This window comes from Micrasema longulum, unplaced genomic scaffold (assembly GCF_059751315.1).
Source record: "Micrasema longulum isolate JH-2025_06_02 unplaced genomic scaffold, ASM5975131v1 h1tg000876l, whole genome shotgun sequence".
Taxonomy (NCBI): Eukaryota; Metazoa; Arthropoda; class Insecta; order Trichoptera; family Brachycentridae; genus Micrasema; species Micrasema longulum.
In genome coordinates, this window is record NW_028278068.1 from 148,280 (window position 1) to 292,458 (window position 144,179).

At 33.0% G+C, this 144,179-nt stretch overlaps 2 protein-coding genes across 2 annotated transcripts; both read left to right on the forward strand.

Moving 5' to 3' along the window:
• Nucleotides 1–22,772: 22,772 nt before the first annotated feature.
• Nucleotides 22,773–92,057, forward strand: LOC148278468 (protein scabrous-like). Its single transcript, XM_088231365.1, has 4 exons — nucleotides 22,773–23,009; nucleotides 73,110–73,509; nucleotides 89,274–89,948; nucleotides 90,270–92,057. Exons 1-4 carry the CDS (start codon nucleotides 22,843–22,845, stop codon nucleotides 91,002–91,004), a joined length of 1,977 nt encoding a protein of 658 aa, XP_088087491.1. The 5' UTR covers nucleotides 22,773–22,842; the 3' UTR covers nucleotides 91,005–92,057.
• Nucleotides 92,058–110,592: 18,535 nt separating this feature from the next.
• On the forward strand, nucleotides 110,593–139,128 carry Flo1 (flotillin-1). Its single transcript, XM_088231366.1, has 9 exons — nucleotides 110,593–110,743; nucleotides 118,745–118,911; nucleotides 120,347–120,526; nucleotides 122,360–122,443; nucleotides 125,395–125,613; nucleotides 126,014–126,174; nucleotides 128,596–128,830; nucleotides 129,699–129,863; nucleotides 137,907–139,128. The coding sequence occupies exons 1-9, from the start codon at nucleotides 110,692–110,694 to the stop codon at nucleotides 137,922–137,924; spliced, it is 1,281 nt and encodes a 426-aa protein (XP_088087492.1). The 5' UTR covers nucleotides 110,593–110,691; the 3' UTR covers nucleotides 137,925–139,128.
• The last annotated feature ends 5,051 nt before the right edge of the window (nucleotides 139,129–144,179 follow it).

Sequence of the window (144,179 nt, forward strand, 5' to 3'; positions counted from 1 at the left end):
AGACATGTTATACCTATACTCACGCATCGCTTTTTTCCTATCAGAAACTATTGAAGTACACTCATCATCCCACCATGGGGGACACTTAACTTGCTTACGTTTTGCCGTTTTCTTGGGGATAAGTTTATCTGCAACTGAGTACACTTCATTAGTTATAAATGATAGCATTGAGTTTGTATCTTCGAGTTCAAAAAAAGGAAAGCTAACCGCTTCCAAGGCAGTTTCAAAATCTTTCCAATCAACCTGTCTCAGATCGTAACCTCTTGGCTGCCGGTTCAGATAAATTGAGTGTAAGGTTCGTTCTAGAGCAAGAATAATTGGAAAATGGTCACTTGAGTGTGAGTCGTCTAAAACCAACCATTTAATTAATCCCGCTAAGTCCGACGTGCAAATAGATAGGTCGACTGCGTTTTGATTCTGTGTGGGGGGGGCAAGACGGGTAGGTGACCCATCGTTAATTATGCATAAGTTAAGGCTATTCGTAAAGTCTAAGATAGCTCTACCACTAGAATCTGAAGAATTACATCCCCATGAAATTGAATGGGCGTTAAAATCCCCCAAAAGAATAAACGAAGATGAGAGCTTTGTAGTAATAGAATCGAAGTACGAACTATCAAAATGCATTTTTGGAGGGATATATATAGAAACAAAAGAGATTCCCGATATATCTATTGCAACAACTTGGTAATTTATGTGTGTTGGTATGGTGATGTGAGTGAACGGAATTTCTGATTTGATCAATAATGCTGTTCCCCCTCTACCATCAAGACGATCGTGTCGAACCGTCTTATAGCCAGGGATATTAAAAGTGAAATTTGGTGGAAGCCATGTTTCTGAAATTGCAGCTATGTCAACATTATGTTCTTGAAGTAATGATATAATTTCGGATTTGTTTGAAACAGCACTTCTGCTGTTCCATTGTAAAATAGTAAATTGTTTTGAGTTAAGTATCCACTTCACCGCCATTTTTAATATTATGAATTAGAGAGTTAATTATAGGAATAAATGAAGCAGCGTTGGACGGTTGATATGAATTAGGATTTGATATCAAAGTAACTAGAAGTTTAGCAATAGAATCAATTAGACTAGAAATATTTGATGGAACAAGTTCTGATGATGTTGAATTCGATGTATTGTTTTGGGAATAAGCATTATTGGACGCCTGTCCATTCCGATAAGAGAGAAGTGATTCATGTTCCTTTGAATTCCATGCCTGAACATGTCTTGAATTTACAGCAGTAGACTTTATAGGAGGCGAAACCATTGTGATGGGAGTTGAAACGCGTTTAATATTTTTGGAAGTTTTTTCCGCATAGCTAATGGTAGATGTGGGATGTAAATTGGAAGCTTCCTTGTACGTCACATTACCAGCGGCCATTGTATGCTTTATATTCTTTTGTCGAGTCAGTTCTGGGCATGAAAAACTAGAGGCACTGTGCGAGCCATTGCAATTTACGCATTTAATGTTTTCAGTCTGGCATACTTCTCCGAGGTGAGATTCCCCACATTTGTAACACCTAGGAATCGATCGGCATTGTGTTTTCGTGTGGCCAAAGCGGCAACATTGATATATAAAGATATATTTTTATTTATTTTACACTTTACATACATATACAATTTATATACATACATATTAGGGCTGGTATATTGCCTTAATGCAAATTCTTTCTACGTACCCAAACCGTTCAGTTTGAGAAAATTACAAGTGCATGGACACATTGGATTGAACACACAAAATTTTATACAAAATTAAAAACAAAGATTAACAAAATAAAAATTTACACCAAACTATGAAGAGAGGAGAGGTGATGGGATGGAAAGAAGAAGAATAAAGGGACAACTTAAATATTTAGATAGTGACATTTCAATCTTGACTTAAATATAAATAAATTAACTATTTTTTCTTTATATTATAAAACTGTGTATTTAACTTTGATTTTTTACAAATTGGCTACGGCCGTTAGTTATAATAATAAATAAATAAATATTATTGTTATGATAGCGAGCAAGTTTTTTTTATCAATATTTTAATTGTTTGATTATAATGTAGGTTGATCATTATCATACATATTGTCTTGAAAAAACAACAACATTCTTATATTACAATTTCCAGACGGTACAAATTTTTGTATGGAATACTGGACGGAAGAAGCATGCTTAGTCAGTTCATTTATGAATTTGATTTTCACATGCTGATTTGTAAGTTTTAACTGTAAACACTGCTATGTCATTTGAAAAACTTAATAAAAATCATCAGCAATCAACAAAGTGGGAAAAAAGTTTTGGATCTGTCGGAAGAAACATGATTAGTCAATGAAAAAACTGAAAGAAAAAAGATTTAAAAAAATAAAATATTTCAATAGAGAGGGAAAACATTTTTGAGAAGGGAATATGGAAGTCTAGACATTTACAGGGCTTATGACCTGTCATTGGCTGGTTTAAGTGGCCACTTTACACACTGTGGAACATTCACCATTCTGCCCATGTTTGAACATCCACATTTCCTCAACTCTTCCATCTGCTGACTTTTGTGAAGTAAAAGAGCTGAAACCTTTCGTTGCCTAGTGGGTGATTTGGTTCAGCCGGATGAATCTCACCCACGCGATAAAGATTTCAGCTCTTTTACTTCACAAAAGTCAACACATGGGAGAGTTGAGGAAATGTGGATGTTCAAACATGGGCAGAATGGTAAATGTTACTCAGTGTGTAAAGCGGCCACTTAAACCAGCCAATGACAAGTCATAAGCCTGTAAATGTCTAGACTTCCATATTCCCTTCTCAAAAATGTTTTCCCTCTCTGTTGAAATAAATTTTAAAAAGAATAACTCCCTAGGGGGGAAATTCAGCCAGTCTTCAAGCATTTGGACATACTCAAACATTGACTAGGCATAAGGCGTTAGGAAAAAAAGATGAATTATTTTTAAGCCACAAATAAAAAAATCAAGAAGAAAGTTCACAAACTGTATTAAATCTATGTTCGGGGATCAAAGGGTTAATGTCCTTGCGTGCCTCATGTCTGAAAAACAAGAAATGTTATTTTTTTAGCTTGTCGGAACGCACTAAAGAAATATCATAAAACATATTAATACGATAAGTAATATTTAATTACAAAGGTACATAATATAATGTTAGTATGATTTCAGGTTTATAAATACGGTAACCGTGAATTGGTTAAGAATTTCCGATCTTTCTTTTCGTGTGTAAAAAATGGATTTTTGCTGTCTGGTGAAGCGATGTAAATTAACCACCTGTCTCTTCAAGTACGTAAGCGCTCGTAAATGAGGTGTTCATACAACAGGTTAAAAATTCAAAATCGGTTTCGTAAGAATTTCAGAATGACGCTTCGTAATTAAAATGATCCAAAGTTTGATCGGCGCACACTGGGGCAGAATTCACATTTCTCATTTGTATGTTAACTAAAAAAAAATAAAACCTGATTCATTGATCGCTTTCATATGATTTGATGACTAAGATACGCACAGCGTATTATTGTGAGCATATAGACGAGTTAAACCAAATAATTAAAAAAAATAATTTAAATATCTGAACTTTCAAATATCCGAAATTAATTAATTAATAATATAATAATAATTTTTTCAAGTATCCGAACTTCATGTTCGCCCAGTCCCAGTGGCTCAATCACAAATAACTATTGACGTGCTTAAAAACCTGCTAAGCATTTGAGCGATTACAATGAACATGCTTAAGTTATCGCAGTCATAAGTCAACGCGTGTGTAATCTCTAAGTTAACGCTTGTGTCTGTTTGTTTTTTGTTTTCCTCGTAGATAAATACAGTAAATTGGCGAAAAATCGGCGTTTACTATAAAAAATTACACAATATATTGCATTTGCAAAATAGTTAGGAGTATATGGCGACTGCTTTTCTTGACATTTGGCTTGCCAACCGCCGGCTAAATGCAATAAATAGCGTGATAAATAAAAAATGTATTCATAAAACTATTTATCAGTTTTGGAATATTTTCCATATTTACACCGGTGAAATTCAAATTTCGCAGCAGAATTATATGGCGCGAAACGTAAATATTTTGACATTAAATATTAAGTGTTCACGAATGTTCCATTGTGATCGCGAATACGATAAACAACCATGGTGAAAAGTTGTTATCACGTCGTTTATTAGCACCTAGATTTTTATTTGTGATTGAGCTACAGGCTCCCTTCAGTCGAAGCTGATGATTAGTCGTAAAGGTTTCCCGTTCCTTATAAAACCTAGTTCCAAACATTTCTCTCATTGTATTAGTGATAGATTTATAGATAAAAACAACGTTAATTCTGGATAAGGAGTTATCAAACCGAATGTCTCTGTTTTTTTTTCAAACATCCGAACTTCAGAATATTCTGTCTTTGCTTATGAAAACACAATGTAACATCACTGCGTGTAACGAAATTTGTATGACCTTTTAAGAGTTGACAAAGATTAAAATATTTTAATATAATTAAGGCCAGTTATGGCAATACAAATTAAAAATCATAAAAACGTTGATCATATAACTAGCGTGCACTCTCGCGTACTGCCAATAACCAACTGATTAAACAAAATTATACTTTTATTTTTAAATAATGATAATTAATAATAATATATATATATAATAATATTACTGCGCCGTGGCGCAGTTGGTTAGACGAAACAGGCATCGCGGGTTCGATTCCCGCTAGTTGCAAGAAAAGAATCCAAGAAAGATTTTTTCTCAGTTAGTCTGGGTGTTGGTGTATTTTTCATTACCCCCTTTCATATCCCATCTATCCCACCTGCTGACAAGCCTCAAAATCGAGGCTTAGCGGGTTATTCCATCAAAAATATATATATTTTTTTTTTTTAACACATAGTTATTTATTTATTTGTGTATTCACGGTTTCATGAACCTTTTACATAATTACAATAAAACCAGTGAAAATAAAAACAAAAAATAGCATAATATTAAAAAAGAACAACAACATCGAGAAAAGCAAACAATAGTAAACAGTAATAATATATATAAAAATAAATATTACATCTGTAACAAATATAAATATTTACCTACATGAAATAAAGATAAATTGAATAAAATAGCAGTTTTAAAAAAGAGAAAGAGAAAAAAAAAAGAAAAAGTGCTTTAAAAGGCAAGTTAAAAAATTTACTCCACGGTTTATATGAATATTAATACTAAACAACAATATTTTTTTTATTTTAATTAACCACACATGAGTGAAGAGTTAAAACAAAAGTGAAGAACAACTCATTATTTGAACTTTTAATTGTTAATTCCTTTTCAAACACAGGACTTGATCATTAGCGGCGTGGTATAAAATAAATTCAAGTCACCACAGTACTGATTTGTATAATTATAAATCTTATAATAATAAATCTTTTTTAGCTTCTTATACAACGTGATAAATACGAAAATAAAACAAAAATAAACATGGTTAAATGGCGGACTTATTGTCACCAGCAATTTCTTACAGCTTGACCAAAAACAAATAAAAAATATCAAAATATATATTTTTTTTTTTTTAAAAACAAATAAAAAATTTAAGAAAACTCAAACACTTAAACACATTATATGAGATTATGGTGTTAAAAAAGGTTCCATTCTCGTGCTCTGTCTAATGCAGTAAAACATATTTATGGTGGTATCGGCATCATTATTATTATCATAATTATTTTTCGCATAGTAAGAATAAATATGTTTGTATTAAAATTCCGCATATTTGTACAATTTTTACTATTCAAATCCGATGGGAAAATGTCAATTTGAAGGTAACGAATAATATGACTTCGTAATTGAAATAAATAAAAAAAAAGAATCAAGTCTTGTATCGTACATAGACTTGTGTTACATAAAATAATAAAATGTCTAGAATCTTACTTTTAACTTTGAATTTACGTCAATGAGGAACTTTAGACCTATAGAAAATTGGATGCAAAAAATATTTTCTTTTGCGTGGTAAAAATTAAAGCATTAAATTGTACTGCAAAGTTTCTTGAAAATGTAAGAAATAAAAATTACAAATACGCACTACTTTGAACGACGTCACTGGTTCATATGAACCAACCAATGATATGAGAGCTGAGAAAGATACCCGGTTTTGGTTTCCGTACACGACCAATCAGAAGAACTGACAGAGAAGAACCTCTGACGTCACACGCAGAGTGATTTCAGAAACACAAAACTTCAAAAAATGATAGCGCTGATAATAATACAAAAAAAAAATGGCTTAGTTTAACAGACTATTTATAAATGAAAAAAAATTAAAAAGACACTGAACTTCCTCGTTATATTTAGTTTTCTCTTCACACACAAGTGTATTTTGTATCTTGTCATTATTTTTGTTTTCCATTTTAATTTTGTTATCTAATTGTATTTTGATCATTTAATGTGTAATGTAATTTGATTGTTTTACATCACGTGTACCAATGAAGTAGGTATATTCAATTTTGTATTATTTTCTACAATAAAATGCGGTCAGCCGTGTAAAACTAAAAATAAGTAAATGTTCCGTCATTCAGTGATACCCTTTTTACTTTTGAAATTTATTTATTAATTTCATTCATTAAGTTTATTATTTTTTTATATTTGTTACAGAGTATGTAGCTTTAAAACGTGTATTTTTGTATCTCGTGAAACTGCTAGGAATATTTTGAAGCAATTTATTTTATTTTATTATTTTTTTGTATTGCCGAATGTAATATTATTTTTTCATTAATAAACTCTGTATTTTGGCACTGAAACTGAATCTTTACATAGAGATAAAATAACTACTTAAGTATTTTTTTAATTGGATGAACACAAATAACACGCTTTATACGAGTAGTCTATATATATGCAGTGTCTTGCAGCTGTCTCCTGAAATGGTTTCTTTCCTTGGACAAAATCCAAAGATGCACATTTCTCTTGAAACATGTTCATCCAGGACCTTGAACACTCTTGAGGCCACAAAAGAGAAATTTATTTGAGCGAAAGTCGTACGCGAATTTAGATATTAAATTATGGAGTAGATTGGAGTTTAGGATACGTTATAATGTTTTTTTTTGTAATGTATATGTATGACCAGTCTGAAAATGCCCATTAGAGGGTGAAAGCGCTAATTGATCAAAATAAATAAGTGGAAATGTACCAAGTATTTTATAATTAATAACTTATATGTAAATATAAGTTATTACATCATAAGAGTGGTATTCCATCAAGAATTGTCAATAAATAATTTAAATGAAATAAGTATATGTATTTGTATGAATAAATAAATAAATAATTAAAATTACAGGAAATTTTCGTACAAGCATTCTGCTGGGATCTCCTTATGTAACCGCATGACTAGAAATATATCAATGTTTCTTTTTTGATAATTCGTCTAATGTCCAGTACCTTTATAAATTGATACAAAGTCTCAGGTGTGCAAGTTGGGGGACATCGAAGCATCATTCTAAGTATTAATTTTTGTACAATTTTGAGGAGGAGCATGATAGACGCCTAATGCATGCACTGATGACCCAAATTGTGAATATGCGGAAAGGGACTGTTTTTTTGCAAGGAAGTTAACAAATAACATAATTAGTATGCATTAAAATCACTCGGGTAAGTTTGTATTATACGAGTATTAGTACTTTCGTTTACCTGTGTAAAGGTACGCTTCTCGAGAGGCAGACAAATACGAGCGTTTGTACGTCAAAGGAATTCCTGTTCAACGTAGGTACATATATCGAATACACGTTCAAATACCAGTCACCTGTACTGTTAATTAAGTTGATATTGGTTTGCTGTCCCCTTAAAATAATCCTGTTTTCGGAGGGCACGCAATTAAAAAAGATTTATTAGATTCACCGCGTAAAAATTAACTCGAAAAAATGCAATACTTCTATAACGGTGAAATGTATCTGTAATTTGTTAATCTTAATTAAATAAGGAATCTTTTTTTTTTAATCTTCGGGAACATGGAGATCTAGGTATTTTTAACTCTTGTGTGGCCGAGATGTCACACTGGTCAACGTAGACACAAGACTTGATATATCTCTCTTATTTGTTTAAATGATGAACTCGTATTTTTTGTGATCTTCGAGTGGTCATTTTCACAAAGGGTTCGGAAAGTAAAATTTGTATAACTATGCTGGGTGTTGATGCAATAAATATTTATCCGTGCCACGTGAAGAATGAATGTCCGCTAATTCAGCAACACATCTGTATAAGAGAGAGCACGAAGATAGAATTTATAACAAGAAAAACAGAGACGCTGTTCTGTGACGGGTGTTGTGTTAAACAGATTAAATCTTCAGTCGATGGTGGGGGACGCACGCGCGTAATATGAGCGGCGTATTTATGATTTTTAATTTATTTTGCTATAACAGGGCTAAATTGTATGTTAATTTGCATAAAAAATATACAATTATGGAAAATGAATTATTGAGCAGTATGTCTCCATGTTTTTTTTTTTAAATGTTAGTACATTTGAATATTCCTTATTTTACTAGTGGTAACACGATGATACAACACCGCGCGCAAAATAATTATTTGCCAGTCTTTATTTATTTGTTTTTTGTTATTTTTTTACAAGAAACATAAGTGATAAAACAGAGTTTTCAAAAATTAAAGCATAATTACAAAGCAATGAAATACATATTAACTGTAAAAATAATTCGCAATCTCAAGAGTCGTCACAGACGATCCAAACAACATTTTTTTCTTTCACGCGGAGACGACAGGCCAACGTCTCATCTGTTTCTTATATTTTTTCTAATATATATCCGAAAATCCAAAGAAGAGTAATTGACCGATAAGCTTTCGGGTCAGACGCCTTTCTTTCATTTCCTTTGAGTATAATTCTTAACAAGCCCTCTTTTCCCGCTCTTGAAAAATACCCACGCGACATACAGACTACGAATAAGGCAAGCATCTCACTCTTTGCAAACTTCCAGACATTCTATATAATCTGGCCATTGATACGATCTACGGCAGGAGCATTCTTTGGACCGAGTGATGCAATAAATATCCTATTTCCATTTCGGTGACCGTTTACTATGTCCGTCTCACCCGGACTGCGTTCCAACTGTGCAATAATTCTAATACTTTTATGATGTTGCAAATCATTGCTCGCATTATTTTGTGGAATAAGAGGTCGAAGAGAGACTCTAAAATATCATACGTTTGAAAATGCCTTAATAAGGCGAAACGATTGTCCGAATTTTGTTTGTGTTTTAAAACGAAACGGGTTGTGGTCCCACGGTAGTATTGTCGGCCGGCCGGTCGGCGGCCTCCGTGGTGTAGTGGTCAAGACGCTTGACTCACGCACGGAAGGTTCCGGGTTCGATTCCCGGTGAGAACACAAAAATTAAAATGTGATTTTTCTCAAGCCTGGTTGTTCTGTAGTGTATTTCACCACTGTAATTGGGCCTCCTGGCCTGTTGTGGTGCAAAAAAATGAAATGAAAATGAAATGAAATGAATTGTGGACTCACGGACCAAAGGTCCCAGGTTCAAACCCCACTCTACCACAACTTGATTCCCATTTTTCCAGCACATGTTATTTACGACTTTTAGGAAATGGTCTGAAAATTGAAATATTTGAGTTGATAATAAGAACTCAATATTTCTTACCTATAAAAAAATTTCATGAAAAATAAAAAAAATTAACGAAATTGATAGACTAGAAAATAATTCAATTAAAATAATAGACTTGGTTGTTTTTAGATTAAATTTATTAAAATTGACGTGTTGATATGATGATTAAGGAACTTTGTTTTATTGCAAAATCAAGGCCGGAATATTTTAGCAAATAATAAAAAACACACTTCTAAACCACTAGAAATAAACAAAATTAAAAAATTTACTAGCCAAAAAAAAAAATATTTAAAGAGGGCCCATATTGATGAACATATTAAGTCGTACAAAACGAAAGCCACTATCGGGAGAAACCTACAAGTTTGGATTTTGTCTAAGGGAAGAGACCATTGCAGCAGACTGCTGCGAGGCATTGTATAGATTTATATACTATTAAGCGCATTGTCAAGATGTTTATTAAAATTTTATTGTTTAAAAATATGCATGCTTCCACTTTCCATTATGTTGTATCCCAATTCAACAGAGCTCATGGCCTTATAAGTGAGGAATAGGTTTTTTTTGTAATATATGTATTTGTGTGAATAAATAACCAAATATTCAAGGCCGTAAAAGAAATACAATTATCGTCCAAAAAAAATTAACGAAATAATTTTGATTAAACTTTTTTGCAAGAGTGTTAAAAGTGTTTATTAAATATAAATGTTACTATAGTATTATTGTTACATGTCCAAGCAAATATGAACGTAGTTATGCAGAAAGCAGCCAGCCATAAAAAAAAAACTGAGATAATAGCACTTTTGTGAAAAGAGTAAATAATCGAATCTACACAACAGTTTAATGTTTTTAATTTGACAAATAATTAATAATGCATACATTCGTTTTTTTAAACAAAAAAGTAAAATATAATGTATTTGACCAGTTTTAATGGCTTGCTGATCACACAATCTAAAACACGCATTTTCTAACAGCTTTAGTAAGACTCTTTTTTTTTCCATTATAAACACAGATTAATAATAAAAATGATGTGACCTCACTGGGGTTACCCATGTATATGTTCATTCTGAAATGTAAATATTTTTACATTTGAGAATAAACAAAAAAGACTAACTTAATAAACAGAGTTAAATAACAAAATGATGTGAACTTATAATATTTTTTGTTTTTATATTTTTTATATTTGTAAAAATAAAATAAAGTGTTCAGTAGACTCAAATCAGTGTTTGATTTCTAATATTAAAATATTAAATATGGAGTTCTACAAAATAAACACCAAATCAATTAACAGAATGTTGTTGACAATGTTGTTTTAAACACTACGTATTAAGGTTTATGTATGAAACATATTATTCTATATTTATATTAGGGTACTTAATTGTAACGAATCACTAAATTCACGTGTTAAATAAGTTTTGAAATATTTGAATTATGAATGAATTTTAGTGATTTTTAAGTTTGGCTGACCACACAACTTAAAATATGCATTTTGTAGAAAACAGTCAAATCAAATATTGAATGTTACCTCATCCAAACATTGAATGTATAAGGTGACATTCTCTAATAAAACATGATTTTTTATTACGGGTATTTTTGAATGAATTAAATCATAAAATTATATATATCTCATTTTTTCAAAATTGTGGACTGGCCGCTTTCTGCACAACTATGCTCATATGCGCTTCAGCTAATCATAATGGGGAAGATCGAGGGAAAGTGAGGAGTTGGAAGGCGACAGATGTGCTGGCCGAGAAACATCCGCGACCGGACGGGAGTGCGCGGGGTTGAGGCGCTGCACATTGGTTTCGTCCCACACAAGATTAGGACCGTAAATGTAACTGGCGAAAAATTTAATTTGAACCTTTTTCTTTACATTTTATTTTTAAAAAAATGTGTGTGGTTGTATTTCCAGCTGAGCAAAAAAAAAGAAATATCATTAAGTGTATTTAAATTAGATCAAAGCAGACTTTTTTCAGGCATCCATATTTCGAGATTTCAAAGGGGAAGATTTAAGGTTTCGATATGACGCATATAGAATATAATTTGTAAAACGTTTAGTATATCTATTTAAAGGTAATTTTATCGACTTAAATTATGTGTCCCTGTTTTCAAAAAAGTAATAATCTCGACTCTGATTTTTAATAAATATTGGAAGGTGCTTTGGCCAGTATTTTTCATGAGTTCAGATAAACTTTTAACTTGTATCAGTGTTAATCCTTATTAATATTTTTATACATTATAATTAATCATATGTTTGTTTATAATAATATTTAAAAATCAAATAGCGCAAAGTTTTGTAACAGGGCTAAAAGTTGATTTTTGTATTAATCTATTTTACTAAATAATTGCTTATTTATGGGAAAAACTTTTTTTGGATCAATATTTATTGAATCTTAAAAGTTTGTATTTATAACTATAAATATAATTAAACGACAATCTATTATCTCATATAATATATTTATATATTTCAATAACCGTCCTTAATATCAGTAAATTGTATCATTTTATCTTAAAACCACAATGATATAAAACTGTATTGATTGGAAAAAAACTGGGATAAATATTTTTTATTGATTTTCTGGTTTCAATATGTGTCATCTAATAGTGGGTATGCACTCGATACTAATGTATGGTTTAGAACATATATACATTTTTATAATTTTGCACATAGAGTTTTAACCTATGTAAATATGTAAAAACTATAATTAACCATCATTCGATTTGCTTGTTGAAGGTTTAATTTCATTTTAGAGGTATTAATTTATTGATGTAATAACTTATTTTTACATATAAGTTATTAATTAAAAAATACTTGGTACACTTCCACTTATTTATTTGACCAATTAGCGCTTTCACCCTCTAATGGGCATCTTCAGACGAGTGAATATAAAACAGTGTAAGGATAATTGATATAAAACCAAATATTATCTTAAGTGTACGTCCATTTTTAAAAAAATAAGTTGAAAAATATACAATACGCAATATTTCAATGAAACCGAGTGAAACAAAGTATTAAAACATGTGTTGGCGGTGTACTTTAAGAGAAGATTCTATTATTTGAAACACATTTATTCTTTTATTATTATGTACAGGGTCAAACTAATCGGGTTGTGGTCCCGTGACTAGTGTCTCGGACTCACGGATCAAAGATCCGTGGTTCGAATCCCGCTCTACCCCAACTTGGTTCCCATTTTCTAATAGTGAATTATTTACAACTCGTTGAAAATGGCCCTCAGAAAAAAATATTTGCGTAAATTATAAAAACGCAAATATTTCTTTTTTCTAAAAAAAAAAAAAAAACCAAGGGGGCTATTGTCTATAAATAATTTAAATTAAAGAAAAATAATTAATTTGTGCTTATTTAAAATGAGTACATTCAAAGTTATAAGAAAAGATTTATCTGAAGCTTTCGTAGAGCATGAAAAGAATATCTCAACAACTAAAAAAAAAAAATAAAACACAGATTAATAATAATAATCATAGTTTATTTACAAAATAACAATTACTTTATTTACTACATACACACTCAGGTAACAGATTTCTCTGGTTTATGTCTAGTCTGCCTAACTAGGTACAACCTGTTTTAGGCAGACATTTTTATTCAAAAATAAACAATAACAATACTACCTACTAGTTAATTTACTATACAGTTATATTAGATTGATTTATTGGAATCAGATATAATTGTGTTATTGTGCACATTCAGAAGCATGTCTTACCGGAATTTAAAAGGCAGTGGAACATATCAGGAAAAAGAAAAGATAGATTTCTTGGCAAAAATGAATTGTGGTTGGATAACGATTTACCTATTAATTTCGATAAAGCTCAACCATCATTGACAGAACAGAGCATAAAACTGAGACCATGAAAAACATTTAAGGAGTCTACAGACATAACAAAAAAACGGACAGCATCAGGAATTGAACACATTGAATTTTCATATATTATAAACAAGGTTTAAAATCTATTGGGCAAAACTCTCAAGAGGAAATATTAGAACTACTACAATAAAGTATTAATTTTTATTTATGAATAGGTATTTGGTTCTCATAAAACATACATACAAATCGAATAAAAAATATTTCCATCAATTGAATATTGCTTTTATTTTTCTGCATTTGTGTAAAAAATTTCAAAAGTTCGAAAACGGCCTTCTGGGACCATCGTGCGCTGTTCCAGTTGGTACAGGATCGGAATGCCTACTCTAGAGTGAGCGCTTACATCGGGAGGACCTAATATAAGGCACACAAAGAAGAAGAAAGTATTATTAAATATTTGTAAAATGCAACGGAGTAAATGTAACTGTATTTGATGTAAATAACGTAAGCACTAGACACATATATAACTTATTTTTATTAAGTTTTTATTTCATTATAATAATTACTGTTTTTTTTTTTTGGCTGACTGTAGAAAATTGCTTGCGGCAAAAATTCTTCATCTATTTAACCGTGAAGACCTCTGTTTAATTATTTTGTATTTATCACCTTATATATATTATGGTTAGTATTTTTTTTCATTATTATTTACATTAGTTGATGTTGAATGATTTTTTATTACTCTGTTTAGAAATTTATCAGGACTCCCCTATTTTTACACGAAACACTATCCAAGGAACAAAGTTATGCATTCCCCACCTTCGTGATTTATCTCTTCTAACGTGCAAATTTAACTTTCAAAATACGAGATCTTTATATTCATCGTGCTATATTTACCTCAAGAAAAGCCAAACGAAAGGTGTCCGCTAAAGCTCCGTCACATTTTGCATCCCCCAACCTACGAATAGATCTTTAAAATCTTCCATTGCGAGTTGTCAATTTTTCGTTCCACCAGGGAGTACAAGCTGGGCCATCTGGCTTTGATCTACAAAGATACCAAATTGAGATGCTAAAATAATTATTTTGTTGAAATAGTCCTCGAGAGATACGTCGATTTAAGCAAATCTTAAAGAAATGTCAATGTTTTGATTTGAATGTTTTTTTCAAGTATATCTCCAAATTATCACTAGCCAGCAGAACCAGTAAGAAAATACCAAACTATGCCCAAGTTAGTTATACGGTCGGGCATGGGGAGGCAAAGTGATCTATGGTCAGCAGAAATTTCACCTTCTTGAACTTTCCAGCCCAAAGCATCCGTAATAATGCCAGGAGACACCTAAGTCAAGTCAATATTACTTTAACCATTAGCTCAAAAAAGTTTTCAGCTGACGCTTTTCGGGGTAGATGAGACTAGTCGACCTTCTGGGTTCAACCCTTATATCAATACCCTTATCGAATGTAATAGCGGCAATCAAACATTAATAATAACAATTTAGTAAAAAAAAAACATTGTGTTTGTTAATTAGGATTATTTGCTATGAATACTTTCTAAAAAAACTGCAAAGCAACAAATCCCAAGTACTTTTTCGATTCTAACGTGCAACGCCTAGATTTACGGTCTCATCAGCACTTAATTCGAGTAAAAGTTGTTTTCAACACATTTAAAAAAAACTTTGTCATCACATTACCTGGGTACTTAACATCGACAGTATTTCTCTCAACTATTATGGACGATAAAATAATCTACTTCAAAGAACAAAAGATAAAAATTGCATGTATCGTGAGAAATATTGTGTGAACAACGTCTAAGGATCGGTCACACACCAAGTAAACACATCAACTTATCATTTTCTTTTTTGAATTTATTTCAACAGAGAGGGAAAACATTTTCGAGAAGGGAATATTGAAGTTTAGGCATTTACAGGGCTTATGATCTGTCATTGGCTGGTTTAAGTGGCCACTTTACACACTGTGTAACAGTCACTATTCTGCCTATGTTTGAACATCTACATTTCCTCAACTCTTCCATCTGTTGACTTTTGTGAAGTAAAAGAGCTGAAACCTTTATCACGTGGGTGAGATTCATCTACTAGGCAACGCCTGAAAACAATTTTCCAATTTTTATACTTTTTCTTTTACCAGGTAGTTAATTCATAAATACATTTAAATATGAATAACTCCCTAGGGAGGTAATCCCGCCAGTCTGCAAGCATTTGGACATACTCAAACATTGTTATCATTTTCTGTTTAACAAAATACAGTCTATTACGCTTATAGCACACAGGACGTTAACTCTTAATAACGAAATCGGAAAACAAGCTAATTGCAACGTTCTGGAGAAAATCAGCTTTATCTCTGCCATTGAGATGTCAAGAACAAAATAGCAACCCTGATAAGCGGAGCACGGAGCGTGGTAACATATTGCAGTTCCGTTCAGCGTTCAGTGTTCACCTAGTCACATCATCCAGTTCGATTCAGTTCGTGGTGTCCTGTATTGTATTCACGTAATAAATACACATCGAACATCCACATTGTTTCTTCTGTCATCTCCAACTGGTGTAGAAGCTCTCTTTATCAACATGCACCTGGACCAACTGTTCTGACGGATGTGTAGGAGTGCTCCGGAATATGGTCCTTGGCAATAATGGAAAATTTTTGTGAAATTACGAGAGGCTTGGGCTTTTTTTATTGCGAGTTTAACTAACTTATGGTAAAACAATGCTTTTATTTTTTGTATCTTACTCTGAATAAAGAAGTTGGGTATGAAATAGAACCAGAATCCTTGACGAGTTTTTACTATTCGATAGCTACTTATTCTCAGGTAAAAATCCGTTCAAAGGGAATTGAGTAAATTATAATTTATTTAAATCAATCGAAATTATAGGTAATCTACAGTATTTCCAAAAACTCATATTTTAAAGAGAAATAAATTTGCGATTTTCATACTTTAACATCTTATATTTTTCAATGAGAGGCTTTAAAGTAAATTTGTTTTCTTAAATATATCGATACATGGATACATTAATGTTTATAAATATTAATATTCAAACTTTTGGAAATTTCAAGACGTAGCCGTCTCTTCGTCGGGACACTGACTACACCAAAATGCAAATACTAAAATACACTTTCACTTTTACCATCACCGTAGTATACAAAGTATTTATGAAAAAATACACAAATTACATACAGAGTTAAACGAGATTTTTTAATATTTTTTTATGGGAGTTGCTTTATTATTTACATTGCTTATAATACACAAGGTTTAAATATAAAAAAGTGGATTTTTCTGCAATTAAATTTCTTTAAATTTATATTATGTGGGCCAATCAGAAACTTCTCAGCATTTGCTCATGTGGAGAGGAAACCACTTAAAACTCTTCAGGAGAAGCCGGCCTGTTGGCCGTAGTCAACAGGCCTTCGGTTCCACTAGAGGAGTGTTCGGCATTTTCTTCCCTACTTTGGTTTATTTTACCAATTGCCTGAACTATATTGACCATGTATAATACTACCTCTCTTGTGAGTTCTTTTTTACCTATCACCGATGGGATGTTGCGTAGATCCTCACCCAGGCACGATGCAGAAGCCTGAGTTAAAAGTGATGCAAACACCACCATGTCCTAACATGCACTAAAATTAGATAAATATTTTTTAGCGATATGTTGCAGAATGTGTGGGGGGTGGGGTTAGAAAGGGGAGGTTTATAAAAAAATCAAAAAGTTCAAAAGTACTTTAAAATTCGGTAAGTGGTTTAATACTAATATTTACCGACAGTTATTCAAATGTTTGACCACAAAGTTAATGGCTTGAACATAAATAATACATTAATACACATTACAATAATACACATTTTAAGAATCTCCAAAGATTGGTGTGGTGTATATTTTATGTGTACCCAAGTGTGGTGTATATTTTTTACCACCCCTAACCTCTGATTTGGTGTGGAGTTACAATAATAAAATAAAAAAATTCTAGTCGTTTTTAAATAAATTAGCAGTTAATGCTATTAACCGTGCAATAGAGGGCCAAAAATTTGATTTCGTCATGGTACTTTTATTTTAAAATAGATAAGATAGTAAATAGATGGATACATTGATTTCTAGTTTTACTGGAAATGAAATAGGATTTAGATATTTGTGGTATATTTATGATTTATTTTTAAATCTAGAAATAGGGCACACATTAACATAATATTCTCATGTGTGCTCTATAATAATACTGTTTATAGGTGTATGTCATTTTTAAATAATTTAATATGTTTTATGTCTTAATTTTGAGTTTGAAAAACTATTAAAATGGATTAAAATGTTAAGCTAGGGTTTCCTAGGACAGCGGTGCCCGTATTTTAACGGCCGTAGTGAACGGTGATGCAGTGGAAAGCCATCGTAAAGGTGATTAGAGAGTGGTTTCCTAGGAAAACGGTGTTAAATGGTGTTGATAACACCGTTTTCCTAGAAAACCACACTCTAGTCACCTTTACGACGGCTGTCCACTGCATCACCGTTCACTACGGCCGTTAAAATACGGGCACCGCTGTCCTAGGAAACCCTAGCTTTAGAACGGGAAAACTATCCCTAGTTCGACAGTTTAGATGAACCACTAGCAAAAATAACAAATATGTATACTTTTACTATTCAATCAATCTATTGTATAAATTCATTTTTTTTATATTCATACAAATACATTTGTATGACAAAAAAATGTAAATTGCTGTAATAAATATGTGAATATGTAACAATTAAAAAAAAAAAAATCATATTTAGATTTCCGGAAATGTAGGTCTATCATACAAAAATAGTAAATTACAATTTGCAGTAAAACTTTAAAAGTTAAAAATAAATTCATCCTATTTGTTTCGTTCATATGTTTAATTGAATAAATTTCAGCTTCTCTGGTCAGGTTTAGTTTTACGTTTATCTTGAATCGAGATAGCCTAAAGTTTAAAAAGCAATTATGCCCATGATCTAAACAAAGCATAAAAAGATAACGTTTGAAACATAATACCGATACCCTTTCTCAATTACTTAACTGTGAATCTTCGTAATACGAAACACGATAAAGGCGATCTTGTTTTATATCACTCTTATTTTGTTTTACGAAGTTACCTATACTCGCCGACTCGTATAATATTATTTGTCTGGAAGTGAAACGAAATACATTAATAATAATTCATCGAGAAGCTTATCTTCTGCAAGTCTGACGAACTTCACCAGCTTACACCATTCCTTTTTCCGGTGGTCCGTATATACTGCTGAAAGCAATAAGCCCGCCAGTGTGCAACTATTGTCCAAAAGGCGTAATACATAAATAAGTAAGAGCGCGTCACCTCATTGCTGCAAAAATAATTCGTTTCAGTTTGAATGTCCTCGAAAGTTTCATGAAAGGATACAAAAGAAATTGGTGGGATTAATTATGCTCATACGCAAAAACAGAAAGAAAATTGAATAATTTTCGCCCTCGGAACACTTTTCACAAGACGAGAAGATTATTTTCTGTGAGTCTGAAGAAAATTCTGAACTGGAAAAAATAATAATTAGTTTTCTTGCTTTGATAGAAGTTATACGTAATTATTATGTTTATTATTTTTTCCAGATCTTTCTAATTTTATTACTGAGTAGGGGAGAGTGTCAATGAAACGGACGTCTCATAAAACGGACAATTACAGCTACTCGATTTCGACTGTCTTGTCATTGTGTAGTGGATTATTTTTTGGTCGTTGTTTACCAACTCTTTAAAACGAAAGCGTTAGTGTTAATTTTTATTTTTAAACATCAATAACTAGTAGTAAAAGAAACATTAAGTAGTGAATACGTTTTATTTCTTTTTGAAAATAATTAAGAAATTTAAATACACTTAGGACTTTGAAGAGTTTAATGCAACGGACACCAATAAGTACTATGAAACGGACATCCGGTTTTTTCAATTTTTGTGTTCATTTCATGAACATACATATTTTTTTAACAGAGGTACTAGAGGTTTTACTCAACTTTTAAAATTTTCAGACCATTTACTCAAAGTCGTAAATAACTTATGCTGGAAAAATGGAAATCGAGTTGTGGTAGAGTGGGATTTGAACCTGGGACCTTTAGTCCGTGAGTCCACAATCGGCACCACAACACGGTTCATTAAAAATGATTTTGTATTTTAAAGTGTAAATTATAAAACACTGTTTATATTTTGCCTTAAATTATTACAAATCTTAAGTTCTGAACAAAAAAATAGGATATAAATTTTTAAAAAAGGCGGTCGAATTAGTAATCGAGTGAGCAGTGAGAGAAGTTCTTGAAAAAAAAAGAGTCGATTAGAGAATATTATCAAAAATATTTAATTAAAAAAAAACGTATCACATTGTTACTAATCTTTTAATATGAAAACATTATTACGGGTTCTCGCCATCCTGAAAGACCGTTGAAACTATCTTTTGGCTTTATTCGGCGCAACTGAAGGTTGCGGATTGACATTGGAGAAGACGAGAGTGCTGGCTGGCGATAGGATCTCCTGGAGGCGTCTGATGATGTCCACATGCTCCTCTCAGAAGCGGACGTTGAAAAAAAAGAGGAAGACGTCAATGGAATTAATTCTAAAAGGATTTCTTCATATTTAAATTTATTTCAAAAGAGAGGGAAAACATTTTTGAGAAGGGAATATGGAAGTCTAGGCATTTACAGGGCTTATGACCTGTCATTGGCTGGTTTAAGTGGCCACTTTACACTCTGTGTAACATTCACCATTTTGCCCATACTCTTTTACTTCACAAAAGTCAACAGATGGAAGAGTTGAGGAAATGTGGATGTTGAAACATAGTCAAAATGGTGAATGTTACACAGTGTGTAAAGTGGCCACTTAAATCAGCCAATGACAAGTCATAAGCCCTGTAAATGCCTAGATTTCCATACTCCCTTCTTAAAAATGTTTTCCCTCTCTGTTGAAATAAATTAAAACTTTTTTCTGTTAAATTAGACTTTTTTTAAATCCTTTTCATGAAATAATTACAGATCCCTTACGTAAATTTCTTATCCCCGAAACTCCAATCTCAACTGGATCTAAATATGTTTTTATGTCATCCGATGTGTTACGCCTCCGTGGTGTAGTGGTCAAAATGCTTGACTCACACACGGAAGGTTCCGGGTTCGATTCCCGGAGAGAACACAAAAATTTATATGTGATTTTTCTCAAGCCTGGGTGTTCTGTGATGTAATTCACCACTGTAATTGGGCCTCCTGGCCTGTTGTGGTGCAAAAAAAATGCAAAAGTTGTTTTTTTTTTTACAGTTGATTGTTCTTTATTTTTTCGTTTAATACAAACATTTCGTAAAACAAGTGGGGTGGTTATTACCACTGCACTTTTTTTACTTCATTTAAGGTAGAACAAATTATTGATTGTGGTTTAATCTTTTATAGTTTCAACAGAGAGGGAAAATTTTGAGAAGGGGGTATGGAAGTCTAGGCATTTACAGGGCTTATGACTTCTCAAAATTTTCCCTCTCTGTTGAAATATATTTAAATATGAACAACTCCCTAGGGAGGAAATCCAGCCAGTCTGCAAGCATTTGGACATAATCAAACGTTGTTTTATAGTTTCTTTTATTTCAGAAGTTATCTGGGCTGCAAAGATAGATAGATTGAGATAGGAATATAAAAGGCATTTGCAGCGCTAATGACCATTGACTGTATTACATTACCCATTCAGACCATGTTTAAACACCTAGCTATATTTTTTAGGTAAGTTTTAATCGAAAGTTCAGAGTTGAGACCTGAATATAAAAATAAATTGGAACCACTCGGTTCACTAGTGTAGATGGACTAGTTCTCCCTCATAAATAAATACGGAAAAAGACCCTTAGACTACTAACATCTAAAATGTATAACACGCTTCCATTCAAAATAAAAAAAACATTTTTTTTAGGTTCAGGAAAGAGACGTATCTGGCTTTTGGACCGAGGTTTTCTGTATTGAATTTTATGTGTTATTTAAAGTTAAGTTTTTAATTTTTTTGCAACAAGGAAAAGAAAAGGCGCCTAAAAAAACTAATATTCCAAATTTGTGTTGCAACAGAGGGAAAACATTTTGAAAAGGGAATATGGAAGTTTTGGTATTTACAGGGCTTATGATCTGTCATTGGCTGGTTAACATTCACCATTCTTCCTATGTTCGAGCATCCACATTTCCTCAACTCTTTTATCTGTTGACTTTGTGAAGTAAAAGAGCTGAAACCTTTATCATGTGGGTGAGATTCATTCGGCTAAACCAATTCTAGGCAACGCCTGAAAACAATTTCCCTATTTTTATACGTCCTCTTTTACCTGGTAGTTAATTGAACAATGTTTTGAGTATGTAAAAATGCTTGCAGACTGGCTGGATTTCCTCTCTAGGACGTAATCCACCCAGTCTGCAAGCATTTGGACATACTCAAAACATTGTTGATTTTTTTTGGGACATTTAAAAAAAAAATCCATATGGTACATATTTTCGATGTTTGTATTTTTTTCATAGCAGATACCTAATAAGATTTCTTAAATGATATAGAATCAATATATAATAATATGTATCTAAGATCTCAGTTATAAACACGTACTAACGAACTGCAGATTTTAAAAATGGGCCTTTTGTTGATGAAGGTAGTTCCTCGAATTGTTTTTTACTGCGAGATCTAGTGAATAGCCCGTTTGTCTAGCACGCAAAAGGTCGCAGGTTCTATTTCTGAAATGGTGTTTTCAAAAAAGTGATTTTACAAATATTTCATAGCCCCTGGGCCCCGTTTACAATGGGACGTTAATAAAGTTATCTTCGATAGTCTATTAAGAAAAACCGATATTTGTGTACGAAAATGAGTATATTTGCATGAACATTTAAATTATCTTCGTCGGTAACCTATGATTGAACATGTCGAGAAGAAAAAAATGTACGCACATTCAGTTTTTCATGCAGAAAACTTAATTTTACTTCGTAGATAAAATTGAAGATAAATGTTTTCCCCTTGTAATTGGGGCCCAGGACTAGATCAAAAGCGTAAGACTAATTATCTTATTTTTAATACTTGAAAAATCACGTGGATTGAATAGATGATGAAAAAATGACCAAACAGGTCCAACATTATGGCGACTGTGAATATAACCGTAAAGATGTTCAAGAAATATCAACCCTTAATTTAATATAATGTTTATTCCATTTCATAGACTTTTTATTATAAAATTAGATAAAAATTGATATATTGTTAATACAAGCATGCATTATACATTTTCAAAAAACCGCGCCGCGCACGCTGTTGCATTTTAAATGCATTCGGCCACGCTGATTCGCCGGCTTTTCGAACGCTGAACTGTGATTGGACGACGGCGCCGAGCGTCATCTGTCGCCCCCGTAGTCTATATAAGGGACCCACCTGCTGCGGCGAGTTATTAGTTCGCCGACTCCAGCCGGAGCAGTACGTCGCCGCTCCTGCAGTTACGGTTTCGATACCTCGGTCGTGAATTTCTTTCGTGCATCATGTTTAGTTTGTGCCTGTGTTTGGGACTTTTGGCTCTTGGACGGGCCGCCAGGATCGAAGATTCTGCAAACGCCGGCATCAGAGAAGTTCTAAAGCTGTCTACCATCAGAAACAACAAGTATGATGCAGACCTGAAAAGTGTTATGAATGAATTAGAAGATTTGAAGTAAGTACTACCTTATATATTTTAAATACTGCGTTCCATTTCGTATTTAAATTTTACTTGACAGTATTTTTTTTTGTAATTAATCGTGATTTTTCTCTTTTATGCGAGATTTTAATTAAAATTTTAAAAGATTTATTCGTATTTTTTGCAACGTTTTTAGATTAAATATTTGTAAATATGTTTTTGCTCATAAATTAAAATATTATATTTTTTGTACGTTATTTATTGCGAAATCATTCCTCTACCCACTTGAAACTATTTTCTTAAATTAATATAAAATAAAAAATTCTTTATTTCGTAGGTACCTACCCATTTAAAGTACTGTTGCCTGTAATATATGAATTATTTATAATGCGAGAATATTATTTCTTATCAAAAATTTAATTAAATTAAATTTATGTTTTATTTACTTTATCAGAAAAAATATTGAAAAAATATTTGTACTCAAAATATCAAATATGTATTATTTCATATGCGAGATTTTTCATTTTAAACTAGTAATAATAAACTTATATCTAATTGGAAATGATCTATTTGATAAAACAAAAAAATATTCAATATTCCCTTGTTAAAACCGAACGTGTTAAACTATTTAAATTCCACGATTTTAATTATGAAATATTTACTCCATCATTCCGCGACTGGAATGCTTTTGAGTTGGAATTTGAGTTTCCATCGAAACATTTTTTACAATAATACGCTATAAATTCCATGGGAACAACCTGGAATAAAAGGTAACAGGTTCGATCCCTGTTCAATCGATGTGGTAGCCTGTAATTGCGAATGATCATATCAGATGCATGGCGTTCGATAAATTAAATTGTTGTGTAATAATATTTTTTATTTTACTTCCTCAAGCTGGTTTTTGATATGCACTTTTTATTGCCGTTTTTAAAATGTGTAAATTTGTGACTTATCCAAACACTTATTTATAAATAATTTATATGATGGAAATTCGTGAAAAAACTGTTTCTTTTACATTGACGCCATCTTCTATTCAGTAAATTCAGTTTTATGAAGATGCGTTTTTACAATAAAGCATTTCAGACTGGCGCCTGAAGCGTAAGACTGATCATCTTACCTTCATGTAACATGAATGATCAAAATGCGTTGCAGTGCTCTATGCACGATTAGGTGTGGAAAGGAAATTTTGATTAATATTATGTTGCGCGTATATGTACATCATTTCAGCGAATATAATATGAAGCCTCAAATGCATGTTTTTTTGCAGGTATAATTAATTTGGCTTGGTTTAAAACAAATAATTATTTGTTCCAAAGATACTAATAATAAATGTAATTATTTTATTTGGAATATTAAATCATTGAACCCGCGATTCTCTTTTCTAGTTAATTTATTTTTATAAACATTTTAGCGGCCACCTGTGAGCCGCGATTACAAACGCTATATTCATAAGAGACATATCGATACGGCATAAACTTAAATTGATATTTATTTACGAAAATGTGTAAATCGTATGAATATTCTAAGTACTAAGTACTCGTATCTTCTTCAGGATCTTGTCATTGAATATTTTTAAAAAAAAATGTAAATGTAAACATATTATATTTTTCGTACAGAAAACTTAATTTTACTTTATAGATAAAATTGAAGACAAAATTTGATTTCCCAATAGAATACCGCCCTTGGTGTAGTTCGCACGTCACCAGGGTTGCAATTATAAAGGCAATCTTCATCGGTACATACCAAGACAGTTTACTTGACTTCTATACTGTATCTATCTACCTCGGTATGTTCTACCGACTAGTTATCTCGACGTCATATGATCGAATCCAAGCAATAAATGAGGCCGAAAATTTAGTTCTCGTTCTATATTTAATTAAAATTAAAAATAATTCTCATTGAAATTTTAAATAGGCTTCTGCGAAAAAAAAATTGCCACCTTATAGCGATTAAGAATTCCTATAAATCCCAATTCAAGCGAAAAATGATCGCTTGAACATGATTCTTATACGACGTTTGACAATTACCAAGACGGTATGCTCAACTTTCGTCTGTATTTATCTACCGAGGTATAACAAAGCCGGCTCTTTTGACAGCTTAACATTTTAACAGCTAGATGCTCTTATATGTTAATAGGGCAGAACCTAGCCATGTTTTCTAGCCATTTGTTTTCAAAACTGACAGTTACGTCAGAATTCAATTCGAGCTCAAAATTTATTTATTTCTCTGTCATATTTTATATGGGTTTTAAGAAAAAAAGTGCCAACATAAGAACGATTAAGAATTTAAATAAATCGTAATCAAAGGAAATATTGTTTAGATTTAATGCGTAGATATGCATACCGAGGGGTACTCATCCCATCGGATGTACCGATGTACAAAACTTAAAGAATTTGACTTCTACTATGACGTCATAATGAAGTTATGTCACTTTAGTGCTTAGATATGTGTACCGTGGCGTCTGCTTCTCCTCGTTACATATCTATGTACCTACCCAAAACTTGATGTTGGGGGATCGGTAGTGTATCTTCGTAATCGCTCGGGAGAATTTATCTTCAACTATACCGTCATGGTGAAGGTATGACGTCCTTAACTTTCCATCGTAATCGCGGCCCAGGTTAGCACGGTGAAAGCACAAGTATTAGGTAAAATCCTGAATAAGTAAATCGGGCAGAGACAAGTCCGCCAGTGCATTCGCCTACCAATCTTAAGGTCCTGGGTTTGATTCCCGGGGAAGTGGATATGGAATATATAGGTAGATTTAAAAGGTGAATTTACGTAATGGAATATTTCATTGTTTCTGGACTTGCTCCTGTGACGTAAGACTGATCACCTCACCTTCATGCAACGGATGATCTATACTCACAGCGTTTTGTGGAACAAAGCAGTGCCCTATGCACCACAGGGTTCGGATAGGGACATGGTTATTAGAAAAAGCGATTTCTTCACAATATTTTATTTTTGTGATGTAATATACTAATGTAATTAGGCGTCTTGGCCATCCTTGCAATGATGCATAGAGTACAATTTAGGATCTCCAGGACTGTGTCACTTAGGTTATCAATTACGTACAAAAATAAAGATGACAAGTTTGGTTCGACTAATAACTTAAGTGCATAAATATGTTTATGTAAAAAAAAATATTTCCCTTCCCATTTGCATTGAACGGTGCGTAAGGAATCAAATCGGTAGCGCGATTGGTTCTCATGTATGAGGGCCTGGGTTCATTTTTTAGGTAAAAATCTTGAAAAAGGAATTTGAGAGGAGGAAAGTCCGCCTCGTAGTGTAGTGGTTGGCGCGTTCGCCCACCATACTTGAGGTACCGGGTTCGATTCCCGGTAAGGTGGACATGAAATATTTGTTTTTAAAGGGGGTGTACTGAATCACGTCAGGGTCACCAATAATGTAGTGAATCTGTTTTCGGGTGGTTATGAAAATTGTATAGAATTATTACTTTACCAATGTTTTGATACAAGGCTACATGAAAAATATTCAATATTTCCACTAGCATATTTGTCTGGGAATAATTGATAATTAGCTTGATAATTGAAATAAATTTACGTTAAATGTTATAAGTGATTAGCCACGTCGATTTGAAAACAACCGAAATCAATGCTGGTCAGAGAGGGTCTGAATTTAGTTTCTCAGTCGTTGGTGACGTGTTGCGTTTCTGTGTTGGTAGGCCTGGCACCTGGAGTTGGAAGTGTCGAGTGTTGCAAGTGCCCATACGGGTAAAGCGTAAGACTGATCACCTTACCTTCCTGTACAAGATAATCGAGATACGCTGCGTTTGATTTCACAATGGAGTGCCCTATGCACCACTGGGTGCATGTAAAGACTTAATGATAGCTTGTTATTTTTATAATTATCTCCTATGTGTTATTTTTTAATGATGTTCTTGATATTCGGTAATATTATTGTTGTAGGTACTTTATAATTGTAGTATATTATTCGTCTCAACTTAACACAGGACTTTAGTCCCATAGAGTGCGTCCCAATAAATGCAAATGTATAAATTATTTGGGAATGTATAAATAAATAAATAAACCAACAATATTCAGGATCTATACAAATTTTTGTAGAGAAACAACAAAGATGGTTAACATTTTATAGAAGGGAATATACCGTCGACAGGTCAAAAGCCATGTAAATGCCTAGACTTAGAAATCTAGCAGTCAAGACATTAACAAGGCTTATGACCTGTCATTGACAGTATATTCCCTTCAGTAAAATGTTCTTCATCTCTGTTGTAATACATTAATAAATAAATTAATATCTACCGTGCCGGGATTCGATCGCGGCACTTTATGCATGGCAGCCAATAGTGCTAACCACAACACCACGGGGCGGATTAGATTGAAAATGTATGTTTAATGAGAAACGCGTCATAATTTTTTTATTAAAAAAATATGTGGTCTGACCCACGCATTATGCGTTCGGATCACAGAGGGATGACTATAATTACATAATATAATATATGTACATAAGTTTTAAGAAATAACCCTCTTTTCCACATACCTCTTGTTTCATTTAATTATAGGCAAAATTCATATTTATGGCGAACTTTTAATAATTTTAATGTAATAAATAAATCATTTAACATAGATTTATTTGCAAATAATCTCAATGACGTACGGCGTTTGCTTTCGAAATAATTTGTAGTACGAGTATTTTTTCTTTTCTTTTAAATTTACATTTAATTACTATTAATTTCAAAAGATGTTACTACATTATCTCTGTTTAAATCACGTCTGAAGAAACAAATGGCCTCCGCGGTGTAGTGGTCAAGACGCTTGATTCACGCACGGAAGGTTCCGGGTTCGATTCCCGGTGAGAACACAAAAATTAAAATGTGATTTTTTTCAAGCCTGGGTGCTCTGTGATGTAATTCACCACTGTAATTAGGCCTCCTGGCCTGTTGTGGTGCAAAAAAAATGTTTTTAAAAAATCTCCTTTCTCTTCCTTAATCTCTCCTCCTTTCCTTTTTCCTCTTTCCTCTTTTTTCCTTTTTCCCAATGAGTAATAGTTTTGATTTAAGGTAATTTATAAACAAATACGTTTATTTCTATTTTTATATATTTTTAACTTTTTAATCTTTTTTTTTTCTATTGAATATGTTCTGTAACTTGAATTATAAAAATAAAACTTTTATTTTATTGGTTGGTTGGAAGAAATTGCCATTTGGCAATAAGCCCGCCAATGTACAAATAACATTATGTACAAAAAGTTCAATAAATTTTATGTTCGAGAATCTTTTTTAACTTACTGTGATGCTACTTGTGAAAACCTGTAATTGGCTTATTTGTTTTTTTTTTTTTTTTGCACCACAACAGGCCAGGAGGCCCAATTACAGTGGTGAATTACAGCACAGAACACCCAGGCTTGAGAAAAATCACATTTTTAATTTTTGTGTTCTCACCGGGAATCGAACCCGGAACCTTCCGTGCGTTAGTCAAGCGTCTTGACCACTACACCACGGAGGCCGCCTTGTTTTATATATATAAGATCATTATAGCTGTTGGTCTTCCTCTCATTTAACTTAATCCCTATGGGTGTACATTTTTTAAACAAATATTTGATTTTGAGGGCCATTTTCTACGAGTTACTAGTACTAGTAGTAACTAAGTTACTAGTAGTAACTCACTCACTATTAGAAAATGGGGATCAAGTTAGGGTAGGGTGGGATTTGAACCACAGACCTTTGGTCCGTGAGTCCGAGACACTAGCCACAGGACCACAACCCAATTCGCTATTAGTAAATGGAAATCATGTTGGGGTAGAACATGATTCGAACCACAGATCTGTAATCCGTGGGTCCGCAACACCAACCACAACCTGGTAACATTTTTTTACGACGTTAATTCATATTTTATCATTTGCGTGTTCTGTGCTGTTGTTCACGCTGCTATTGAGCTCCTTGGCCTGTTGGGTTAAATAAAAAAAAACTTTTCGTTACTTGGTCCAACCTTAAGAGTAATAATACTCTACCCGCTTGCGAATTATTACTCTGAGTTACAAACATTACAAAACTCTGACTACTAAATTTTCATTCGGTTTTCTGCATTACTTTCCAATTTGCTTATCATGGTTGCAAAATCCCTCAAAATTTAATCAAATTGTAAACCCCAATAAATTATTGCATTTGTGCATCAAATTGTGAACATTGCTAAAGCGTATATTTAGAGAAACTGATATTAAAACCATCGTTGCAATTCGTTAAATGCTTATTTAAAAGTATACAAACCCTGCAACTGCTTTACCTCGTATTTTACTAAAAACCTTTTTTTCTGTATTCATTTGAGAGGACTTTGAAGTTTAGCATTACATTTATGAACTTTAATAAATCAAGGGAGATACATTCATCTTTACGTGATCATTACAGAAAAAAAATTGAAACAATACTTTATGTAATGATTAACGATTGTCTGTCGTTATCTACTGAGCGATTACAAAGCCGGCTCATTAAACGTCTCGATCCAGAAGATAGAGCAACAGACGGAAAAATATAATAACTAATTATATTTTTGTAGTGGTAACTTTCTTACGCCTAGATACTCTTATATGTTAATAAGGCAGAATCTAGTGACATTATTTTTGCATCTAGCCACTCGTTTCGGAAACAGACAGTTATGTAAAAATTAAATTCGACTTCAAATTTGACCTATTTCTCTCTCATATTTTTAATAGGCTTTTCAGAAAAAAAGTACCACCCTAAGAACGATTAAAATTTTAAGTAAATCGTAATTAAAGGAAAAATTGCTCAGTGGAACAAACTTTTTGTCACTTTTAATGCGTAGATAGACGTATCGAGGGGTTCTAGACCCGTCGGAATAAACCGATGTACTTACACCAAAACTTGATGGGGGGATCGGTAGTTTATCTTTGTAGTCGTTCGGGAGGACTTTATCTTCAACTATGACGTCATACTGAAGCTATGTCATTTTAGAGCGTAGATATGTGTACCGTGACGTACGCTTCCCCTTGTTTCATATCGATGTACCTACCCAAAACTTAAAGGTGGGGGTTCGGTACTATATCTTTGTAATCGCTAGAGAGAATTTATCTTCAACTATACCATCAAAGTGAAGGTATGACGCTCAGATTTAATATTTTAGGGATTTTATCGACATATATTTCAACAGAGATGGAAAACCTAGCTTACAAGGAAATATAGTCTAGCCTCATTTGAAACAATAATTTTCACCGGTGGTTATTGGTAATAATTTATAATCAACATTCTATCTGTATTTAAACACCAGAATTACTTCAATAATTCATACGTGCAAACAAGGAGAAAATTTATTAAATATGGATGTACAAACATAAGTGAAATGGTTAACGTTATGCAATTTGAATGCGAATACTTAAACCAGTAAAACGTCACAAGTCCAGTAAATGCTTGGATTTCCAAATAATGGAGAATATTAGGTAGAGAGAAGTAAGAAGAATTATTACATAAACATATTTACTGTAGATAATTAGACTTCTGAAATAAATACACCAGTAGGCAGTCACGTTTAATTATTTTTTTACACTGCAAATAAAAACGTCTGCCTTAAACTGGTGGTACCTAGTTAGGCAAACTACTCACGATCCAGAGAAATCTATTAGCACAGAAAAATATACCAAATTATAGGAATCGTTATATTAATAAACCATTATTATTTTCTTCGTAACAAAGAGTTTTTCCACCTCCTTTGAAATGTCAGTCAAGGTATATCATCTCTCTGCGTATTGTTATAATTGTGACGCTAAAAAAACAAAAAATGGCCCTCTCTAGCCACCGTTATTTTTGGTTACAATGACTTGTCTTTGTTATTTTACATGATAATATTCAGTTTAAACGTAGTTATCTTCTTTATTTTTGCTAAGAAAACAGTTTAAAAGTTATAAAAACTTGTATGGTTATATTGATCCCTCAAAGACAAAACGTCAATTTACTCAATTTCACTTACAATGGAGATGCCCACGTTTGTTGTTGAGCGTCACAATTCTACTAGTTTTATTAATATAAAAAAATGCGCCGCTGCAGTGCAAGGTAGAATTATTAGTTGGTAATAAGATCGGAAAGGTCTGGAAGTAATAATAAACATAAAAATATTTATGTAAAGCTTCCATCAAAGCAAGGAAACTAATAATTCCTTTCTCCGGTTCAGAATTTTCTTCGAACTTACAGAAGATAAGCTTCTCGTTTTGTGAAAATAGTACCGTGGAAGGAAATTATTCAATTCTGTTTCTGTTTTTGCGTATGATCATAATTAATCCCGACCGACTTATTTTTTATTCCTTTCATAAATCTTTTGAAGACATACAAAATAAAACTAATTATTTTTGCAGTTATGAGGTTAGGCGCCATTACAAATTCTTGCTAATTACATTAATTATTTCCTTATCCAACTGTTCGGACAATATATTATTATGTACACCGGCGGGTTTATTGCTTTAACCCTTTGATCCCTGAAAATATATATAATAGGATTTTTGACGTTTTGCTTCTAAATTATGTTTTTTGCAGATTGGAAACAATTATGCATTTTTCTTACTATTTTTTTAAAACTCCGTTTTTTTTAAAAAAAAACTGTTGTAGGAATTTGTACCGACAGGGAAGTGCAATATAAAAAGGCTGTTATTTTTTTAATACGACATTTTCACAAACAAAAAAAACAATATTATAATCAAACAATATTGAAATTAGTAAAGGAGTCGTAATTATACACAACCAAGCGGATTACAGTTAAACGCAAAACTGATCTCCAGGAGTCATTTTTTGTAAATGAAAATTGACGACAAGATTCTAAAGTGCTGGGGAGGATCCAGCATCCCTTCTAGAAATAATGATAGATACAAGAATTGATAATTATTATTTTCTTTTAAGATTCATATTCAAATTACGAGCCACTTCTGACTCTTTTTCATTTTAATTCTTTAATAAAACGCCGCGTTGTTTTCAATATATTTTTTTTTGTATAAAACATTAACCATTAAATTAGATACTAACCTCCTAAATAAAATACAAATAAATGCGGGATGGAGAACACTCAGACATTGGGAAATATTTAAACTGCCTTTGTTTTCAAATAATGCTACATACCACACACCTGTGGCCCGCATGTGTCGGGAATATAATATATCCTGCCGAAACAATAAAATTGTCATTTTTCTTTTATTTTTTTTCCTTTTTTTTGCATCACAACAGGCCAGGAGGCCTAATTACAGTGGTGAATTACATCACAGAGCACCCAGGCTTAAAAAAATCACATTTTAATTTTTTTTTATGTTCTCACCGGGAATCGAACCCGGAACCTTCCGTGCGTGAATCAAGCGTCTTGACCACTACACAACGGAGGCCGCCTCCCGGAGGCTTTTCATGATACTCTCTCAGCTTTTGCGAATAGTCTCTTATTTAATAAGTACACACGTACGACTTATTTTTTATTGCATTGTATCCTGTATAAAAAAATATGTATTACATCTTAATATATAAATCCATTTTGTGTAATTCTATAACATAATATATGCATGTAAAATTGTATCGACGAATGCTTTTAAATTGTATGTTTTCTAGTATGTATCTTTGTTGAATTACCTAATAAAATAAAATAAATATAAGTATCGCAATTGAACCTTCTCCATTTCAAGGATATGATAAGCATGAGCCTTCCAAACATTATGTCAAACTCCCAGTGAAAAGAGCAATGAAAGCGGTAGAGTTAAACTAAATAAAAATCGCGGTTTATAAATAGAAATTTAAAGAAGTAACTCATTTATTGACTAAAAAAATTTTTTGTCAGTAAATAAAAACTTTTCTAAAGATTTTTTTATATATGCAATATCGAAAGAGTGAAAATCGGTTTTGGGACATTTACCGCAGTTTGACGACTTTCAAATGTTGAGTTTGTCTGTAGGCAACTGGATTAAGCGCGTAACCATCATAATGAGATCCGCCGTAAAGGCGAATGTTCGATATGAAATTAATACTCGCAAGCGATCGATCTTGCACTGTCACATTCCATTATGTTACTCTAGAGTAGTTTCTGATGCATCCATGGCAGTGGCGAGCCGTGGTTTATTATATAGGTAATCTACAAAAAAATATATTTAATTTTTACCTACATATAAGTATATAATATGTTAGTAATAAAATTATAAATGTCATTCTGTGAAAATCAACTTAAACAACAATTATTATGAACCACGTGATGTACGTAGCTTTATTCTACACTATTTTAAAACGACACTTGTACAAAAGTGTATTAACAAATACCACAAAGACATTCAGCAGTAACTGTGAAATGATTCCTTTTAAAATGAATAATGCAAAAAACGGCCACTGCAAACGCCACATGTCCTATGTGATACGTTATATGTCAACGATATCATATCTAAGAAAAAAGTCATACTAGTTTCTAAGTAAAGAATCTTCAAATAATATTTGTAATCTGCAAGCTTGTTTTAGTACTAAAAAAGCTGACTACCCAATCAAAAGTTAAAGACGTAAAATAAAGTGTACTTTTTGTATGGAGGAATAATTTGAGGTAATCGGCTAGTTTCATCGTTCACTGAGAACGGGCTGGGCGCTGGGCGCACTTCATGGATATTTTTTTTATGATTTTCGCCTAAACATATTATTTACTATAAAATATTATTATCGAAAGTCAAATATAATGGTAAACTGTGCATAATCGCTTATTTTGACGATTCACCCCTGATCCATGCTTGTGCTCATCTTACCTAAAAACCAGTCATTAGTTTTTAATTCCAAAATACATTATGCACTGAATTAATCATACTCTGTCATACCCTCAGAGCAACAATTCGCTAGAGAAACCCTTTAGCTCTATTAAATAGAACAAAACCGTTCCAAATTTTTGGTTTAATAACGAAAGTGTAACGGACGGTTTCGGTTTGCGCTTGCAATGAAAAAGTTTAGTTTTACGGGAAATTGTATATAGAAAATGTTTTTTTACCCGCGGTAAAAATTAGATCATTAAATTGTACACAACTAAAATTGTCATCAACAGGTTTCTTGAAATTTAAAAAAATAAATAATATATATAAATGTTTTATAGACCATCTTGCTCTCATGTATATTACAAATGATTTCAATCCGCTGCGATTGGAGAATTAATCTAGTGCCTTATGCACTATTGGGTGCAGAAAAGGGGAATGATGAGGATGATAATAATATCTAATAAAATGAATTTATTTAAACATTGAAGAAGAAAACTTTATGATGAATTTTATTTTTTATTTATTTATACTTTTACATTGTTTGTCTTCTTTTTTTATACGGAATAATGTTCCCTCACTGGGGTCCCGTGCCGAGGGAAACATTTTACAAAATGTGAAACATGCTTTAGTTAACAATAATAACAAAAAAACGTAATTAACCTAATTATCATGAACATAATAAACAATAAAAACTAAAATATTCATAAAAAACATAACCAATTCATTTAGACCAATAAAACAAATTTCATAAACAGTACACACGTTTTACCTATTTGGCTTGATCTACTCACCTCCACTATCCATTTCTTAATAGCAATTTTATATTGTGAGAACTTACTAATTGTCTTTATGGATAATGGAAGTAGATTGTACACTTTAACCGAGTAGTAGGCCAATCCTCTTTGACCGAAGGATGTATTTTTTTGCAGCATCAGGGTGGAGTATCTAGTAACTCTTGTATTTGTAACGAAAGGTAGAAAATAATGTTTACGTGCGTATAGTAACAAAGCTTTTACATAAAGTCGTTTTATAGATTTTACATTAAGATTTTTAAATATACCGAGGGAGCTAGTTCTGATTGGGACTCTTAAGATAATTTTTATTAAAGCTTTTTGGGCAATTATTATTTGTTTATTTTTTATTAATATCCCTACAGAGATGAGGTAGAATTTTTTCAAATTCAGGATTATGGATATTCGAGCGTTTACAGGGCTTATGACCTGCCATTGGCTGGGTTAAGTGGCCACTTTACGTATTACAACATTCCCCATTCCGTTTATTAGCGAATATCGACACAGGTAACATTTTTTTGATTTTTGTTTATATGTTATTAAATGAGAAACCATTCACAAGCGTGTTGGAGCGCCATCTATGTATTGATATTGAAGTTAAGTATTTTTAATTAGCATATTACTTTATTTTATGTATTTCAGACTCTTCCGAGTTAAATTAAGTACTAGTAATCGCCTGCAGATGACTCTGCAATTTATTTATACTGAATTATTATTTGCTTGATCAGTGTGTCATTTGCACATCCCCATCCAATTATCCCATATTCCAAAACTGATTGAGTTATTGCGTAATATATTTTTACAAGTTCTTTTAGGCTAATTATATTTCTTCTAGTTTTAAAAAAGTAAATCTGTATTTTCTATTTTTTTTAATATGTTCGATTTGATTAGTACATCTTAAATTCCCATCTATATTATAATGTTGTACATATAAGTATATTATATTTTTTAAAAACGCAAGTATAACTATACTGTAACTTCAGGAGAGCACTCTTGCCATCGACTGGTGAAACAAAAATAATATTATAAAATTTATTTCAAGTTTTTTAAAAAAATATTAATTTATTAGCTTTATATTAGCTCACGAAAAAACAGCCTAAATGAGATTTCATGTTGTTATTACTTTAAGTATAAGTATTTTTGTGCTTATTTCCACATTTTTTTAGTTTTTCTTAGTATCTTTTTTATTCTCACAAACACAACTTTTATATGCATTTACAGTTTTTATGTAAACTAAAGTCACTATACAGAATTACCAAATAATTGCAATATTGCTGATTAAGTTATTTGATAGAGAAACATTTAATCTATTGGAGGAATGTCATTAAATTCGGGCCTCCAAAATGAATTGCGGTTGGAATTTGTATCATTGGAATTAATTAATAACTGATCAACATCGATAAAGTGAATAAATAATATTCGACTGTACCATTATGCCTACTAATTTGAGAATCTCGTGCATTTGGGTACCATGCAAAAAGACACGGTTTTCATTATCCAATCATCATCATCATCTTCAAACCGTTATCATAGGGCACTGAATTTGTCGTCCATCTTAAAAAGGGCGTTTCTCGAATTTTTAGACGACTTTTTAGAAGAATTTATAAAAGAATTTGTTCGATAAATTTTCGCCTTTAAAAATAATTAAAAAATATTCTTACTGTATTTTGCTTGTTTCATAAATATTTTTTTAGGACAGTATGTACTAGGGTTGTGTGAAAAATAAGGTTCTCAGTTTTGGTTTTTTGTTTTGTTTGTTTTAGTTTTTGTCAGGTTTAAGACATTTTTATTTGAACTGAAAAATATATCATTGGAAAGTTAAATTTCATAACTATTTTTCAAAATAATCACCAGATTTTTCAACGCATTTTTGTTGACGACTAATCCACTTTTGGAATCCGGCTTCAAAGAAGTCTACCGCGGAGGAATTTGCCAGTCCGTGGAGGAATTTGGTGACAAAAATTTGAAAATAAAAAGTTTTTTGATGTAAGTATTTAACCACTTACCCACTTTTTGTATCTATCGGTTTCGAGACGTACCCGTCTCTTCGTCAGGACACTCACTACACCAACATGCAAATACTAAAATACACTTTCACCTTTAGTGTCCTGATGAAGAGACGGGTGATTCTCGAAACCGGTAGACATAGAAAGTCAGCAAGTGGTTAAATACTAATATTTACTAACATTTGTTAAGATGTTTGATCACAAAGTCAATGCTTTAACCATTTTTTTTTTGTTTACTCAGTCTTAAAAATCTTTTCGCGAGCGGATGTATACGGAGTGACCTCAGATCAGCCATTCCTTTTTTCTTTCAAACAAGAGAAGAAAAACATAATGTAAAAGTATACAAAAAAATAAAACATGTAAAAAAAATTCGATCGGTAGATTGAACAGATTTAATTAAATTATAACTATTATTTCGAAAGAATATTTTTTTGTCTATTAATAAACTATTAAAATAAGCCAAAATATATTTTTTTAAATTTTTATGTATCGTATTATCAGCGCTACGATTTTATAAACTTTTATTTTTCTGAAATAACTCCGCGTGTGACGTTAGATGTTCTCTTTTGCTTATTCTCGATCAGTTCTGCCCATTGGTCGGTCCATTCACGGCAAGCAAACCGGAAATCTTTCAAAACTCTCTCATCATAGGTTGATTCATATGAACCAGTGACGTGGTTAAAAGTAAAAATGAATATATTGTTTTTTCGTACATTTTCAGAAACTTTGCAGTACAATTTATTGCTCCAATGCGGGCAAGAAAACATTTATTGTATCCATTTTCCCGTAGGGCTGAAGTTCTTTATAAGGTTTCTTGCATTTTCTCTATATTTGTTTAGAGTGAGGAAATATATAATGATTTCAGACAAAAAATGAGAGGAAAAGATGGATTCTAATTATAAATATTTTATAACGATTGTTACCTCCTCACTCGGAATCAACCCGGCAAGTTTCTTAACAATGCACCCCTGATAGGTTTTTCTATAGTTTTTGCCTTTCATTTAACTTCCATTTTTTATATTTTTTTTAATGTTGCGATGTACATACATATTTATATTTATTGAAGAGAAGAGGAACTCGGAAGAAAAAAAAACCGCTAACAATTATTAACACATAAGTAGATAGATATTTTTTAACATTTGCTATTCACAGTTTGTCGCCCAACTAGACAATAGTCCGTTAATATCAAATTGTGAATTTATTCGTTTGTAATGAAACGCATTGCATTTAGAATCGCGATGCAAAGGCTTGTTCATAATATTGGCGCAGTCAGTACATTTACATTTTATTTGACGCCCAATAGAATGTGCTTGATCGTTGCAGCAGGTGAGAATAACTTCTCCGCCATCTTGAAGGTATTTAGTCAGTACAATTTACTATTGGCCAGTGAAATACCTAGTCATGATCAGATCACGAAAGGTGTGACATTCATAAATACCTCGGATCTATAGTTTGCTAACGACTAGTGCCCGTGCAGTTGAAGATGTTTATCACCGTACCAATACGATTACGTTGAAGTGGAGATGTTTTACTCTGCAATAAAAGAATGCCCATTAAAAAGACCAGCAATGTTGTGTGCAAACAAAAAGCGCAAACAACAGCTGCATACAACTGAAATGAAAACTAATCAATTACACCGGAGATGGGGAATACCTTAAATAAGGGAATATGGAAATCTAGGCATTAACAGGGCTCATGACCTGTCATTAGCTGGTTTACATGGCCACTTTACACTCTGTGTCACATTCACCATTTTGCCTAGGTTTAAACATCCATATTTCGCGAATTTGAAAATGTTGTGATGGGAAGGTGGTGTAACACGCGTAGACAGGATCCGCAATGACTAGATCAGAGGGTCGTTGGCTTTCGTCCCTTTTAAATCCACAATCTAATCATGCAATAGGGTAAATGTTACAATGTGTCAAATTAACAAAGCCGCCAGTGACGGGTCATTGCTCCCTGTTGATGTCAAGAGTTTTATATTCCCTTCTCAAAAAAACATACGCTTATCTTTGTTAAAATATCAATCAATAATGGTTTATTGTCAGACTTGCGGGTATAATTAAACCCAAGGGAATTTTTTTAAATATTTATTATAGTTTACAGTACCTAATCGATTTCATCTTGAGTTGATTCATCGTGGGCTTTTAAAATCATTCGCTTTTTACCCGCTCCAAAATCTCTTTTTACGTATAATTTATGGATTCGTTGACTTGTAAGACGTAAACATTTAAATAATGCGGGTTGATTTACCATCCTTTAAATCTCAGCTAAAGCTCCAGTATTGTTTACAACTTCACGTTTCGTTTCTTGACGGTTCACTTGCACGAGCTTTACGAGTACATGAAAAGTATTGTTCAAAAATGTATTTACCTTCAGGATGGCGAATTCCTTACAATTTGTGCTGAAAGCAAGTTGCTTGCCATAATGCACACGGTACTCAAACTCGGTAGGCCGTTTCGGGTTATACTACTCGATGGAAGCATAAATTAACAAACGAATGTTTCGCGTAACAGAGGTCCACGGTACTCGAATAATTTCCCACAATTAATGGCTTCAGGTCTGAAATTATACAGATCAACGGTATATTTGCGCCATTTTGTGTACCTGGTCACCATAGCAGCAATAGATACCTCCTTATTTTGAATGTTCCAGAATCACCTAACGTTATATGTACGTTGTATCTATTGCCAGACTCCACAGACGTGAAAATTATTTAGAGGAGTCGGCAAATATTGTTGCTTCTGTTCTAAATCGGCTGGAAATCTAACATATTATTTATTATTTTGGTACGTGTATTTGTACATACACAAATCTGGATTTCTCCCAAGGGGGAGTAGGTATATAAACTCGGAAGAGTCTTAACTACATAAAATAAAGTAATCTGCTAATTAAAATACTTAACTTCAATATCAATACATAGATGGCGCTCCAACTCGCTTGTGAATGGTTTCTCGTTTAGTAACATGTATACAAAAATCAAAAATGTTACCTGTGTGGATATTCGCTAATAAGCGGAATGGGGAATGTTGTAGTACCTACTTAAAGTGGCCACTTAAGCCAGCCAACGACAGGTCATAAGCCCTGTAAACGCTCGAATATCCATAATCTTGAATTTAAAAAAAATTCTACCTCATCTCTGTAGGGATATAAATAAAAATATATTATTTATTTATAACGAAATTTTCATTACGTTTTCATGAGCTTAAAATTTTAATATTTCAGTGTTGTGTTTTAACGAGATAATTATTTTTTTGCGTTTATATAATTTAAAAAAATATATTTCTATTAGGACGTGCCGTCAAACGAGATTATTCTGCCTAGTTTTAGTATCATTTTTTAATTGTCTATGTATATTACTTATTGTATTAGTGGGACCATTGTTATATAATTTTATCGTTTAGGCATCATGCACATAGCATACTTTAATAGTAAATATAAAAAAAAAACATATTTCAATAAACTTATTTAGCGTTTTCAAAATTGTGTAAATAAATTATAAATGTAAATATAAACTCCATGCCTGGGGCGTTATTTTGCAATAAAGACTCATTTTTAGTTTTTTAAAACACCAAAAAATACTACTTTCCGACTAATATGTGTTGGAAACACATAAAACATATTTATCATCCAGTAGGCAGAATAATTCCCTGTCAAATTGAGACAAATTAATATTTGCATCTTTTTAAGGGTTTGCTCATCTAGGATATACGTTTATTTTTTTATGAAATATTCATGCTAAAAGTCTTTATAAAAACAGAATCAAAATTTTAAGCGATAGTTAAATTTAATCAACATTTTGGATGACATCGACAGTTAATTTTGCTGGTCCGATATGTTCCTCAGACATTTAATTTACTTTGTTTTTGCTAGATAGAAAATAGGGACTCATCTTTTTACCATAACTATTGAGAGCTTGTTACAGAGTTATTTTATCGTAATTTCTATTACGCCTCGATCCCAATTGTGATGTAAAATGTCACTATTTTTTTTTATGGTTCACGAAACATTTTGTCCACCCTATACTAGGCAGAATAACCGCAAATAATTATTTGCTTTCTAGAATTATTTTGTTTGGTGATTTTAATCATAATTCTCATTAAATAAATGTAAAGATATTCTAAATGCTGATCTATCAAAGTACAGCATATAAAAAATACACAATACCATCAATTATGCTTTCTGAGAAAAATAATGTATATGTCATACCCAAAACCCGTAAGACTTTTGCTCAGAGACATCTCTCATTTATCGCATCGAGAGTGTTCAATATTTTGGAAGAACGTATTGAGCTCTCAAGGAAAAAAATATTTTCAAGAAAGGAGTTAAGGAATGAATTTTCCTTAGAGGGAGGGATTTGAGTAGGAAACTTCTTGATGATTTTTCAAATGCTTGAGTTTACTGTTTACCATATTGATGTGCCATATACTAGTATATGTTTTTAAAAATATTTTTTATAATTAATTTTTATGTTTCTGATCCTATATTTGTGGTGATATACTCATGTGACTGGGTCATATAATTGCTCGTCCCATCTCAACAGGACTTTTAGTTCCATGGAGTTGGGACTTATTGTCTTAAAAAATGTACAATAACCTTATGTATGTAAATAAATAAAAAAATAATTTAAAAAAATGAGTTTGAGCGGTTGATGTCTTGGTAGATATACTATTACGCCAGTGAAGACAGTGCGTAAATAAAAAATGACCACAGGAGTGCAAAATAACTGTCTAAAATCAAAGTGACGAACAATATTGGAAGTATAAATTTATTGAAGTATTTAAAATCAGTTCATCGATAGAATTAGGAACGATTTTACGTAAAAAAAAATTTATATGAAGTATTTTTATGATTTCCGCACTGTTAATAAAAAATACCCCTATTTTGATTTACGCACTATGAGAACATCGTCATCGTCATTCCCTTTCCGCACCTAATGATGCAAAGAGCACGGCATTGGTACACCAATCGCAGCGTATCTTGATCATTTTTGTTACATGAAGGCAAGATGATCAGTCTTACGCTTCAGGTACCAGTCCAGGGACTATTAAATATTCTAGTGTAAAAACACCCTTTTAAATAATATTTCAAATCAACCATATTGGGAATCGAACCCGAGACCTCTTGCATGGTAGGCGAATGCACTGACCATTACACCACGAGGTCGACATCACTGACGATACACCAGATTCAGAAATAAGTTTTTTTTACATTAAATTGAAAAATTCAGCCTTTTGCAGATGTCAGTACTCCCAACTAAGCTAGTAAATTAAAACCATATCAAAGCATTTAATATACCGCTGAACAAAAATCAATTTTACTAAGCAGAATAACCTCGACGGTACCTAGTTACCTACCAAAATATCAATATACGATGCCCGCCTTTATTGTCGTGCTAAAAATAATTATGCCTTTTTACTATTCGTCTGCCCGTCACTAGTTATATTATTCATAGTCCACTAGTCAACTAGAATATAAAATATTTAGCCAACATACGGAGCCTAGGTCCTGCTGTAAGCATTAAGTACCATGAAATTGAAAGCTCTAACACATAGTTGCAAACATTTTCTAGGAACGAGATGATTGTATTATAAAAAGGAAAGACAAGTGATAAGATTACTTGTCGCTATATATTGATTGTTTAGTTTTTCTGGAAGCGGTGGCGAAGTGTATGCAGTAATGGAACCTCGTTGCATTCGTTTTTTACACGGTTTACGGTCCAAAAACGGTTCAATTTGACAATGCGTAATAGTAACACAATTATTATATTCGTTATTGGAATGCCTTACATCGCTCTTTTACTTATTTGGCGTATAATATATTATTATGACAGTGATGAATTTTTAAAGTATTTTAATGTCGTGTATAAATTTAAAAAAATAATATATTTGCAATAAATAGTAAACAATTTAATATATTTGAAATCCCGAATTTATTTTTACACAAGGAAACATATTTGCTCGGACCAACTCTCAACCCAATCCATATATACCTACCCTTCCTTCCCATTTTCCTAGCGCACTCCTCGGAACAATAATTCTACGTGTGAGTGCCGGAAAAAACATTATATTATCAGTACTAATCTAACATCAACCGAGTGAAGTGCTAAACAAATATTTCACAAAGCGTGCTGTGCCAGCGTCTCACGACCGCCAGCTTCAGCAGCCGGGCTCCAGCTCACGTCACGCCTCATCATCAGCAGGTTAGTGGAGTTGCGCAACCTTCCTTCCCCAACAAAACAGTCAACTCTAAATTTTCCTCCTCTTGGGACGAGGTATTTTTCTCACCTTGTCTACTCCTCAACAATATTCAGCATTGTTCTTTTTTAGTACTCTTTTTTTACACGGTACTGTGTGGAACGTATTCCCCGTGGAAAACGAGGTTCCAGCGAAGGATTTTCAGTGCTAAGAGAGAAACATAAAAAAAAGCACAATCAACGTTCAATGAACCTTTAAGAATAGTATGCATAGTACAATACTCGCATGTACGTAATTAAACGTTGCGATTTTTGGGACGACAGATTTCAACTAAATCGCGTTAATTTGACTTAGGTGTATTTAGGTACATTTAATAACGTTTGGAATAACTTTTGGTTTTCTTCAAACACAAAAGTTATATGTGTAACTTATAGCAAAAAATGCAGTTCAGCACAGTTTTATTGAAAATTTAAATGTAGTTAAAATTATTATGACCACACCAACCAGACCAGATACAACATGACTACATGGCGGCCTCCGTGGTGTAGTGGTCAAGACGCTTGACTCACGCACGGGAGGTTCCGGGTTCGATTCCCGGTGAGAAAACAAAAATTGAAATGTGATTTTTCTCAAGCCTGGGTGCTCTGTGATGTAATTCACCACTGTAATTAGACCTCCTGGCCTGTTGTGGTGCAAAAAAAAAAAGTAAAAAAAAAATGAAAAAAAAAATGTACATGATAATATTTCTTATATTATAACCCTATGTGGAATTTTTCTGTCTAATGAATGCGAATATATATATATATATATATATATATATATATATATATATATATATATATATATATATATATATATATATATATTTTAAAGTGAGAACAAAATTACGCATTATATTCATACAGTTAATAGTATTTATTTATTTGTGCTTTATTAAGTTAGTTTATAACATTTAATAACGTTTAATAACATTACAATTTTTTTATCAAAGTACAGCTTCAATCCCTTGTACAATGAGTTTTGAGATTCTGTTTTTCTCCTCATTGCTAATCTTATATTTTTTTATCCCTTTTTTCATATGTATGTAGTATGAGTCTAGAATATATTTTATATGTTCGTATTATTAGTTACCTTAATATAAAAATTGCACCATGCACGTGATTTACAATGTTGATGCAGTTGCGATAGATAAAACTTCAAAGGGAAGGAATATCCCCTTTCTTGCTCAATATATGTTTCAGGTGGGTGTTTAAAAACCCCGCAGTATTGCATTTTACCTCTCGTATGTTCCTTATATTGTCAAAGATCGCAGTATTCAAAACGCTCTTTGACAAAGCAAATACCTAATATCTTTTAAGAGCATTGCGTCGTCGTTAGATTTAATGTTTGTCGTTACTTTTTCGTAACACGATTGGAATACCGTATACTTTTTAAAAGCGCCTTCCATCAACTTGGTACCTCGTAAATTGATAATCACTTTGTCACCCTAAGATATCATTAAATTAAACACGTAAATATAAATGGTGTCTTTATTTTATAGTCTATAGGCGATATTTTTAGGTCTATTCTTAAATCAGTCAGGGGCCTTATGCTGGACTCATTCGTCTTAAGAGCGTATGCGACGTATGTAAATTGACGAGTTACAATATTCTTGATTCACGCGAGTTATGCGAGTCAGTCCAGTCAAAAACTAGTCGAATTTATCTCGAATGCCCCAAAGCACTCGGCATTGACAATCAAATGCGACGTTGTACTTTTAGTTGTCAAACTTTATTCGTGTAAAACGCCCGCCGTTCATTTTTGAATGACAATAATTTCAATTTGATTTTAACTAACATGCGTAAAAATTAATTGCATTGATGAATGTTATGATGTTGATTTACCAAGAAGTGTGCAAATAATATAATGATCTGAAATTATTTTCAATCGCTTCTGAAGTCAAATACGATTTTAAAATTATTTTATCGAGATATTTGTACTAGGATTCTAAATAAATAATAGGTTTTGAAAATCTATTTAACGAATTATTCGTTATTGGTATTATATATTTCGCATAACAAATCAATGCGTGTTATGCAGAGCCAACACTTATTTTTAATGTTGCTGTGCCTCCAGAAAAAATATACAAAATACCCAAAGGAACAAGTTTGATTGGAAACAATAAAAATATTAAATGTGTACAACTGACTAAAATTGAAGTTTAAAAGTGACACTGAAGTCATATATAAATACGCATTTGTTAGTGTTGCCACTATTTCATTAGCTTTATAATCAAATTGTCAAAGATTTTTCAAGAATAGCGAATTGACAAGGCAATCGAGATGACCACTCAACCACTGTCGAGTGGGTGACAAAATGGCACACCTTTCTAGCATAAGGCCCCGGAGTGCCATCGAGATCACGTTTGGTTATCTATGGAGTATTTGACAGAACTGTCGACTTTTTATTAATATTACAATGTAGTGTCCACTTACACCTGTTTTTTCATAAACTTGTAAAATGTATGTTGACAAGATCATACACAATGTTATATTGTCGAGCATAGCAGCTGGAACGGTTGTTCATTGCGAATTTATGACGTTGACAAATACCATTGTTGTCTCGCGTGGTTTTTTGAATGCGAACCTTTTGTAGCAATAAACAAATTATTTAATTAAATATGTCAATATTGAAGCAAAACCGCACAAAAACAAAAGAATACATTGTACAAGGTTCAACAGTAAATAAATAGTATTTTTCTATACACACATGTTTTTATTGATTTATTTTTGCATCACAATAGGTCAAGAGGACAAATGACAGAAGTAAAATACAGCAGAGAAAACTCGTATTTTATTTACTTTAGTGAAAGAAAATATACATTTAATTATGCATTTATCGGAATTTGAATGCGGTACAGCATATATGGTAGCCAAATGTATATCGTTTGAGGGTAGAGGTCAGTGCTTAGCTTTTTAATTCTCTGTGACCTAAGTAGGTTTACGGATTCCCTATACTTAAATTTCCCTTAAGAGTAGAAGTCAGTGCTTAGCTTTTGACTTTTCTGTGACCTGAGTAGGTTTGCAGATTCCCTATACTTAAATCTCCTTTAAGAGTAGAGGTCAATGCTTAGCTTCTGACTTCTCTGTGACCTGAGTAGGTTTATATTAACGTATTCCCTACACACAAATCTCGTTTGGGAGTTAAGGTCACTGCTTAGCTTCAAAATAAGAAGCGAATAATGTGAAATTTTAGTCAAACACGCTAACGACTACAACACGAGGCAGATAACTTCGTTCGTTCATTCGAACATTCGTTCTACGTGACTAAACCATCTCAAAAACCCTTTCTTAATCTTATCAAATATATTTAAGAGAAGATAATATAGAAGTCTAGGCATCTACAGGGCTTATGACCTGTCAATGGCTGGTTTAAGTGGCCACTTTACACACCGTGTAACATTCACCATTCTGCCTTTATTTGAACATCTATATTCCTTCAATTCTTTCATCTGTTGATGTTTGTGAAGTTAATATGTTAATATAATCAGTTCTGTTGTAATATGTTAATATTAACAGCTCCCCAGGGAGTTGAATCCAGTCCTTGTCTACAAAAATTTGGACAAACTCAAAATATCGTTTATCAAATATACTTGACTCAGATTTACACTCTGGCCTGATTTCATTCATTCGTAACCCTGTCATACATTGATTTCTCACACATTCGTCTAAGAGATCGCATTTCAATCGCGTTCACTCGGCTTTTATTCTTCCTCTGCCAGTTCCATGTTTCTCTTCCATACATAAGTCTTGGAACAAAAACTCCGTTGTGTATTTTTGTATTTTTATTAGCAATTACTGTGTTTGTTGCTCCGTTCATTTTATTGTCCGCATTCACTCTCCGTTCAACATCTTTTTCTACTCTTCCATCTTTTGTAAGCATGCTTCCCAAATACACAATTTCTTCTTCTTGTTCGGGGCATTTGTTATTTACATTTATTATGCAGTCAGTAACCTCACTTCCCCGTTCAAATACCATCACTTTTGACTTACTTTCATTCATCGCCAATACGCTCTCCAGGCATACATCATACATTCTAGAGACTATTTGTTGCAAATTATCTTTGCTGCTTATATTATCTGGTGGTAGTAAAAATTTTACATACAAAAAACGTTTCAAACTAGGATTGAATCAGTTTTTTGTGATTTGCTGAAAATAAAGATATTTGGATTTTGCCAGATTTGCAAATCTCATATTCAAGTGCGTGAAAAATGATGCTTTAGCGCCATAATCCAGGGAGAAAACACGGGATTACGTTCGTATTAAGAAAAGTCAGACCGCGTATCCTCTACTGGTTTTGCACCGCTGGTCCTGTGCGGCTCGCTCGCCTACTTCCGCCGCGGGCGCGTGTTTCCTGCCCCAGGGTTGTCAGTATTGAGAATCGGTTCACCGGATAACACATAAAATACGCTCGTTTCCATTGAGAGCGATTGCATGCAACCATTGTTGCGGAGTTAGGTAGCAGCTCGACGCCGGCATTTTAACGGATTTCGAGACCGCGAGAAAAGACGGCTCGGGTAAACGCAGTTCAGGAATTTGCCCTTTTGGCACCCGAGAATTCGACGTTCGAAAAAGTCATACGTTTCATTAGTTTACTATCCAAATTTCTCAGTGAACTATCGATAATTTAAAATACGAAAATGTAAATCGTGCCTTTGAATGTATAATTTTTAAAATGAACTGCATACGTCCTTCAAATAAATAAATAAATTTAATTATATTGATGTTTTAATGCCTGTCGGTCAATCTCAGAGTGATAATACGCCACTCGTTTATAGATTCACCCTTATAAACAAAACGTTTATGTCAAACCGGTGTGTTTTTTGTACAGTTCAGTCGTTAGTAGTCATGTTTACAATTCGATGGTTAGGTTTTAACTTATCTGACATGCCCCACTCAAAATGTTCATTTTGCATTGACCATAGAACATAAATAAAAAACATTGTCAAAACGCCGGAAACAAGGATCTCATTCGTAAACTACAAAAGAAGTTGTAAATTGTAATGAGATGCCGAGCCTGCGCTTACTTAGTTCGCAAAGCTTGTATTTTTTACACGCGATTTCAACCATATGTGTGATACTTTGTCAATGTTGTCGGCGAAAACACCAATTAGGTACTTAGTACTCAGACACTTACATAGTATCATAAACGTAAACTGATCCCAACGCCCAGCGGCATCGGTAATAAGTAGTTTCCCATTTGGATTTTATTACTTAGATTTTTATTTCGAAAACGATGTTTTTAAACAATTGAAGAGTTTTTGCTCAACTGTTGACTATATATTTTTTCGGTAAGTCTGAGAAGAAGCTCGTTATAAAAGTGAATAAACGAATGGAGAAAACTGGAAACTAAATTGTCAACTAATGGTTTCTCATTATATCCGAGATCTCGCTATTTCCGTGATCGTTATTAACAAGTCCGACTATATTAATATCTATGAAATAACTTTCGTTGAATTTTAAATGTATGTCATCATTATTCTATTTTCACACCTAATGGTGCATAGGGCACTGCATTTGTACATCAATCGCAGTGTATCTTGATCATTTTTGTTACATGAAGGTAAGATGACCAGTCGTACGTTTCCGGGACGTCCAGGGACTATGAAATATTATTGTATAAAAACACCTTTTCAAATAAATAGTTCAATTTAACCATGTCAAGAATCGAGCCCGAGACCTCTTGCATGGTGGGCAAATGCGCTGACCACTACACCACGAGGCTGACAACGTATGTACGTGAATTTTATTTCATGAATTCATCTACTAATTTACGTTTCCATTTAATACTTATCTTTGTTGTTTTAACTTTAAAATATCCTTAAGTAAAGATCAGGAAAGGGTTGAGTACCTGTTTATAAATCGTTTTTTATATTGATACTTGTAATGTTATATGTATAAAACCTACTTGACTGAACTGACGTTTTTCTCATTAACCTGTTCGCAACCACTCCCTGTTTATATTTTGCGCCCGGTTTAATTAACTCTTTAAACAAATACCTCTGTCTGAAATCTAACCTCAAGTCGATACAAAATACCTGGAGTCAGGTTGTAATATTATGATTTTTTTGTTGAGACATGCTTTGTATGTAACAGCGAAGCAACATTTTTTGATTAAAGGTTTGAATTGAAAAATTAAACTCTAATCTCACTTCATGCCTCATTCTTTAGGTTTATGGTGTTTTATATGAATCACCAGCTATTGATTCATAAAAGTCCCCGAGTCATCGTCATACGCCTGTCCACATCCGGTGGTGTATAGAGCACTGCATTAGTGCAGTAAATGCAGCGCATATCGATCACATGTTACATGAAGGTAAGGAGGTCAGTCTAACGCTTCAGGGCCCAGTCCAGGAACATTAAATGTAGCACTGTTTAACCACTCTTTTAGGCAATGTTTCATGACGATTTTCCCAGGAATCTAACCCGGGACCTCAAGCACGTTCTTGGGTAGTCGAATAATAAAGATAGCATAACTTATTTTTCTTCTTCTTCTTATCAGCATGTTTCTTTTCACTGCTGGATAAAGGGCTCTTTCAAATTTTTCCAAGTTTTTCTGTCCTGGGCACTCTCTTTCCATTCATGTCCCAGGAGTTCGACGATATCGTCAGTCCATCTCCTCAATGGTCTCCCTACTTTCCTTTTACTTTGGTAGCTTCAATTTGGTATTCTGGAGGTCCACCTATCAACTTCTTGTCTCGCCACATGACCCGCCCACTGCCATTTTTGTCTTTCCACTTTTTCTACGATATCGGTTACCTTTGTACGGTGTTTTATCTCCTCGTTCCTTATTCTGTTTCTTAAGGAGACGCCCAACATTTGTCTTTCCATAGACTGCTGAGTGCACTTAATTTTGTGAACACTTTTGGCAGTGAGTGACATGATTTCAAGATCGCATGTTGTCACCGGCAGAACACAAAAGTTGTAGATTTTGGCCTTCGGATTGTTTGAGATTTCTTTATTACTTAACCAGATTCTTCTATGCAGTTCCAATTTTCCCAATTTGATTTTGTTCCAAAGGTAAATGCACTGGTCAACAGCATCAACAGTTTTATTTCCTTTTGTTTTGTCTATATTCATTTCAAGAGTAATCTTTCGAGAGGCTTCGTATAATTCTTTTACGATAGTTCCCAGTTCATTTACCTCTTCACTTATTATTACTAAATTGTTATTATTTACAAGTATAACTTATTAAACGCTATTTTAGTGAGAAATCTCATCACTGGACCTGTACATTTACGAAAATAAGGTTGTTCAAAAAGATAACATGAATAGGCATTTCTGACTAGGCAGGCTGCTTGTTAAAAACCTAGACTTAGAGGGCGAGAATGAACTTTCTAGGATCCGTCACAAAAGATCTACCTAACACATGTCGTGGTGACGTCAGAAGCTTATTACAATGACCCACATATCTAAGAATACAATAGAATAGATGGGCTGAATGATAATAACGAAGTTAAATGGTTTAAAAAAATGTTGTTTTACTATCAAACTAAGCCAAAAAATTATTTTTTTAATTATCGACGCAATGATTTTCCAGGGTTTCGTTGATTTGAAATTTCTCCGCCAATCCGCCAATGACCAGAAATCTATTACACTCTATCATTGGTTGATTCGGAACAACTTGTGACGTAGTTCATTTTTATTGATTTTTTCATACATTCTCGAATTATTTCGAAGTACAATTAAGTGCTTTAATTTTTACCACGCGTAGAAAAATATTTTTTCATCCAATTTTTAGTAGCACTGAACTTCCTCAACGTTCCGTAAAGTGATCTCTTGAACCACCTTTTTTTCTTCATATTATTTATTTAACTTTTTGTACATAATGTTATTTGTACATTGGCGGGCTTATTGCCAAATGGCAATTTCTTCCAACCAACCAATAAAATAAAAGTTTTATTTTTATAATTCAAGTTACAGAACATATTCAATAGAAAAAAAAAATTGAAAATTTAAAAATATATAAAAATAGAAATAAAAGTATTTGTTTATAAATTACCTTAAATCTGTTGATTATAATTCAATAAACAAAAATGTTAATAAATTCATTTCATTAATATATATATACATATGTTAATGCATTTTTTTACAATAATCCATTTTAGTTTATTAAACCTTTTTATAATATTTTTTTATAATTTCACATCCTTTTTCTGTCCATTTACTTATTTGACAATCTGTGTTTTATTTTTTGTACGAGAGCATGTATGTTTTTTAAAAATGGCACTTGGGTGGTAATGAAAAAAACACATGAATAAATAAAACAATATAACAGCTATCTTCCATAAGCCTCAGTACAATTAACTTCTAAGAAAACTTAACATTTTGAATGAACAATGAACTTTAGTAAACGGCTTTTATAAATGTTCCTTTTAATTCCAAATAACAAACATTTACTTCTACAAATCAATGTTTTTTAAAAGGTTGTTCCATTGGATCCTTATTTACATCCCATTTAATTGCACGCAATTACATTTTATTGCGAATATGTAGGAAACAAGCAATAAACTGCAATAAACAGGGTTTTTGTTCAAAAGAGCATAGAGCTCACAAGCCGCTGCATATTTTTATTAAGGAAACTTTTGAACCACAGATTTTTAACTAAACGTTTTGCGTATTCGTTACTCTGCGTTCACTTTAATCTGAAAAATCTATGTACATACATACATACATACATACATTGAAATACAGCAGTGCCCTGTGCGCCGCTGGGTGCGACAGAACAATCCTGATGATGCTATAATAAGGACGAACAGCTGTAAAATCCGAATCTATAGATTCACATGTTTATTATAAGTTGTTGATTGAAACTGATTATCTGATCCTCTTTATGAGATTATCTGATTAATTTGGAGATTATTTGTTTCGTCAATGTGATTATGTTCCAAACAACAATCAGATTAATTAATATCATTGCTGTGTCAAAAGCGCTCTTTCATTAACTTGACATTCGGCTAGCAATCATATATGCAGCGTAAAAACAAACACGTCTTGTAGAGCAAAAATTTCCTTTCAATCAACTTTTCTGCTCACTCAAATTTAAAATACACATTTGGTCATAATATTCATAATTACTATACGCGTTATTCAAAGAATCTTCATGTGTCTAAGTTTCGCTCAACAAAGTTTGGCAGTAGGTCCTTATAAAATATTGGCCATTCCGAATATAATAAACTGTCTGATGAGCTAAGACACGAAAAACTGAATAAAAAATCCAGAAGTGTCGCAATTAAAAAATATTTCTTAAATCTTTTTGATATTGATAATTATTAATGTGGTTTGTATAAGATGGTGTTTTATGTTTCTTAAACAATAACGTTTTATTTTTATTTCGGATGTATTAATTTGTATGATATTATGTATTGTCAAAAAAATGTTTTTTCTTATGTACGGTCCCAAATGAGTTTCTAATAACTCCTGGGAGTATAATATGTCATTTTTGTATTTTATGTTTTATTAATAATAAATAATATTTTTTTTTTTTCTATTTTGTTTTACTTGTGATGCTTCTTTTAAATTTGAAAAAAAACTGACACAACTCATGTTTAAGGGCCAGCATAACGTAAGTTCATTATTTTGCTCTCATTCCATCACATGACCGACCCCTTGAAACTGACGGTTGGCGTTGGGCTTGATACGGTCAAGGGGAAATACGTTGCCCTTTGCTTACCTAACCACCGACTGTAATATCTACCTCCACAAGTCCTGACGACCAACAAAATACATTATTTTCATTATTAATGTTTATCGGAGCGGAAAAAACGAGTAGTGAATATTTTAAGACCATTATCATCACCACTTGTAATAACTGGTGATATTTTTATTACATCTATAATTTTTTTAATACTTCGTAACATTGACGTTTATACATAGACGCGCCCTGCAAAGTAAAAAATATTTTTATTTCAAGAGAGCCAATGAAGGTTTTGAGTGCGGGTAAAAATCGAGAAAACAGCTGTCAAATCATAAGGATTCAACGGTTTTCGAGTTTTTTTTTGCATGCTTAGAAAAGTATTCTTGACATTATGTGTTTATTAAATTTTGCGTTTATTTATTTTTTATGTGACTTAATTCTTGTGGATCACAAAATCGAAAAATTTTCTGAAAAAAATAAGACTAAAGACTTTTTGACCTGTAATGCAACGATTTATTTGACACGTAATATACATATACAATAAATATACATATAAGGGCGGGCATATTGCCTTAAGGCAATTTCTTCCTACCTACCCAAACCGTTCAGTTTGAGAAATTATAAATACATGGACATATTGAATCTTACAATTTTATACAAAAATTAAAGCAAAGATTAACAAAAATAACACTATACTATAAAGAGAGGAGAGGGGATGGGAAGGAAAGAAGAAGGATAAAGGAACAATTTAAATATTTAGATAGTGACATTTCAATCTTGACTTAAATGTAAATAATGAAGGGGCGTCTCTAACATTAGTGAGTAGATTATTCCACAATCGAGCGGCTACTACTGTGAAAGGCAAAAAGAAGGCAAGAAGGAAGAAGGCAAAAAAAATAGAGCGATGACAGGGTATTAAAAGGGTTCTCTCGTTACTAGAACGAATAGATAGTCCGTGTTGTGAAAGAGGTTGGATGAGCTCTCTCAGATAAACAGGCGAAGTGGAATTATTTAAAATATTGTGAAAAGAAGACGATTGATTAGTATCAATGACTTCTGACAAATACACCAAAAAAAGCGCAAAAAAAAGTTTTTAACTGTATACTTAAGTCATTTTGACCATTTTATGACTTAAGCCCTTTTCCCGCGCTCGCGAAATACTCGCACATACTTTGATACGCTTATTACACAAAATAATACTATCGTGATTTTGTCAAAATCGTAACTGACGTTAATATGTACTTACATTGGCTTGTAAAATATGCTAATGTACGCAATTACGTCCAATATTACAATAAGTCCAGTTTGAAAAATTTATTTAAAAATGAACATAATTACTTTTCTTATACTAATCGTGTAGTTTTGGATGTGACAGAGTTTCCCATACACGCTTTATACATATATACAAATACATATACGCACTGAGATTATGTTTTTCATTAGATCTAGAGTCTCGCTATATCAAGCTTCCAACATTCTGCGCTGCATTGAGGATTAAAGGATTTGCAAAATGCAGGAATCTCTGTCAGTCACTCAAGTCATGCGAAGAATTCTAAAGGATGCACAACCAAAGGTATTTCATTCGAGACAGTTTTATAAAATTTTCACAAATAAATTTTAAAAATAAAATGTCGAAATAAAGAATGATTTCAAAAAAGACAAATGGTAATCATGAAGTTTCGCATATGTTAAACAAATTATTTATCTTTTGCGTATGTTTGGGTATGAATGCGCATGGGTATATGTATGTGTGTATGTAAGTATATATATATGTGTGTATGTATATACGTTTACGGGTGTATAAATGTATCAATATGTGTATACGAGTAACTTTATATATTGTTTAATATATTTTATTTGTTTGTTCTTTCTATTAACTTTCTATTAAATGTGAGCTAGCTTGGAACGGGATATGTACCCTTAGCAGGGCAAAGTGAACGAAAAATGGTATGAATGATAAAATATATAAATAAATAAACAGATTGATACCTTAAAAGATCATGTTTCATAAAAATATTATTTCGTCGTGTCAATGCCGAAGTCGCTAATCTGCATTTTTAGTATGGCACGAAAGTTTATTTAAAACGGAGCACATACGACCAAAACAGCGAACTTGAAATTGTGTAACAGGACCCAGATCTGGGCAGCTGTTATATCACCAGTCTGAATAAATACCCATCTACGCAATGCCTAATTCGCAAAAATTTCTTTCGAGACCTTGGCATTGATATTTTTACTTGATTGCGTAATTTAATACGCTAAAATGGCGAATGTGGTAAATTCGTGATTCCGGTGCCTCTGACTGAATAATATCAACAACACCTGTTAAAATAAAAAATAAAATAAAATTGTTTTTAACAAAATAATTATAATGAGGAACTTCGGCCTTACGGGAAATTGGACACAAAAAATATTTTCTTGCGCGCGGTAAAAATTGTAGCGTTAAATTGTGCTGCTAAGTTTCTTGAAAATGCACGAAGAATTGATAAAAAATATTTTATATAAAAACGCACTACTTTGAACGACGTTACTGGTTTATATAAACCAACCAATGATATGAGAGCTGTGGAGGATATCCGGTTAGTTTACCGTAAACAAACGAACCAATCGGAAGAACTGATAGAGAAAATCCTTTGATGTTGCACTCGGAGTCATTTCAGAAATACAAAACTTTAAAAAATCCTAGCGCTGATAATACGATATATAAAAATAAAATTAACATTTTGCTAGCTGAACTTCCTCATTGATATTCTTATTCAATATTTTCAATGTTTACTAACATTACTAAATAAAATAAAAAAATACAGTTGAAACCACATAGAAAACCTTGAAATAAATTCAAATCATGTTAAAATCAACAATGTGTTCAAAATAAAGTAAAATGTATAAATATTTTTTTTAAATGTATATTTTTATCCATATAACGATCATCATCATTTCCTTTCCGCACCTAATGGTGCATGATTTGATACACAAATCGCAGTGAATCTTAGTTTTTTTTTAAATATTTCATTTAAATGAAGGTAATATAAATGAAAGTCTTACGTTTCGGTACCATTAAATATACTAGTGCAAAAACACCGTTTTTAAATAAATATTTCATGCCAACCATGTCGGTCACATAAAGATATATGTTTAAAAAAAACATACCCTTAACTCTATGAGGCCAAGAGCCCTGTGTAGAGTTGGGAAACAACACAATGGAAAGTAGAAGCAAGCAATTATTAAAGAATACCAAAATCAAAAAAATATTACATAAACAAAAAATCTAATATTCATCTGGACAACACACTAAATAGTATATAAATCTATGCAATGTCTCGCAGCAGTCTGCAGTCCGCAAAATCCAAACTAGCATTTTCGTTTTGCAGAACTTAATATGTTCATCCGGGACATTGAACACCCTTGGGGCCAGAAAAGAGAATAATTGAATTTTTCAATGAGTCGTCTTAATTAGTAGATTTTTTAGATATTTGACTAAAACATGTGAAGCTAGCTAAGGAAAAATAAAAATATATTAAAGACACCAGCTATAAACTTTAAACCCTAGTATCTCAAAATATAGCCCGACATTTTGTACATTCTAGCACTGTAATTTTTTTTCAATTAATCAGTAATTAAATTACGGATATTTATTAATGCCGACATCTACTCGATATTGCAATGATGCGACGTAAAATATAGCAATTTTAAAAGCAGCGTCCGTATTTTATATGTAGGATATGAATTTTCATATGGTAAACGAAGGTACCTACATATTGAAAAACCTTTTAGGAGCGCACACTGAATTAATGTGACAAGAAATTCAAAGTATTCATAATTTGCGCAAAGCGCAATCAATAAAACGAATAATTTGATTACTACTACTACTACCATCACGCAATTTCCTCGTAGGGGTAGGCAGAGCGAATGGACCGCCACACACGTCTATCCTGGCCTACATTTCTTGCTTCTTCCACATTCATACATATTGTCATACGTGCCCTTCGGTTCTGTCTGCTTTTGACATGACCAGACTTAAGACTTTGGTTTATCTGATCATGCCACTTCTTCCTTGGTCGTCCTCGTCTCAACTTACCGAACGTTACTGTTACGCTACCGTAATTTGACATTTTTATTTTTTTAAATTAATTATTTGTATGGATACATTCATATTATCATCTTCATAATCTCTTTTTTACTGCACATAGCACTTGTATTGAATGTTCGGTGATTAGTCTTACGCTTCAGGTGCCAGTCCACGAACAATGAAATACTGCAGTTTGAAAAACGTTTGAAATCAATATTCCACATCAGTTGTGCTTAGAATTAAACACAGTACCCCTAAAATGGTAGGCGAACGCGCCAACCACTACATCATAACCAGGAGGACTTTTTTCCACTTTATTGCCTAATTCAAGGCTTTTACCTGAGAGCAGCCATCGAAGCGAAAACACTCATTTAGAGCACTTGTTCTATTTCACACGGAGATCTGTATTCTTCATCCACCTGGACACAGAACATTTGTACATTTATGTACCTACTACTTATAAATAGGGTACATCAAGAACTTGTTAATTGTAGGCTCTTCTATTAATTGAATACTTTTATATGTATATATCACGTTAATGTCAGCCTTGTGGTTTGATAGTCAGCGATTCGATTGCCGATATGGTTGAAATGAAATACTCATTTTAAAATGAGTTTTTGCACTAGAATATTATTTAGTCTCATGACAGGCAACAGTGCAGTGGTTAGAGAAAGGATAACGATAATAATAATTCATTTCAATATTATAAATAACCATCATTTCTATAAGGGCACATGGGGTAGGAGTCCCGGCCTGATGGGGGCCTCGAAATTCTAAAAGGATCTCTTTCAAAAAGCCTCAATCTCTGTGTGCCCTTGCATGGCCTAAAACGACCCTGATTAAGCCGTAAAAAAAAATATGAAAAAAAAATAAAAAATTTCTTTACGGTACGAAGTCATATGTATCTACTCGTATATCTTAAAGGATAAACCACGGAGTCACGTTGAACGAAATAAGATTTTATTATTATCTTATTTCCAAAACATCATAACTTTTTAAACAAATGAGATAATTTCAAACTATAAATGATTTAGTTACCAGTAAACTATTTAGTTACTAGTAAAAAAAATAATCTTAAAGGTGTAAAAATGTATACTGATGTAAAAATAACGTAAAATAATTATTTTTCTCTCACAGTATAATTCTTAAATTTTTCTCTATGTTCAAAAAAGTTTTTATTTTTTGCTTTTTCATATTCATGTATATATTTCGTTAGTATTTTTGGTTACTTGTGTGTATTTACTTGTTACTATTGTTATAGTTGTGCAATTTCATTATTTTTATTTTGTATTTATGTATGTACAAACGTATTTTTATTCCTTCATCTTTATGTTCAGTATATATGTTAAAGGTTATTTATGCCATTTACGTAAAAGAAATAAACATTTAAATAGTGTATCTGAGACTACTGATTTTTTTGCATATAAACAAAGTAGATTTAAGTTTTTATTTCACCTCAAAAAAGGTTTTTTACAACAAAAGTAAACTTAGATGTTTTATTAACATATAAAATAGCTTATGCGATCATTTCTGCATTCCGTGTTTTATCCTCCTAGTGACAGTATGAAGGTGTTATCAGATATTTTTATTTCATTCCAAATATAATATAAGCGTAATTGAAAAGTGAAAATATTATGTAGAAACAAGTGTACATAAATCGCAATGATGTATAATAAAAATCGCCCCACGGTTTTTATAGATGCCAATGTAACGGCATATTATATAAACTTGAACGTAGTATACATATTATTCGATATTATTGGAATACAATAAACGGTATATTTGAAATCGATATATTATGCAGATTTATAATTTGACAGCAAACCGGTATAGATAGAAATAAATCCATCGACACGATGGGACGGACTATTGATTTATTGGACATTAGGCATACTTTATATACTGAGCCTACTCCAAGTAGCCGAATTTGCCAGCGTGTTTTTTGTGCCATTTTGTAAAATAAGAAATGTATGTTTAAATTAATAAATAAACAATTTGGAGTGTGTTTCATATCTATCGATGATACACGAGAATTCCGCAATATTCATGCATATAATTGACGGTTTTCAATTTCACTATTTTAGTGTTTATTTTGATTTCAAATAATTGTCAGTGTAAAATCAATTTTATTTGTGCATCGTGTGGAAATTGAAATAAACTATTTGTCGAATGTCGATAGGTGTACAAATGTCGAGATCCGTACATTACGTAAGACTGAGATGACAATTATCGACAAGAGCGAGAAAGAATTTCTGCGTCGGTTCGGACGAACGATGATGTAATTGCATCCTTTCATTTCCGTTTATAATGTCGGGATATTTGTAAATCTCGATCGCTTCTTTTTCCATTCGGGTTTGGTGACTCTTCAGTATTTTAGATATATATAAATAAAATCACTTTGTTTTATAAACTAATGAAAAAGTGGTTGATGAAACAAAGTAATTTTATTTGTGTATCTCTAAAATACAGCAATGATCCACAAAATTAGTACTATAAATTTATCAATAGCCAAAAAACTCTTCGGTTTCTTTAATTTATCGGCATGAAGCAAAACTTCGCTGTCATGGAAAAGAGTACGATCAACTCTCGGCATAATAACCCAGAAGACTCACCGTGCTTCTGAACGCTCGTGAAATCTAAGGTATTTAATACGTTGGCTGTTATAGATTTAATTTTTTTTTATTACGTTTAGGTATATTACAAAAATGTTATTCATGGCATACATAACACGAAAAAATAAAAAGTAAAAAATTGCGATAAAATAAAATTATAATAAAATAAATCATAATCGCACCTTATGGTGCATAGGGCACTGCATTTTATACCAATCGCAGCTTATCTTGATCACTTTTGCTGCATAAAGGCAAGATGATCAGTCTTACGCTTCAGATACCAGTCCTGGGACTATGAAAATATGCTAGTGTAAAAACTCAATTTTAAATAAATAGTTTATATCTACCGTGTCGGGAATCGAACCTGAGACCTCTAGCATACTAGGGAAGCTAAAAAAAATGGCGGTAAAATAAAAATAACCTGTAATTAGAGTTAAAGGAAACCATCCTCCCTGTACTTTCTCTCAGTATCACAAAATATGTCGATATCTAAAGAAATACGTTTGTGTAAGACATTGTTCTTCCTACTGGCATTAGCACTGGCTGGCTGGTTTTGCAAGCAGGAAGATAAAACAGCTTAAGCTACCTATATCTAAGGTAACTACCTTCAACTACCTACAAACAACTGTTTGTTTTTTCTATTGCGATCAATTTAGATAGTGCGACGATTGAGTGTGAAATAACTGGTACGAAAACACCAAATAAAAGGGGAAAAAAACGTGCCGTTTTGTAAACATATTATCATGGAGAAAATGCCCCTTTCTCGACCACTTTTCAAAAACACGTGAAACATAATTATACATCCTCAGAGTCCTAATCTCCCACTAATTTTTTGTTTTTTAAATTTATTTATTTTTATTCCTTCTCTTTCTTGGGTCCTCTTCCTGTCTCCTTCCAAAACTCATCATCTAATCCCACATTCCTCATAATTTAATAAAAATAACATTAGTATTCGATTACTAAGATTTGTATGAGCCAGATTTATCTGGTATTCAAATAACACCTGTTATTTAAAATAATTTATGTATAGTATACGAGTATATCTTTATTTTTGAAGCGCAAATTTTGACCAATTCTTTTTTTTCACCTGTCTGTTTTTCGGTTCAACAATATTTTGAGTCTATCCAATTTTTATAGACATAAACTGCATTCAACCCCCTTGGGAGTTATTTAAATTTATATATTACAACAGATATAAAGAACATTTTATAGAAGGGAATATAGAAGTCATACATTTTAAATATGATAAAACCAGTTGGTTCAAGAAGACATTTTCAAATTAAAAAATATTTTTAGGCGTTGCCTAGTATGTAGATGAAATTATTCGATTATAATCTTAACAGCATCAATAAAGGCTTCAGCTCTTTAACACGGGCAGAATGAAGAAGAAGAAGAATTATTGTATTAATTTTTACAATAATGTAATTTTGATAATTTGCATTGCTAGTTTTATTTCGATGCATATTTTATTCGTATTTTATTCATTGTTTTTGTTACTTTTATATTAATAAAAGTTTTTTTTAAATAATTTGATTTTAACCGTTCATATTGTTAATTTTATTGAAATATGTATTCAATAAGTGTTTTACGTCGAATTGATGAAAAATACGTAGTGTCTTTAAAAAAAATCATTTTGTACATTATATATGAATTTTCATTGTTTGGAAACAAAATAAATAAATAAAAATGGTAAATGTTACACATTGTGTAAAGGCGGGGTTCTTAAATCAGCTAACGACAGGCCGTAAGGCCTGTAAATGCCTTGACTTCAATATTCATCATCATTCCCTTTCCGCACCTAAAGGTGCATAGGGCGCTGCATTGGTACACCAATTGCAGCGTATCTTGATCATTTTTTTGTTGCATGAAGGTAAGATGATCAGTCTTACGCTTAAGGTACCAGTCCAGGGAATATGAAATATTCCAGTTTGAAAACATATTTTTAAATAAATATTTTAAATCAACCATGTCCGGATAGAACCCGGGACCTCAACGCGCTGACTATTATACCACGAGGCCGACCTCTATATTACTTTCCATAAAAATATTAATGTTTTTTGGTTGGCTGGAAGATACTATTTTTAGTAATAAGTCCGCCAAAGTGCACACATCTCGAAGATTTAAATAAATAAATTATAAAAAATAGTTACTGCTTGAATTTGTGTTCACGGAGTAAATGGGGCGTTAAATGCATTTATTGGAGTTGTTCAAGGGTTTTTTTCTCATTTCTAAGTCGCTGAAGAAGTTGCACCTTTAGGGTATCACCGGGCACAGGGGGGCGCGGCGGGAGAAGGTAAAGGTAACATTCGTCCAATGGGCACGATCCTTTTATTCTATAAACATCTGTCTACCATCTGCTTTGCGCCGCGCCGCTAGACAGAAAAAAGACAATCTGCTTCTAAAATAAAGCCACATTGCCTATAAAAAAAACAATTTAACTTACCTGGACATGCCGGGTCTGTTATGCACCTTTTCACCAATAGCCATTCGGACAATCCTTAAAATATTTTAAGTGCATTGTGCAGTAACTGCCTATCTGAAATAAATCCCATCTTCGCACTTTTCAGAAGCAAAATATGTATTAATTCATTTAAACACCGTATACACATATACAGCATACATACATATGCATAAGGGCGGGCATATTGCCTAAAGGTACATTCTTCCTACCTACCCAAACCGTTCAATTTGAAAAAAACCAGTGGTATATGAACATGACTGCAAATTTTGACGCAGCAAACTCCCGTGACAACTGTCGTCAAGCGGAGGTGATACGGTTGGCTAGGCCATATACTGCGGATGCCTCCTGAGAGCCTTAAGCATGCTTGCCTACTTCACGAGGCATCAGGTTCTCGACGTCCTGGACTTCCACTGCTGACTGTTCGTCGGTAGTTTATGTCGAACTTCGGGACAAGAACCTGACTCGGGAGGACGCAAAGGATTTAGCAGCCGATAGAGAGAGAGGAGGCTCTTTGTGGATACCATATGCTCCTATGCGGGAGTGGAATCATGATATGAACATACTGGGTCGAGAGAAAGATGATTGTATTATGATTGTATTATTTATTTATTAATTTTATTTTAAGAAAATAACAGCTTTTACAACAAAAATAAAACGTTTAAAACAAAAAACAAAATTAAACGACAATGATTTTTTTCTGTATATTACTAAAAAGCCAATCGTATCACTCGACTTATAAAAAGAAAAAAAAAAACAAAAGTAATGTAATAACGCACTACTCGAGGATTTTTGATTAATTCTGACCTCTCTCTTGACGCTCAAATTAGTAGAACGATAAGTTCATGCTTCTACCAGCTTAGACAAATTAACATAAATGCATTCGCAAAAAAAATGCCTGTTGATACCGGCCGCGGCCGTCAATTATTAAATACGTTTGTATGCAATTATTAGTCGATTATTGTATTGGTATCTACGCAGGTCTACCAATGAATAAAATGACTCGCCTACAGTCTGTACTAAATGCCGCAGAGAGACTTATTTTCGGAATCTCATAGTTTAGTCATATCACTCCACTTCTTCGGGAATCACACTGGCTATGTTTTCCACAGAGGGTGAAAAGCAAACTCTGTCGGCTTATGCATAAGTCACTGTACAACTCTGCTCCGGAATGTCTAAGGGAACTATGCATTCCAGATAAACTAGCTGACAGACGTCTTACGCTTAGATCAGCTACATCTATGGCGAGAGGAAAAGTTATTATACCTCTACGAAAACAGCGCGCTAAATTCGGTGAACGCGCTTTGCTGTCGCAGGCCCTACGCCATGGAATGCTCTCCTAGCAGAAGTGCGAAACTGTGAGAGTGAAGTGATGTTTCATTTGCATAAATCCGTAGCATATGATAACAAAGTAAATTGTTCTATTTAAATTACAAATTTTAAGTGAAAATTTAATTAACCTATTTATAGAATCACTTTGTAAAGCGCTCTTGAGGTATATATTACTAAAATGACGCTATATAATTTATTCATAATAATAACCCATATACAAATTTCAAGTTTTTGTTACCACCTTTCCCTTTCCGCACCTCATGGTGCATAGGGCACTGCATTGGTACACCAATAGCAGCGTACCTTCATCATTTTTATTACGTGAAGGTAAGATGATCAGTCTTACTGTACTTTAAGTACCAGTCCGGGGACTATGAAATATTCTAGTGCAAAAACACCCCTTTATAAAAATACTTCGAACCCGGAGCTCCGGGTGTCTCAAAAGTCGCAAAGCTTTGCGATCATTTTTAAAAACGGAAATCTCATTTATCTGAAATTGAGTTGCATTCGTCAGCGTTCGGGCCGAAATAAATAAACGATTTTTTATGATCAATTTTGTTCAACTGCAATAGAACGGCTAATAAGATTTACGATTCGAATGTTGATAAATGCGGAAAACGAGGAAGACTGACAAAGACACGGCTTGACCGAATCTAACAAATGCTCGAGGATGGAGATGTCAAAAGTAGGAATAATCGACGCGCGTGCACGAGAACATGTATGAACGTAGAGGAAGCAAAGTCTCTATGCAAAGATATAGCGTTTTGTCCTCTGACTAGCCTTACGTTTGTTTTGATTTATCTACGGTTATTTAATTTAATTTATGTTTTAAATATTTTTAATTGCGTGTGTTCGTTACTTCACACTAATGCTGCATACGGCGCATCACTCAATTGCAGCTTTTATTGATAATGTGTTACTTCAAATTACGTTTTAGATTATAGTCTGGTGACCGTAAAATTTTAATGAATAAACACTATTTAACATAAATATTTTTTTATTTTTTTTATTTAAATCTTAAAGTAGGGCACACATATCATACATATTGTTATGTGTGTTCTAATAATAACATTGCAAATATATTTAATTTATAAATTGTTTATCACATCTGTCTTGACCATTATTTTAAATTTTGATATGTTTTTTTCTTCATAAATATTTTTTTCCATTTCGTAATACTTTTAAATTGCTTTAAATAAAATTGAATTTTGTGACTTTGCCTTTTTCCTAAATGGAAGTCTAATTTTGTTCTTTTCTCTAGTATTGTGATCGTGTTCATGCTGGTTCCGATCAATTTTTTTCCAAAATTCTGTTTTTTTATTAGAGTTTATAATTTTATGAACAAATATCATTGTATTGTAAAATATTCTTTGTTTATATGTTTATAATTTCATTTCATTTACCATCGACTTTACCCTCGTGTATCTGTTTTTTTTTCAAAATGATTCTAAAGGCTTTATTTTGTAATACAGTTAGTTTATCTATGTTTTTATTTCGTATCGAGAATTGAACCCGGAACATCATTCAGAGTGGTAGATAAACACGGTACACAGTATGTGCTTGTGATTCATTACTTCCCATTATAGTGCATAAGGCACTTTATTAAATTGCAGCTTTTATTGAAAATTTTAAATTGTAGTCCGTCGACCGTTAAATTTTGATTAAAAAACATTATTTACACGTGTTTATCACCAATTACATAAATGTTTATTTAACGAACAACAAACAAAAACTAACCATTACGCCGTTTCTTCGTAGGGGTAAGTAGAGAGGATAAAACGCCATATCACTCTGTCTCTGCATACAAAGCTCGCTTTCTCTACATTCATACATCTTCTCATGAATGTAGAAAAAGCGAGCATTCCTCCACGGTATGCTTGGTTACAGCAGTTTGAAGACTAGAAGGAATGTGTATTTAACAACGCACTTCTTTCGATTGTTGCGCGGTATTATTGACAACCCTGAAATTATGCGGAGCATTAGCTTTTATGTTCCTGATAATTACCTTAGACAGCGTCAACATAGACTGTTTCACATTCCAATATACAGGACCAACCTGCCAATGGTTATGCCTGTTGGAAGGGCTATCTCTATGTTGAACTATATCACTTTGGACATTGACATTTTTCACGTCTCTGAGGGAGTTTTTCGTTACAAGATTCTCTTACTTTTTTAACATATTATTCTTTGGATATTATGTATACTAATGTGTTTTTTTTTTATATATACCTAATTATTTCTATATGTATGAATTAAGATATTTTATTTTGTAATGTACATATATATGAATAAATAAATGATAAAAATGATAAATGAACGCACGCCGATTATTTCTACTTGATCGTGTCATGTCTTTCTCAGTCTCCTTCGTTTTCAGCATCCATCAACAAAATTCGCATCGTAGATCCTTCTAGCCGTTTTTTCGCTATCCATTCGCTCTACCAATTTACCAATGTTCTTGATTCTGTCGATAATGCAGGTCCCAGCCTTACATAGTTCACGGAACTCGACAATTGTGCACCGCATCTATCATACATCGTTTAACCACACATTCGCCTGATGCACTATTTATAACGATATTTCGAACAAGAAGATCTACATCTTGCGTTTCCATATTCTCTTTGTTAACAATTTCTCCGTCTTTGTTGAGAGATCCGTGAACGCTGTATCCTTTTGTGTGTGGTCTGGAATATTTTTTATTATTATGCAACAATGAATAATTGTGGACGATATTTTGACAAATTAAACCTTTGCCCGAAGTATAATTACGTACAGCATGTTTTGTGTTCCTGACAACCTACCAGCCTACCGACTTACAATACGAATATAAAAAGGTTGTACATGTGTAAATAATATAATTATACATCGCGTGTATATATGTCCGTACGCACCAACTACCGAGAAATGTGTATAAATAGGTACTGCCACCGCCAGCTGTCTTATTCCTGATTTTTTTCCATGGAGGCTGCGTGCATTTCTTGCCTGAATGTATTCATTGGACGTACAATACCAACTTTCTCGCAACTTTTGAACACTAAATATCTTTATTGTCTTGGCATATCGGTTTTGTAAAAAAAACAAACTTTATTACATAGAAATTATTAAAACAGTAAACACTTGCGTAATTCAAGGTTTTTAAAAAATCACAATTTGATATATGTATAAAAATGAAGGCACAGTTCCCGGAATTATACGTATGTGGTACATCGGCACTTGGAAAGAGTTTGTCGGCCATTTCATCAAACTTGACATTGTAGAGCGTCGTCTCTGTTGCACGATTCAAATTCGAATTAGAGCCGGGATATCGAAGTTTTGATACTTATAATTTATTGTAAGCATTATAAATAATAAATAACATTTTAAATAACTGTAAGCAACAATGTTTGAGTATGTCCAAATGCATGCAGACTGGCTGGATTTCATCCCTAGGGAGTTGTTCACATTTATGACAGGTCATAAGCCCTGTAAATGCCTAGACTTCCATATTCTCCTTCTCAAAAACGTTTTCCCTCTCTGCCGAAATAAACTTAACTGTAACCATTTTAATAACTGATGACCATAGAATTAAGGAAAGTCCAGAAACCGCATACGCCCATCAAACAGAAGGCGACTAACCTACTCTTAAGGGAGTAGTTTTACGTTTTGACCTATTCGTTTCTTTGTAGACGTCGCTCAGTACGCAAATCCTGATTTGAATTCAACTATGCAGTGTTGAGTCGTTTTAAAGTGTAAAAAAACAGCCGGGATCAAAAAGAAACAGGATGGGTTCACATTTCATGTGGAAGTATCCGCTTTAGGTAAAATAAAGAGTAGATAAATAAAGGGTCATAAAATAATTATTAAATGACCCTTTATTTATCTACTATGCTGTGTCAATCAATGTTTCCGCGTGTACACCACAATTTTAGAGAACTTAAAAAAAAAACTTACATTTGTGTTATGATTTCATTTTTTGCAATCTGGCAATATTACGAGGTGACTTTACGCATGCGCGTAACATAAGTGGGGCAAAGGGGGGGGGGATTTTTAGGCACAGCGATGTTTTAAATATGATTCTACGCTCCTTCTGGACTATTTTTAATTCTATGCTAATCACTTATGAGATGTGAGACGTTAGAGAAGAAGTGTTTTTAAAAAAAAAAAAAATATTATGGCCTTTACTATTCTTGGTAATACTAGCCAATCGTTTATTTTTGTTCGATTTACAAATTAATCCGGCATTTTTAAATTTAAAAATCCAGTGGGTGTTTTCCGTAACTATCCATTATTACCATCTAATTAGGTTTTTTTGTTCCCAACAATTTTTAAATCGAACAAAAATAAACAATCACTTCTTCTCTAACGTTTGACATCTCATAACGTCATCAGTTGTTAAAATGTTTACAGTTATTTAATTACTGAAACTTCTGAAAGTTTATTATATTTTTAGTTAATTTAAAGCTGTCCCAACCGTCCTTAGAACGCTTAACAATCACTGGCATACACTACACGTGACACGTGTATGACAAAGACGAAGCTTTATATAGCCAAATATAGCCGAAGGTTTTTTTCGAAATGCCGACGTTCGATATATATTGCCGGGTACTGTATGTACCATTCAGAATCTTAGAGTAATAATACGCTACGGGCTAATAGAGCCGCCCATGGAGACAAAAACCATTCTATAATTATCAACGACGAAGTTGTTTACAGTTTACAGCAATACAATGGGCCGTAGATAATCGGATCGAGAATTGCACGCGCAAACCGAAACCGACCGTTACATTTTTTTTTTAAAACTGAAAACCAAATCAAGAATAATTACTCTTAGGGTAGAACTGATGAGGTTTTTATGTTAGTATATTTTCTGTCCAGGCCGGACGGAGAATAAAGTTTTGTGTGTGAAGTAGAACCAGAACGAAAAGAAGAAAATACGAAATACAACAAAATTAAATGACTTGTTTAACAATTTTTTATATTTGTTCAATGTGAAGCAGTAAACGTGTATAGTCGGCCTAGTGGTGTAGTAGTCAGCGCGATTGCCTACCATGCAACAGGTCTTGGGTTCGATTCCCGACATGGTTGACATGAAAAATTTATTTGAAAAATGTATTTTTACACTGGAAAATTTTATAGTCCCTGGACTGGTACCTGAAGCGTATGACTGAAAAATCACATACATATATAATATAAATACTGATTTCCTAAATGTCGTCATTTGATTTATGCCCGTATTCACAAGCAAAACTCAGGATGAGGAATGTACATTCTAAAGTATGCAGAGAATAACTTGAAGATGAGCACAGCAGAATGCGCTTTTCTCACCTTGAGTTTGGTCATCGAATATGGGCATTAGTTTTTAACATTTAACATGCCACCGTGTGTTTATTTGCGTCGAATCAATCTGTCATAAATACATTTAACTCTTTAATAAAGATACCAGTCTCAAAGATGTCGCAAAAGCGATGAAACCGGTCACTGGATATTCCAAATTTGTGGATTAAAGTATCACTCGTGTTTTATTTATATATAAATGTCTCTCTTCCGTCTCCATATGCCAATCTCCGCTTCAGTCCCTATAAATGTTAGTAAAGTTATGCCTTTTAATTCTTAATACTCTCATTTCCACATACAAACGGTTGTCTCCAAAGAATAGTAATCTAGTAAATCAAATGCTAAATAAAGCTTTTTAAAAATAATTTCAATATTGATTTCCACAGTATTTTTTAGCTTACATATTTATATATATAGTTGGCATATTATTAAATTTAACAGAGAGTAAATACAAATAAAAAAGCACGTACCTACGTACATATCAAATAAGATTTGTTTTATTTGTATCACAATTGAACTATAACTGTAACGCCATTAGATTATTAAAAGCTGTACCTATTTCTATATAAATACATTTATTTATTTTATTCATACAAATACATACATATTATAAAAAAATGTGTCCCAAACTCTATGAGGTCAAGTACATTGCAATTAATTCTGCGAAAGCCTTGTTCGCACTAAAAGCTTTTAAGTCAATTATTTTAATAATTCGACAGAATTTACCTAAAATAATAAAATTATTTAAAGTAGAATATTTAATTTGTACGTAGGTACCCGAAAAAACTTTTTTTAACAAATAAACAGAAAATACATATTAAACAAAGAAACATAAAAACATTTTATTTTCTCTTTTTTTCTGCACAATGCGCTCGTAAATGCAAAAAAATATTAATAATGATTTTTTCATGGATTTTAGTATTACCTTAGTAATCGTTTTGAAACAGTTTATATCAGCATAATTTTTCATAAAAAGCACCTCATAGTAAATTTTAAAAATGTAAATGGGGGCTAGGTTTCTACCCATCCATGGACTCGGTAGCAGTAAGACATGTTGTAATCTAGACCCCATCTGTCATCATTGAAATCGGAAACGAGGAACTTGAAAACCATCCGTTCATGCGCTCTGTCGCTGCTAGACACGTTGGGATGTTTATTGTACAGCCCCCTTCAGATGATTTTCACAAAAATGGCACTATATAAGTTACCGAACTAAATATACATATATGTATAGTATATATAATATATACATATACAAATACATGTTACAGAAGCCATAATATCATACTTGAACATGATTATTAAAATGATGTATATTTAACGTGAACCGTTAATAAACCAAGAAAACCGCCTATCCCAGTAATCTCCAACATAGACGAGGATGCAGACTGATAAATGTTTTATTTCCATAGTGATGCACTGAATTTTCCAAATGCAATTTTCTATCGAGGACTGTGTTTGCATCCTGTTTACAGAGACGTATTTATAAATATCTTCTAACCGCAAGATATTCGCAGGAAATTGAAAATTCAATAAAAATCGCAGGAAATTTTCTGTGAGCGTCGTTCACTTTTACAGGGTGAAATTATGTATTCTTTAAGCTGATAATGGATTGCAGAATTCAAAATTCTTCTACCAACGTTCAATAGATAAGCGCATTATATTTATTTATTTTATTTAAATCTTGAAGTAGGGCACACATATCATACATATTGTTATGTGTGTTCTAATAATAACATTGCAAATATATTTAATTTATAAATTGTTTATCACATATGTCTTGACCATTATTTTAAATTTTGATATGTTTTTTTCTTCATAAATATTTTTTTCCATTTCGTAATACTTTTTAATTGCTTTAAATAAAATTGAATTTTGTGACTTTGCCTTTTTCCTAAATGGAAGTCTAATTTTGTTATTTTCTCTAGTATTGTGATCGTGTTCACGCTGGTTCCGATAATTTTTTTTCCAAAATTCTGTTTTTTATTAGAGTTTATAAATTTATGAACAAATATCATTGTATTGTAAAATATTCTTTGTTTATATGTTAATAATTTCATTTCATTTACCATCGACTTTACCCTCGTATATCTGTTTTTTTTCAAAATTATTCTAAAGGCTTTATTTTGTAATACAGTTAGTTTATCTATGTTTTCTTTGTTTGATAAAAATAAAATGCTACTACAGTAGTTAACGTGTGGTTCAATAATTGCTTTGTAAATAGTTTTGCAGGAGTCCTTATCAATAAATCTTCTGATCCTTCCCAAAATTGATATTTTTTTTGCAATCTTATTTATTACCATCTTAGCGTTTTGGTGAAATGTAAGTTTTGAATCCAACATTACACCTAAATATTTAATTTCAGTGACTTTCAAGAAAATAAATTAGTTCATACAAAATTTCAAAATAAAATGCTTGTATTGGATTTAATTCCACTTTTACTTTTAAAAAATATATGTAATCCTATGATGAAACATATATTAAGGCACAGCATTATTATATACGTATATATGTTTATGTATATATTTATATGTAACATTATCTCATTAAAAAAACATGAAAGTTGTAAACTTAATATAAATATTAAATTAATTTAATTCATAATTCAATAAACCACTGTAGATTTTAACAATTTTTCAAATTAAACCTTTGCAAATGAAATCAACATTATTATATTAATTTTAAAGCTGCACCCCTACAAATATTTTCAACAATGTAAGGCTTTTCCAATATACCCATAATGTACCTAATGAAATGTGCTCAGTACATCCGAATTTATTTTTATTTTCGTTACTTTTCTCGGTCTATATAAAATCCTCAATACTTGTTCGAAACCCCCCCCCCCTCCATAAACTAAAAGGAAACTTTGTAAATATTTAAGTTTGTTAATATCCTTACAAGACAAAACGCGTCACACATATTAAAAAAATAAAATAATGTAGAATTAAATCTAATAAAATTTTAATATGGAATTCTACCAATTATCTGCATACACAATAAATAGTTTATATAAATTTAGGCAATATAAACTCTATTTATATTTGTTTTAATTTTGTAAAATCTTGGAAATTTTGGAAAATCCTAAATGAGGAAATCGATAAACGATAACTCCGCACTGTTGAGTAGTGGTTAATGCATTCGTTTGCAATTCATGAGGTCCTGGGTTCGATTCCTGGGGTGAAATGTTGATTTTGAACATTTAGTTTACCTGCATTTGAAGCTCTAGGCCCCACCGGGTGCGGAAAGGGGGATGACGATGATATATGTTTTATTCGCAAATGTTTAAGAATGAAACTCCTTGATAAGACCACAACTTGTTTCTCATTTTCTATCACGGTTATTTACGACTGACAAAAAATTTAAATGTTTACGTAAATCAAAACAACGCTAGTATACGAGTAAACACATTTTTCATTTACTGGTACAATGCGGCAATTTTTAAAATACTCATATTAATTGATTTAAAAAATATTAAAAAACCATATTAGTACCATAAAAGTTAAAACATATTATGTGTACGTAATATTATTTATTTATTTTTCAGAAACAAACAGTCAACAATGGTATAATAACATAAAAAAGATACGGTTTATAGACAGACCAGCGATGTTTCTTAATTAAAAATCATTCATACTAAATTGTGGGACATCAAACGGGTGTGTTTCTGTGTATTTGTATGAGAGTAAGTGCAGTGGTGTGTTTGTGTGTATTTGTGTGAGAGTAAGTGTTCAGGTGCATAAGCGTAATCATCATTATATAGCAAGTGGGAGCGTATCGCAGCCAGAAAGAATGAGTGTAAATTTATTTTTAAATAAATTATCAATATGGGACAAGTAAAATATATCAATAGATGAAAAAACACACATTTGAGGAAAAACAATATATATTTTATAAAAAATAAATATACCGATTTATCGTTGTAAAAAATTATTGGCGTCTTGTGACATAATTATTTTGTAAATTCTCCAATCATCAGACTACACCGGCTCGGAAACAAGTATGGACAAAATTATATATTTCGTTTTCTACGATGTTTCTAGGAGTTTAAAGATTGAAAATTCCTACGACGATAAAATCAAAGAATTTACGTCATTTAAATGCTGTAAAAATCACTGACTTTTTTGTATTTTTATTACCTACCTACCGAATACTTATTTTTTTTGCATAAAACTTTTCATTTATTTATACCTATTAAGTATATAATGTAATTCGTTACATTAAAAAATTACATAATAATTCATTTCTACAACCAATTTACAACAGGGATGGAGAATACCTATAATAAGGTAATATGGAAGTCTAGTCATTTACAGGGCTTACGACCTGTCATTGGCTTCTTTAAATGGCTTCTTTACACACTGTGTAACATTCACCATTTTGCAATGATGATGATGCTCTTTTGTCTCAAACTAAAATATTGTAATTAATTTATGTTCATTAGATAAGTACCTACATATAGACTTGTTGTACCATGTAACGCTTGATTTTAATTTTTTACCTGTCATAAAAAGCTCTCTGGGCATATATAATAAATAAAAAATAAAAAAATAAAAATAAAAGGAAGTCGGAAAAATTGGCGTTGGTTAGTGAGAAAAATGTAGAAACAGGAAGAAGGTGGCCAGCAATGCCGACCTCAACCTTCATTATTCCCTAAAAACCGTTATCCTGGAGGGATAGTCTATTGCGTCAAAAAAAATTACAATTGCTTTGAATTTTATAGATAAAAAACATGTATGCAGCGTGATTTTATTTTATAGGGGAATGTTTAAAAATCGGTAGAATTACGTTCGGTAGATTGCTGTCAAAATCAATTGATCTACCGGTAGGCTTAGCAACGCTGCTTTTTGCATATTCTTGCAATGAAACTGCGTACTTGTGTTATTTGCGTTCGATCACCTACATAAATGAATCTTTTGAACATAAATGTATGTTTTTTTTGTTTTGTCCTCAGGGGTCAGTTCCGCGTTTTGTCCGAAAAAACGGCCGACAGTGTGTTTCCTGACATGGGCTCCATCGAATGGGCTCACGAGGCCGTGGATACCCTCCGGGCCGAGCTAGGGGCCCTGCGCAGCGAGATGGCCGACATCCACGCCACTGCGCGGGCCTGGAAAGCCTCTGATGATGCCCTGAAGGCCGTGTTGAGGCCTACGCCGAGCTCGACGGCCACTGCTGAAGCAGTCCTCATGACCACTTCTGGATTGCCACCCGCCACGGAAGCGACTACAGCTAATTACGCCAAGGCAGAGATCGAAGCCCTTAAAAATGAATTATCCAAGGTGCAAACAGATATCAAAGCCACCCTAAGGCAGCTTAATATATCAAACAAAGAAATTCACACCCTAAAAGAACAGGTTAGTTGATTCAATTATTTTTTGTTTATTTTACAATCGAGCCAAAAGCATGAAATAAAATTAAAAAGCTTAAAATCAGGTAATAATCCTGAATAATCCTCGATTGAAGGTAAGTCCACCTCGTAGTGTAGAGGTTGGCGCGGTCGCCTTTCATGCTTGAGGTCTCCGGTTCGAATCCTGAGATGGTTGACATGTACTGATTGAAAATATGGTTCTGCACTGCAATATTTCATGTTCCTGGACTGGCGTCTAAAACGTAAGGCTGATCACCTTACCTTCATGTAACAAATGATTCAATGGACTAATGCAGTGCTCTATGCGCCGTTGTGTGCGGACAGGGTTATGATAAATATAATGATAGTTTTAAAAACATTTCAGCAAGTTGTTTATTTATTTCGACGTCTTACGTCTTTGACAAACTAAAAAATAATATTGAAAACTATTATAATAAAACAAAACACCTGAACATAGTATAAAAAATATAGATACATGAAATAAAATCAGCAGAAAATAAGGAAATAATAAAGAAAAATTAAATAAGAAATTATAACATAGGTATGCAGCAAATTTACAAAAAATGAAGGGTGTAAATAAAAAAGTATTGAAGTAACAGAGGCGATGTATCATGGCATAAACAGTAAAACAAATATAACACTTAGTACATTTTTTTAATTTAGAAAAGAAGCGATTAAAAAGTCATGATTTTAATTGATATATAGATAAATTAAATAAGTCTAAGTTTCCATGTTTGTTATGTACATACATATTCTAGTCACTCGTCATTGGACTTTCTCCCGTAGTTTAATGGCTTTGCTAAAATAGGGACGTCAATTTTAAACTTTCAAATCAATACTACGTATTACTTGTTACGGCAAAGCTTTTTGCAAGTAGTCTATTGGTTTAAAAATAATAATGGTTTGGTTTTTTGCTGCGTAGGAATGTATGTATGTTTGGATAATTTATATAGCGCCATTTTTGTGAAAATCACCTCAAGGGCGCTGTACAATAAATAAATATCCCAGCACGTCTTGAAGCTACAGAGCGCATGGCCGGTTGGGATTCTAGTTCCTCGTCTCCAGTTATGATATATATCAATTTGAATAATAATGAGAAGATGTATGAATGTAGAGAAATCGAGGTATGTATGCAAAGACGATGTGGCGCTCTATCCTCTCTGCCTACCTCTACGGGAAACGGTGTAATAATTCATTTGTTTTGTCTCTTGGTTCAATTTTCATTTAATTCTTCATAATAATATGCCTACCTATGTGTACTTAAAACATACTATTATTTGTTGGTTTAGTTTACATAATATACATATGTGTATATTTATATCTGTTTCAAGACAGATAAAGTACACAGTTCAGTGTGTGAAATATACCTGAATCCCGGACGAATTTTTTTGACTGCGCCTTAAAATACTATTAATAGTTTTTTTAACACTCCAATTTTTTTATAATAAAATTAATTTACCTTTTTTTTATTTTAAAAAAGAAATATTTGCGTTCTTATGATTTACCCAAATATTTAATTTTGAGGGCCATTCTCAACGAGTTGTAAATAACTCACTATTAGAAAATGGAATCAAGTTGGGGTAGAGTGGGATTCGAACGACGGACCTTCGGTCCGTGAGTCCGAGACACTAGCCACGGAACAACAACCCGACTATTTATTTTATTTTATTAAATTTATTAAAATTAGGTGGATCCCCACCATTTTTAGGATTTCTGTCAAAATGAATTATTATTAATTTTTGAAAGTAAAAACCCTGAAAAGGGTAATCGAGTAGAGAAAAGTCCGTGCCGTATTGCAGCGGTTGGCGCGTTCGCTAACCGTGCTCGGGCTTGATTCCTGGGAAGGTAGCCATGAAATATAAGTTAAGCGTATAATCTTAGTAGACTAAAATTAGCTGTTCATCGATGATATCTACGACTTTGGCTCGGCGCCTAATTCCTGCATTTCTTATTCTGTCTCTTAGACATACACCGAGCATCTGCCTTTTAGTGGATCGTCGTGTGTATTTTAATTTTTGGCTAATTTTCTTTGACACAGACATGGTTTGTCTGTATGTCGTCACTGGCAATATACACGATTCATAAACTTGTCTTTTTAAACATACTGGGACTTGTTTATTTTGAAAAATGTATGTATTTTAGCTTGCTGAAAGCTGCCCAACTAAGCTCTATTCTTCTTGGCACTACTGCTGTCTGGTTACCTTTACCAAGTTTGACTTTGTGTCCTAGATATACGTATTCATTAACCACTTCGATTTTATGATTGTCAATTGATTGTATGATTGTTGATTGTCAAGATGCTACTCACGCAAGGAAGGTCATCGAAAGATTACCGGTGAGAACACAAAAAAATGATTTGATTTTTCTCTGTGTTGTAATTCACCACTGTAATTGGGCCTCCTGGCCTGTTGTGGTCCAAAAAAAAATAGTAAAAATGTCCTTCCTTGTTGGACTCATAACAATTTTGGCTTTATAAATTCATTCCCAAACCAATTATTTTTGAAACCATATGTAGCTCAATAATCATTTTGCCTAGTTCATATATTTCTTTATTTATTATCAATGTCATCTGCGAATCCGAGGTGACTCAAGTATAGTCGGGGTCTACGTTCAAGGCGCACGGGAGGAATTCTGTAGTGTGCTTTGACGCCGTCTGATTCAGCTAAGATAAAAATTAACTGGCCAGTATTCACGTATATATGAGGGTACTATTTGCAAATCCGGTAAAATCCATATTTCTTTATTTAAAGCAAATCACAAAAAACTGATACAATACTTAACTTCAACTTTTTTTTAAAGTTTAATTTTGTATTATAATCAGTAAATATTTTATACGTAAGCAGTGATGAAAAAAGCATGAGTTTGTCAAGAAACAGTAGGGAAATAATAAAGTTAATGTTATCCATTACCAACTTTGCAATACTCAAGTAGAGGTTGCTATGTTTGCAACAATGCCGATAATTTTAAAGTCAAGTCTTACAAATCACGCCGTATTTTTAACTGACAATGTTAAAATTATTGTAAAAAAATGTATTCTGAATAAGTTTCAATTAATATTTAAATTTTGGATTTTGCCGGGTTTGCAAGTAGTACCCTCAAATATGCATGTTGGAGAAAACATCCAGAACATTGAATGATTGATACCTTATTAAAACTTTGAATGCATGAAGCGACATTCTGTATTAAAATATTTTTTATTACAGGTATTTTCAAATAAATTAATTTATAAAATTATAATACTTACGTATTTATCTTAAGAAAACTAGATTTCCAGACCGTAAGATTTTTCTAGTGAGGTGTTTTCTGCAAATTGACAAATGTCTTTTTTGTGGTCAACACTATTTTCAGGAGGTGAATATATTACAGATTTTTTGGATGAAAGCGGTCTGACTGTTTTTAGCAGAACATAGAATTGACCCTACTGCATCCGATAACACCCATGTCTCATTTTTCCGAAATCGTGGACTGGCTGTTTTCTGCATAACTACATTAGATTAATCCAATGTTGATGGCAACACGTTACCTTGAGAGACAATTCGAATTTAGAATGAAATATTTTAGTAAACTTCATGAATAATTTTACCGACATTCATTCATAACTAGAGCCCAGGAAGTTCATTTTTTGTCTTCCATTATCAAAGCGTCATTGGCTAACTTACATTATGTAACATTCACATGAAATATTGTATTTGCATTTTAGGTTTTATTCCTTGCGGCTAATTATATTCTAAAACACGGCCTAAATTTAATTTTGAAGAAACTCGTAAGATTCGGCGCGTGACGAGATGAAGTACTTTGTGAATCGGATGGTTTATTCAATTGATATAAAACATATAATTTCTTGTACACCAGTAGGATATTTCAACCGGAAAATATTTATTGTGAACGTAGCGATTATTCTATTTTATACAAGCTAAATGCGAAATTCATGGCATATAAGATTTCAGTTGTTATTATTTGAAAACGGGAAAACACAATGGTTTTCTTTTAGTCTTTTAATCATGTTTTTACATTTGAAAATTCATTTTGGTTTTTATTTTTTTACCGTTTTTAGTATCAAAAAATTTGTATGAGAAAGTTCAGTGCTACGGGAAATTAGAAAAAATCTATTTCTCACACGCGATAAAAATAAAATAATTTAACTGGACGGCGAAGTTTCTCGAAAACGTACGAAGAAAATAATAAAAATGAAATTAACATAATTTAACTAATGTGAAATGTGTTACAAGTTTTTAAGAATCAACCGATGATAAAGTGTTGTGATAGATTTCCGATTTCCAGAAAGACTCACCAATCAGCGGAACTCTCCGACTAGAACTTGTGACGTCACAGGCGGAGTGATTTCAAAACTAAAAATAAAAAAAATCATATCGCTGATAAAACGAAATATATTTTGGTTTATTTGATAGTCTATTGACAATAAAAATAAAAGAAAACACTGAACTTCCTGGTTAAGTTATTCGATGAAAATATAATTAGTAAAAAAATTCATTAGTTTCACCATATGACCATATACATTATGGATGATGGACAGGCATACACGTCTATCCTGACATACATTCCTATCTTCTTCCACATTAGTAGATGACCTTCGGCTATGTCTGCTTTTACCATGACCAGACTTGAGATTTTGGTTTATCTGATCATTCCACGTCTATCTTGGTCGTCGTCGTCCTATGTTACCATTCGTTCCCGGCATGTGCACATGTTTTAGCATTATTTCGTCATCCATTTGTTATCCATGACAAACCATCTCAGTGACCCTTTCTTAATCTTTTTTATACCTGCCCCAGATTTGCACTCACGCTTAATTTATAATTTCATCCCGACGTACATTGATTTCCTACACATTAGTCTCACTCTGTTTTCGTTTTCCCTCAACCAGTTCTATGTTTCACTCCCACACATAAATATTGAGACTAAAACTCCACTGTGTACTGCCGGTCTAGCTTCGATTGACATATTTTTACTATCAAACACTGGGCTTAGGCGCCGTTCATTTTGAAAGTAGCTGTGTTTTAAAGTAATTTTAATGTTTAACCCTTCCAGGCCAAAAAGTATCAAGGCTTCTCCGGGTAACATATTTTTTCAATAACTTTTTTATTAATCATTTTAAGAATATATCAAAATTTAAGAATATATCTCACGCACGCACGCCGATTATTCCTACTTTTGACATGTCCATCTTCAAGTATTTGATGGACTTGGTCGTGCCATGTCTTTCTCGGTCTTCCTTGTTTTCTCCATCCATCAACATTTGCATCGTAGATCCTTTTAGCCGTTCTCTCGCTGTTTATTCGCTCTACATGTCCAAACCAACGCAGCACCACTTTCTTGATTCTGTCGACAATACATGTCTCAGCCTTACACACTTCACGGATCTCGACATTTGTGCCCCTATCACACATCGTTTTACCACACATTCGCCCGAGGGATCGCATTAAAAATAATTAAATATGATTATTAATAATATTATTGTTTACACACTTTGTGGAATTTCAAAATGAAGTTTGGTAGATTATTTTAAGTTCTTTATTTAACCTTTCCGAGCCAAGAGGTGAAAAAAATCTGACCCGTTTCTTAACGTACCGGGAATACCCAAGCCAAAATGCTATAAATATGAAATTAAAAAAAAGAAACTTTATGATCGTTATGGTAGCGTTTATAAAACGGTTTCATAATATTATGTTTTTTCATAAAAGGTCGCGGGAGGATGCTAGGGCATAGCGCTTCTATTTATGCAACAGGTTGAACAACACTGATCGAAAGTCTCGCTACGTGTTAGGGTAGTTGGGAGGAGGAAAAAAAATGTGAAGTACGAAATCCGGTTTTTTGTGGTTATGGATGGAAATTTGCGTCCAAATAGCAATAAGCACACGTGCAAACTGACCCATATATCAAAGATTATTCAACTGTAATGTGGGGTAAAACAAATACAATTGGCACGATAAAGTCCATCAAATACTTGAAGATGGACCTGTCAAAAGTAGGAATAATCGGCGTGCGTGCATGAGAAGATGTATGAATGTAGAGAAAGCGAGGTCTGTATGCCAAGATCGAGTGATATGGCGTTCTATCATCTCTGCCTACCCTTACGAGGGAACAGCGTGATGGTTTGTTTGTTTGATTTATTATGTTCTAGTTCATAATAAAAAAATAATGTAAATGAATGCCCCGACACGAATTGTGTCCAGCGAGGTGTTCATAATAGATAGAAATATGTAAATAAAATAAATTAAATAAATTAAATGAATGAAATAAATAAATAAATAAACAAAATAAGTCAAATAAATAAAATAAGTAAAATTAACAAATATATATAAATTATTATATAATAATACACATAAGTATTTTGTGTTAGTAATGAGCTGGATGTCTCGAAAGTTTTTGAGTGAAATATAGGTACAGTGTAAACAGTCGTAAAAAATAATAATGACACAAAAATGATTAAATTAGTCATGTCATTCTCAGTTGACGCCAAGCCCCAGGGTTCAATATAATGTATCAAGTGTTTAGTTACAAAGTAAACCACAATGCATGGTACTAATACGCTGTTTAATGTTTTCACCTAATAAAATTTAATATTCGCTTTAGAACTTCACTTTGTAGAAGATCAATGGGTCCTTATGTCGAACAGAAAGGCATTAACTAATATAACATGCACGTGTGCAGTGAAATTAGCCTGACACTTTCATCGCTAGTCTGTACCTGTTCGGAGTAACGAACCACACAGTCACTCGTGAATAACTTTTGCCTGTTATTATTACTACGGCTCCGGTACTTGGCAACAAAATCAATGATTGAAAATGCACTACATAAACTGATAACCAACCCCACCCCGTGGGCGACAGAAAATGACTACAAAATAAATTTATTTCGCCTGTGTGGAAAATAATTTTTGGACCAGGTGTATTTAATTTAATTTGTCCGTGTACGGGCTGATGAAGAATCTCGGTCTGGGTGTGAAATAGAACGGGAGTCTTGGACGAGTGTTTTCGACTCGATGGCTACTCTCCGGTAAAAATCCTGAAAAGAGAAATCGACTGGAGAAAGTCCGCCTCGTTATGTAGCGTTTGGCGTGCTCGCCTACCATGCATGATGTCCTGGGTTCGATTCCTAGGTGGGTCAACATGTAATATTTGATTACAAGTTGGTTTTACACTGCAATACTCCACTCTACTTGAATTAGCACCTGAAGCGTAAGACTGAACACCTTACCTTCATGCAACACGTGTTCGAGATTTACAGCACGCAGTTTTCCAATTCAGTGCCCTATGCACCATAAGTGCGGATAAGAGTTTTATATAATGATGATGTATTTAAAAGTTTTTTTGTAAAAATTATTTACCTTCACAATAATCTAAAATTGAAAGGTCTGCTGAATTCAACAATGAGTATGTCCAAATGCTTACAGACTAGCTGGATTTCCTCCCTAGGGAGGTATTAACATTTAAATTTATTTCAACAGAGAGGGAAAACATTTTCGAGAAGGGAATGTGGAAGTCCTGGCATTTACAGTGCTTATGACCACTTTACACACTGCGTAACATTCACCATTCTGCCCATGTTTAAACATCCACATTTCCTCAACTCTTCCATCTGTTGACTTTAGTGAAGTATAAGAACTGAAACCTTGAGAAAATGTGGATGTTCAAACATGGGCCGAATGGTGAATGTTACACAGTGTGTAAAGTGGCCACTTAAACCAGCCAATGACAGGTCATAAGCCCTGTAAATGCCTAGACTTCCACATTCCCTTCTCAAAAATGTTTTCCCTCTCTGTTGAAATAAATTAATATCCCGCTGAATAATTACAATTCGTCAGCAGGTTCCCACATTTAAAAAAAATAAATTTTTACTCATTTTAATTTTATTTGAAAAACATCATATTTTATACCATATTTTGTCAAAAATTAAGACTGCCATTAATATTAAAAAAAGCTTTTTCAATTGGAGTATACGTCTAACTGCTGCATTTGATTTACTATTCTTAACATTGTTTGGTAACATGTTAAATATTTTAGGTATACGGTATACTGTATTGCAGTGTCCTTTTGTCATATTAATTACAATATTTAGGAACAGCTAGCCTTTCCGTAGTAGTAAACCTGTTATTGTACCAAAGTGCAATATAATTATAATTTTGATTGCGATACAATTTTGGCCACACTTTTACTTAGGTAATATATAAGTGGTATTTATATTGATAGGTTGTTATTTACAAAAACAAATTAAAGCGCAGCTTTTGTTTATTAGATTTAAACATTTAAAAAAAACCTTTTCAATGTAAGAAATACGGCGAGGTCGATGTTTTTTAATAAAAAAAAACACCTACTCAGGCAGGAAGAGATCAGAAAGAATCTAATTTATTAACAAACAATATTTCGTAGAAACTATTATTGTGCATAATATGTATGAGTTAAGGAATTACTAGATTGTAATAATTAATATTTTGTAATAAATAACAATCTGAACTGAAAGAAAATTTTAATTTATTTCAACTGATTGGGAAAACTTTTTGGAGAAGGAAATATATATGTCTAATTATCTATGCATTTACACGGCTTATGACCTGTAAAAATAACGAAATAAAAAAACAGAGAGAACTCACTTTTAAAACAAAAAATAAAAAACTATTATACGAAAAAAAATATGTTTCTTAATAAAAAAAAAAATGTTTACATTATAAATTTAAGTTGTTTCTATTCACTCATATCAAACACACACTCACCCTGTCCAAAAACCCACCCTCACACCCATATACACTCACACACATATTCACATACCTACCAAAACCACACTCCACTTTTTTACACACGCATCCTCACACAAAAAAACTCGCACACATGGACTTCTATGAATTAATATCTAACTGAACTGGATTTTTATAATTGTATTCATGTGGAAAACTGATTTGGCTTTATTTTATGTTTTTTTAATAATGTGTGTATATTTTTTTGTATTGCTGTTGTTTTTCTGAATAAACAAAAATAAAATAAAATAAATCTACACTTGTTTACATTAGACATGGTACAAATATTTTACATTAAACTTTAAAATAATTTGCTGTTAATAAGTCAATGTATTGGTGTTTCCGATACAATTAAAAACTTGTTATTTATGTAAGTTTATAAACCATCTATTTTTTTTTTCTGGATTATTTACAAAAAAAAGCTCAATTAGTCCCACTAAGCGCACAAACTCTCGTGTATGTATACAAGTGTCTGTTAATAAACACATCCGATTTTTCCCTCGCAAACTTATCTGTGGTGCCATCTTAATTGTTACAAAGAATAACGTATGTATAATTCGTAGAAACAACGTTTTCCTCATGAGAAGTATTGCAAACTGACCGTAATTGAATCGAGTCTCGTACGTAAGTGTACTTATTAGGTAAATCGTGACTACGGAGAGTAATATTTTTCTCAAGGATTCGGGGCCGTAACAAAGGTTCCGCACGGGAATCCTCTAAATTTATTTATCTGGTGGGAATTCGCGAAAATATCCACCGTCCCCCGACAATTAACTAGCTAATCATTTGAGTTTACAATCGCGTGGAAAGTATACACAAAAACGCCACGGATACGAATACGACTTCGTAAACATTCGTGCATTCAAAAAAAGTGGGACTAGTAATTATCTTATAACACTGATATGAAAATACTACCTACATATAAATATTTAGAGGAAACAATAGGAAATTCGCCTTTGATATAGATTCATTTACTTGGGCTACGTGTTTTAATTAAAACTGGAGGGGACATAGGGTGGGATATGGAATGGATATAGGTTCACTGAAATGTATTGGCAATTCATCCTATGAAGGATTCGCCGAAATCTGCTAGCATTAAATGCGTTTACAAAAAACGTTTGTATGTCCTGTGTTGTGTTCATCAAACATCGAAGATTTTTATTGCATGTTTTGTCAAAAATCAACTTCTAGGTTTCATAAAAATATGAGAGAAAAATTCAGCACATGAAAACATAGCATTTAATATTTTTATGATGTTCTGGACTGATTTGTTTTTGCAATATGCGGATCTGAAAAGAGGCCACGAGACCTCTGAAACGGATTTGGGTAAATAGGGGGGATTTAAATGCATTATGTAATTGTTTCTGGACTCGCATCTGAAGCGTGAGACTGATCGCCTAACCTTCAATGTGACAAAAACGATCGAGATACTCTGCGCATAGAGCGCCAACGAGGTGCCCTATTAACCACCGGATGCTGATGGGGGAAATGATTACACAATTTTTATTGTATGTGGCGTACAGATATACATTTAATAAAAAAAAAACAAAAGCTTTCTTTAATAAAAATCTGAGATTATTTTAGATGTAATGGTTTAATTGATATTGCAACAGAAATTAAGGTTTTTTTAAAGAAGGGAATATAGAAGCCTAGGCATCCACAGGGCTTATGACCTGTCGTTGGCTGGTTTAAGTAGCCACTTTACACACTGTGTAATATTCACCATTCTGCCTTTATTTGACGATCTATATTCCATCGATTTTTCCATCTGTTGACGTTATTGGAGCTGTAACCTTTATTTATTAACTTAAATAAGTTGAATCTTGTTATGCACTATACTCGGATTTACGAAATCTGGCGGTCAACAACCCTTTACTTATTCCAGTCCTTTCTAGAACTCGGTAGAAATTAAATCAGTCATTTGAGAAACTCCATAAGTCAGGCTTTTGGCGGATATGACATTGATTTAAAGCGCACTTCATCCCGTTAAGAAATCAGTGTTTTATAAATAAATAATGGCGAATGATAAAAAAATATACAATAACTTACTAATTAGGGACAAATAGAATATCAGAATTGAGTATGCGACCACCAATCAGATTATAGAAGTGAACACTATTTCCCCTCTTCCACAATGATTGGTACCCCAGCATTTTTAGTAAGAAGTCGGTTGGGAAAAGTCGAGGGTAATATTTATTCTCACTGAGATACAGATAGCGTAGATTTAAAGTTTATATTTGAAGCACTAACTTTGTGGTTATTCATTATAATAAAATAAATAAAACAACTTTGTTTTTAACCACTAATTTTTATTTTCCACCGACCGGTTTCAAAGCAAACAAGCTTCTTCGTCAAGGTTTACGTAACTAATGAATTGATTCCTTTTTCATTTTTATCATGTTCACTAAATACTACACATGGACACAATAAATCAAGTAGTTTTTTCTTACACGGGTGGTAATTTGATATCATTATTTTCGAAGTAAGACAGGAGAGGACTAAAAGAAATATTGTTTATTTTAAAAAATTCTCTTCTTGCAACTGGCGGAAATCAAACTCGCGATGAATGAACCAGTTTCACAGTTGGCCGTCTAATCAACAGGCGCCTATGTATCACATAGGTCATGTGGCGTTTAAAGTGGCTTTTTTTGGCATTATGGCATTTTAAGATGAATCGGCGAGTCCTCCTTAGTGTTGACATAATGGAAATATCTGCTGAATGTCATTGTGGTATTTTTTAATAAACTTTTGAACAAGTGCTGTATTTAAATAATGCAGAATAAAGCTACGTACATTGCAAAGTTAATAATAATTGTTGTTTGAGTGGATCTTCGCAGAACCACAGAAAAAAATGCAATTTATTTACTTAAATATACAAATGAATGTTTTTTTTTTTTGTAGATTACCTATAAAAAAATTACCGCTCGCAACTGGTATCTAGTATTAAGGAAGAACTCATATTAAACACAATACATGTCTAGTCTCAACATGTTATTTTTTAAAAAGGATTAACCCGCTAATCCGCTATTAAGAGACTTGTCAGCTGGTGGGAAAGAGGGGATATTGAAGCAGGTTATGAAAAATACACCACAACACTCAGACCAATTGAGAAAGAAATCTTTCTTGAATTTTATTTTGCAACTGGCGTGAATCGAACCCGCAATGTCAGTTTCACAATAAGCCGTCTAACCAACTGCTACGAAGCTCTCGTTTTCGCGCTTGTACACAAGTATTACGCCGTTTACAAAAATATACTACACATTACATTTTCACCCATCAAATTTTACCCCCAGTTTTGTTATTAACTCATAATGAAGCTTTTAATTACTAATCAATACACTCAAAGGGAGACATGCATGTTTAATGCTTTCAAACATGAGTTAAAGAAATAAAGACAAAACGAAATGTAGCATAATTTTAGATTTGTCTTTAACGCTATTACTTACAGTTTTACTGTATATGAAATTTTATGTATTTGAAATAATATGTGTAATTATATTAATTTCATTACATATTTTCTACAAAAACGAAATGATAATTATGTCTGTAGCTACTAATAAAACGATGTATTATGTTTTTATTGTACTTACATATTACACGGTATTCGAAATTATGATAAACAAAACTCCAATATTTTATTTATTTTTATTTTATTTGTTCATATTTTTTTCCATTATAAACTTTGATTAATAATAAAAATAATGTGACCTCACTGGGGTTACCCGTGCCGAGGACACTTAACAATAATTTTTTTTAAATAATTACATTTAAGAATAAACAATGAAGACTTAATAAACCGAGATAATTAACAAAGTGTTCCGACAGTTTTAAACACTACGTATTTATGTTTATAATTCATTTATGTACATCTATGCTATTTATATTACAAAACGAACCATGAAAGAACAAAAACATAGCATAGGCTATTCAGACATTTAATTAGGATAATTTGATAGTACGGATGTACATGAATTTTATAAATTTTTGGAAATATTGTATTTGATAGTAAAAAAAAGTCTTAAAATAAATTTGACAAATATATCGATGATGATAAACCCTTTTGATTAAAGAATACCGATGTCGAGGTGTTCATAAACCTTGTAAATTACTGGACATCATTATTTAATTTTCAAATATTTTTTTTTGTCTTTTTTTTACTTTACTTGTTTTCATACAAAAGTATTCCCGTATTTCCTCCCTGGATTGTGGCACTGGAGCAGTGATTTTTTCACACACTATAGATACGAGTGTTTGCCATTGGCTTGTTTCTGTGGTTTTGCTTTTTGAAAGCGCCCAGTTTTATTTGCCGTTTTCGAACGTAGGATAAAAACGAATAAAATGAATAATTTTGAAAAACAGAAAAGATACCCACACAGTTAATTAATTCTGATAGTATTTCTGAAAAAAAAACAAAATAAAACCAATCAGATCGGTTTAGATTCCGGGTGCAGAAAACGGGACAGCGAAAGGTCGACTTGAGTTAGGCATAATCAGTCCGACTTGCAGTTGTCTTTTTTGCACGGATAGAAAAACAATGATCATAATAATATCTGTTCATCAAAATTGTCTGGAACCGCGTATCCTTCATCAATGCCAATGGGTCAATACGGCACTTAGTTACTTTTTTACAAATATTTTGTGGATAAAATGTTATTATTGTTATTTATACATCAACGGTTCAAATAAACTTTTACAAAAAAACGTTTTACAGAAATAATCACAGCAGTGAACAATAATTATGTAGTATAGAATATTTAAGATTAAACAATTTAGTAAACATGAAAAATAAAAATGTGAGATCAGCGTGAACGGAGATATTCTGAATCAGGTAGAAGAATTTGTGTACCTGGGAAGTATGTTTACTAGGGACGGAAAGGCCGATAAAGATATTGAAAGGAGGGTGAGTGCCGGGAACAGGGTGAACGGTGCACTAAAATCTACTTTGGCAAACAAATGTTTATCGCAGGAGGCTAAACTAGCAGTTCACAACGGAGTTCTAGTTCCAACTCTAATGTATGGGAGCGAAGTATGGAATTGGAAAAATAATGATGAAAGTAGGTTGAATGCTGTCGAAATGCGATCCCTCAGGCGAATGTGTGGTAAAACGATGTATGATAGGTGCACAAATGTCGAGATCCGTGAAGTGTGTAAGGCTGAGACAAGCATTATTGACAGAATTAAGAAAGGGGTGCTGCGTTGGTTTGGACATGTAGAGCGAATGGACAGCGAAAGAACGGCTAAAAGGATCTACGATGCAAATGTTGATGGATGCAGAAAACGAGGAAGACCGAGAAAGACATGGCACGATCAAGTCCATCAAATACTTGAAGATGGACATGTCAAAAGAAGGAATAATCGGCGTGCGTGCATAAGAAGATGTATGAATGTAGAGGAAGCGAGGTCTGTATGCCAAGATAGAGTGTTATGGTGTTCTATCCTCTCTGCCTACCCCTACGGGGAAACGGCGTGATGGTTTGTTGTTGTTGTTGTTGAAAAATAAAAAATCAAAAAAAGTAAGAAAGAAACAAAACATCCCCAAATAAAAAATAACACTTAACATGATAAAATTTTATGTTCTAAAGATAAATTTTACAAAGTAAAGTAGATAATAATTTTAAATAAAAATCAAAGTGGTTAGTATTCATCTGGGTAATAATAAAAAAAAGTTGCAATATATTTTAACTCAATTTCAAATTACATGTTCATCTTTCGGATTGATTCGATTTTTTGCTGGCGATACTGTCGGGCGCTTCAGTTTTTAAAAATCCAATTATTTGTCGAAGCGGTCGCGGCGTATCAGACAGGTGCTATGTAGTTACGTGGAGATCCCCCTCCACGGGTCTAGTGAGCATTCGAGGCACAACACCCACACACCCGCAGACAAAACACCGATCTATATAATATAACCCACCAGTACTCGGAAGCATGCAGTGTACAATTAAACTACCAACTGCCGCTTTCTCAAAGAGTTTAAACTCAAAATCAAACCGTAAATATGTATTTCATTTCATTTATTTATTTTTATTTACATTGAGAACATTACAGAGTATCCAAATTCTCCACACATAACAAAATATGTGAAAAGTCGGAATAATCGACGTGCGTGCATAAGAAGATGTATGCATGTGAAGGAAGCAAAGGAAGTGTGCCAGGACAGAGTGGTGTGGCGTTCTATCCTCTCTGCCTACTCCTCCGGGGAAATGGCGTGATGGTTAGTTAGTTAGTTAACAAAATATGCATATCAAATCAAAAAAAAAAAAAGTAAATTGACATACATATTACAATTTTGAAATTTCCCTCCTAAGAGTAATCCCACTGTCATGAAATATATCGACGTCCGAGGCGATACGATTGAATAACACGATCGCTTTACCTACCGGCATAACCATTGGCAGGTTAGTTCTGCATCGTGGTAGATAGAACAGCCTGTGTTGCCTTTGTTGAAGATAATTATCGGGGACAAATAGACCGAATTCATTCAGAATATCAGAATTATGTATGCGACCACCAATGAGTTGAAAAAAGTGAACACCCAAATGAATATTCCTTCTCCCCATCAATGATTGGTAGCCCAGCGTTCCTAGTAAGAAGTCAGTCGGGAAAAGCCATGGGTAAAATCCATACTCCTGAGATACAGATAACGCAGAATTTTTGTACCCTTTCTATCATTAAGGAATACGTAGTTTGATTTGGCGACCAAATATCAAATGCATGGTGTATAAAATTCATGTACTTTAATTAATTAATTAAATTGACTTGAAATGTGAAATCAATTCTAATCTCATCGTTATTTTAACAACCCGTTTTGAATTCGATGAACTTAATGATTTTCTCATTTTTCTCAAAATGATCTTGTTTTTATCTAGTCGATTTACAATTTGTCAGAAAAATAAAAAAACACTTGTGCACTATTTTGTTTGAGTATTTTTGTGTTTTGTTGATTAGCGATACGCTGTTAGATTTCAATTATAATAATGTAAGTTTTTTATTTGTTACAGATTAAAGTAATCAACGTAGAACACAAGATGAGCTTCATGTCGTTCAATGCTCTAACCCAAAAATGGGCAAAGCAATCACAAGCTGCAAACACTAATGACTTAACACCATCTCGCAAGCTAAGGCACTTCCATTTGCTGAGCAAGCAAGTAAGGGATCTAAAAAAGTCCTACACTAAGTTGAACTCTGCGCAAAACCACTTGACTGATCAAATAATCCGCCTCCAAGCGAAGCTTGAAGCCTTCGCGGGAGAAAGTTCTGTCTTGGAATCGACCAAGATCCAAGACATAATGGAAATTCAAATTCAACAACGTCATATGATTCAAAATATTACCAGCGACGTAGGCAACTTTAACACTCTGCATAAATCGATGATGCAACTATTGGAAAATATGGAAAACCTGGAAGAAAAGGTGGACACCACTTTGCCTCAGTTCAAAAAGGAAATATCCAAACTCGACGTTGACATGGCACAACTAAATTCCCACCACGATTACTTGCAGAATAACCACGAAAGTGTTCGTCAGTCTGTTAAGGCTATTGCTGTCAGCGTGTCGAATATGGTCGATAGGGTAGATGCAGATCACGTGATGCTAGAAACGCAAAATAAGTCAATTAGCCACCTGGAGAACCAGGCTAAACTACACTTCTACCGATTGGCCGATCACATTACCAAGGTAATTTTATTTTTTTTGTAATTTATTTTTAAAATTATTATTTAAAGAAACATAAAAAATCATCATTTAAAAATCGTTAATGAGATCTATATTGTCTTCTATTTTTTTTATTACTGCTTACACAATTTGTTAGTGGCTTGACAAAAAAATAATAAAACATTTATTCTAGACAGTTTTTATTTTCATTTTAATTTAGTTTATAAGTATTTTTTATGATCATTGTAAAATGTAAAATAAGTTTGATATTTTATACCATTCTGCTTTTTCTTTGATAACTATTCGTAATAATAATAATGTACTAATTTACAAACTTCGTTTCAGACTGAAGCCCTGCAAGCTCAAAACGAATCTACGCTTGGTGTTGAGGATATGCCCGAGCTGATCGGAGAACTAAAGGAGCTGAAAGAAGTGGAAAGAGAGTATCACGACATTGTCAAGCACCTGCCGAAAGATTGCGGGGACAAAACCCTACAAGCGACCGCGGGTAACGTTCTCATTGCTCCCGGAGTCGGTCCCGCCGTCGAAACCTATTGCAACAATGGCTGGACTCTCATGCAGAGTCGCTTCAACGGATCAGTTGACTTTAACAGGAGGTTCCAGGAATATTCTGACGGATTCGGAAGTCCCAACGGAGAGTTCTGGATTGGGAACGACGCTTTGCACCGTTTGACCAAAGACAACTGCACGTCCCTGAAGGTGAATATGCGCGATATCTACGGCAACTACTGGACCGCTAACTATCTGGAATTCAACGTAGGCTCTGCCAGCACCGGCTACCACCTCACCGTGGGAGGATTCTCAGGAAACGCCAGCGACGCACTCAACTACCAGAACGGCATGGAGTTCTCCGCCATCGACAGGGACCGCGACATCTCTAACTCTAACTGCGCCGCCAGTTACGAAGGAGGATGGTGGTTCTCGCACTGCCAACACGCTAACCTCAACGGAAAGTACATTCTGGGCCTGACTTGGTTCGACTCCGAGCAGAATGAATGGATCGCCATCGCCAGCAGCCGCATGGAACTGCAGACCAGGCCAGGGTGCAAAGCCGACTAAACTTTCCGGAAACCAAAACACTGTCAGCAAATTGATTACCCTATACGCGTTGTTGAAATGATAACTTTATTTACCATTAACCAAAGATTCATTAATGTTTAAACCAAATCTTTGAAGATGATTATGTATCAAAGATAATATTATAAAGTTACTTTTTAAGATTAAATTATAATCATAGAATTTGACCTATTTAAACTTAGAATATAAATATGTGTGTTAGTACCTATTTTTAATATCATCTTTAACTTAAATATATGTACTTAAATTGCTTCAAGATTGCGTTTGCCAAGAAAATGTTCAGTTCTAATTTCGCCAAATATAAACCTTGCTTCAAAATTCAAAAAATTAAACTGGAACTCGTAATATATATTTTTAATGCATCAAACAAAAAGCACCTTTCTTCTAAATTTTTAAAAATAGTAAAACTTTGGGTATAAACTAAAATACAGTTGTATATTATGATCAACTGTTTAATCAATTAGTGCATTCTAATCCTATAGAACCCTGCCAAAAGGTTACGTTTTCTTATATTATACTATTGGTCGATATACTGCGTGGCGTGAAAGCATCAAAACGAATGCATTGCCATCGATACGTATCGATAGCCTTGTTACTACATACTAAGAAAACTTTCCTTGAGGATCGTTTTGCCCGAGTTACGAGTTATCTATTCATTTAGAGTCGACCAACAGATTCTGATAATTGAAAATAGATATAAATTCATTCGTATTAATCCAAAATAAGCATACTTGAAGGATGAAGTTTTATCGTATTGCCATATTACCTTACACATTGATGTATAATTATTAATTAATTACATAATTATCCGTAGGGAATACCTACATAGGAGCGACGAGTGTTCAGTCAAAGAAAGCATTTGTTAAGAGATTATTGGTAGGTATAAGAATATTTAAAAACAATCTCGTACTGATAATAATTATGTAACCTTGTAGAAGTAGAACGAGTACTTAATGTATATGATATACGAAGATATCTATGTGTTAAAGTCTTATTGCTAAAAGCAGTAAATAAATAAATATTAAAAATTAAAAATACGTTTTTTACTTAACAACCCATTACTTTAAGCCAGCCAACGCAGTACACGAGCTCAAAAAATGTGACATATTTATTTATTTATTTACGGTTCCATGAACCTTTTACATAATTATAATAAAACCAGTGAAAAAAAAATACAACAAAAAATAACATAATATTTAAAAAGAACAAAAACATCGAGAAAAGTATACAATTGTAAACAGTATTTAAAAATAATAAAAAAATATTACATCTGTAACATATATAAATATTTACCTTTATAAAAGAATGGTTAATAAAAGAAAATAGCTGTTTTTAAAAAAGAGAAAGAGAAGAAGAACAAAAAGAAAGTATTTTAAAAGGAAAGTGAAAAAGTTTACTTTATGGTTTACATCAATATTAATATTAAACAATAATAAATGTAAAAAATAATTATACACACATTATTTGAATTTTAAATTGTTAATTCTTTTTCAAAACACAGGACTTGATCATCAGCGGCGTGGAATAAAATAAATCTAAATCATCACTGTATTGATTTGCAAGTCGCTTCATGCGAATAATCGTCGAATTCAATGAATAATTAGTACCATGATGATGACTGTAAAACAAAAAAATAAGTCTTGTTGGTCTATGTGGAATACGAAAGTTAATTACAGTTAACAGTTCGGGGCAATCTATTTGGTTATTTAATAATTTATAAATAAATAAGAGGTCATTTATTGTCCTCCTGCTTGACAGTAATGGTAATTGATTTATTTGAAGCAGTCATCAGGGATTTATAATTTATTTGTGACACAGGTAGACCTAATTTAAATTGAATATATCTTTAAAAAATTCTCTGTACTCGTTCAAGATCATATGAGTTGCAGTAATAAACAGGACTCCAAACTGCAGTCGAAAGTAAAATTAAAAATATTCTAATAACTAAGATATACACGAGACGTAACATGATTAAATAACCCTAACGGGTTTTAAAAAACAATAAACAATAAAAAAACACTAAAACCGATTTTCAAATAGGCTTTTCTAGCTTCTTGTCAACAAAGCGTAACTGGTAAAAAATTCATGCCTATGTGATGACAATAATAAATTGACATCGTGTTTAGATTAGAACGCATGTTTCACTACAAAAGAGGCCACAGATAAACTGTGTATTATTCAACAATATTTTGAGTTTGTCCAAATTTTTGTAGACAAGGACTGGATTCAACTCCCTGGGGAGCTATTTATATTAACATATTACAACAGAGATGAAGAACATTTAAGAAAAGGTAATATAGAAGTCTAATACAGGGCTTATGAACTGTCAATGGCTGGTTTAAGTGGCCACTTTACACACTGTGTAATATTCACCATTCTGCCCATATTTGAACATCTATATTCCTTCAATTCTTTCATCTGTTGATGTTTGTGAAGTTAAAGTTAGTAGAATGATAAGTTCATGCTTCTACCAGCTGAGACAAATTAAATGCATACGCAAAAATTTGCCGGTTGATGCCGCCCGTCAATTAATAAATGCGTTTGTAGTGTCTAGAGTCGATTATTGTAATGGTATCTATGCAGGTCAACCAATGAACAAAATGGCTCACCTACAATCTGTATTAAATGCTGCAGACACTTATTTTCGGAATCTCTAAGTTCAGTCATATCATTCCACTACCTACTTCGGGAACTACACTGGCCACGTTTTCCACAGAGGGTAGAATACAAACTCTGTTGGTTTATGTATAAGTCACTGCACAACTCTGCTCCGGAATATCTAAGGGAACCATGCATTCCAGATGAACTAGCTGACAGGCGTCTCACGCTTAGATCAGCTACGTCTACAGCGAGAGGAAAAGTTATTATACCTCTACGCAAACAGCGTACTAAATTTAGTGAACGCGCATTTGCGGTCGCAAGCCCTATGACATGGAATGCTCTCCCAGCAGAGGTGCGAAGCTGTGAAAGTGAAGTGATGTTTCAGAAAAAACTTAAAACCCACTTGTTCTCTAAATTATTTGAATTAATCCGTAGCATGTGACAACAAAGTAAATTGTTTAAATTAAATTACAAATTTAAAAGCTTCAATTAAATTTATTTAACAATAGAATCACTATGTAAAGCGCCCTTGAGGTATTATATTACGGAAATGGCGCTGTAAAAGTTATCCATAATAATAATAATAATAATAATAATAATAAATCCTATAAAACATTTTTACAAACATAAACAATTACAGGTTACGAACGAAAACACGTCAATTTTTTTTCCAAAAATACGCATTTTCTGTGTGAAAAATAAAATGTTTAAATAATTGGCCACGGGGAGTTCATCATCGTCATTACCTTTTCACACTTAATGATGCATAGGGCACTACATCGGGACACCAATCACAGCGTTTCTTGATCATTTTTGTAACGTGAAGGTAAGATTATCACTGTTACGCTTCAGGTACCAGTCCAGGGACTATGAAATAATATTCTAGTGTAAAAACACCCTCTCAAATAAAAATTTCATATCAACCATGCCGGGAATCGAGACCATGGGAGGTAAACGCGCTGACCATTACACCACGAGGCCCACTTGGAGAGTTAGGGATACGTTACTACGTTTTTTTGTAATATGCATCTTAATATGAATTAAATAAAAATATTCACGTGTTCGACTACAGGTAACCGACAAAGATATTTAAAAACTGTAAGACATATACACATTTTGGTACAAAAAATTTGACTTTATTTTTTAGATAACTGAAAATAGCTTTGCTAAGTTTACAATGGGAAGTTAACAATCTTATCTTAAATTATCTATGAAATAAGATTATATTATCAATACAAAAATGAGTATATTTGTTTTTTTAAATTTAGTATCTTGATCACAAATGTCTAATTTCATGTTCCGAAAATTTCTTTAACGTGAATATTTTTGAAAAATTATGCAGAAAATTTTATTTATTTTATAGACAATTGAAGTTAACTCTGTTTACTTACCATTTTGACACTCGTTAGACTCGGGTTAGTTGAAGGCTTGAAGGCGTACCAAACTCAGGTTTAACGTTTCCAATTGTTCGGTCACGTCTTTCACTAGGGCCCAAAAAACTCAATTTTTTCTCTACAAAATGAATGGCCAGAATCTGATACGAACATCAAATGTTAAGGATCTGGGCGTTAGATTTGTGAGCACCCTGACATTTCATGAACACATAGAGACAATCAGTGGTAATGGATTGAAGATGTTAGGATTCGTTCTGCGTACTGCCAGGGTTTTTGAAAATACCCGCGTACTGAGAACTCTTTACAACTCCTTGGTGCAAAGTAGACTCGAGAGTGGCTCGATAATTCGAGGGCCACATGAACTAAAGTACTATGAAAGAAAAAATCCAAAATAAGTTTCTGAGATATTTCTACATGACAGAGTGCGGTCATTATCCTTGGCTCTATCCGACCGAGTTTCTCCAGGGTATACTTGGCTACAACAGTTTAGAGACTAGAAGGAATAAGTATTTGACCACACATTTTTATCGATAGTAGGAATAATCGGCGTGCGTGCATGAGAAGATGTATGAATGTAGAGGAAGCGAGGTCTGTATGCCAAGATAGAGTGTTATGGCGTTCTATCCTCTCTGCCTACCCCTACGGGGAAACGGCGTGATGGTTTGTTGTTGTTGTTGTTGTTTTTATCGATTATTATTATCGATATTGACAATAATCCGGAGATTATGATGAGCATTGGTTTGTAAGTTCCAGATAATTACCTAAGACAGCGTCAGCATAAATTGTTTCATATTCCTATATACAGGACCAACCTGTCAGTGGTTGTGCCTCTTGGAAGGGCTACCGCTATACTGAACAACATCGCTCTGGATATTGATCTGCTCCATGATTCCGAATGGGTTTTCCGGAGCAGGATTCTCCTACTACTTTAACATGAGTGTCTTTCATGTATTTTCTTTTTTATAATATAAACGTATTGAATGTATGTTTGTAATGTATATGTAATTTTAAAATAAATTAATAGAATTCAGATTGATAGATATTACAATGGAGATGGTGAATGTTTTTGAGAAGGTAATGAAGTCTAAGCATTTACAAAACTTGCCTGCTATCACCTATATCGGGTTACAGATAATTGGTTCTCCACCTACCGTAAAATAAATATGCTTTTTAAAAATAAATCTACTACTTGTCTACACAAATATTGCCGTAAACGATCCGGTCAGATTTGGTGCTATAAAAATAATCTGAGAATCATAATTTTTTTTAAATATTTTTTTTTATTCAATTTTTTTTGTTTTTTACAATAAACAGAGTATTAAAAAAATTCAGCATAATTACATATCAATGAAATACATATTAATAGAAAATAAGTAAACAAAAAATCCCACAAAGGCATGGCTTGTTTGTATAGGTAACCGGAATTGAAATAACCGTACAGATTACGAACCGCAGAGGATGATCCCGCTGAGAGTACCTTGAACAAATCAAAGGACGATAGGTCTGGAGGCTGTTTGTGGACACCATAGTATGCTCCAGCTAGGATTATTTTTTTTTACAAAAATAAATATTAGCGCTCTTTTAATTTACCCAAATATTTCAATTTTGGTGGCCGTTATCAACGAGTTTTGAAAAACTCACCATTAGAAAATGGAAATCAAGTTGGGGTAGAGTGAGGCTCGAGCCTCAAGCCTCTGATCCGTGAGTCCGCAACGCTAGCCACGGAACCATAACTCAACTCAAATAACAAAGGTGATTTTTAAATGAAGTAAATTGAGAGGTGAAATCCATTTACTAGGTATGTAAACGTCATAGGAATTAAGCGTTACATTAATCACGCTATAAACCTTTGGGAATAAATATTAATTTCAAAAATTTACGAATCTTATAATTCTATTGGGTGGGGGAATAATCACATAAATCACAATCACTTATTATACTCGTACTTTGTGTGAGTCTTTTTGTATCTTTTATTTTTTTTCAAATAACTCTCCATACTCTTGTATTAACAAATTACAACACGGATGAGAACATTATAGAGAAGGGAATATGAAAGTCTAGGCATTGACAGGGCTTGTCATTAGCTGGTTTAAGAGGCCTCTTTGCACACTGTAACATTCACAATTTTGCCTATGTTTAAACATCCAAATTTCTTCAATTCTTCTATCTGTTGATTTTGTCCAGATCTTGTCTGGACATGGTAAGTTTAGGGCTAAGCTATATGACCTCGCTTTAGTGAGAGACCCTGGATGTACTTGCGGGGAGCCCCGTCAGACGGCTGAACATATCCTATGGCATTGCCCGATTTTAGATACTGAAACAGAAAACATGTTGAACGGTTTGACGGAGGTGACGAGGCCGATGTGGAGTCTAAGCTTATTGGCTAATCCAACAAACGTTTATGCTTTTTTTGTGAGTGAATGGGTGGAAAAGGGGGAGGAACTGGGTGAAGGCCTACCATGAGAGCTAAATCTGTTTTTGATAAATAAATATATACTTAGGTCTGAACTGAACTCTTCGCCTGTTTATCTAAGAGAGCTTTTCCAACCTCTATTACAACACGGACTATCTCTTCGTTCTAGTAACGAGAGAACCCTTTTAATACCCTGTCATCGCTTTAATTTTTTTGCCTCCTAGTAGCTGCTAGATTGTGGAATAATCTACCCACTAATGTTAGAGATGCCCCTTCTTTATTTACATTTAAGTCAATATTGAAATGTCACTATCTAAATATTTGAGTTGTTCCTTTATCCTTCTTCTTTCCTTCCCCTCCCCTATCCACTCTTCATAGTTAAGTGTTATTTATTTTTGTATTTTTATTTTGTTAATCTTTGTTTTTAATTTTGTATAAAATTGTAAGATTCGATATGTCCATGTATTTGTAATTTTCTCAAACTGAACGGTTTGGGTAGGAAGGAAGAAATAGCCTTAACGCAATATACTCACCCTAATATGCCCTTATGTATATAAAGTGTAAAAATAAATAAACTCTTGTCCGTCTGTGTTGTTCTTGTCTCATAGAAGGGAAGTGGTAAATTACAAATCTAAATAGTAGAAACTCAAGAAAACTGCGCGCTGACGTTGTTAGGACGATTAGGGTCTTTGCACAGGATTATTCCTACTGTTGGTATTAGGACAATTAGGGTTTTTGCGAGGGATCAGTGTGGATTGACTTTGTGCGGAATGAATTAAAAAGAGAACGGACGCATCAAACTCTGATGACAACTGTCATCAAGCAGAGGCGATACGGTTGGCTTGGCCATGTGCTGCGAAGACCTCCTAAAAGCCTTAACCACGTTTGCCTACTTTACAAGGAATCAGGTTCTCAACGTCCTGGACGTCCATTGTTGACTGTTCGTCGGCAGTTCGTGTCAGAACTATAGGACGCGAACCTGACTTGGGAGGATGCATGGGAGCTGGCAGCTGACAGAGATACTTTGAGGATCTTTGTGGACACAATTGGAGCAAACAAAACAAATTATTCTTCGATGTTTCCAAATGTTTTGTAATGGCATACACAAGAGCATCCAAAACAATATACTATCGTTATCTCATGGACGAAGTGAGGCTTGAAAGGGCTTCAACGTCCAGAGATCTCGGGGTGTTGTTTGATGCGCAGTTATCTTTTAATCTTCATATAGTTAATCTATGTAATGACTCCCTTAAAATGCTTGGTTTTGTTCTTAGAAATGCCAAGATCTTTTCTAACACTCAGATTATGAGGACATTGTATAATTCCTTGGTAAGAAGTCGTTTGGAGTTTAGTTCCATTATTTGGTCGCCACATGAGACTCGATACTCTTTGATGGTGGAGAGAGTGCAGAAAAAATTTCTGCGCTATCTGTACCTAAAAGAGTGTGGATATTATCCTTGGCTCTTCCCAACCGACTTTTTACTGGGGATGCTAGGCTATCAGTCATTATGGAGGAGGAGGGACGTTCATTTGGGTGTTCACTTTTTCCAGGTGATCGGTGGTCGCATACATAACTCAGAAATTCTGATGGATGTAGGTCTGTTCGTACCTGATAACTATCTTCGACAAAGACAGCATCGATTGTTTTACCTACCGCGATGCAGAACCAACCTGCCAATGGTTATGCCGGTTGGTATAGCGATCTTGCTACTTAATCGCATCGCCTCGGATGTTGACATATTTCACGACAGTGGGCCTTCCCTTAGGAAAGCACTTTCTAACTTTTCATTTTTCTTTTAACATTTTGTTATATTATTTTTATAACATAACTATCTACAGTAATTTGTGATCTATTATTGTATTAAGAATGCATTGGGTCTTTTTTCTGTAATGTTCTAAATATCTGAATAAATAAATGAAATAAATGCTCCAACTAGAGAGCGGACATGGAATGATGATGTAAATACTGTCTGACAGAAACATTCCAGTGGTTCATCTTTGTACCATGCCAACGTGATCAACTGCATTGTCCAGTAAGAGCTGATAATAAATAGATAGGTACATTACACCACAGTATTCCAAAATATATTTCATATTGACTGGTGCAGGCCGAATCTTTGCAAGAAGTTTTTCTAGCATTTTAGCAGAATAGTTTTTGTAGGCCCTGCCTCAAAACTTATTTCTATAGGTTCATTTGCACCAAAATAAAGGTGTAGAAAAAAATATCAATATCACGTCATTTTAGAAAACCTCTTAATTATTCTTCAAATAAGAATTCATAAATTTAAACAGACATAATAATATAATCCGTGACATCCGTGAGTGTTCTACACTAATGTACAAAGAAATACTGTTTGTTTACCCAGTAAAATAAAATCAATAAATAAATGTACTTTACAGTGTAAATTACACAAAACTACGTTTATCATTGACGAAACATAAAAAAACAAACATTTTTGTCGCAGCTTCACAATTCAACTCGAAATTTCTGGGAATATTAATTTTAATCAATTAATCTAACATTTGCATTTAAAACCTGAAAGATTCCGTATTACCAGGTACCTCATTTCATGATTCAAAAGTCGCCCTATTTCACGGTATTTATTTCTGGATGAGGAGTGGTGAAACGTCCAGTGGAGGAAGGAGAGGCGAAGTCGTGAACTTTGAACACCCCATCCAAAGGAATTATGTCACACTAGTTTCAAAACTATTAAATTTGTTCATCTTCCCCATAGATTGATTACATAATACACAAAATGACTACTTTAACGGATGTCTCCTAACTGCACGAGTCCATTAGCCTTGTGTCGTGTTGGGGCCAATTTTGAATGTACTGTTTTGATAGCAATTTTTTAAAACTTATCATTTTAAATTTTAAATTAAAAATCTCGATCAACGAACTTAACTCTTAAAAGACTGTGATAAATAATCCCTTTGCGCGCGGTGATGTAACATCGTGTTACCACTAGTAAAAGACAGAATAATTTAAAGTTCAAAAATTGAAAAAAAAAAACATGGAGACATACTGTTTAATAATCCCTTTTCCATTATTTGTGCAAATAAACATATAATTTAGCCCTTTTTTAGTAAAATAAATTAATAATCATAAATACGCCACTCGGATTACGCGCGTGCGTTTCCCATCACTGTTATCAACCGGCTGAAATCTGAATCTATTTTACACTTTACTTACTTTTGTTTTTGTCTTTTTCACACTAACACCTGCCATAGAACAGCGTTTATGTCTTCCTTGTGATGAGTTCTATCTTCGTGCTCTTTCTTATACATATGTGTTGCTGAATTAGTGGACACTCTTTTTTCGCGTAGCGAGGATAAATATTTTTTTGTATTAACATCCAGCATAGTTGTACAAAATTCATTTTCCAAATCCGGTGTGAAAATGTCCATTTGAAGATTATAAAAAATACGAATTCATCATTTTAAAAAATAAGAGAGATATATCAAGTCTTGTGTCCTATGTCGACTAGTGTGACATCACAGCCACACAAGAGTTAATGTTTATTCGAATTACCAACATATCAAAAATAAAATACTGAGGTCCAGGAGCCTTATGCTGGAAAGATGTGACATTTTGTCAACCACTCGACAATAGTCGATTGGGCTTCTCGATTGCTTTGTCATAATGCTTTTTTTGAAAACCCTCCGACAATTCAATTACAAAGACGAATGAGAAAGTGGCAACACTAACAAATCCGTATTTATCTATGGCTTTCCTGCCACGCGTAAACTTTTATTGCGTCTTGTCAGACTTCTTCCGTTGAATATTTTGTGTAAGGGATATTATGCATTATCGACAAAATTAAGAAAGGTCTTTTGCGATGGTTCGGTCATGTGGAGCGAATGAATGATGAAAGAACGGCTAAAAAGATTTATGATGCGAATGTGTCTGGTTGTAGAAGTCGAGGAAGGCCGAGAAAGACATGGCATGATCAAGTACAAAAAATTCTTGAAAGTGGTCATGTGATCGGAATAATCGACGTGCGTGCATGAGAAGATGTATGAATGTGAAGGAAGCAAAGGAAGTGTGCCAGGACAGAGTGGTGTGGCGTTCTATCCTCTCTGCCTACCCCTACGGGGAAATGGCGTGATGGTTAGTTAGTTAGTTAGTTAGAATATTATGAAATGTTTTACTGAGACGCTGCAACATCAATAATGATTATTTGCCTTTGACATAACACACATCTACATGTTATTAGAAATATTTAGTATTCATTTAATGGATTTTAAAAACATGCTCTATAATATATACCTCCTATCTCAAATACGTATTTTGACATTGATGAGCGATAAAATAATTTAGAAATCATGTTTCTAGTGAAACTTCATTTGATAATGGATTAAAAATATGTACAGTTATATTTGTTGCACATTTTTTGATACACTATCATTATAATATTGATCAATGTTGTAAATTTTAAGTTAAAATACAACAAAAATACTTACTCGTCATTCAAACATGAATGCCGAGCGTTTTACAAGAAGGAAGTTTGACAGCTGAAGTTCCGATGTCGCATTCGATTGTCAATGTCGACTGCTTTGGGGCACTCGAGATAAAGTCGATTGGTTTTCAATCGACTGCGTTCGCATGGGTGGTTTAAGAATGCTGTCACTCGTCGAATTACGGAAGTCGCATACGATTCTAAAGGCGAATGAGTCCAGCATAAGGCCCCTGTTCATGTATTTGGAAATTAAGAATTGGGTCCCGAAATAAAGTTTATCGGCAAGATACAAATTAATAAAATCTCGTTATATTTATTGATCTATTTCGTGTCTTGGGTGTACACTTCTGTATATTGGGTTTTTATATAATAACTACCAAAAATTTGAAAAATTGTGTAGGTGAATGCGTCATTCGAAAGAAAAATTTCGGCTTTATTATAAATTGTATTAGATTTTACATTAAACAGATTATTTTATTTTATATCAAGCCTTCGAAATGGAATATTGAGTAGACGAATGTGAGGATTTTCGACAGCTCGCTCTGATCGCGTTCAATCGAGGGAATAAAGCTGTCAAAGCTGCTAGCTATATTTGCGCTGTTATTGACTAATATGTAGTAAAATAATGAAGAAAAATACATTATTGTCAATTTGTTGGCGTTAAGTTCTGCCTTTTTCTACCAAAGGAAGGGAACACAACAAACGAATGCATTCTCTTAATTCTCATTGTTTCGCTGTCTTAGGACTGGCGCTAAATATTGGAGGATTGAAGGACACCTGACTGATCACCTAACGTCCTTGTAACATATGATCGAGATGTGCTGCATGATTTATCAATGCAGTGCTCTGTGCACCACTGGGTGCAGAAAAGGAAATGATGAAGAATGTTAGATAACATTATTGGACAGAAATTTTATCTGACATGCTTCTACCATTTTTATTGTTTTTGTTCTAAGTGATCATTTTAACACAACTATATTCTAACCAGTCTAACCACGTACTTATCAATCCGTACATAGCAACCTTTTCATGTTATTTTACCTATGTCAAAGATTCCTATGAGGAAGTTCAAAGTCCTTTTTCTTTTTTAATTGTTAGTAGACTTTTAAACTAAACCAGTTTATATTATTTAATTTTTATATAAGTATCGTATTATGAGCGCTATGATTTTTTTAAGTTTTGTTTTTCTGAAATAACTCCGCGTGTGACGTGAGAAGTGAAAAGTTCTTCTCTGTCAGTTCTTCAGATTAATTCGTTAACGATAAGCAAACCGGATATCTTCACAGCTCTCATATCACTGGTTGGTTCTTACGAACTAGTGACGGCGTTCAAAGTAGTGCGTTTTTGTTAATTTTTATTTTTTTCATACATTTTCAAAAAAAATTGCAATACAATTTAATAATTCAATTTTTACAGCGTGCAAGTAAACATTTTTGTATCCAATTTCCCGTAGGACTGAAGTTCCTCATTCAGACATACATATCAACATTTTTTATTTATTTAAACTTACCAAAAAAGTCATAGTCCGTAAATTCATCGTGTTCCTAGAATTGTTAAATAATTAAAGTCAAAATCCAACCACATTTAGAAGGTAAACATTTATTACGAACTTTTAAGTCTATGCGTAACTAAGTGGATATGCGATGCGAGAAAAAAAAGATGAACAGGTATTTGAACTCTCTTGTTACTCTCTCGAAGATACCTTCCGATTGTGCAAAAAAGCCAACTGGACGTCGAACTGATTATGCTTAGCTGAAATCGACAAAAGTTAGGTTTCGTTGTCTCGTTTTTCGCACCCCAAAATTGAACCGATTTGGTTTTTTTTTAAGAAAAAGAATCAGAATGAAATTTTCTGTATCAGTACTTTTTTCATTAAAAAAAATATTTATCATATTTGGATACCGTCCGTCCGAAGACGGCAGTTAAAACAGAGCACTTTTGTGGGTTTTTAGATGATCCGAACTCCCATAAGAAACAATTTATCAAAAAAGCAAAACGATAGAGACGCGCCGATAATTATTATGTATAGTGTATAGGAAAATCACTCCTCTAGTGAAAAATTCAGCGAGAAAATACGGTAACACTTAGTATAAGGAAAAGTCAGACCGTGTTGTTCGCAAAGCAGACATGTTAAACAGTTTGCAAAGAAAAGGCGCCTAAAATAACAAATATTCTAAATTTGTTGCAACAGAGGGAACACATTTTTGAGAAGGGAATATGGAAGTCTAGGCATTTACAGGACTTATGAACCATCCTTAGCTGGTTTAAGTGGCCACTTTACACGCTGAGTAACAGTTAGCATTCTGCCTATGTTTAAACATCCACATTTCCTCAACTCTTCCATCTGATGACTTTTGAGAAGTAAAAGAGCTGAAACCTTTATAATAAGTGCGATTCATCCGGCTGAACTATTTCACCTACTAGGCAACGCCTGAAATCATTTTTTCAATCTTTATACTTCTTATACCAGTTTGTTTGTAGACAAGCTTGATTTCCTCCCCAGGGAGTTATTTAGATCGAGGCATTTACAGGGCTTATGATCTGTCACTGGCTGGTTTAATAAAATATTCCTTATTCTCTCCTTTAAAATGTTTTCCCTCTATTGCGACAAATTTAGATCTAAATAACTCCCTAGGAAGGAAATCCAGCCTGTCAACAAATATTTGAACATGCTTAAAGCATTGTCGAAGAAATATTAATTTTGTTCAGCAATAACAACAACTTACACTATTATAGGCACACAAAACAAATATCAGATTCAACAGCCCCACTGGAACTGCAAACGGGACCCAGAGATGCTGTTATATTGCCACATTTTCGAGTGATTTTAAATAATAATAATTCGGAGTGATTTCTGGGAGATGCCTGTTCTGCTGCATTTATTTGTGAATCCAGGAAGCGTCGTTTGCTACAGGAGTAGGCTCCGCAAAATGTATTACTTATCCGTATTCAAGAGGGCGACAGACAAACCTAAAACTTTAGTAATAAATATACGGTGTTGTAATATTTCTAAAGTCTGGTCTGATGAAAATACAATTATGTCAGTGAAACAGAACCTGAATTCCGGAAGTTAGCTACCTTCAGAAGTGTTTGGCGCGTTGGCCTACCATGCTTGACGTTCTAGGTTCGATTACTGGAGGGATGGATGTGAAATATTGGTTTAAAATGTGATTCTATACTACAATATTTGTCTGTTCCTGGACTGGCACCAGGGCCTTGATTATGATGGGAAGATAAAGACGTCATACCTTCACCTTGACGGTATAGTTGAAGATAAATTCCTTCTATCGATTATGAATATATACTGCCGACCCCCCACCTTCAAGATTTGGGTAATTTTTGTTTCACCAAGCAATTTTTCCTTTAATTATGATTAATAATTTTTTTTAATCGTTTTGAGGTTAGCACTTTTTTTCTTAAAAGCCCATTAAAAATTTGAGAGTGAAATAAGTAAGTTTTGAAGTCGAATTAAATTTCGACATAACTGTTACTTTAATAAAACAAAAGCCTAGATGGGAAAATAATGTCGCTAGGTTCTGTCCTATTGACAAATAAGAGTATCTAGGCGTCAGACACAGATTATATGCGTCGGAAAGTTACCACTCTAAAAAATAATTTAGTTATAATATTTTTTCTATCTGTTTTACTATATTTCCGAGTGTATGTATCGAGTCTTTAAAGGAGCCGGCTTTGTAGTCGATCGGTAGGTACAAACAAACGATCGTTAAGCGTACCGTCTAGGTGATTCCCAAAAGTCATACAAAATTTATGTTCAAGCGAACATTTTTTGCTCGATTAGGGATTTATTGGAGTTTACAATCGCTTTGAAGAGAGCACTTTTTATTACAGAAGCCTATTTAAAATATAAATAAGAACTATTTTAAATGTTAATGACGTAAGAAACGCGGACTAATTGTTTGCGGTCATTCCATTGGCTTGTTTCGATCATACGATGTCGGTATGACAAGTAAGTAGAACATAGCGAGGTAAGATACAGATAGTACAGAAGTTAAGTATACCGTCTCGATATATACAGATGAAGATGAAGTTATTTACAGCTCGTTGAAAATGGCCCTCAAAATTAAATATTTGCGTAAATTATAAGAACGCAAATATTTCTTTTTATTAAAAAAAAGAAAAAGATAGCGTTCATAATCGAGGCACTAAACCGTAAGATTGATCACTGATTTGAAACAAAAATGATCTAGATATGCCGCAATCGGAGTATAGATTTAATCCGCTATGCACAACTGGTAGATAAAAATATATTATATTATGCATACATATCTATGATTAAGCAAGTAATATTCATAACTAGCAGGAAATAGTACAACACGACTGTTTGTAATTTTAAATAATAGCAATAAGCTGACCTGCTACATTATAACTATTGTTATTACATGATAGTAATCAACGAATCCGTCAAATTGGCCTTTGGCCTCAGTTAATTGGCTTTACGGGCCTCGGTTAATTAGGATCATGTTATCCTTAATACAAATTCAAATCAGTATTCATAAATCACTTTGTAATGCGCCCTTGAGATATTACATTATGCAAATGGCGCTATATACGTTATTAAGTATTCTCCTTATTTTCTCAATCTAAACAAATTATGTTTTAACTATGTTAGTACAATTACAAATTCATAACTGATCGAATATGTAAATATTAAATTAAAGGGAAATTAAAAATATTCTCTTGACTCGCTTTTAATTTTTACTGATTTATTTTATTTTTTATACTAAAATATTGTGAATACATGAGTTGATTACAGAGACACCATTTATAGTGACTCAACCAGGAACAACTCATGCCAGTGAACCTGCCCCGACTCTAGAAAATCTATGTTGAGTCGGGGGCAAAATAATAAATATTATTTTATTTTTTTATTTATTTATTTAACTTTTTGTACATAATGTTATTTGTACATTGGCGGACTTATTGCCAAATGGCAAATTCTTCCAACCAACCAAAAAAATAAAAGTTTTATAATTCAAGTTACAGAACATATTCAATAGAAAAAAAAAGATTAAAAAGTTTAAAATATATACAAATAGAAATAAACGTATTTGTTTATAAATTGCCTTAAATCAAAACTATTACTCAATGGGAAAAAGGAAAAAAGAGGAAAGAGGAAAAAGGAAAGGAGGAGAGATTAAGGAAGAGAAAGGAGATGTTTCTTCAGACGTGATTTAAACAGAGATAATGTAGTAACATCTTTGATGGTGGATGGGAGATGATTCCACAGTCGAGCCTAGAGAGAATATAATATTTATTAGGGAGAATATAATATTATTATTTTGACATTTAATAGTGATCACCTGGGTGAGCATACATAAATTTTTAACGACTGTTAAACTTTTGCACTTGTTGTTTTGCATTACAATATTTTAAGCTTAACGGGGGCAAATTACGAAGAAAGCTCTACGCTCCCAAATAAACAAATGTCAGCTTATTTATGCTGGAAGAAATCATACAAAAAAATATCATTTGCATTATTTGTGTAAAACGACATCACCAGATGCCTGTAATTCTCGCATTTTCGAAGAATAATAATATTTTAAAAATAAAATAGGAAAGAATTATATCGTTACGTAAACCTTGACAAAGTAGCTTGTTTGCTTTGAAACCGGCCGGTGAAAAAAATACTGGTTAAACAAAGTTATTTTATCAACAATATTTTGAGTTTGTCCAAATTTTTGTAGACAGGGACTGGATTCAACTAGATGAATTAGAATTCAGTTAGATGAATCTTACCCGCATAAATAAAGGTTTCAGCTTTTTAATTTCACAAACATCAACAGATGAAAGAATTGAAGGAATATAGATGTTCAAATATGGGCAGAATGGTGAATGTTACACAGTGTGTAAAGTGGCCACTTAAACCAGCCATTGACAGGTCATAAGCCCTGTAGATGCGTAGACTTCTATATTACCTTATCTTAAATGTTCTTCATCTCTGTTGTAATATGTTAAAGTTATTTTAGTTATTGAATTTTTTATAATAATATAATATTTCAAAATCATAAATACAGCTTTTTTTTTCATTTTTTAATCTCAATTCTGAAATGAATAGCATATTTATTAAAACATATTTATTTTTTGACAATGGCTTCCAAAAGATTAATCAAATATCAACATCATATTATTTGAAAACAATTTTCAAAATGTACCTCGGCAGCTAATTTTATTGAGATTGATTTATTAAATTTTTATTGTTTTAATAATGGGTCACATCAATATTTATTGTTTTATTTTTGTCAATTTTTCTTTAAAAAAAAAGCCCAATCAGTTTTTTTTTAATAGGATTCAGTTAATTGGAATATCAAAACAGTTATTTTACCTTTAAATAATTATTACACAAATATCATAATTTACTTTATTATATTCCCGCATTCACTATTGACTAAAATCCGTTTGTGCACAAGTAAGAACTTTTTTTCTTAAGATAATATTTCATCAGTATAGCAAGTAATTTCTTTGGAAAAGCAATTCAATAATTTGTCTGTGGTTTTATAAGCAGCGTTGCTCACTCTACCGATTTTGGAAGCAATCTACCAAATTTAATGATAATTCTACCGATTATTAGAAATTTTGAACAATTGGCTATTTTATACCATAATAACAATCACCCCTTCCCCCCGCCGCTCAGCATGGTTTTTGAACTGTCTGTAGACACATCGTGTCTCGTCACAATATTAACACTTAAATGAATATTTGTGAAGCTGTTCCACATTATAAAGGCGACTCATTTACTCCGACTACTTAAATTTTCTCGATTTCATTCTAATTTAGCTGTGTTTTCAAAGATGTCTCTGAAAGTCACTGTCAAGGTCATCATAAAGAAAGTACTATTTATCGTGCTGTAAAAACAAAACACCGTAACCCATAATTAAAAAAAAACTTTTTTTTCTCGAATAAACCGAACACAAGATCATTGTCACCTTTTCTGACAGTTCGTCGAATGTTTTCCAAGCTTAAACGCAAGAAAAAAGCATCCAAGACATGATTCAAGTATTTGGACGGAACTCGGCTTACTTTCATTTTTGTTTTTCCAATTCCATACCTCACTCTTAGGCATAAAGATCGGCACCAGGACTCCATTGTGAACTGATAATTATGCCTCCTGCGATAAAAATTTATTTCCCAATGTCGATTATACTGTACCATTCACCTTGTTCCGGGCACTCGCCGCCTTCTTTTCAATATCTTTCTCTATTTGGGGTGGTATTCCAAACGTTTTCGAGGCCATATTATCTCGCTCATTTACATTCAAAATACACGAAAAAACTTTTTCTCGTGCTACGAAACCGATTCAGAATAACACCTTTGAATGATTACATTTGGTTAAAATCACTAATTTGAAAACTTTGTGATAATTTCTTAATTGAAAACTCTTAAGTCACTCTTAAAAAAATATGGTCGTAACCACCCGTGAGCTCTGAAGCTGCAAGGCGTGTTGAAATCTAGCTCACGTACATATGTTACTAAAATTTAACAGACCAACCGAGACGTGTTGGTATATTTATTGTACAGCGCCTTTGTGAAGATTTACACAAAAATGGTGCTTTAAAAATAATAATTCGAATTATATATTTTAATATCTAATTTAAAATAAATCTGTTTAAGATAATGAAAATGCGATGTAAATAAAAGATAAAACAAATAAATCAATAAACTATGAAAATTAATGTAAAACGAACTCTCTCTCTAAACACGGTAAAAACGCAATTATTTATTATGTATGTACAAACCATTTATAGTTTTAAGCTTATTTTGTCAACAATTATTTTTCAATAAAATAATAAAAAAACGGGGTACTGCGTTTTTGCGTCTAGATGAGTGACTGAGATCATATTTCACTATGGGTTTGATGGATAAGAATTGCTTCTTACAAATAAAAACGGCTCGAGCACAAAAAAGTTTATTCTAGTGTACCAGCAGTCTAATCTGAAAGTCAAAAATACTATGTATTTTTATTAAAGTAGACGCTGTTCAAAAACACTATAAATAGAATATATATGAACCTATACACAAAAAGGGTAAAACATCATAAGATAATTTCCAGAACAGACGTACAATTGTAATATAATTTTTAAAGGTATTTGCACAGCATTGTTTTACGATCACATCCAAGAACGAAACAACGCATCACCAGCGCAATGTTGTGTTTAAAACATTATTTCCAGAGTCTCTCACAATTGCCTCCGGTGGCAGCATATAGTGGTTCAAGAATTTTAATTAATTAAAAAATGTGCTTGCGTTAATACTCCGTAATATTTTGAAATTTTTTGTCACTAGCAAATTTTATAAAAATAATGTAAACAGCATGTTGCTGACGTTTTTTCACAAAAAAATATTTTAAAAAGTAATTAAATTAGATACATATTAAATAACTATCAGAAAAACGTCAAGTGTTTTTTATTCTTTATTTATCAAAACAAAAAATTGCCATTTCACCTTTTTTTTCATTTTTAAAAAAAGGTTTGAAATTTTCCATTTTAATGTTTTTTTTTCAGAAACATATAACCTTTATTTTTTTTTGTATGCGTTATTACACCATCTACCAACATACGTTACTTGTTGTCCGAAAATCTGTTATAAAATTAATGTGAAGAAAGCCCTTATAAACGGATCAACCGAATCTACCGATTTATTTTTCTGAATCTACCGATTTTCGCATGTTGGAGATTGGCAACACTGATTGTGAGCGTGATCTGTGGCCGATTCGGTTGTCGCCCGTATAAAGCGTTTTCGTTTGTTTATTAATTCATACGTGAACTATTGTTTAGTGATTTATTATGACCTGGGGATTTACTACTTGTGGACCAAACGAGGCGTTGGTGGTATCAGGTATGGAATTGCAGACTGTATTAACTTTCATGGCGATCTTGCCGCCATGGGCGCGTCATGTGTATATGCGATAAATATGAAACTTCACATTATTGATTTTTCTCTCGTGAATATTTTAGCGCCTTGAATGCGAATTTTCTCAGTCATTTCAATCTTTGGCTGTTTCCAATAGTTATGTTGACTTGTATTATATTCAGCCTTAAAAAGCTATGCGAATAATCCACCTTTGGTAATTAAAAAAAAAAACTACCTGTTTATAATGCTGTTTTTTGTATTTAGTGGCAAGGCGGTTTCTCGTTCAAATAATTTTCATCACGTTTCATAGACGTAGGTAGCCCCTTTTATATTATGGCTTGCACAATTCCCAAATCATTTTATTATTTTCGATACCCGAATTTATCGATTAATTTATAAATAGATAATGATCATGTATGTACCTATTATAGTTGTATTTATAAAACCTACATATTATCGAACTGATGTAAAATACTCCGTTTTAATCAAATATCTTTTAGACCTTAAAGAACCTAAAGCCAACAAACACATTAAAAAAAACCAATTGAATAGTCAAAATTTCAATGAAGCATAACATGGAAATAAGTTAAATTGAAATCTTAAATGATTAGATTTAATAACTAGTTGATTTAACTTGGAATTTCGCATGTATCTATGAATTCTTATTTGAATTAAATTCTTAATTGCCTAGAATGATATAAATTGTAATATCGTCCCGTCAGTGCCATAATCATCTTTTTTTTTAAATGCGGTGTTTAGTTTGAATGAAATTGTATTCAACTATATTGGTAACTACATATTGTAATTAAATATATATCTAATATTATTAAATTATAATATGTATAAACATGAACGACTTCAGAATACATGCATAAGGTATATTTTTGGTCTTAGGAAATATGACCACATTTCTAATTATCGTAGGCAACTGAAATGGCTCAAAATTAGACAGTGGAGAGACTATCTCTCCCTCTCACTTCTGTTCACTGTACCTCATAGTTCTAATGCACCTATTATCCTCCGCCAAAACTTATCATTTCGTGGTTTACTTCTTCGTTCTAATATTCAAAGGACGCTCTTAATACCGATCCACAATTTCTCTTTCTTCTCTAACTTATATAGTGGAATCATCTCCCATCCACCATTAAATATGTTATTTCAGTATCTCTATTTAAGGTGATTCTAAACGAAAATATGAAAATAATTATTCATAGATGGCACTTTTATCATTTTTTAATAGAAAAATGCAATTTTTACATTTATTTTCAATGGAAATTTTACATAACTTGGTTTGCGGAAACTTTACACTATATTGATTGTAACAAATACCATAACAATATAATTTAGGTCTTTTTCACAAAATGGTGTACAAACCAAAAAATTAGATTAAATTATATTGTTATGGTATTTGTTACAATCAATATAGTGTAAAGTTTCCGCAACAAAAGTTTTGTAAAATTTCCATTGAAAATAAACATCAAAATTGCATTTTTCAATAAAAAAATGGTAAAAGCCTCATTTATGAATAATTAGTTTCATATTTTCGTTTAGAATCACCTTAAATCACGTCTGAAGATACATCTCCTTTCTCTTCCTTGTTCTCTCGTCCTTTCCTCTTTATTTATTTTTCCCATTGAGTAATAGTATTGATTTAAGGTAATTTATAAACAAATACAGTTATTTCTGTATTTGTATATCTTGAGCTTTTTTTTATATTATCTATTGAAAATGTTTTGTAAACTGAATTATATAAATATGACTTGTATTTTATTGGTTGGTTGGAAGAAATTGCCATTTGGCAATAAGCCCGCCAATGTACAATTTACATTATGTACAAAAATTTACATAAAAAAAACAAATTTTGTAATAGTATTGAAAAAAATAAGAAGAAATATTAATTAAAAAAAAGTCTTTATGTATATACGGTACTCTCAATAATCCGCCGCTCGATTATCTGGCAACCAGTGGCGGTATTTCCATAGAAGTCCATAAACCGAGCTTGCCTAACCAATTTCAAATTGAAATTACTAAATCTAGACCTAACAATAAAAATAATTCATTTTGTTGCTTAAAATTTCGCACGCACATTTGTAAAGTCGTCATTCTTATTTAGAATGACTTGGCCCCTATCGTTCCTGAAACCCTAACCTCATAAAATCCATGTGCGCGGACACTATTACAGTATGTTTAGTTATCTCACTCTCGTGTGGGCTTCTTATGTGGCTTTCACGTCGCAAAAAAAATTATAAACATCGCATTGCAAACATGAGATACAAACATAGAGTTTTGACTCCTTTATGAATCAAACCACTACGTGCATGACCCATTTACCCTCACACATTCTGTGCTGTTCTTATACAGTGACGCAATAGTCCGTATCAGGTTGGCATTCAATCCTTATTCCGATAAAACCTTCCACAATGCAATAATTATTTCACCACCTACTTTTATTTTATTTATTTTTTTACATTAAATATAATGTTCCCTCACTGGTGCCCCTTGCCGAGGGAGACATTTTATATAATGTTTAAACTTGCCTTATTAAACATAATCAAATCAAATCATCTCAAATACATTAAAACATAACAAAAAACACATAAAACTCGCAAATAAAAACATATTATTACTTATTTGGCCTGATCCACTTATCAATTTGTGCGCATCCCAACTCCATAAACTTAATAGCGATTTTATTTATTTATTTACAGACGTATTAAGTCCATTCAATAATGGTAAATACATTTCTTTATAATATGTACAGGTTCAATTGAAATAAAACACAACTAAAGGAAATAAAAGCTAGGACAAAAACTAAATAATAACTACTACCTCAAGACAAGATCTGGTCTATCTTAGTGATTGTTTAAATCTAGAAAAACTTACACCAAAAAAGTCCAGATCTTGTCTCGAGTTTACAATGCGACACTATCGGGACATTAGTGCATGCAAGCCATAGTTTGTGCTGTGCTGATCAAGGAACAGCTCATAGTGATATTATTTCCTAATTATCCTTATGGACAATGGAAGTAGGTTGTACACTTTATTTGAGAAGTAGACCAATCCTCTTTGATTCTCAAAACCTTTCGCTTTGCCATTCTTCATTTTTTAACAGAACTTTTTACATCTCCGTGCTTATCTCTCTCACATCATCATCTGCATTTATATTTACTTGAGAAGAGAATTTACACCTCAAAGTATTCCTCTCCATCTCGTTTTAATTCCACTATCATTTTTCACCATTTTTCTAACATCTTCTATTATTTATTTATTTCACATAAAACTTTATATTTTTCGAGTATTTGGTTATTTCACATAAAACTTTATATTTTTTGAGTATTTGGTGAGCACATAGCCAGTTTTTTTGTATTCTCCTGAAATCAAAGGCATCAAAAATTGTAGGGAAAAACATTTTAGTAATACTTCCGGTAAGTTTACTCAAATAACGATCGTTCCAGATTTGAAGGGTCCTGCTTCTTATTTTCCTTTTGGCAAAGCTGAGCGGGAAATTGTCGAAATTGGGGGCTGTCTTCTTGAGCGTAGCCTCCCTAGCCTTTTTGTCAGCCTTTTCTTGCCAAGGATTCCGCAGTGTCCCCTTATCTAGCCGATGTACACGTCCTGGTGTCTGCATCCTAGCTTCTGGATATCTGATCTGATGTCCATTACAATAGGGTTGACTGAATTTCGGTCAGTTATTGCATGGACGCCAGATTTGCAATCGGTCAAGATGGTTATTTTCTTCCATCTGTTTGGTGGCTTCTTTAAAACATAGACCAGGGCTTCTCTGATCGCAAACAGTTCCGCCTGAAAAACGGGGCAGAAATCGCCAAGTTTTAACTTTTTCGACCGCAGCTCTCTGACGTCATCGTAGGGTACAAAAGCTGCACCTACTTTGCTGTCTAAGAGACTGCCATCTGTGAAGATCCTCAACTCTTCCCGCGCCATCCCAGGCAAAACCTGATCATCGTAGCCATGATCTATCAGATAGCGCTTTGTTGGATGAGGAAGTGAGAAATAGTCTCCCACTCCCTGATAAAATCTGTCCTGCGGCAAGTCTTGCAAGGTGAGGCTCTTCTTTACCTCATATGTATCTGCAAGCTCCCTGATCCTTAGATCGAGTGGCATGAATCCACTCAAAATCTGTGCTGATACCAAGGAGATTGTCCTGTATCCCTTGCACCTGTTATTTTTGACCTGATTGCCATTTGTCGTTGAATGGAGTTCAGTTTTTTCTAGTTGACTATCTTGTTGACCGCGTCCACCCACACGCTTGAGGCATACGTGATCAGAGGCTGTACAGCGCCTACGTATATTTTCTGCATAACCTCCGGCGACGCACCCCATGTGGGATTGGCGGCTCTCACAAGTTTGTTTGTAATGCCTGCGGCTTTACGACCTGAGCAAAAAGAAATTAAAAGCCTTATTTCTGGGATACTGGGTTCTTGTATTTAACCCAAAACCAGCGAGAACTATCTTTTGACAGTCTGAAAAATCGTGCCGGCATCTGTCTTTAGACATTTTCGACTTTACAGGCTGATACTTTGATAAGTGCACAATAGACGGCCAAAAAGTTTGTATTGAAATATTCCCTGAAAATTTGTTGATGAGTGACATCTCTGAATAACTCCTAAGATTATATTTGTTTATATTATAAAATATATTTTAATCAGAGCGGGCGAAAAAATGACCTAACAGTTTTAAAATTCCCACTCAGCAGTGACCTTATGCCATTTCTCGAGTGTCATATTATCTTATCTGTATGGAACTGTGCAATTGCATTTATAATAATAACGACTTAAAATAATAGCTACTATATTAATTACTACTATATAATTAACTATATAATTAACTATATTAAGTTCATTTTGTTTAGTTTATGTTTTGTTTTTTTTTTTAAATAAACATAATTAAAAAATAATAATCATAATAATATCTCAATACGTCAAATCATTGTTAAAGTGATGAGCATATTTGAGAGAGACAGATTTTAAAGTAAGTGAGAAGGAATCCTTTCATGTTTTTTTTTTTAAAGAAATATTTGCGTTCTTATGATTTACCCAAATATTTCATTTTGAGGGCCATTTTCAATGAGTTGTAAATAACTCACTACTAGAAAATGGGAATCAAGTTGGGGTAGAGTAGGATTCGAACCACGGACCTTTGGTCCGTGAGTCCGAGACACTAGCCACAGGATCACAACCCGAATGTTGAAGACGATATTTAAAATATTGTTGTTTCCATGTGTACCACGAAGAAATCGGATATTAACCGATGATAAATTCACTTTTATTATTTTATATGTAAGAACTTAAAATCAGAAGTATTTTTATTTAACATAAATATGAATTTCTTTATGATTTCATTTCTCACACATCTTGAAATTTGAACCGATGTTAATAAATATAAATATATATACATAGATAATATATAAAAATTTAGGACATAATATTGGACGAATTTTGAACAAATACTAAGTTTGATTGTTGAGTTATGTTTAAATAATTGCATTGAACACTTAATTTTAGAACATAAACACTAATAATTGTCTAAAATAGCCTCAATCTTTTTTTATGTGGGTGAGATTCATCTAAATTATCAATGTTTTGAGCATGTCCAAATGCTTGCAGACTGGCTGAATTCATCCATCCAGCCAGTCTGCAAGCATTTGGACATACTCAAAACATTGTTGAATTAACTACCTGGTAAAAGAAGAAGTAAACAAAATTTAAAAGCTGTTATTAGGCGTTGCCTAGTAGGTGAATTGGTTCAGCCGGATGAATCTCACCCACATGATAACGGTTTCAGCTCTTTTACTTCACAAAAATCAACAGATAGAAGAGTTGAGGAAATGTGGATGTTCAAACATGGGCAGAATGGTGAATGTTACACTGTGTGTAAAGTGGCCACTAAAACCAGTCAATGACAGGTCATAAGCCCTATAAATGCCTAGACTCCCATATTCCCTTCTCAAAAATGTTTTCTCTCTCTGTTGCATCAAATTTAAACTAATAATTGTGCTTAAGTGTCTCCTCGCTGTGTTCTATCAACACATTAATAAACAAAAGTGAGTACCTATTACCTATAGCATAATGCTAGCGCTTTGTTCACAAATATGTTGGAACACTTTTATATTAATGATGTTGTTGTTGTTGTGAAGTTTAAGTATTTGGGGAGATAACTTAATGATAAATTATACGGATAATTGCCTATCTCTTTTAACTAGACAATTTCAAAATCTCACCTGTGATTTTTAGCACTTAAAAATATGGCGCCGCGTACAGTGACGGCAAACATACTCTATGCTTAGCCGTGAAAAAGTTTAAGTATTTTTTCATTTACTGTGAAATATATTTTAAACATGTACAATCGCTAATTTTAAAAAAAAACTTATGTTTTTAACCTAAAAAAAAGTCTATTCTGGAATGAACAAAACAAGTTCATTACAGCAATTTATATTGTTCATTCATTTATTATCATATATACATAAAATTATACATTTACCTAAAGTTGCTCTGACTATTTAACTAGGGTTATTTACCCCATACTAAGCCAGTCAAAATTTGCCGCATTACTGTTTTTTTGCAAGTGGTGACCACATATTTTTTTTTACAATTTGTAAAACAAGGAGCCAAATTACACAAGTTTTTGATATTATATTCCTTTGAACTTATTAAGGATATAAAAATGGCATTAATATCTCGATGAGCCCATTATTGCTTGTGTACCCTTCATATCTTAAATAAAAATAGCAAGTCATTTGATTTACCACTGTTTTATAATCTTTGTGTAATTTAAATAATCAATTAAAAAGGTATGTATAATTTAAACTATCAATTAGATATGTTAAATTGATATATTTTACATTAGTCATGTTTACTTTATAATTTATATGAATATAAACAAGTTTAACCCTTAGTGAGAATATGATTTTTTTTTTTTTAAATAAAAATAAATAAATTCAGTCATTGGAAAAGGGGAAAAATACAAAAAAAATATTATATTATTTTATAGTACTTTTTATTGGGAATATAAGTTTATTGCCATTTGGCAATGCGCATTTGTAAGTAACATTTTTACTAACTATAAGATAATAAATTATTATATTTTTGTTTCATAAACAATGACGATAATATTTTTTGGATGTTTTATTCCACTTCATATAGACTTGACAATTAAATAAACATCCCAGATACTTTCTGAATTTTATGAAATGTGAATTTTCTAAATTTGGCCGGTAAAAACGTAGTTATAAATCGCATATTTTCATTGCATTTGCATTCTTGTGATTTATTTCCTTAAAATGGACCAACAATTTGAAAGCGAAATATTGCCTCCGACCACATGACTCTACTCCCTGTCTTGTATTTAATTTACTGTCCTCGACCCCAAAAACTGTAAAATGATGTGCTCATTTCTCAATTATCTCTAGCGTATAAATAATTTATGACTCTTGAACTTTAATAAAATAATGTATGTCACGTAATTAATATACTATGTGCGTAAGTAATTTTTACATGTGATTGATGCTCTACATACTAAATATTTACCTAGTTTAATTTATTCAAGTTTATAAGGATTTCAAATAACATTAAAGTAAAATATATTGAAAACTGGTTTTTGTACTGTGAATTGTATTGTGTAAGCATTTTTGATAAATAGTTATAAATAAAACACATTTCATTCATACAAATCTGAAATCCAAGGTGATTAGAATAATAATGAATTTATTAATTATGACTCGGTACAAGATTGTATGCATCAAAAATATGATAATACCTAACACAATTTTAATTTTCTGTGACAGTAAAAATTACATTGAAAATTAAAAAATAAGTTCTTTTATTAGGATTACGTATTTCCAAACTTGCTCTTTATTTAATATGAAGTAAAAAGTATTATTTCTCTGGCGTTTAACCAATAAAAATGCATAATAGACATGCTGATCCAGAGGAAAATTGCTTTTTGCAAGTGTTTCCATTATCTTTTCAGGATGCTGCTATTCGAAGCCACTTTTGGTCCCCGGAGGGAGAGCATTTGTCTGGCCTTGTGTCCAACAGGTGCAGAGAATATCACTCAATACAATGACTCTGCAAGTTGAAAGTCCTACTGTGTACACGAGTCAGGGTGTGCCGATTTCAGTAACCGGCATTGCGCAGGTAAATGTTTAATGCAATCATCATAATTTCCCTATCTGTGCCCAATGGTGCATAGGGCACTCCAATGGGAAGGAAAGGTGGTCAATCTTACGCTTAAGGTGCCACTTGCAGTGTACATTTGAAACCAATATTTCACATCCATCCTACTAGGAATCGAATTCAAGACCTCCCAGAATCATTGGCCAACGGGCCGATCATTACACAACGAGGTGGACTCATCTTCACCTAATTTCCTTTTTCAGAACTTTTACCTGAAAGTAGCCATTCAGTTAACAACACTCGTACGGGGTTCTTCTGGTTCTTTTTCACACTTAGAACTGTATTCCTCATCTACCCTGACAAAATATCTATGTAATTAGAAATAATTTCTTTTAATTCGCTGGCTATGTCCACATAGCTGAAACAAAACAAAAATTTCAAATTTATTTTCTTATCTTGTAAGAATTTATGTTGTGTTTGTTATTCATTAAAAAGCATTTAAATTATTTAGATGAATTTGTTGTAACAGAGAGGGAAGATATTTTGAGAAGGGAATAGCGCCCTTGAGGTGATTTTCACAAAAAATGGCGCTGTATAAATTATCCAATTATATATGGAGGTCTAGGGATTTACAGGGCTTATGACCTGTTGTTGGCTGGTTTAAGTGGCCACTTAACTCACTGTGTAACATTCACCATTCTGACTATGTTTAAACATCCACATTTCGTCAACTCTTTCATCTGTTGACTTTTGTTGCCTAGACTTCCATATTCCCATCTCAAAATGTTTTCCCTCTCTGTTGAAACAAATTTAGATCCGAGTAATTCTCTAGGGAGGAAATCCAGCCTGTCTACAATCATTTGGACATACTCAAAACATTGTTAATTTAGATGAATCTCACCCACATCAAAAAAGATTGAGGCTATTTTAGTTCTCAAAAATCAACATATTTGCACGTGCGTTGGTAAGATAAAATCACCTGCTTGAAGTGATCTCGCTAAATTCGCTAGTATTGAATAAAATATTTAACTTCCTTTGACACTCCTACCGGAGGCTGGCGACCATAATTCCGAACTCGTCATGATCCTAAGCCAGTCTAATCAGCATTGCTGCATCCGGCACACCAAACCCCACTGTCTAAGATTCTCGAGCCATGGTGTTCTTTTTCGTCCCATACCCCGCCCCATAGCATCTTTCCTTCCACACTTCTCACTGCGAAATATGTGACCTAAGTATGAGGCTTTTCTTCTTTTGGCAGTGAGCAGTAGCTGCCTCTCTATGTTTATGATGCCTAAAACCGCTTCATCGGATTTTTATCAGTTTGTCAATTAGTCGGAATGCATCCTTATTTTCTTGTATCAGTAATTTTTACTATAAATTATTTAATTATATTTTTACTCACTCGACAGCTGCACATACTGAGATCGGTGTTTATAATGTTAATTATATGTTACAGGTCAAAATACAAGGCCAAAATTCCGAAATGCTACTCGCTGCTTGTGAGCAGTTCCTTGGGAAAGGCGAACACGAAATCCAACACATTGCACTGGTCACTCTTGAAGGACACCAGAGGGCAATCATGGGATCTATGACTGTTGAGGAAATCTACAAGGACCGCAAGAAGTTCTCCAAGCAGGCGAGTTATAACAATTTCAGAGAAAAATAAAACTACAGCAATATTATTTTATTGAGTCCTTGATTCACAAATTCGGCTCCAGAAGAATTTCAGAAAAAAACTAATCAATTGTTCATTCTTTCCACACCTAATGGTGCATTGGTGCTCCAGTGATAATTTTTATGCCATATAAAGCAAGATAATCTGTCTTACGCTTCAGGTGTCAGTCTAGGAGCTATTAAATATTTCAGTGAAAAACCTATTCAATACATATTTCACGTCGACCTCGCTGGGAATCAACCTGGGAACCTCAGGAATGGTAGGCACACAAACCAGTATACCACGAGGCGGACCAATCTCCACTCTATTTCAGTTTTCGGAATTTTTACCTGAGAATTGTTGGTGAAAAACGCTCGCCCAGGGTTCTTGTTCTATATCACGCAGAATAGGGAAATATCAAGGTTTTTTTTACATTTTTTTTAAAAAAAGGTCTATGAAATACTGTAGAGCAAACAAAATTGTTGTTTACTACAGTCGAACTTGCTCATAATGATCACAGAAATAGCGAGATCTCGGATATAATGAGGAACCATTAGTTGACATTTTAGTTCTCCATTCATTTATTCACTTTTATAACGAACTTCTTCTCGGACGTACCGAACAAATATATTGTTAACAGTTGAGCAAAAACTCTTCAATTCTTTAAAAACATCATTTTCGAAATAAGAACCAAAGTAATAAAATCCAAATGGGAATCTAACTTATTACCGATGCAGATGGGCGTTGTTGTCTAAGTACCTAATTGGTGTTTTCGCCGACAGCATTGACAAAGTATCGCACATATAGTTGAAATTGCGTGTAAAAAATCCAAGCTTTGTGAACTTAGTAAGCACAGGCTCGGCACCTCATTACAATTTACAACTTCTTTTGTAGTTTATGAATGACATCCTTGTTTCCGGGGTTTTTACAATGTCTTTTTATTTATATTCTATGGTCAATGCATAATGAACATTATAAGTGGGTTATGTCAGATAAGTTAAAACCTAACCCTCGAATTGTAAACATGACTACTAACAAGCAGAAGTGTTTCAATTTGTGAAAAAGTGGCAATTATTTGTAAAATAGAACGTGGCGCGAAATATGTCAAAGTGTTTAAAATGTTTTCCCTATCCTTAATCACATTGTCAACATTGTGACCAAATATGAATGTTTATTTATCTGAATTTGAAATTTAGAAACTGGTATGTTTGAAAGCATTTATTATAATTTTCAATAGTGACAGCACGCAATAGCGATTGGATTTAAAAAAACCTTTCTCTGGTATAACGAGCAAATTCAGTCTGTCCCGTCTTCTTCGTAATAACCAAATTCGACTGTACTTATTAGTAGTATAATTTTTTTTTTAAATTTATAATTTTGTATTCCTATGAAAACGGCTTATTGCATTGGCCACGCCTCTAATACATCACGATTTGTGTAAATTTTAAACTTTGTTACCGTTTAAATTTAAATAGAACATCGTCATGAATCTTGGTGTCACAATTATTAAGGCCAAACATGTCGCGTTTTAATAGGGACATATTTTTCAATCATTTCTTTTTTAACATTAGGTATGAAAATATTTCTACAATAAATTTATCTAAACCCATTTCATATATTTTTTATCGGTATTTGTGGTATGTGATATTTCCCTATTATTTTTTTTATTCTGCACAGACACGAGAAAGCTTTTGTCTCTTGAAGACGACTTATTTTTATCAACATAATACACTCTAAATTTAATTAAAATGTTTAATTTCTTAATACGGTTAACGGTTAATAGATCGATCAATTATGTAATTTTTAACATTTCAGGTTTTCGAAGTCGCTTCTAGCGATCTCGTAAATATGGGCATCACTGTTGTGTCTTATACCTTGAAAGATATCAGAGATGAAGAGGTAAGCACCATTTTGTTACAAGATCCTCTTATAAACATGATGTTTCATTATTATATTGCATTTGGCCCTTCTTTAGCATCCATGTTTATGTATTTAATTACCCCTAATTATCCATGGCAAATTATGAATGTATGTACTTATTACCCCTAATTATGACATAAATATGTGTAGGTACATATTTAGATTTTTAAATTTTATGTTTGACTTCCATTTATGTAGCATTTTATGGAAAGGTACAGGAAAAGCTCATTAATTTGCATTATTATTTCAATGTCATTTGAAAAAATAACATCAGTAATTATGAACTCAACGTTGAATAATTTAGAGTAAAATTATTCAAGTATTTCAGACACAATTTGAATATTTTTTTTATCGCAGTTAGATATAATACGATTTATAGTGCAACAAGATGTATGAAAGTGGAAAGAAGCCAGGATTGTATTGTTTCATCATCTCTGCCTGCATATTGTGTGATAATTGAACATAGTTATACAGAAAGCATTGAAAAGTGAAACTGAGATAATAGCCATTTTGTGAAAAGAGTGAATTATAAAATCTACACAATAGTTTGAATGTTTTTGACTTTAACAAACGATAAACAATGAATATATATATATTTTTTTAAATATTACAAACAAGAATCTTATTGTGTATTTGACCAGTTTAAAAGATTTTTAAAGTACCATAAGATTTTTCTAGTATTGTGGGTGTTTTCTGCAAATTGAGAAATGCCGTTTTTGTGATCGACACCTTTTTCCGGAGGTGATTAATACAGTTTTTTATATGAAAGTGATCTGGCTGTTTTTAGCAGAACATAAAATCGACTTTACTGCACCTGATAACATCAATATATCATTTTTCCGAAATTGTGGACTGGCTGCTTTCTGCATAACTACGTTCAATTATTACAACTAGGTAAATTGAAAATAAGGATTTTTGAGTGGGATTTGTTGTAATTACCTCACGATACGTGGCTTGATGATAGTGGTAGTAATAATATTTTATATTTTTATCTGAATTGAAGTAAATATTTCAACTTAGGTATAACTCAAAACAATTATTTTGGCATTCGTAGGAATGTATTGAAGTTTTAATTTGCGTTGATTAAAATTTTTTAATGCAATTTTATTACCTCTATTTTTAATTAACGCGCTTTTCTTGTATTCCTAAATGTCTTAATATTGAATTATTCATGATTTTGTAGATATTTCTCAATAAAACTCCTTAGTCAATCATTTTAATATGAGATATCGACCAAACTCCTTAGTTTAGTTTTATTTTTCCTCATTTACTTTCAAGCACTTTTGCTTGAGCAGGCACCGTCTCATACTCATTGCTATACTTGAAGATGCCGGCTTAGGCAAAAGCGCTCTATAATTCAAAAAAGAAAAAGGAAACCAATCCAAGAAAGTCAATTGATACATTGTATCAATATTAATCTTAATATTGGACTATATAATATACTTATCTTTTTTCTTTTGCCACAGGGGGCCAAGGTACGTCAATTTATTTAGTTTAATGATTAATTTGGAAGTGCAATATTGACTGTAGTAAGACTTGGCCTAGCTTTTGCCATTGCATTGTTTTGCTTTTGTTTTATTAGTCAGTATTCAAATTCTAATAATTCAGCGTAGGTGCATAAAACTTGCAATTTTACAAATTTATTTTAATTTTTGTATCAATTTGCACCTTTTTAATACTAACTTATTATGCCACTAAGTAATATATATTGTATCTTGTTTCTTTATTTATTTATTTGATTTGATTATAGAATTGAAACACAGAAACAACAAAGTAAGATTTTTTATAGTTTGTGTTACGCACAGCACACTTGCTATTTTCAAAGCACCTTTAAGCAATACTATCACAAAGTTGTTTGTTGTCAATTTTATTTGTAAATGATTACACATAGTGTGTTAAGGCTGTAGTCTCGTAAAAAGCAAGAAAATCAGACAATTTAGCCATTTTATAACGCTGTTTTTTGAAAATCACCCAAGTAAAAAATATTAAGTAAACATGCATTCGATAAAAATAATCACCTTTAAAGTATTCCTGTTAAAAATATACTTTAAAGTATTAATAACTAAAATATAATTACTTTTCTACTGGCAGATCATGCTTATTAAAATATAGACCAAATTTTGGTACATTGATTCTTATATAAAGACTTAATTAATTAATTCTTATATAAAGGTATTAAAGTAAAATTTGTTCAAATGATTTAAAGATAATAATTTGAAAAAAAACAACTCTTAATTATATTTTAGTTAAATATAACTTTTGAGTATATTTTTTTACAGGAATACCTTAAAAATGATTATTTTTATTCAATGTGTGTTTATTTAATTTTTTTGATTGGAGATTTTGAAAAAACAGCATTTTAAAATGGCTAAATTGTGTGATTCCTTACTTTTTATGAGACTACAGCCTTAAACTCAGCATGATTTCATCTCTGCCGTATTTTAATGTGTATCTGTTATCATTTTTTTCGTAATGTAATTACTATCTATCCCTTGTAAAATAGTTGATGTATGGTTTTTTATGCAATAGTGCAAGCTATGTGTAGTAATAACCACACTTACAAAATAGGTAAAATACATGCAATTCTTAACTGTATAATAATCTACGGCACAGAATTGAGTTAACAATAAAACAAAAGGTGTATTAAGTAATATAAAAAAAGGAATTACACCAAGGGGAAAATATAAATTGTATAATTTTTCATATTTTGAAATATTGGTAACGATTCTATGATGTATGATGCTTTTAAATTCAATAAAAAACATAAGAATCAAATATAAAAAGAATATCTATTGTGAATATGGTTTGGATGACCAATACCCTGAACACATTTACAAAACTCGTATAGTGCACACAGCATTCATCTACGTATATCTTATACAATTTGTGTATTTCAGCGCAATATTAATTTATTTATCTGGTGTTGTCAGGGATATCTAAAATCACTGGGAATGGCCAGAACTGCAGAGGTGAAGCGAGATGCCAGGATCGGCGAAGCAGAAGCTCGCTGTGAAGCGCAGATTAAGGAAGCTATTGCTGAAGAGCAACGCATGGCTGCCAGGTTCCTTAACGACCGGGAAATTGCTAAAGCTCAACGCGACTTTGAATTGAAGAAAGCTGCTTACGATGTTGAGGTTCAAACCAAAAAGGTAAAATATATAACTTACCTTTTGTAAATTTTCAGTATTCATGTTATAGATAAACACTTTTCATTATGTTTTATCCCAACCCCACACCAGGGCTCTTGGCCTCATAGAGTTAGGGATAAGTTATTATATTTTTGTAATATGTGTATTTGTATAAATAAATAAATTGAATGCATGTCCTAATGAGAGTAATACATTGTTAGAAAACTATCACTGTGCAGATTATTTTATTTAATATTCCATGAGATAAAATCAATTATTAAAATATTCTAATACATATTATAATCTGTATTTCATAACCCTGCTTTACATTGCACCGTGTGTTTGGGGTCAGTAAAATTATCAAATCTTTATCTGACTTTACAGTGTGGTTATTTATAATCTTTTATGTAATTTTTTTCAGGCTGATGCAGAGATGGCCTACGAACTCCAAGCGGCCAAGACCAAACAGAGAATTAAAGAAGAACGAATGCAAATCAAAGTTGTAGAACGCACTCAGGAAATTGCCGTACAACAGCAAGAAGTGCAGCGCAAGGAACAAGAACTGGAAGCTACGGTCCGCAGGTATGTTTTCCAAAATCTAATTATTTTGCTGTAATAATACAGTATAACCCCCCTTTTCAAGTTTTTCAAGGGAGAAACAAAAAAAGTGTGAAACTGAGGAAAAGGCTAAAGTGAGTATGAAAAATTAATTCCTTTTTTTTTTACTTAGAGGGAGGTCTAAATATTGCTAATAGCATGCTATACCGATAAATATTTTGGGGCAGTTAGCCTGATCTAATTCAATTTCTAAACCACAACTTTCATTCCTAATGTATACAACCATACCACTTACATAGGACAGGCGCCGTGGCGCAGTTGGTTAGACGGCCCACTGTGGAACCGGCGTCGCGGGTTCGACTCCCGCCAGTTGCATGAAAAAAATCCAAGAAAGATTTCCTCAATTGGTCTGGGTGTTGTGGTGTATTTTTCGTTACCTCCTTCCACATCCCCTCTATCCCACCTGCTGACAAGCCTCAAAATAGAGGCTTAGCGGGTTATTCCTTTAAAAAAAAAAAATACAATTGTAGTCTGCATTAATTTACAATTTGGGCTGTTTAACCCAACATGTAATGCAAACTGCAAATATAAGTTAGAAGTTAGTAAATAGAAAGCAGATAGCTGCTAAACTGCCGATGTGTACAGAAAAATGGATCAATATTATCCGCAGAAGCCGTATTCAGCAAGCAAATTGCTCTATTAATGGGTGAATTCGGACTTGCATTTGTATGGCTGAAGTGGAGTGGAATGCCTTTTTATCCATTCGTTTTCCATTCCATAATTTTTTTATTCATCAAAAATTCAGTAAGGAATATTTTATTTAAGTTTATTTTTAAACATCGAATAAAAATGAGTAATTCCTTTAAAAATTTTGTCAACGCTACAAATATTTTATGAGAATATTAAAGTTATTATTGAATTATGAAATTTCACAGGACAAAGATAGGTTATAGTAAATACTATTGTATCAATTATAATTGATTATAAAATATTATTAGGTTAACCTGTTAATTTAATTTTGTTTATATCAGCGCTGTGTTTTACATAACATATAGTTTTATCATTTTGGTTCTTACTCACCATGACTTTCTCATCTTTGTACCAAACATAAATATTTTTTTTCCTCGGCAATTTTCTTGGTTTTCCGAATAATTTCTCTAAAATAAGGTCCAATCCATTCACCAAAATAAATCCCGTCAGATGTAATATCCTAGATACAGGCATAGTCACAAATTTGATCAGTAACTTTGGGGGTGCCTTTTCCTTCCTCTCTGGAATCCTCTTTATTTTCGTAATATCCTCTGATTGTATTACTACCCGACTGAAGCAGCTACCCTTAGAACAATTGTTCAAGTGTGACTCCTGCTATATCTAGGAAACTTTCTCTTGCTAACATTTCTGTATCCGCCAGATGAATTCCCATCTTCTTAACGACTAGTTTTTGCCTTCTGTCTTCAGTTTCCAGTGCTTTTATTTCGGTGGCTATTTGATTATTTTAAACACGAGTTTTATCCTATTTCTTAATGATTTCAGCAAACCGTGAACTAATAAATTCATTCCCCTTCATTGTCTGGAAAAATTACTCTCCTGTAATATTGCAATTTTGAACATTGGCCCTTTCAGATCCAAGTCACAGATTTTGTAATTACTTTTCCTGAAGCATAAGACTATATGCTACATCTGGTATAATAATGCAGTTCTCTGAATTTACTGGGTTGTTATGTCATATGCATTATATCATATATATGCAACAATGGCGCAAGAATTGCTATTGAAGAATGGCATTATCCAGAAAAAATCTACCAGTATCTTAAAGTTAAATCGGGTTGTTCCGTGGTTCGTGTTTTGGACTCACGGATCAGAGATCCGAGTTTCGAACCCCACTACCCCAATTTGATTTCCATTTTCTAATAATTAATTACTCCAAAATTGAAATATTTGAGTAGATCGTAAGAATGCAAATATTTATTTTTAAAACAAAAAAGTTTGTAATTATCAACAATGTTTCGAGTACGTCGCCGGATTTCACTTCCTAGGGACTAATATTAAAATGTATTGCAACAGAGAGGGAAAACATTTTTGAGAAGGGAATATGGAAGTCTACTCTTACTTCACAAAGGTCAACAAATGGAAGAGGTGGAGAAACATAGGCAGATTGATAAATGTTATATAGTGTGTAAAGTATCCACTCAAACAGGAAATATGTAAGCCTACTTTTACTTCACATGAGTCAACAGATGGAAGAGTTGAGGAAATATAGATGTTTAAACATAGGTAGATTGGTGAATGTTACACAGTGTGTCAAGTGGCCACTTAAACCAGCCAATGACATGTCATAAGCCCTGTAAATGCCTAGAATTCAATATTCCCTTCTCAAATCTGTTTTGCCTCTCTGTTGCAATAAATTCTGATTATAATCTCCCGATTACTGATTTACCTTTCTAGGCCTGCCGAAGCAGAGAAGTACCGCCTGGAGAAATTGGCCGAAGCCAATCGAATCCGCGCGGTTCTGGAGGCAGAGGGGGAGGCAGAGGCCGTCCGTGCCCGCGGGGAGGCCGAGGCCTGTGCCGCCCTCGCCCGCGCCAAGGCCGAGGCAGAGCAGGCAGCCAACAAGGCTGAGGCCTGGAAGGAGTACAAGGAGGCCGCCATGATCGAAATGCTTCTGGAAACCTTACCGAAGGTAACTGATGGAAAACTTAATCTGTTTCTGTATTATTTGGAATGTTTCACTTCCGATTGAACCTTTGTTGATGGTTTGAAGTAAATCTGATTTGTTGTACGTGTCCATATAAGTGGAGCCTACCAGATGAAAGTGTCCACTGAGAAGAGCTTATGAGGAAAAAGTGTCTGTAATCGTGTTAAAAGGTTTTTTATAAAAAGTATGTGTTACAATAAAATTTTTGATGTTTTAACAAGCATACATATAGAATTAATTTGTTCTAAATTCAATAAGTAAAATACTTCACGCCTGGCAGTGCACAACGGAGCTTTAGTCCCGACACTTAAGCATGGAAGCGAAACATGGAAATGGTAGAGGATGAAAGTAAAGTGAACGCGGTCGAAATGGGATCTCTTAGATGAATTTGTGGGAAAGCAATGTATGACAGGGTTACGAATTATGAAATCAAGTGGGAGTGCAAATCTGAGGCAGGTATAATTGATAAGATTTTGAAAGAGTCACTAAGATGGTTTGGTCATGTAGAACGACTGGATGACGAAAAAATGGTAAAGCAGTTGTATATATGGTGAGAATGAATGGTGAAGTAGGACAAGGACGACGGATGATTGGATAATCCAAAATCATATGTCTGGTCTTATCAAAACAGACAGAAGCGAAGAGCATGTATGACAAGATGTATGAATGTGGACGAAGCTAGGAATGTATGTCAGTATAGACATGTGCGGCGGTTTATCCTCTGCCCACCCCTACGTGGAAATGGTGTCATGGTAGTAGTAGTAATCTACTTCATGGTTACTCAGTAGTCAGATGGCTGTTCTTAGAAAAATCATAATGTAGTAAACTCAATTTTTCTTATTGCCTTTTCTAGATGGCAGCCGAGGTTGCTGCTCCTCTGTCGCAGGCCCGTAAGGTCACCATGGTATCCTGCGGCGGGGCCGAAGTCGGAGCTTCCAAACTCACGGGGGAAGTGCTCACCATCGTGCAACGTGTACCCGATGTTGTGCGCGCCCTTACGGGAATCGACATTGCCAAGGTATTTACAATTCGTCATGGTAAATTTCCTTCCTAGATTCGGGCTTTCCTATACCAGCGGCAACGTATGATGGCACCTTTGAAAGATTACAATAGTGTTGTGGAATTTTTTATTCATTCGATTTTTATGTTGGATAGAGTGAACAGAATGGGTTTTCATATTTGAGGGGGTTAAAAGCAAAACCGCCACTGCTATGACCACCGTTATTGGGAAGACCAACAAAACCAGTAACGAAGACTATTTCATTCAAGATCAATGTGCTCATTGAACTTAAAATTAAATGTCATTCGCTACTTATTATACTATGCACAAGTTGAGTTGAATTGGATTTAAAGGAAATAGTCTTTTCGCTATTTGTTCTGTTGGTTTTCCCGAAAACAGTAATCATGAACAGTGGTGGTTTTGCTTTTAACCTCCTCATTTAGGACTTGTTTAGTTTAATATTGCCTATAAATCGTTTTCTAATAACTGCGCATATTTTATTCATCCTCTACGATATTAATTGATGGCGTTTGATAAAAAAATATTTATCTATGTTTTTTGGTCATTCAACTACAAATATAAAATAAGACAAAAATAATAAAACGTTTTATGCTTCCCACAATAATTGTGCGCATGACAAAAAATATAATAAGGGTAATAACTATAAATCTGCAATTTTAATAATAATGATGGTTCTAATAGTGAATCAGTTAAAGAAATAAATATATATTTATTCAAAGTGTTATCTTTTATCACTTTTATTTTACAAAGCTAAACTATTTTGAATTGGCGCATAGCAAAAAGTTGATGTCAAAAAATAAACGCCTGAGTGTGATTAAGTTGAATTGATCATACTGCAAACTCTTTATAATGGACACACAATATAATTATATCGAATTCGATATTCAATAAAATGTCAATATTGTCACTCAATGGTATAATATTTGATAAATTATAGCTGCGGTGGTACCTCACTTTTGAGGTGACTACAACAATGATGTATGGCATGTGTTGCCTACACTTAGCTGTCAATATTTACAAAACTTCGAGACCGTGCAGACGTCAAAAGTCCCATCAAACATTGCCGTTGGTATAGTGAAAACCAATCAGTTTAAAAATCATCATGATTCCGTTATTATATAGTGCACAGCATCGGTACACCAAATACAGCGCATCTCGATCAGTTAATACATGAAAGTAAGATGGCCAGTTTCACGCTTCAGGTGCCAGCCATGGGGCTATGAGTATGAACATTTCATGTCCACCTTGCCGGGAATCGATAATTATACACGAAGGCGAGATATTAAGCCTTACGCTGTCTTTTCGTCAGTATTTTATATTAAGTCATTATATAGACGGAGGTCAATTTGTCCTCTTCGTGGTCATTCGACTACCACGCGAAAGATCTCTAGGTTCGCTGTATGATTAACATTCAATATTTACATAAGGATGTGTTGTACATTTCATAATTTTTGGACCAGCACCTGAAGCATTAGATTAATCATCGTGAATTTGTGTATCAATTTTTTTTTCTGATATGGTGCATTTGGCTTACCGATGCATTGCGTTATGTTCCATTAGGCGGTGATTATCATGATGAAATTTATATAGATGCATAGCTGTTTCATTTAATCGGGATATAAAATAAAATTAGCTATTAACATATTTTTTCTCCTTAAATCCTGTACTATGGTATGGCTAGGTAGTTAATTCATCAAAATAATTGTGATAGTTAACAAACTCTCAATGGAGATTCATTTTCAATGTTTTTCTATCTTTTGTATCTTAGTTTTAATAAATGTTGATATTTTTCATAGTCAGATATTTTAGTTATAGTTTAGATGCTTAGAAACAGAATTCAAAATTTATAGCATATAATGAACCTGATACAAGAGTCATATTCCTTAGCTTCTTTTCTTGTCCTTTTAGCTATTTATTAACGGACTAGAGTTTTAATAGCACTGTTATTTATTTTACTTCTCGATGTCTCTATACTCAATCGATTATAAAGTTTAGGTGCCTAAGTGTTTGACTTTTTCCTATCGTATTGTTACTTCCTCTTCTATGTTAATATACTCTTAACTTTCTGCTTATATAACCTAACCTAACCTCACCGTAGTCACAAAATTAATTGCAGACTTATCAAGTTTTATTTGCTTATGATGGGGCTGTGCTGTTAGGCCTGTTTATTGCTTTGGATTTCCATTGTTACAAAATAAAGCATTTTTTAAATTGATGTTTATTATATAAATAAAACACGAGTGATACTTTAATCCACAAATTTGGAATATCCAGTGACCGGTTTCATCGCTTTCGCGACATCTTCGAATTGATGTTTAAATCTGTATTTTGTCATTATACTATGAATAGTTATTTCTTATTATTATATTATTGATTTCAGAATAAAAATCAGTTAACTGATGTTGTTTTCATGGCTGCAAATACTAGTATAAAAAAAGTAAATATTTTTTTCAATTTTGTTCCAATTTACTAGTTTTCATATTTTGTTTTACCCAATTAGCAGTTTTCATAAATGGAATATACCAGCAACCAAATTTCCATAAAAATTAATAGAAATTTTTGTTTTATTTATTTAGCACATAAATAACAAAATTCATTTACATATATCAATTTATGTTTGTGCGTACTGATAATTGTTATAATATTATTTTTACTAGCATTTCATCATCTTTGTTTAATACAGATATTCATCAAAAGTTCATCTTAGAAGTTCCCCGAAGTGACATAAACTTTACTTATCATCATTGAAGCAAATGAAAAGCTTGTGTAATTATTTATTAGTCTATAAATATTCATGCTATGAATGTTTATCTAACTATGTACTTATTTACTCTTTTAAATTGCACCCATAAATAACCCAAGCTATGCTTTGAACTTAAATAATTACAAATTAAGGCTCTCACAAAAAATATAAAAATTTAGTTGCCCCTAAAACATCCTTGACGAATAGTTTCATAAACATTCAACCTGATAATTTTAATTTTCAGCAGCTATTAATAAAATATTTATATTTGAAGTTCTAATTTGTGGTTATTCATTAATCAAAACAAAATTACTTTGATTTTAACCACTTATTATTTATTTAACCCTTATCTTGGCACAAATAATTTTTTTTTTTACACATTTTATAGTTTAAAAGACTCTTCAGAATCCCAAACAAATTTCATTTTTTACACATTTGATGGTTCCAAAGGCTTCAGAAATCCCAAACAAAAATATATTTTTTGTTTTAATCAAAGATTATTATTAGTTGTGATAATGTAGTTAAGAAATAAAAATATGGTCAAGCAGTTTCAACTGAATGCTGTTTTACACGTGTTTTAGTTCATGAGAAAAATGAGATCACGGCTCGTTCCAATTCAAGTATATTGGAATGAGCCGTGTTTGCAAATAATACCCTCATATACATGTTACCAAGAAAAGGGTTAATTACTGACCAGTTTCGGAGCTAAACATGCTCCTTTATCCTCCTATGTTTTTTATTGTCCAAATGTACGAGTATATGCAAGGAATATAATGGATATGAAGATTTATTAATTAAAGTCTTTTATAGTACGGCATTTTACATTTCATTCCCTAATGTGAAGTCCACATTTACTTTTGTAAGTTTTGCAATATATTAGCGTTTCTTTTCTTCAGAAAAAACATTTATTTTATCCAATTTCCCTTAGGGCTAAAGTTCCTCATTCCATCATAGATACATTATACACACATGTATGCACAAAACAACCCTGATAATAAAACTTAAGTAAATAATTACATATACTATAAATTTTGGTAATTTACTCTTCACTTTGTTATATCAGGTTGGGGAAAAAGTAATTCCCTTTCCCTTTTTTTAAAACTAAGTACATCTCTTTCATTATTGGTCACATCAGATCATACGATACAGCGTTGTAAAGGTGTGAGTGTATACTACAAATGCTTCTTTGACAATATTACGATTGGTTGGTCCAGTCATGAACTATCGTGCGTCGAGTATGGAGGTCTCAAAGGTAGAAACTCGCCATATTTGACATTTTTACTACCTGAGAGGGAAAAACGCGTCAAAAGTGACCAAAAAAATTTGCAATGTATACGGGTCCGATACTCTTTCAGTTCATGCTGCACAACAGTGGTTAGAGTGATTTCGTTCTGGTATAGTGGAGGTGAATGATGTACCACGCTCTGGTAGGCCTGTTGTAGAAAATGTAAAATAAAATAAAAAATCATGGAAAATATCAAGATAGACTGTCATGTTAGCAGTCGTAGCATCGTCCAGGAGCTGAATATCGATCATAAAATCGTTTTAAACCATTTGTAGAAGGGTGGATTAAAAAAAGAGCTCGATGTTTGGGTGCCACACGAGCTGATGCAAAAAAACCTCATGGACAGAATTTCCATCTGCGAATCGCTGCTGAATCGCAACAAAATCAACCCATTTCTGAAGCAGATGGTGACTGGTGATGAAAAGTGGGTCACTTACGACAATGTCAAGCAACAGAAATTGTGGTCGAAAGCCAACGAAGCGGCCCAGACCATGGCCAAGCCAAGACTGACGACCAGGAAGGTTTTGCTGTGTGTTTGGTGGGATTGGCAGGAAATACTCTACTATGAGCCGCTGCCCTATGGCCAAACACTCAATTATGCCCTCTACTGTGAACAACTCGACTGTTTGAAGCTGGCGATCGAACAGAAGCAGCCAGCATTGGTGAATAGGAGAGGAATCGTGTTTCATCAGGACAACGCCAGGCCGCACACATCTCTGATGACGCGCCAGAAGCTCCGGGAGCTCGGATGGGAAATTCTTATGCATCCGCCCTATAGTCCGGACCTGGCACCAAGTGACTACCACTTGTTCCTGTCTATGGCCAACGCGCTTGGGGGTACAAATTGGCTCTCCGAGTTTTTTGGCAATAGGGACAAGGGCTTCTACGAGAGGGGCATTATGAAGTTGGATTCTCATTGGCAAAGAGTTATCAAACAGAACGGCGCATATTGACTTAAATCGGATTATTGTAACACTTTTTATAAAGCATTGAAATAAAGCAAAAAATACTAAATTACTTTCTCCCCAACCTAATATAATTTTAGTCCTGGATAAATTACTCCATTAAAGTAAAACGATATGTTGATTTTAAATTACTTATTTCTCATTTCTCGATGAATTTCCATAAGTTATTATTATTCCATTGTACTTCAATGATCATTGTTTATAATTTTGAAAACAAAAATACTCTATACATTAAAAATATTGAGATTCAAGACTTTATTTTTATGCCACTTCTATGGCGGCATTCGAATGCCAAGGGTTAACAGTGTCTTAAGTCTAATACATAGGAAGGTAATAAATCAAGTCTTGAGAAGTATTTTGTGTTTGTCGAGGGATATGGAGTGAGGGGTGAGAGGGTTGAATTTCAATAATTTGAACTTGGTCTCGGTGAAAACAAAAAGAAATATTATTAAATAAACAAAGCTTCCCATAGTCTACTCCTAATTTGCTGAAACCAAGTGCAAACTCATTTCATGCCTCCACGAATACAACATACAACTTGACATAAATACTCGTTTTATTACCTCTGTATTTATGTAAACACTGTCAAAATTATAAAACAGAATTTTTATTAAATTCTAAATTACACCTCAATAAAGGAGCATTAATTTGAAGCTCGGAAACCAGTCGGTAATTAAATAAGTGGTTAAAAACTAGGTTTTTATTTTTATTTCAAGCAATTTGTATATTCAGCCGGGTGGAAGGAATTTGTCATTTTGGATTGTGCTACTCAACTTCCAGATGTAAAGAATATTATTATTCGAATCCCAAAACTTTTCTTTCCTACCCCTTTTAAATTATTGCTAGAAGAGGCCTCGGTCTCAATGGTTTGGTATGCTCCGCACCAGTAACAGTAACAAATAACACTTTCTATCTGGCAGATCGGCAGAAACACTCAAACACAATCGCAAGGAACTGCTGCTAAAACAAAACCTGTTGGTAAATAGTAGATAAGTGTAAGTTACTCGAAAATAGCAACTTTTTAATGCAGAATATTGCTATTATACTATGTAATTTTAAATTGTCTGGTGATAGAAAGTAGCTTATGCTATAATACTACTACATAATATTACCTTCTAGTAAACTTATTGTCCCGTGAAAATTATTTAAGCTATTTCTATTTTCAATCAAAGTGTTTAAAATGAAAATCAGTTTGTGTATTTAACAAATTATTTTGTCGGCCTGTTAATATTTTTGGGACCTTATGTTTGCTACAAAATAATATTTTTATAGTTAAGTAGATACATACGTATTGCATGCTTTAATAGTTTATTTATTTAGTCCTTGCGTATTTTGCAAAATATGTATTATTGTTTATACTTATAATATTAGAAATAAAACACTGATTTGAGTCTACTGAACACTTTATTTTATTTTTATTTTTACAAAAATTTCGAGACAATTGTTTCGCCTTGTTAGGGCATTTTTAAACGAATGTCAGTAGACTCAAATCAGTGTTTGATTTCTAATATTATAAGTTTAAAAATGAAGTTCTACAAAATAAACACCAAATCAATCAATGTATCATTGTTAATTAATTAAGGGTCAACTTGATTAAAGTAGGTTTAAAGCATATCATTTATGCAACCATAATATGTTATAAGTTATAAGCCACAAATTAAAAATTTTGCAGGATAGCAAAAAAACATTACTTGAACGAATAAAAATATTTTTAATGTCGGTTTTTTAAACAATAATTTCATTATCATTATTTCTTTTCTGCATCTAATACTGATAGGACACTGAATTGGTACATCAATCGCAGGGTATCTTGATAATTTCTGTTACATGAAGGTATGATGATCAGTCTTATGCTTCAGGTGTTGTTAGTCCAGGAACTATGAAATTCTCTATTATAAAATCACCCTCTTAAGTAAATATTTCATGTCAACCATATCGGGAATAGAACCCGAGACCTCTTTCATGGTAGCTAACGTTAAAGGCGCTGACCAATACACCATGAGGCGGACAAAATCTCAACAATAATCTCAGTCAGTTAATAGTAAAAAGAAACTTACACTGAATGATTTTAGGGCTTATGGCATTCCGCTTCAATAAAATCTAAGACATGTAACCCTTTGCGACCGGCAGAATTACCCCACTAAAGCTTTTGATTATGATTCCACCAGCAATGAATAGAAAAGAAATCCCAAAAGCCTACATTTTTAAAAAAGATACCTGCACGATCGTGCCGCTCAGGAATAATTTGACAACTGCACTTTTGCGCGTTTTGATGTTGTGTTGACAAAAGGCAAACAAACAAAAAAAACATAATGAACCAGGTTGTGGTACCGTGGCTAGGTTGCGGACTCACGGATCAGAGGTCCGAGGTTCGAACCCCACTCTACCCCAACTTGATTCCCATTTTCTAATAGTGAGTTTTTTACAACTTGTTGAAAATTGCCTCAATAATCTAAATATTTGGCTAAATAATAAGAACGCAAATATTTCCTTTTTTTTTTATTTAACAAATACATAATAATAATGATAATTTTGTATCCATATGTGTAGGCTTGTGACATATTATGTTTTACAGTTGCATGGATAATATCAACGGTCCCTACTTGTACTATCGAATCGGCATTTTGCGAGGTTTACAGAAGAGCAAAAACAAAGCTTGATAATTTTTTACTGAAATTGAAACTGTAAAATTGCCAAAGATGTATTTGTTGAAATACAAACGTTTGGCAATTCTACAGTATCTAATATAATATATATTGTAAAATATCAAGCTTTGTTTTTGCTCCCCTGTAAACCTCGCAAATTGCAGACTGGATAGTATACATAGGGACCGTCGATATTTTGAATTAGTTCCAACAGATCGGATGAAGGAATACTATTATGTATTCATTTTGAGTTTATTGTTTATGCTAATATTAAAATGTGTAGTGGATTATATATTTCATATCTAGTTTTTAAGAATGGTTTTGTTTATTTTTACAGTATTATAGTGCTTTGTGGTAAATATTTACATAATAAATAAACGTGTGATTTTAATTTTGTTTCAGTCTGTACGTGCAGCTTAAGTTGTCCCACAAATGGAAATATCTACAGCTAGGGTGTTGTTGTATTTATGCCATGTAATCCAAAGAATCTCTTTTGTTATTTGAATGCTTAAGAAATCATAATATAGTAAGTACATGATACTAATGAGTGTAAAATAAACTTATTTTTTTAAGTTCACTTATAAGTATGAGTACTACCTAATTCTTTTTTGTGAGTTTATTTTAACATATTGTTATTTAAGCACAAATTTAAGGCAGGTCTTTTAGACATGTTTTACAGCAACGTAAGCTTAAATATATCGCCATCAAATATGTTTGTTAATCTCAACCTTATATTATTTATATAGAGAAGTATTGATCTGTTTTTTAACAATGAGGAAGTTCAGTGGTTTTTTTTTGTTTTATTATTTGTTAATAGTCATAATAACTGGGCCAATTTTTTTATTTTATTATTTTTACGTATTGTATCAGTGCTGTGATTTTTTAAAAGTTTTGTATTTTTGAAATCACTCCGCGTTCGACGTCTCAAGTTCTCTTCCGCTTCTTTTCGGTCAGTTCTGCCACAGGTTCGTGGACTTCGGAAATCTTTCACAACTTTCTTACCATTGGTTGATTTATTTATTTTCATATATTTTCAAGAAACTTTGCTGTACAATTTATGCTCTAATTCTTATCGCGCGTAAGAAAACATTTTTTGTATCCAATTTGCCGTAGGGCTGAAGTTCCTCATTATTCAATAATTCTTCTTCGATACATGAGGTTTTCATTTTCTATGTTCAATAGTTATTTATAATTATTGTTTGTTTGTTGTATTATTGTTTATATATATAATATCTGAATTTAGTCGTAACTCTCCTTAACGCAATATTCAATTGATGTAAATACTTGTAATTTTCAGAAGGTAAAAACAGCTTTTTTGTTTGTTATTTACTATGGTAATTAATAAAAAGAAATTGCACCAGATTCCTCTAAGATAATGCTAAAATAGTTTTGACTTTTAATTGTTAAAGATTCCTCAAATTGTTGGGAAACTTGAATACATCCGTGAATGAGTACCATCAATGCACTTATTGAAAATTGTATGTGAGGTAAAGCTATTTTTCTACGTGTTGTATCTTGGTGTGTATATAATTATAACTTAATTGTCAGATTACTGGCGCTGTAAACAAAATTATTCTAAATGCTTAGAGTACAAATAAAATGGTATGTTATGTTGAAGGTTAAAGAATTTCTTTTCAATCTTTTCAATATTAATTTTACAAATACAGTTGTATTTATAGATGTTATTCTTATTATCCTTATTTATAGACAATTACTTATTTTTGATTATCTATGGCTCTTGTGTGCTAAAACTTTAAAAAGTTCAATTTTATCTAATAATCCCTGACCATATTTGGTCATTGTATTAAACAAAAATGGAAACAGCTATAAATTACATAAAATATATACATTATTTAATGCTAGTTCTTCATTCGTCTAAAAATTCTAATGCATAAAAAATGTGACTTTTTGAACACATCTTTCATGAGACTTATTAATACATAATTACATATAACATTGTGTGATCAATTTATAAATTAACATTAATATCTAGATTAACAATTTAAATGTAAGCCATTTTGGATTAAACTACTAATTTGACCAATCGAGAGTTTTGGCACATATGGGATATTCTATGCATTTCATTTTGTTATTTATTAAGTGAATGTATTAAATGAATGTAAAAGTTTATAAATTTTAAAGAAATATAATATGATATTATGTATGTTTTTTAATGAACTATTTTTCAGACATTTACATTTAGTGATATAATTTAACTGTTTTCTATACATATACCTTTATGGTAATCTTCCTTCTCACTAGTCATATGCCCGACATCTATAACACCATTGCTTATTTCTACTAATCGCTGGAGCACAATGACATGCTCGTGCTGTGGTCTGGTGTTCCAAAATCAGAAAGGGCAAGTCAGGGGGCTGCGGCGATGCTCTCTCCTAGAATGGTAGAGTGCTCGAGTGAGTATGAATTTGTTAGCGCCAGACTCATGTGGATCACCTTTTAGATTGGAATAACGTGCATTATGTTGATTATTGGATATGCCCCAGTCGTTTCGGTAGTTGAAGATGTGAAGCGTGAGCTCTGGGAAAATGTAAGGGAAGTATGTGCGAGGTAAAAACCAAATGAAATAATAATTATAGCCAGTGATCTGAATGGATGGGTGGGTACTCATCGAGATGGCCTCGAAACAGCCCTTGGAATGTATGGCGATTCTAGGATAAATGGAAATGGAAAAAGCTTGCTTGAAGTGTGTGTGTCTTGAGTGGAATCTTTTCGTTTCGAATATTTTTTTCATCATAAAGGTATTCACCAATACACATGAGAAAGAGGGAATGAAAGAACGATAATGGATTATGTGGTTGTCGACTCTAGATTATGAACAAACACAACCGACACTCGCGTGTTTCGGGGCGCTGAAATGAAATCTGATCATTTTCTTGTTCTAATCTGATTCTATTTCGTGGATGGTGCTCACGAACAAAAACTGTGACATTTTCGTCTAGAGTCAAGGTTGAAAAGCTGCAAGTCGAGAATGTAAGAGTGAAGTACGAAGGGGATTTAAACTTAAGTTTAGGAAATGCAGAAATAGAAGTCAATATCAACCAAATTTGGGAACGATTTAAATCGTGTCTGTGTGAATCGGCTAAGAGTGTATGCGGAATGGCGCCTCGAGGAGGAAAAAAAGGGGATGCATGGTGGGATGATAGTATTAAAGACCTTGTAAAGGAAAAAAAGGATTCATGGATGAAGCTTATAGCAATTAGTGACACCAATAGCAGTGAGTATGAAAGATCAAATAGTAGTTACAAAGTATACAAGAGGTTGGTTAAGAATGGAGTGAAAAAATGCAAAAAACGACTAAACGAAGAGGAAGGTACAAAAATGTTCACTAATTTTCACGAATGTATAACACTTTTTTGGAAAGAGGTGAAAAAGACGAAGAACTCCTCCGAAAGTGGAATTATAAAAACGATTAAATCAAAAAACGGCCGAATGCTAATGAATGACGATTGGATATGGAAGTAAACGAAAGTACTGAAAGTGTCCCTGGGCAACAGTTTGGTTGTGCAGAGGAATTTAAGGAGGAGATAAGCATGGTAGAAATAAAGAGTGCACTGAAAAGTATGAAAAATGGTAAATCTGTTCGGCATGATAAGGTCGCTGTGGAATATCTGAAGAGTGGTGGCCAGATCGAGGGCACATAGCTGCACAGACTTTTCAATCTCTGCCTAAAGGGAGGACATACACCTTTGGATTGGAGGAAGGCAGTTGTCATGCCTTTATATAAGGCAAAGGGATCTCGTGCGGAATGTGGAAACTATAAGGCAACCAGTCTTCCGAGTTCTGTCGGTAAACTGTATGGGAAAATTATAATCGAGAGAGTAAAAAAGGGGACGTGCAAGGAGCCTTTATGAGTGGACGTGGATGCACGGATCAAATTTTTGCAATGCGAATGCTAATGGAGAAGTTTTTGGCAAAAAGTCAGAAACTATTCTGCGCATTTGTCGATTTGCAAAAAGCGTATGATAAAGTAGATAGAATAAAATTGTGGGGCGTGTTGGAAAAGTATGGAGTAAACAATAAACATATAGTGCAGTATCATCTCTATGAGGAGAGTTCAGCGTGTGTAAGGGTTAATGGGGGATTCACATATTGGTTTGTGATCTTAAAGGCGTGAAACAGGGATGTGTAATGTCACCGTGGTTGTTTAATCTATACACGGACAACTGAATGAAAGAGATAGAATGTATGGGTATTGGAGCAAAAATTAATAATTTTTCAGTAAGCTGATTGTTGTATGCTGAGGATGCAGTTCTGTTAGCAAACAGCAAGGAAGATTCGCAACAAATAGCCTTTAGAATGTATGATTTATGCCTGGAGAGGGAATTGGCGATGAACGAAAGTAAATCAAAAGTGACGGTATTTGATAGGGGAAGTGAGGTTACACCTGCATAATAAATGTAAGCAACGAATGTCTCGAGCAAGTAGAAGAATTTGTGTATCTGGGAAGCATGGAAGAGATGGAAGAGTAGAAAAAGATATTGAAAGGAGAGTGAATGCGGGCAACAAAATTAACGGAGCAATAAGCACAGTAATTGCTAATAAAAATATGTCAATCGAAGCTAAATTGGCAGTGGACAATGGAATTTTAGTCCTAACACTTATGTATGGAAGTGAAACATGGAACTGGCAGAGGAAGGATGAAAGCCGAGTGAACGCAGTTGAAATGCGATCTCTTAGGCGAATGTGTGGGAAATCAATGTATGACAGGGTTACGAATGATGAAATCAGGCGAGAGTGTAAGTCTGAGTAAAGTATAATTGATAAGATTAAGAAAGGGTCTCTGAGATGGTTTGGTCACATAGAACGAATGGACAACGAAAGAATGGTAAAACAAGTATATATGGCGAAAATGAATGGTAATATGAGACGAGGACGGCCGAGTAAGACGTGGCATGATCAGATAAACCAAAATCTTAAGTCTGGTCCTGCCAAAAGCAGACAGAACCAACGGGCATGTATGACAAGATGTATGAATGTGAAAGCTAGGAATATATGCCAGGATAGACGTGTGTGGCGGTCTGCCTACCCCTACGGTGAAATGGCGTGATGGTAGTAGTAGTAGTACTAATGGTGATATCGTCGCTGTTCAGGCAAAAGTCACTAACCCTTGAAAAGTCCGTTTTCAGTTAAATATGCCATTCAAAGCATAAAATTATGTTCTTTAAGAGGTGAAAGCCACCGAGGTTATTTAGTAAGAAAAAAGTTGCTTAAATTGAAATTATTTGTTGTTGGTGAAAAACAGTGGTGTGATTTTCAGTAAAATCTCAACAAGCATAAACCACTAAAGGCAGATATAATTTATCAACAGTTTTGGTATATCTTTATAATTTTTATGTATGACAGCTTAGAATTAAGAATAGTCCAGAAGGACCGTAGAATCTCATTTGAATACATCTGACTGTGTCCAAAAATCCCCCCACTTTGCTGGTGAGGTCGCCTTGTAATGTTGCCAGATTGCGAAAAATAAAATCATAACACAAATGTAAGATAATTATATATATTTTTAAAGGTTCTCTAAAATTGTATTGTACACGCGAAAACATTGATTGACACAACAGAGTAGATCAGTAAAGGGTCATTTAATAAAATTAATTGAATCGATAAACTTTGAACTTTAAAAATGTAACAAATTTTATTCTAGTGTATATTTTTATGTCATGTTAAATAATATTTGATAAGCAAAGTAGCATAAAAAAATTAAACTAACCCGGCAACACTAACAAAAGTCCATTTTGTTTTCTTTGACAATCTGACAGATGGAAAAACAATTCAATTTTAAAGTGATGCATTTGCTACATACACATGCATTTGCTACTTACACATGAAATGTGATCCCATCCTGTTTCTTTAAGATCTCAGCAGTATTTCTACACTTTAAAATGACTCAACACAGCATAGTTGAATTCAAATCGGTTGTTGCATACTGAGCGACGTCTACAAAGAAACTAATGGGTCAAAACGTAAAACTACTCTTATAAGAGTAGTTTAGTCGCCTTTTGTTTGATGCGGTTTCTGGACTATTCTTAATTCTATGTAGGACAGTTTTCTTCCTAAAAACAACATTTTGTTCGTGTTTAGGTATTTGTATAATAAAACAATAAACATGTTGAAAAATATTATTTGATATAAAACATATTTTTAACCGCAAAATGTAATAATTATTTGTAATATTTCCTTCCTGTCACTAACACTTGGGTTGCATTGTTCAGCATAGTTGCAACCAGCAAAAGTCACTAAACGAAATTTCAGCCACCTTGCCACATGAACCTTCCAAATATATGAACATGTATCTGGAAGAAAAAGTTACCAATGGAATTTATGAAAACGATACGAAGGAATTGTGTTGTATTCATAAAACTTCCAAAACATAAAAATGTAATTCTTCCTAGCTCTCCAAACTTTCCAATTGCAATTTCTCAAAACTGTTTTTTCAGGTGACTTGTGACTTCAGGTTTTTTAGTGACTTGTCCGAACGGCGACAATATGTTCTCTACATTGGGAAATGCAACATACATAAATACCAATATTAATTGCGACATAAATACATTTACAAAAGGATCATTAATACAGTGAAACCTCTATCTATCGTTTTTAAAGGGACTTACTGAAATAAACTTTGAATGCGGAAATAAGAGGTCAATACACAAGGAGATA

Coding starts and splice junctions, on each gene's coding strand:
- LOC148278468 (XM_088231365.1), top strand. CDS start 22,843: ATGTTTAGTTTGTGCCTGTGTTTGGGACTTTTGGCTCTTGGACGGGCC. Junction 23,010..73,109: donor AATGAATTAGAAGATTTGAA/GTAAGTACTACC, acceptor TTTTGTCCTCAG/GGGTCAGTTCCGCGTTTTGT. Junction 73,510..89,273: donor TTCACACCCTAAAAGAACAG/GTTAGTTGATTC, acceptor TATTTGTTACAG/ATTAAAGTAATCAACGTAGA.
- Flo1 (XM_088231366.1), top strand. CDS start 110,692: ATGACCTGGGGATTTACTACTTGTGGACCAAACGAGGCGTTGGTGGTA. Junction 110,744..118,744: donor CGAGGCGTTGGTGGTATCAG/GTATGGAATTGC, acceptor TTATCTTTTCAG/GATGCTGCTATTCGAAGCCA. Junction 118,912..120,346: donor CAGTAACCGGCATTGCGCAG/GTAAATGTTTAA, acceptor TATATGTTACAG/GTCAAAATACAAGGCCAAAA.